The following is a 123,053-nucleotide window of genomic DNA, read 5'->3' as shown; positions in this document are numbered from 1 at the left end:
GACACTCCCAGCGGCACAGGGGGTCGCGGGCTGGCTGAGCGCTGGCTAACCAGAGGGGGCTTCGCCAGGGCTGTCCTAGGAGCTTCTCTCCAGCCAGGCTGCACATGGGCTTGGCGGCAGTGGCTGGGACACAGGGAGGACCAGGGGAATGTATTTAGTTCTCCGAGCATTTCTCCACTGCGTTTTCCTAGCTAAATGGCTCTTATTTTTAGATCCAGGCAGTTGCTAAGCATCGCTGCCTCACTAAGGCGGCTTCTTTCATGGCTTGACACCAAAGCACGCTGACAACACGCTGCCACGTGAGTGCAGCCCTCCCTCCTGCTGCTCTGGATTCCCTTTCTGCCCCTTAGCTCCCATGGGCTCAGGGACCGGGACGGGATGCTTTGCCTCCCCTCTGGCTCCTTATCCCTTCTGTCTGTCTGCACAGACCAGAGGATGAAGGGAACAGAGGTGGGAAAATGTGGGAGCTGGGCAGCCCCCAACACGTGCCCAGGGCTCTGGCATGGCGCAGACAGGCAGCAGCATGACAAAAGCTGCTGGCTTTGCCCATGGTGGGGACTGTCCCGCACAGTTTGCACCCCTTGGGATGGCATCATACACAGATGGCAGCAAATAGCAGAGGGCACCAGCGGGACCTCCAGCCCCCAGCGCCAGATGTACTGATGGGGCTGTGAGCTCCTCTCTTGGCAGCGCTATGCCCCTTGAACCCCCCCTAGTTGTGCTGCTGCTTCACCCCTTCCCCGGGGCTACAGGAGATGGGGTGTGGGGTGGAAATCCTGCTAAAGGCTGCAGCCCTCCATGGGAAACCCATACTCGGCTGGCGGGCACCTGCTCCTGTGCTTGGCTGCAGGCAGGTGGGCTTGAGCCACTTTCCCCACACTCCGCTGCGTCTCTCGACGGCTGCGTGTCCCCTCCACCTCTGACCGATCTCCCACCCAGCCTCTCCCCAAAGGGGGACTGGGCAGGAACGGAGTCCCCCTTCCTCCGTAGTTCCTGGGGGTCCCAAAGCACAGCCTGGCATGGGCACCAAGGGCTTGGGGGGCCCTTGCTCCCCTGCAGTGGGCTGGGAGGGTCTGTGCTCCTCCTGCTGCCCCGCGCCTTCTCCATCTCCATCCCCTTCTCCAACTCCATCCCCTTCTCCACCCCATCCCCTTCTCCATCTCCATCCTCTTCTCCATCTCCTTCTCCTTCTCCTTCTCCATCTCTGTCCTCTTCTCCATCTGTGTCCCCATCCCCATCCCGTCCCCGCGTGCTCACCGCCCCCCCCCCGGCCGTGCCTCAGTTTCCCCGCGGCGGGGCCGGCGCGGCGGCTCCGGGAGGGGGCGGGGAAGGCCGGGAGGGGGCGGCGGTGCCCGCCCCGGCGGCGGCGGCGGCGGGGAGGGGGGCGGCTGCGCGTTCCCGGCCGCCGTTCGGAGCCGCTCGGAGCCGTCCGAGCCGAGCTCCCCGGGCGGGGCAGGGGCGGCGGGGCGGCCCCCCTGCCCGGCGGCGCAGCCCGTGCGCCCCGTCGCTCGGCGGGGCGAGAAGATGCGGAGCAAGGGCAGGAAGGAGAGTCTGTCGGACTCCCGGGACCTGGACGGCTCCTACGACCAGCTGACGGGTGAGCGCGGCCGCGGGGAAGGTGCAGCAGCCGCCGGGACCCCGGGGAGGGGGGGCTCGTCCCGGGGCAGCTCTGCGGGAAGGGGGAGGGACGCTCGGCTGCTGCGGGCTCCTCCGGGCTCGCCCTCGGGGGGCTCGGCAGCGGGTTTCCCCGGGAGCGGAGAGGCCAACCCCGGCAGCGAACCCCGGCAGCGCCAAGGAGGCTGGTGTCTGCTCCAGCAGCCGCTCAGGGTCCCCCAGAGCGCGTCCAGGGATGTTCTGCCCCAGAGCAGAGTGATCGCGGGGAGGCCAGGTACGACCCGGCTGTGACCCTATTGCTTCTCCCTCCATCCTTCGCCCCAGTGGGAATTTACCTGGATTCCCACATTCCACCACAACACCCATCCATCCATCCATCCCACCTCATCCCCCGCTGTCCCACAGCAAAGCAGGTGAGCTGGAGCTGGTGACACCCCTCCTTCCCCGTGTGCTTTCCGCAGATCAGGCCAAATCCCATCCAGTTCCATCGCAGGAGATGTGAAATGGGGCAGCAGTTCCTGCCTGCCTCCCAGGACCCCAGAGGAACCAAACCTGCCCGTAGCTGCTGGGGCGGGTGCCCTTGTGCCTCTGGCACTGGGGAATGGGCACAGGCAGCTTCCCTGAGTCCCGGTGATGCTTTTCCTGCTGTGCTCTGAAGTGAATTTCAGGCTTTGCTCTGGAGTTTTGGAGGAGTGGTGGTCGCGGGGCAGGACTCCTGCTCTCCTGAGCAGCCCCGTGTGTGAGAAACACCGCTTGCTGCCTGCCCAAACGTGCTGCAGGGAAGATATTTTTGAGCCGTGTAGGAACGTGGAACCCACACACAACTTTTGGTTTCTCCGGTAACTTTAAAATGTCCATATGGATTTAAATCAAACCAAGTTTAAAAATAAATTGCAGTCTCTCCATGGCTGAGACCTTTTATTCCCAGGCTTTCCCTCTGAGCCAGCCGTGGAGCAGGAGCCTGGGCAGAGGGGAGCTGTGCCGCTGTGCCAGCCCCTGCCTGCTGGGATGGGGCTGCTGGGAAGCCTCTAGGGAATTAGGCTGGAAATATCCCCCCAGTTTCCCGCATGGGAAACCAAGGCCCTGGGAGGACATCACTCATTTGCCATCACTGCCAGGTCACTGTCCTGCCTGGGCAGAGCCCCCAGTAAAGGCAAGGAGGAGAGCGAGCTGGTCCCAGCAGCACCGACTTCCACTGTGTTGGCTGAATACACCCAAGCCGTCCCTCCCTGTGGAGGAAAAGTTGTTTTTCTCCCAGGAAGAGTGTGGAAGCGACGCAGGCAGGAGGAGAGGGGATGCAGTTTTAGCTCTAGGGAGGGTTTAATGCTTGAGGTCCTGCCTGCTTACCTGGCCTGGGCTCTCATGGTACCTGGGGGTGCGGTTGAAGAGTCGAGACCCCGTTGGGGCCATAACAAAGCCCTGAGATGGAGCTAACAGTGCCAGCAGGGGCTTAGTTTCTCCCTGCATATGGTAGAGTCCCTGCTGGCACCCGCTGTTTGGTAGTTCAGCCCTGCTTGGGGACAGGCATGAGCAGTTGGGGTATTCCTGCAACCCTGGGGGCCCCATCCGTCAGATCCTATCAGGGTTTGAGGGACATCTGCCATGCGAAAGCTGTTAATGGAGAGATGATTTGATGTCAGGCGATGCCATGGCCCCACAGTAGCTCCAGCGATTGCTGGTGTGCTTGGGGACAACAGACGGTCCGGCTGTGCCTCCCCATCACTCCCCAAAACGAGGGGTGGGGGCAATGAAACCACCATCTATGCATGCCCAGAGAAGGGTTAGTAATACCCTCTTCCAAAAGAAGGTGAGGGGATAAGGGGAAGCAGGACCCACAGGGTAGACCCCCTCCATCTTTTCCAGCTGATCTTAAAGAGCTGTTGAAAGCGGGGGTGCAGTGACAGCCCCCCTCTCTGCAGCATCTCCAGTGGTGCCCAGCCGCCCTGTGGGCTGTGCAGGTGCGTGGCACGTGGGTGTGTGTGTGAGTGGCAAGAGAGCCCGAATGAACGAAAGCTGCCTGTGTGTGAGCAGCAGGGAGGGCAGGCACCGGCTCTGTGTGCCGGGGGAACCTGGGCTGGGGGAGCAGGGTGGCACTGCCGGTGCCTGGCCCTGGGGCGGTGACACCAGGCAAGAACGGGCACTGGCCGAGCTTGGCTGTTGAGCTTGGGGTGGGCACCCCTCTGGGCGTTGAGGTGAGAAATGTTTACATTATGCCACTAGGAAATTAAACCGGTCCATTTCTGGGGTATTTAGGTGACGCTGGGGAGAAATAAAAGCCATCCATAAATTACATTACTCCTCCGGCCCTCTAATGACACCAACGATTAGTGTGTGAGCAGAGCCCAGAGCCAGTGTCTCAGGCCTGCTGGGGACATGGCCCGCCACACAGGAGACACGGGAGCCTGGCGCCGCCTGGTCCTGAGGAGCACAGGTATCGCGTCCCCAGCCCCAAACCCCAAGAGGTGAGGGGGGTCAGAGGCAGCTTTCCACCCCACAGGGCGGCAGGGCCACCCCAGCCCAAGCTGAGGAGCAGGGGTGGGTAGCCAGGGCCCCATCTCATCCTGCAGGACGAGCCCATCCCAGCCATGCTGCGTCCTGACAGCGGGACAGTGTGGGGTCTGTGCCTGGGCTGTTTGGGGTGCATCAAACCCCCGAGCTGTGTTTCGGAAAGATGAGGGATTCGCCTGCGGGGCTGTTGGTCCCCCAGAAGGGGTTATAAGTGGCTCAGTTCTCACCCTGACTTTTTCACCCCTGCTTTCTCCTTCGCACTGTGGGGTCTTGAGCAACTGCTTTGCTCCACCCCAAAGGCAGCCGCAGCATTTGCAGTGGGTGAGCAATTGCTATAGAGACCATCTGCAGAGCTTTGGGATCCTCCTGTCTCCCGAGGCACAGCTGATGGATGGGGACTCCCTGACTCTCTGACACTTTGAGCAGCCCACCCAGTGAGATGAAAAGTGTAGGAACCAGCATAGCAGCAGTACAGGCTGAGTATTCCTTCCCACCTGGAAGGAGAGCATTTCAGAGGCATCTGTCCCTGTGGCAGTAGGAAAGGAGAGACAAGGCTGCGCTGCCCCTGGCAAACGCATCAAGGGATGGGTGGTCAGAGGGGTTGGCAGGAGGGCAGTGGGAGCGGAGCCCTGGCCCCTGCCATGGGGTAAAGCCAAAACGCCGAGCCCCAGCTATGCGGCTGCTGCAGGTGTGTCCCAGGTGATGGGCAGATCTAGGGCTGCACTGGGGGCTTGTTCTGCTGCCAGCAAACCTGGCAGCTCCATCGTGGCTGCTCATACCTTTGCAGGAGGAAAATCTCCATGACCTTGGTGTAGTGTAGGACTTCCACCTGCAAGGGGGATAATTGATTTCTTAGGGTGTGGTGGGGTATCTGTGCTAGCCTGTCCTAAACAATGGCACGTGTAGAGGGAAGCGGTGGGATCTGCAGCTGGAGGAATGAGTTATAGGGCTGATAGAGTGGGAATGATGGCAGGAGGTGCCCTGGCTGTGAGTGTGTGTGGCAGGTTATGTGCTGTGCCTGTGGTTGCCTGCTGGAGAGGATTCTGAGAGGGGGACTGGGATAGGGACTGTGCCTGACACCACAGCAGCACCTCACCCATGCCCAGGACAAAGCTCCCACTCTTGCTCGGCTGCTTCCTTAAGTAGCACAGAAACACCCCCAGGTGCACAGCCGTGCAGGTCTGGTAGGGCTGGCTGCAGGCATCACTATGGCCAGCAGCACGTGTGGTTCATCCCCTCCTCCTAGAAGTGGTCCCTAAGAGGGGTGACACACCCCAATGTCCTTCCTATGGGGAGTTCAGACCGTGGGAACCAAGTGTGCTGCCTGTCCCCCTGCTCCCGAGCTCACCTGCCTCCTCTGCGCTGCCGCTGCTGCCCCACACAACCCCTCTCCGCTTCGCTGCTTCTGCTCCCACTGCCTGTGGCTGGGCTGGAAGCCGGGCTGACCCTTGAGCCGAGTCCCCAGCCTTCCCAGGAGGCTCCCAATCAGGATGGGGTGCGGTGGGGAAAGGGCTTCCACTCATTCGCTGGGGTGGGAGGGCTCTCGTGGGGTCCCCTCTGTGCCAAAGCGCCCTGCCCTCCACGGATGCTGCACCTTCCTGGGGTGGTGGGAGCATTGCCTGATTCTGCCTCGTCTCTGTTTGCTGTCTCCCTCTCTCTGGCCTCTTTACCCCTCTGCCTCTTCCCTCTTTGCTGTCCTGGCTTGTCTGCAGCCCTTCGATGCCAGGGTGTGGTGGCCTCTCCTGATCAGAGGTTGAGATTCTGGGGGTCCCTGACGGAGGGAATGCTGCTCTGAGCCCACGCTGGGGCCAAGTCGCCTGCGGGGACGCAGGGGCAGTGCTGCTGGTACTGCGGCCCACGGCCAGGTTGGATTTTGCAGGTGGAGAGGCTGGAGCTGAGGTTTTGGCAGCCACTGCTGCATCCCTGCAGGCAGAGGCAGGTCGGAGCCCATGGGGAATTGGTGGCACAGGATTAATTGACAGGAAATTCGTGGGTTTGTTCGAGGCGGTTTAAATGGCTGATTTCTATGGATGCTGATGCATAATTCATGGACTGTCACAACTTTGGCCAAGGTGTGCGGCTCCTGCTGCACAGGGTTGGCGATGCGCGGGCAGGGAGGGGTTTGCTCCATCAGCATCTCTGCGTCTGGGCACGGGGAAGAGTTTTTCTTCACAACTAGCTGTTGTTGCAGCCAGAAAAGGCACCTGGGCTCAGTGGTGCTGCTTTCCCGCTGTGTGCTGTGCTGGGACCAATTGACCCCTGAATTTTGGGAGCTGGGACAAGAGAAGGTTTGGGATGGTGAGCAGAGCTGGTGCCTGGAGCAGGCTCTTGTTTCCCGTGAGCCATACCCGGTCCATACGTCCTGGTTGGAGCAAAGCCTTATGTTCTTGCCTTGCAGCTGTGGCATCAGAGCCAGCCCCAAAGGATAGGAGAGACCCCGTTAGTGGAGCTGCTGTCCCCTCCCTCACTGGCTCTGCTCATTAGCGATGTTTTCATTAGGAGAAGTGGTTTGGTTTTGTTTAAGCCAAATTGCTGTGCTTGGGAGATGATAAATCCATCTGCCATCAAATTGCTCTCCAGCCCCTGGGATGGATCCCAGCCCTGGGCTTTAGTCATGCTGCAGATGAATGAGCCTCTAGTGAAAAGAATCTCCCCATTGTGTCCCCCCATGGGGCTGGGCTGCCTCCCCGATACCTTGGTGAGGGCTCTGGCTTGAGGAGGGGGTCCAAATCCTCCAATACAGGGTTGCGGAGCCCCGAGGGGGTTGTTGCTGAGGAGGTGAACTGCTGGGGCAGTGCAAGCAGCTTCACTGGGGGCGAAAGGGGAAGGAGAACCTCTCCATGGGGGGAGGCCCTGATGTGTGTGGGGCTGCTGTTGAGCTTGGTGTCTGTGCCAGGGGGCTCCTCCAGCGGCCAGAGCTGGGCGAGTGCCGTGCCGTGAGGACAGGCAGCAGGGACGGCACATGGGATGGGGTGCAGGAGGTGGGGTGGCCCCTCTCCCAGTGACACCCTTGCGAAGAGAGTGTGGTGGCAGTGCTGTGCTGGGCAGGGGTCCTCCTGTCCGTGAGCTGCTGCCGCTCTGGCTGTTTCTAGCTTTTAAGTAAATTTGCCTTCCGTTTCAAATGAAAAAGGGTGGGTGCAGCCCCTCGGGGAGCCATGTGAGTAATGAACATGTTTGGAAACGGAGCCCTGCGGGAGGGGAGCTGGAGGCAGGATAGCTGCTGCATTCAACAGGAGCTGCTGGGAATGGAGGGGAGAGGGGGACTCACCTTTCCTGCCCCTGAAACTGGGTCTTGTCAAACGTTTCCCCTCTGGTCTGGACAGGGTGAATCACCTATGGATGCTCACAAGGTGGTACATGCATGTGTGTGCCCGTGCTCTTGTGCCTCCCCTGCTGCTGGCGGCAGTCCCCAGGGCGCAGCCCCAGCTGGCTCTATGTCCCATTTTGGCAGAAGCCACCCTGCTTTTGAACCTATGGCATCAAGATGTGGCCTTTTCAAAGAATCGGGATTCCTTCTGTCCAGGCAGCCAGCACCCCTCCTGACCCCAGGATGGTGTTAGCATCGCTGCTGGAGGCTCTGGGGTGCAGCAAGAGGATTGTTGTCCCGTTCATGCTGCTCCGACTCACCCTGGCTGGGGACACCGGGGACCTGGGGATGTCAGGGTCCAGGGGACAGACAAGGTGCTCCAGCTCTGAACACGGTTGCTGTGGTGCTCACCTGATTACTGCACCAGCTCCATCTGCAGGGAGTGTTTTGGGGACTGCACCCCCCTGCATGTAGACAAGCCCAGTACACTGTTCAGAAAGCCCTAGTCTGCAGCTCAGACAAGCTGGTGGCTTTGTCCTGGATGAGAGGGAAAGGCTTTTTTTTCTGACCCATAGAGAGGTCTGACGAGAACAGCAGCCGTGGTACCTGCAGGCAGGCAGGGGATGCCATAAGTCTTGAGGCCAGTGCCAGGCTGGCAGCAGAGGTGGATGACTTCACCTGAGACCCCTCTGCCAGGAGCAGGTCAGAGACAGTGATGGAGTGACTAACTCTGTAGGTGGGCTGGAGGCATGAACCTGCTGCCCCAGCTCTGGCGTGCAGCGGTGGAGGGACTAACTGGGTGAGAAGGGATGCTCCCCCACCCCCTTGCTGGTCCTTCTGTCCCCATGAGCCACTTCCCACGGCAGTGATGTTCCTGCTGGGAAGGGGCTTGACAGCCTGGAGCAGAGGAAGATTTCTTGGCAAGATGCTACAATGAGAGACTGGCAGGCATGGTTTAGTGTTTGATAGGAATGGTTGGACTCGATGATCCGATGGGTCTCTTCCAACCTGGTGATTCTATGATTCTATGACCCCAGCACAGAATCTCTGTGAGGCAGAAAGGGGGACCCTGCTCCAGGCACTGGCCCCAGCAGCAGGGCTAGGATGCACTGGCTCCCTTATCTGCCCAATTTTCGTTACCAAATCCATGCGTTTGGACACCGAAAAAAGGGTGCTTTTTAGGGATGAAGCATTGGTGATGGTCTGGCCAGGATCTGAGTCATGGGGGACAGGGTTTCCAGGGTATTTCCCATTACTTGGCTGGGGAAGATGCAGCCCTGTGGAGTGCAGGGAGGCACTGGCAAGCTCAGACCTGGCAGGTGCTGGGGAAGAGCCATCCGGCAGCTCTCACCTGGTTCCTGCAGCCCATCCAGCTGTGGCAGGGTGAGATGAGAGCCAGCCTGCCTGCTAATGAGATTAGACAGGCGAGCCACCGCTCCTGGTCTGTTTGGTTAATCACTTCTTCCTAGATTGAATTTTTAAAAACTGCACTGCTTACAGAAAGTCCCCGAATGGCTTTCCAGGCAGTAATCCACCCAGCCCTCCTCACTGCGAGGGTTCCCCAGGGTCTAATTGTCAGCGGGCTGCTGAAGTCCCCAGTGTGTCCCCACATGTCTCTGGTGTCCCCAGGAGGTGGCTGCCTGGGCTGGGCAGCCTTGACGGCTCTTGATTTACTCAGGGAAGAAATATTGATGAATTTTGAACGGTGTGATTTAGTGAAGCCTCCTGGAGGTGAGGGAGAGGGAACAGGGTCAGATGCTGGGCTCTGTGCGGCAGCCTGGGTGACGGGTCCCCTTTGCCCCCTACTCTTGCTCTAAGGGTGGCTGCCGCCCCGTGCCCGTCCTGCTGTGCTCCTGGGAGCACGCTGGAGTTTTGCGGGGTCTGGTGGCAGAGCACAGCACCTCCAGCTCTGGTTGTACCTGCATGAGGATTGTAGCTCTCCGTTTGCCCCCAGAGTGGGAAGGGGCGGACGTGGTGCCCTGTTTTGGGGTCACAGCACAGGCTGGCAAATGGGTGCAGGGCAGCACGGATGCTGTGATATGTTGTGGTTATGTCTGATCCTGGCATCCCTCGGGGACATCTAGGCCCCTCTCTGAGTGGTTGGATCTGCACTTAAGTACCTCTTTCTTTCCCTCTGACTCTCATTCCAGAAGTCCTGTCTTTCAAGCCCAGGCGCTGCCCTGTGCAGCTCTTGCTGACCCAAACAAATTTCCCTGGTGCCTGCCCTCCCCACTCGCCTCCCCTCTGCCGTGCAAAGTGAGTCACTCCCAGGCACCGGGAATCATTCATGTCATTTCCCACTTTGCCGCAAAGTCATTAATACGAGTGGAATAATTTGTTGCATAACAGAGAGGATCAGCAGGAGCGCTGCTCTGGCAGGTGCTGCCTGGCCCTGGCTCTCGGCCGCCCCGGCCGTTGCTGCCCTGCGAGAGGGCAGCTCAGCAGGATGCTGACTGAGAGCATCCTGCCTCTCACTGGGGTTGTGGTCCCATGGCCACATTGTGCAGGCAGTGATGGTGTCTGCGCCCTGTGGCATCTTCCCAAAAATTATCAAGTCCCACCTGGAATCCCAGCTGGGTGGGATGGATCTGTTTGCCGTGGCCTTGGTGTCTGCTCACTCTCACACAGCTCCTCTGAAAGCGGCTTGTCCCAGCTGCCCCGCAGTGACGTGGGCAAGATGTGTCTCTTGCATCAATCCGGCCGTGTGCAGTGGCACCTGCATCCCTGCCGTGTCCCCGCGTCGTACCTGCCACATGCTGCTCCAGCTCCTTGGAGGTCCCCAAGCCGTGGGGTCATAAGCGGTTCCCACCAGATCCCTCTGGGGAGATGGGGACCCTGAGGCTCCCCGGGGGGATGCAGGCTGTGTGGAAGCGTGTGTGGCTCGGGGCCCTACAGCCCCACAAGGCAGCTATGGAGCCGCTCACAGTCAGATCCCAGCCAGCTGTTGCTGCTGGTGGTAGCAAATCTGTGCCAGGGCTGCAAATGCAAGCGTAGCCAGGGCTCCCCTGCCCCGGGAACCTCGCAGCCTCCCAAGCAGGGGGCTGGCTGGAGGGGGGATCTGCTACCCTCACCCAGCCCAGGACTGCAGGAGCTGGGAGCCCTCGTTTAGGTGATGCTTATTGTGGCTGTGGCAGACCAGGTCTCTTCTCCTGCATAATGAGAAGGTAGGAGGGCAAGGGAAAGGGCTTGAGCCTCTAAAAGGCACTGCGGAGGCTGCCCCCCTGCCCAGGGTTAATTTCCTTCTATCCTACGCTAGGCTGGGCATTAAAGATGCTGCAATGGGAGAGGGGGAGCCTAAGAGGATTGGGCTGAGAGCAGAAGGATTTAGTAAAAGTAAGGGACATGGCTGGGGCTGGGGGCGGCGCAGGGAACAGCCCACAGAGCAGGATGGGCAAGGGGTGGCTGTGCACCCCTCCGGACTGTCCCAGCTGTGACTGTGCTGGTACCCAGTGGCTCCCACCAGCCCCAGGAAGGGGACCCAGAAGGTGAAGCTCTCCCCATCCCCAGGGAGAGCATCGCTGCTGGGTGACAGGGTGAGATGGGGTCCTTGGGCTGCGTGCTCGCAGTATGACTGTGTCGACACTGCTCTGACCCCACGTCCCACCCCTGCTTCTTGCTGAGTATGGGAAACAGGGCAGAAGTTTCAAATCCCAGCTTGGAGGAAGCCAGCGGATGGGCATCATGCCTGGCTCCATGGGGCAGGCAGAGCCCCTCTGGGGTGCCACATGGCAGCGGGGAGTTTGCCCCTCGCCCCAGCAGAGCAGCGAGTTCTCTTGGTGCCGGGATGCCCCTGGAGCAGCGCTGCGAGGGAGGAGATGGTGTTTAATATTTCAAAGCGACTCACTGAAAACATGCTGCTCCCTGCGGCTGGTCCAGACCCAGCATCCCCAGGAAGGAGCTGGGATTAGGTTCACCCCAGCCTGTTGTGAGCTGGAGGGGGAGGCTTTTTGGGGATCACGTCCATGAAGGCGAGGGAGTCTTTCCCCACCTCCATCACTCATAGACCTGAGGGTCCTGCCTCTGCCCTGCGACACAGATCTGGGGTAGGGACATGGCTCCCAAGAGGCTGTGGTGACTCCCCAGCCACTCCACACTTCCCTCGGTGCTGTTTGTTTTCTCAGCCTGCCCTGCTGTAATTACAACCCGCTGTCACTCTCCGGATAATGCGTCTTGCTTTTTATCACTGCTTAATTAAATAACCGTGGGGAAGTGAGGGGCTGGTAACCCCTCGTTCGCCAGCACAAGCACACCAGTGATGCCAGGGAGGTTTCTCAAGGCTGCAGAGGAGCTGTATGGGGAGGGCTGTGCCCTGGCTTGGAGGCCACACTGAAAGTGGGGTACCTGCATGCCCCTGAGAGGGATAAAATGCTTGTTTTGTTGTTTATGGGCACAGCAGCTCTGGCACAGACATCTCCAGGCCATCCCTGAGGAAGTGCCCTGGATGCAACAACTGTGGCCCCGTCTGTAATTCTGCCCTGGGCTCAGAGCCGTGCCGGCTGCCAGGCTGGGAGGAGTGTGTGGGCAGGGTGCCCGCTGCCAGGTCAGCCGCCTCTGCCCGCAATTAGTTGGTGTTAATGAGCGTACCTGGCAGCAGCCGCAGGGTCAGTGAGCTCCAGCTGAGTGTCTGCCAGGTATTCGCCCTGCCAGGCTGGGCGTGTGGGTCCTGCTCCCTGCTTGGCAGAGCATTCTCATTTGTGGTGTTGGTCCTTAGTGTGGACATGGCTCCTTCTGCTCTCTCTCCATCCCTTCCTCTGCTGTCTCGCTGCCGTTGTGCTTTCCCAGGAGGCTGGTGCCACTCTGGGCACTGGCAGTGGTGCACATCCAGGTGCTGACCCCGTGTCTCGCTGCCCTGGGTGCCCCTCTTTTCCCACCCCAGTCACCCCGCAAGGTGCTGCAGCACTGGGAATGGAGTCTGTTCAGGCGTCCTCAGCAGCGGGACGTGGTCCTGTTTAAGAATGCGTGGGCAGGGGCGATGGAAGCGCTCCCCCAGGCACTGCCTGTCCCCCTTTGATGGATTGGGGAAAGGTCTGATCTGACGGGATTTCCATCTGCCCACAATAAGCGCTGCGCTGAACGGCAGCCCGGGCAGGGATTGATGAATGTCCTCAAACTGTTGCCAAGCCTTGAGGTTTGTGTTTGCCTGCAGTGAGGAACTGGGTCTCTTTGCAGATGCGATCCCCTCCCTTGCAGGGCCGAGTCCCCGTGCACCGAGCACCCGTCGTAGGCCGTGCAAGCGGCATCGCAAGCTGCGCTTAGCTTTAGTCTCATGGTGGGTAGGGGCAGCTCTTCTCATTGGCAATGACATGTATAAGACGTGGTAGACTGGAAGATGTTGGGGACTGGCCTGCTGAAGCTGTGGACAGCCCTGGGTGCTGGGGGGCCTGGCTTGGGAGCGATCAGTCTGGAGGGGAGAGGTTCTGGGGGCACCCTGGGGCTTTGTGGCAGGATGCTGTGGGGAGAGGAGCTCCCTGCTTGCGTAGGGGTTGCAGGCAGGCAGGGGAGTGGGGAGTGACTTGCAGTCTCGAGGTCCCTTTCATCGCGGTGCCTGTGCTGAATTTGTAGCTCAGGAGTCCTTTTGCACACATCAAAGCCTGAGGCATCTCTCATCTTGGTTTACCTGGGTCCCGCCTGCCCCCAGCCCAGAGCGCAGGGGGGATTTGGAGGTAATCCTTGCAGATGGGATGCTGCTGACTAATTATAACCGAGCCTCTCTCTTCGTGGGAACCATAGCGAATTGTCCCTTGAGCCCAGGCAGCGATGGTACAAATCTGCTGCTAATTAGACTTGAAAGTCCTCCTGTGAGCTCAGGCACAGGATGGATATTTGATTATTAACATATTTATTTCTGAGCCTCTCAGCAGGTCTTGCACTGGGAGGCTGTACTCTCCCCTTAAGTAATTTCCAGGAACATTTATCCCTATAAAGAGTGCTCGGGGGCTCCAGAGAAAGGGGTGCTGTTCAAGTCTGTGTGCTCATTTTTGGGAGTGTCTCACCAAGGTGTGTGGAAAAGACGTCTTGCTGATGCTGGGGAGGTCCTGAGTGGGAGCACAGTCTCCAGATTCTGCTCCTTGCCTCTCCTCACCCCCTCTGCCAGGTGGGATGCTCCAGATCCTCATGTCCAGGTGGGGAACCTAGGAATGTCTTTTTCCAGTTGCTTCTGGGCCCGTTGCCTCCAGGCACTGGATGGGCAGTAGAAGAGGGTGAGGACAACCCAGTATTGCAGAGCTGGTGCTGAGCACCACAGCCCCACACAGAGCTAGCTGCCACGGCACCCCAGAGAAAGCAACCCTTCCTCCAGCTGAGACAGTCTGCAACGGAAACACTGCCTCTGAAACAACCAAAAATAGCTTTCCTGTCCCCAAAATGTCAGTTTAAGAAGGCAGTCTCTGGGGTATTTGGGCTGAGCGGGTTCCCTGGAGGTGCTGGGTGGGTGGTCCTGTTGCCCTGTGGGGCAGGGGGCCGGGGGGCTGAGCTATCACTCAGGGACAGGTGAGGAGAGGGTCAGTGCTGGCGTGAGGGGCCATCAGCCCAGCTGGGGTCTGCACAGCGTCTTGGATTGAGGCTGGAGAAAGGTGCAGGTGGGCTCTCAGAGGGGCATCACTGACCTTGCGTGCCTTCCCTGCCCTAAGTCTCCAGGTGCCCCCCAGCCAAGTTGTCACCCATCCAGAGGTCTCAGGCCAGTGCTAGGGGCTCTTGGCATGGGACAGGTGAGGAGCTGTGGGTCAGGACCTCAGTCCCATCTCCAGTGCTGCTTTGCTTTCCCTCCCTGCCTTGTTGCTGCATCTCACTGTGCGGAGAAGGTCTGAGCTGCGGATCTGGGGGCAGGTGCCTGGTCACAGTGCTGCAGTTTATTAACAGGGGGAAATGCTTTCAGTGTCTTCAAGCCAAGACCATTTTTGGTGAGATTCCTGCCATTTGAAGTATGTTTCCCCTTCCTGGGATCCCTTGGATGCCTTATCTCCCTGTCCCAGCTGTGCGGCCGGCTCGTGCCACAGCTCTGGCATGAGCCATGGTGCTAAGAGCCTTTCCCACGCCGCTCAGCCTGGCAGCGTCTGGCTGGGCGATCGAGGGGGCCCCGCTGCCTGGTCCCCGTGCTGCACACGCAGGAGCCGGGGCTGCATCCCAGCCCAGACCTGCTGCGTTTCTTCCCATCACTGTGCCGAGCTGTCGGCAGCCGAGCGAGCACTGATTGCAAGGAAATTAGCCTAGTGCCATTTCGCATTTATCGGAGCCCAGCCTGCGCGTGATTGCACAGGGATTGTTAATTTGTCGCTGTGGCTTGGTGTGGTTGTGAGTGTGGCAAGGCTGGAGGGGAGTGTGCCGGGGGGCAGGATGTGTGGCAGGCTGCTGGGATGCCAAGGGCGTGCTCCCCCCTGGAGCGGATTTGGGAGCAGAACTGACATTGTTTGTGGCCAGGCTGAGATTTTTCCCAGCCTTGCCAGAAGGCTGCATGGAGGCTTGGAGTGGGAGCTGGGGGACGCGGGGTGGTGTGCTGGGGATGGAAACCCCTGCTGCTCCCCATGGCACCTCATGGGCACAAGGCTGGGTGGACATCGGAAGGGTAAAAAAGACGCCGGTTCAGGTTAAGGATTTGCTGTGGCTGTCTTGTGCCCTGGCGCGAGGCGTGCACCCCGAGGTGGTGATGTCTCCCTTGTGAAGGCTGCCCTCTTTGGAGGTTCTGGGGCTGTGCTGTTCTACTGCCTGATATTACCCAAGTGCTCCCAGAGTTGCTGTGTTTTGCAGACCCAACATGCACAGGATGCTCATGCTGTGGTATCTTTGCTTACTGTTGATGTCCTGTGATGTTGGTCCTGTAACCAGGGTTGAGCACTCTTTTCCTTTCCCTGTGCCTCTGTTTCCCTGCAGATGTTGGTGCTGGTCTTTGCTCTCCCTTCTGCCCTCCTTTTGCAGGACATGGAGGGTTCTTGGTGTGCACCCCAGGAGCCTGGAGGGGGGCGATGGACCCTATCCCCCCACCTTGTCCCCTCCTCTCTGCTTGCTACCCTTTCTGTGGGGTAATGAATGATTCAAACCCAGGGTGGGGTGAGTGGGTGCCTGTGGCTGCCTGCGTGATGCCAATGGGGCCGACGTGCTGCTGAGCACAGAGAGCTTTTCTGTGTAAATCCCTGAAATATTTAGCAGAACTGACTTAAAAAATACAGCCTCGGAGGACTCAGTGCCTCAGCGTAACCTGGAGGGCTGGGGGCCATCACAGGGGTGATGGATGCTTGGGGGTGATCTCCGGGGGCTCTGGCCTCAGTCTTTGCCCAACACCCGCCACTCAAGTTGCTGTTGGATTTTGTGTCTGTCTGTCCATCTGACCACCCATCTGTTGGGTCTTTCTGCTTGTCTCTGCCATGAGAAGGTGGAGGCACCTCCATCCTTTCTCTGCAATGCAGGGGTGCTTTGGAGCTAAATGCCAGCGGAACACGTCGCAGCCCAGTGCCACCAGAGCCAGGTGGCTGCCCTGTCACCCACTGCGTGGTGGCTGCTGGCGGGTGGGCGCTGGGGGACCCGTGAGCGGTGTTGGGCTGGGCTCCTTCCCTGGCAGTACCTTCCTGAGCAGACGGATCACGCCACATACATTTTTTAACAAGATCCATCGACTGGGAACGAGCCAAGCTGTCGCCGCAGGTTTGTGATCAAAGCCAGACATGCCCTGGCAGCGTGGGGGAGGGTGGCCCTGCACACCACTCCTCTCCACCACGTGGCTGATTAATGGGACATTTATCCTGGCAGAGCTAGTTGGGCTTCCAGCAGTGTTGCAGGTAGCAGGTGTGTTGACCCTGCATCCCTGGGGGTACCAGGATGGCCAGTGTCCTCCTGCCTGGCACGGCATGGTAATTCCTGAACCAAGCATATAAAGATGTGGCAGCCACAATGCAGACCTCATGCTGCTGTTGGGCTTTGTGCACATCCCTACAGCCCAGAACTGCAGCTTCTGCTGGGAATCAGGGTGTGCTGCATTTGCTGGCAGCCAGGGTGAGCTAGGAAATGGGTTTTGCTTGTCCTGGGATATGTTTTGGGCCAGATTCACAAGGGAGCAAGTGGACATAAGGGAAACAGGGAGTTGTAACCGGCTCTGGAAGGGGAGCCAGCTGGCTGCACCATGGCAGAGATGCCCCACAAGGCAGCCTGGGCTGCTGGCAGTTCTCCCTTGGCCTTCACAAGTTCATTCTTTCCTGGATATTCTCTGCACCTCAGCAAGGTAGGAGTTGTGTGCTCTGTCCATCACAGGGCCAAGCCCTGGGGTGAGTGGCTGAAGACAGTGTGGGCTCATGGTTAGAGCACACGGCTCCTCACAGGCTGTCTGTCCTACTCTGAGCCTTCTTCCCACCTCCCTGCTCGGTTTGCTGCTGTCCCTCTTGCCTCCCTGGCCTGGTGGGGCCGTGCGGTGTGGTTGTGGTGTGTGTTTCCCTCTGCAAGCACCAGCAGAGCCCTGGGCCACGCTTCACTCTGACAGCACATCCCATGTCAGAGCCGCTGCAAATCCTGCCTGCTAATAGCTATGCAAATTACCTCATTAGCTGCCTTATTTATTTTCTCTGGCATCACTTTTTCAGCACTTCCCTGAGTCCTGAAGGCTGCAGGTCCCCAGGGCTAGGAGGAGGCAGGAATGGCAGCGGGACCCCACATAGGGCTGGCTGTTTTGATGCTGCCTCTGTGGATGACAGCGATGTTTGGCTCCCACGGAGCCACCCTCCTTGATGTGATGTGTCTAGGACCAGGGGCTCACATGGTGCCCGCAGTCCCTCTTCCCTCAGTTTGCCCTGTCTCTGGGGTGAGTCTTGCTGAGCCATGTGCTGCCCCACATCCCCCAAGCAGCTGTGGGTATGGCATTGCTGGGATGTGTATGCCCTCCATGCCCCCCAAAAGGTGACTGCTGGATTCAGATACAGAGAGAACAGAACATCTGCTCAGTCCCTACAGACCTGAGAGGTGACTTGAGGATTGGCACAAGGCTGCAGGGTGTCCTGCATCCTTCCCTCTCTGATTGCCCTTCCTCCTTGACGGAGCTGTTGTTGGCACGTGCTGTCTCTGGGGTCTGACCTCTGCCAACCCCACAACAACTCTGGAAAGCTCCCAGATGCCCTGGTTGGGGTGGCCCTGGGCTGGAACCCTGCCCTGGTCCTGTCCCCGGGGTGTGTGGCGCAGGCTGGAACACTTTGAAGCCCAGGCACCATCCAGGGCTGGCACAGGCAAGAACAGCCCCCAGGCACCAGCCCAGCACAGCGCACCTTGAGAATGTTCTTGTCCAAGCATGTGGCTGCCTACAGGGACTGCTGTCCCCTGGTTGCATTTTCCAGGGGTGTTCACGTGCCCACGACTCCTGTGACAATGGGATGGGCTTTGCACAGCCGTGAGGAGACCAACGTACAAGAGGAACACCTTAATGCTGAGCCACCTGCATTGTGTCTGCTCCCCTGCTTCCGATTTTATTTTTCCCCTTCTCTTCCTAGCTGTGCTAATGAATATTTCATGGCCAGGAACCAGCATGAACTCCCCCAGCAGCTCCCTGCCCCCAGCGCTCCCACGGCAGGTACCAGCCCAGATGTTGGTTGCTTAGGAGGGATGTCTCTGCCAAGAATCCATCTCAGGGGGAAAGGATCTGGGCAGGAAAGAAAGCAGTGATTCTGCTATGGGCAGTGGTGTTGTGTCTCCATCCCTGGCAGTGCTGTCACTGCCCCTTCATCCTGCAAGGGACTCACAGGGCGTGGTGGCCGTGTGACTGTGCACAGATGGGCTTCAAGGACGATGAAGCTGGTGAAGGGTCTGGAGCACAAGTCTTATGAGGAGCAGCTGAGAGAGCTGGGGTTGTTTAGTCTGGAGGAGGCTGAGGGGAGACCTTATTGCTCTCTACAACTACCTGAAAGGAGACTGTAGTGAGGTGGGTACTTGCCTTTTCAACAAGGTAACAAGTGACAGGACGAGAAGAAATGGCCTCAAGTTGCACCAGGGGAGGTTTAGATTGGATGTTAGAAAAAATTCTTTACTGAGAGAGTGGTGTAGCATTGGAACAGGCTGCCCAGGGAAGTGGTGGAGTCACCATCCCAGCAGGTGTTAATAAATCTGTAGACATGGCACTTCAGGACATGGTTTAGTAGGTATGTTAGTGTTGTCTTGATGGTTGTACTTGATCTTAGAGGTCTTTTCCAGCTTCTATGATACTGTGATTCTATGATTCTTTTCCAACCTAAACAATTCTGTGATTCTGTTCTGTGATTTGTGTTTCCCGTGCATGCTTGCACGCGTGAGCACAGCCTTGCCCAGGCAGCGCCGCACACTCCGACACAACTGCACGTGTCCCCTCCTGTCCCCCGTGTGCTACCAGCCGCCTCAGCCGTCTGAATGAGCCGTGTCCCCAGCTCACCTTTTCACACTGCTGCGCTGTGCCAGGGCTCCTCTTAGCGTCAGGCTCCAGAAACGGCACTGCACAGACCGTGGGTCGGACTGGGACACTGTGGGTTGGACTGGGATGCTGCACGTCAAACTATGGCTCCTCGAATATTTGAATACCTCGAATACTATGTTCAGTTCTGGGCCCCTCACCACAAGAAGGATGTTGAGGCTCCGGAGCGAGTCCAGAGAAGAGCAACGAAGCTGGGGAAGGGGCTGGAGAACAAGAGGAGCATGTGAGGAACCTGGGGGTGTTTAGCCTGGAGAAGAGGAGGCTGAGGGGAGACCTCATTGCTCTCCACAACTACCTGAAAGGAGGTTGTTGAGAGGAGGGAGCTGGGCTCTTCTCCCAAGTGACAGGGGACAGGACGAGAGGGAATGGCCTCAAGCTCCACCAGGGGAGGTTCAGGCTGGACATTAGGAAAAAATATTTTATGGGAAGGGTCATTGGGCACTGGAACAGGCTGCCCAGAGAGGGGCTTGAGTCACCTTCCCTGGAGGGGTTTAAGGGATGGGTGGATGAGGTGCTGAGGGACGTGGTTTAGTGGTTGGTAGGAGTGGTTGGGCTGGATGATCCTGTGGGTCTTTTTCAACCTCGTGATTCTGTGATGGCACTGCACAGACTGCGGGTCAGACGGTGACACTGCGGGTCGGACTTTGACACTCGCTGCCCAGGTATTGCATGGGCTGCCCTGCGCTCCCTTGCATCCAAGCTCAAGGTGTCCTGGCAGAGACCCAAAACCTGCAGGCAGGCAGCAGGGACTGGGGTCAGGGAAGCAGGGGACAATTCTGCTCTCTCGTCTCCCTGAATTTGCTATTTATACCATACAGTGGGGAGCTGGGCCAGTCCCCGGTGCAGGCTCGGTGCTGGGAGATTGGGGAACATCAGGTAACCCTGGCAGAGACAGAGCGTGTGGCTGGAGCAGAGCTGGAGACAGAGCTTGGAGGTCTTCCTCATTCCCCTCGCTGTGGCTCTAGCAATGCTGTGTCCTGTTGTCTGGAGCCCAGCAGGTGCTCTGGAGACTCAGGCTGGCAAGGCTGGCAAGGTGCACCCTGCAGCCCAGGTGACATCACGAGCAAGAAAGTGTGTGTAGGATTGGCTTCAACAGCGCTGCTTTCTAGCTTGCTTTTGATTTCTACTGGGTTCCTGTTTGTCTTCCCAGGGGAGCAGTGGTCAGAGCCTGAGTGGCTTTGCTGCCCTTCTGCAAGGGCAAGTCCCTGGTGCCAGCCTGGGGACCCTGTGCTGGGAGGGAGCCGTGGGGTGGGAGCAAGCTGACTTGTGTCTCTCTGGAATGCACCGTCCTTGCAAAATACCTGCTGTGGGTGCTGGGGGAGAGTGCAGTCCCCTGCCTCGGCTCATGTGGTCCCCACGGGGTCCTGTCTTGGTGTCAGTGCATGAGGGCCTCTCTGGAGAGCCGAGGCCCAACCTAGAGAGGTGATGCTCCTTAGGAAATCACCATCTAGTTCTGGACTCCTTGTAGCACCCAGGGATGCTGGTGGGCAGCCAAGCCTGGAGGTGAGGAGGTTGACTTCGGTGCTGGGCTCTTCTCTTCTGCCGTGTCCCTGCAGGCTGGCATGGGGTGGTCTGTGCATGCAGCTGGGGGACTTATGCCTCGTTCTGCATGGCCATCGTGGCCAGGGTGTAGGACAGAGCTTGCAGCTACCGCCTGCACTGGAACGGAGCAGCCTTCCTGGCCAGGTGGGATCTGGCTCCCAAGGAACTGGATGGGGGTTTGGGGTGGATCTGCACTCTGGCTGTCACGTCCTGCGGGCTCTGGCACCCTCCTGTGGCTGTTCTGACACCTCTGCTGTATCCCTCGGGCTTTTGGGGTGCTGTGGCTGCCTCGGGCTCAGTTGTGCTGGGTCGTGCAGGGTCTCTCTCCTAGCACGGGGCCGGGGGAGCTCTGAGTTTGCAGGATTGGGCTTTGTGTCCCACAGCTCATGGGTTGTGATCGTTGCAAGAACCTGTCCCAGTGTGTTTGTGTTGTGGGTTTGAGCCAAAAGCCTGGATACCGTAGATAACAATGAGGGTCCTAAACCCCTGACCCGTGCAGGGCAGGAGGGGTCTGGGCACCGTTGCCAGCCCAGAGTTCTGAGCTTTTGGCTATGGGCAGGTGACTTGCAGGAGGTGCATTCAGTGTGGATGTTGTGTTTACAGACTTGTCCTACAGCTGTTGCTCTGCATCCGCTGAGCTGCTCACACTGCCTTGGACGGCCTGGGCTGTCCCTGTCCTTCTTGCAAGGCTGATGGCCCTTGGAGCCCTTCCATGGCCCAGGGCTCTGTGAGTGTGTTGTTATTGCAAACCCCTGTTGTGCTCTGTTGTGCCTCGCTGTAGGGTCTCCCCAAACCTGGCTCAGCCCTGCAGTGACCAGTGCAGCATCAGCCTCAGGCTGTGCCAGGAGAGGTTCAGGTTGGACATTAGGAAAAATTGCTTCACTGAAAAGGTTCTTAGGCACTGGCAGAGGCTGCCCAGGGATGTGGTCGAGTCACCATCCCTGGAGTTATTTAAAAGACAGATAGATTAAGTGTTTAGGGATATGATTTAGCATGGACAGGTACGGTTGGACTCTATGATCTCAAAGGTCTTTTCCAGCCTAGCTATTCTGTGATCCTGTGTTCCCCTGGTTCCTGCCCACTCCAGCCTCACCCTGCCCCAGGGCGCTGTCTGCCTGGTGTAGGGGCTCTCTGCTGAAGGGTTGGCCCCTTCTGCAGGGGCATAGCCAGAGTAACAGACTGGGAGGGCTTGGTTTAGAGGGGATGGCCTTCTTTTGAGGAGCAGGGTCTGAGGTTACCCTGTACCAGCCCCTGCGGGGGCTCCTGCCTCTTCCCTTGGGGCTCCTTGTTGAGGCATTGGTATGGACAGGGTGGTCTAACTGTTCTGGATGGATTACCCTTGCAAACCCTTTCTCATCCCTGAAGGAACAGAAGCGACATTTCTCATCAGATTTCTTTTTCTTTGCTTCCTCCTCCATTAATAAGAGATGAATCTTATGAGGTAATAGAGTCTGTATGGATGCAGAGCCAAGAGATCCTGCTGGTGTGGGGTGTGGAAGTGATATCGAGAGGGAATTGCAGCTGGGAAAATGGGACTTGGCGAAGTGATGTGGTCGCCAGTCTGCACAGAGCATCTTGGGCTGATTCTGAGAGCAGGGAAATCCCACTGCCACCAAGCGCCAGACTCTTTTCTGGCTCTGACATACTGTGCAAGATAGCAACTCGCTGCCAGGCTGGGCTTTGGAGTGAGCAGCTCTCCACCCAGGCAGCCTGGGAGTCTGACTCCTCTTCCTCCTATCCTTGCACTGATCCTCGTCTCCTCCCCTGCGTGGAACCAAGAGGAGCGGGTGGTTGGCACTCAGGGATGCAGGATGATTGCAGTGCCAGAGGGCTGTTGCCAGAGGGATGCAGGACACTCGCAGTGCTGGATGGTTGATGTCTGGGGATGCAAGACACTCACAGCACCGGCTGGCCAGATCAGATGATCGACACCCAGGGATGCAGGATGCTTCCAGCACTTGAATGAAGGAGTGGAGGGCTGATGCCCTAGGATGCAAGATGCTGTCGGTGCTGTCTCCCCTCCAGAAGGAGCATCCTTCTCTGCTCTTGGAGAGAGGCGGCTCGGGGATGCAGCAGTGCTTCATTGGTCAGCGGGACCTGTGGAGTCTGCGGGTTGCCATACCAACCTGCCTCTGGTTCCCGGCCAGCCGGGGCGTGAAGTGCCGGGTCGAGCTGGTAAGAAGGGGCGGACCAGGAGCTGCGGGCAACCCAGGGCTCTGCCAGCTAGGGAGGCATCCAGCTGCCTCTCCCAGAGAGCTGGCTGGCACCACCGAGCTCCCTGACCCTGAGCATCCCCCTGCCGCTACTCCCTGCCTCTCCCTGCAACTTTCCTGCACGGACGGGGCTGGGGGGCTGGCACAGCACAGGGGAGGCTCGCCTGGGCATCCTGCTCCCTCTCCGAACTTGTGTCACCTTTTGCGAGCCAAAGCCCTGGGAGGGGCATCGCCGCTGGACCCCTGACCCCGCTGGCTCGCAGCCAGCCTGCACAGGACAAAACTCAGCCTTCTCAGCACAAAACTTCCCAGCCGGCTGCCTGCTGCCTGGGATCCAGGCCTGGAAGCTGCCGCACTGGTGGGTGCTGCTTGTGCCCTCTCTGCCGCGCTGGCCCTGCTGCCGATGCCTGCAGGCTTGCTTCAGGCAAGGAAGGCTCCGTCCTCCCCCAGGCATCACCTGCTGCTCGGAGGAGCTGGGGGGCTGTTTGTCAGGAGAGGGTGCGACTGGGTCCCTCCCCAGCGCTGTGAGCTGGAGCCATGAGCCACTGCCAGCAGCGCTGCAAGAGGCAGCTGGGCCGAGTGATCCGCTTCTTCTACCAGTTTGTCACCGGGACCCTCTCCCAAGGTAGGTGCCACCCTGGGGGCACAGGGACTCTGTTGTGTGGGAATGGGTTTCTGTCTAGTGGGCTCTGTGGGGCTGTTTGGGGAGGGGAGTAAATGCTATTTAGATGCTGAGCAATTCAGCCCCAGGTGGAGGGGTTGCACTGGGCTCTGTGTGGAGCAAACCTGAAGATGCTCACAGGAGGCAATGAGAGCCCCTGAAGATCCCCTGTGGACCTGGGGTGATGGAAACGTTTTATGTGGGGAGTGGACTGGTGCAGTGAGAAAACTGCTGTGGAAATAAATCACAGGTGGTCTGACCCTTCCCTGCCGTGCCAGGCATCCTCTGGGGCTGGGGCCGTGCACTCCGTCCATCTGGCCCGGGAAGTCCTGGGTGTGCCTGCAGACTGGGGCAGGGGCACGGACACACCCTGCTGCTGCATCCGCTTGTGCTCGTACCCTGGGATGCTGCCTGGTCCTGGGGACAGAGCTGTGTGCCCCCTGAGTTCTCAGTCACAGCCGTGGCAGGACCCGCATCTCCCTGCAAGCCCCTGCACAGCTCAGCCAGCTGGCCGGGACCCCTTGTCCTGGGCGTGAGCCCAGAGCTACCTCCTCACCCCAATGGGGGGTCACCATGTGCCTGTGTGCTGGGACCTGGGGTCCCTGTCCAGGTGCTGGGGACAGGGTGCCCTCCTCGCGGCCTGGTCGTGCTCAGGCTGCTCCTCTGGGACACAGCGTGCCAGGAGTGCAGGGAAGGCCTTGTTGGGCCAGTGTCGAAACTTCATGCTTTGGAGCGGGGCTGGGACTCGCACTGCCTTCCCTAGGGCCCAGCCTGCCTGAAAAAAACCTCCCAGGCTCTGTCCCCTCCTTGCCTGGGGAAGCCCCTGCGTCTTCCCAGCCTGTGCCCATCCCTAGGGCCGGGCGACGGCGAGGGCACCCTGGGAATGCTCTGGGCACAGTGCTGGAGGCTGGGACATGGGAGCAATGTCTGCCCTGCCACCTCCCTGCCTGTGAGGACACAAGCCCTGTGACGGTAGGTCACCTGGCTGCAGGAAACCGTCCCTACGGGCAATTCCCATCACTTTGCAGCCCCTTCGGGTCTCCATGCCAGCCCACAGCATGGCAATAGGGGAAGAGGTGCCGGGGTACGTGTAGGGCTGGCATGCCAGGCTCCAGAGGCTCCGTGTGCCCACAGGCAGCTCTGGGTCCATCCCTCGGGCACTGGCCAGTTAGCCTGGAGCAGAGAGGGCAGAGGATGAGTCAGCTGAGTCCAGCCCTAGGTGTGAGGGGCACGGCTGCTGGTAATGGAACAGGGTGGAAAGGGGACCTTGATGTGCTCCCAGCTGTACTGCCTTCAAGGATGTTCTCCTATAGGTCCTTGTCCTGGCATCTTGGGCTTTTTGGCTAGCATTACCAGGCTGGGTCTGTCGTGGGTGTCCCAGTGGGATCTGGTCTCTGGACTGGCCGTGTGTGGTGCCAAGCAGCCCCAAGGGCTTGGCCCCATCCTGCCCCTGCAGCCCTGCTCGGTCTTCAGGGTGTCTGTGCTGCATGGAGCTGGGATGGATGCAGAGGACAGGACTGGCAGTGGGGCGCCAGCTAATGTTGCTCACCCTCTTCTTGATGTCCTCCCTTTTGTGGGAGAAGCTGAAGCAGCGTGAAACGCCGAGACAGGCAGGTCTGTGTCCCCACAAAGGCTCAGAGTTTGGAGCTGGGAGCAGGATGCGGGGCTTGCATAGCCTTCTCCCTTCTGTGGCATCTCCTCATCCCCAGCCACTAATGGTCCATGTGGCACATGGGTCACCGGATTCTGTCCCTCCCTCCAGCCTCTGTCCTTTCCCATTGGCCCCTTTTGGGAGGCGACAAGCCCCTCTGCCCTTCCTGCAGAGGCGAAGGAGGTCCCACAGAGCTCACGGGTGGGGAGCCAGCCAAGGACAGATCGCCGATGGGGGGAAAGAGAAATGACTCAATCAATTAACCAGATTAAAACTGTGACTTCACCTCCCAAAAATAGCATTTTGCCAATATTTTAATGTGCTTATTAATAATCTGCTCGCGCTCTGATTAGCAGCGAGGTAATAAGGGATCAGCTGTAACCTAAATTTAACTCTCCCTAATGGATGATGGCCCCAGAACCAAAAAAAAGGAGCAGCTTCTATCCATCAGGCTGCACCCCATGGCAGGTCGGCAGCACCTGAGGGACCTGGGCAGCTGCTGCCTGGCTATACTTAAGCACCTCTGCCTCTGCTTTGGCTCAGGTGGTCCCATGGCACGTTTTGGGAGGCCAGTGCCCTAGCATCCTGCGGCGCTTTGATTAGGAACATCCTAGAGGTAGCCACAGTGGCAGGTCCCAAGCAGGGCAGAGCCTGACCACAGTCAGGGTGCATGTTCTCCTCCTGAAGAGATGGGCCCCATGGCAATTGCTCCCTCCCCATCTGTTCCTGTCCCACAGTGGGGGATGGTCGCCTGTGCCCAGCTGCTGGCAGTGCTGGGGGGATGGGGACAGGGACCAGCCACCTGCTACCTGACATTTGTGGGTGTTGCCTCGTGCATGCCTGTAGCACACTGTGTGCATTGAGCTCTCTGGGCAAGAAACCCCGCTCCTGAGCAATTCTATTTATCATATACACAGAGGTGGCTGGTGGGGTGGTTAATTTTAGCCAAGCGGCAGAGCTGCACTGCTGGCAGCACCAGAGAGCTGAGGTGGGGGTGGATGGGCAGGGGACACTTCATGGCTGTTATTGTCACAGCCCGATGTGTGACAGGAGAGGTGACCTGGGCTGCGCATCCTGGCACAGCTGTGCCTGGGGCAGTGTGACAGGGCCTGCTGCTTCCCTGGCATCGAGGCATGGGCACATGCCACGGCCACTTTGCCACCCTGTCCTGTGTCCCCTGTGGATGCTCAGAGCAGCTGATCTTGGGGAAGAGAGAAGGGAAGAGGGGGACAGACTCGGATGCCTGGGTTCTGCACTCTGAAAGCGGTACAGCTGGGGTGATGCTGTGCTCTGCGCCCTGCATCTGAATGGCCATGTCTCCTGGCTGCAGATGCAGGGGTGGGAATGGGACGTCTTGTATGCAAAGGTGTTGGGGTGAAGCACTTGGGCCTGGCATCTTCCCCAGCCACTTATTCCATGGGGTGGCCAATGGGGCCGAGCACGGTTCAGGGACGAGAAGCGTGTCCGGCATGGGTGCAGCTAATTCTTTGGGGCTTGGGGGCTGCCAATGAGTCTGCCCAAATTCACAGTGGCACTGCCAGAGTGTCCCCTGGTGTTGCAGAGCAGGTACCTGGCCAGCCAGTCTCTGCTTCAAAGCTGAAAAAGGGGGAGGCTGATTGTGGGCATTCTCAGGGGGTGCTGTGAAGGGGCACAGGGGATGAGATGCCAGTGCCAGACCCAGCTCCTGGGGCTGGCAAGGCTGCAGAGCCTTCCTTCAAAGCCTAGTGTCTAGAGCAAGGATGGGCGCAGACTTCCCAGCAGAGATCCTGGCATTTGCCAGTCCTGGGCTGCAGCGTTTTTCCCTGGGGAGCCTGGACTCCCAGCTCCTCCTGCAGGGTGACAGCAAGGGGCTGATGGTTCTGGGGTCGCTGGTGACCTCAGAGCAGCTGTCAGGCTGCGGTGATGCCCTGCTGGCCTGACTGCACAGAGACTTAGCCACACGTGTAGTGAGTCCTGTCTGTGCTCTGCCCCCTGCTTCCTTCTGGTTGGTGGTGCCACTCTCCCCCTGGGCCAGGAGGGTTATTTTTAACTGTTTGCCATGTGCTGCCTGAGCACAATTAAGGTAATTGGTTTGGGAGCCCAGCTCTCACAGGCTGCTCCCAATTACCTGCCTGCCTGCCTGTGTGCCCCCCGCCTCCCTGCCTGTGGTGTCCGTCTCTCTGGCAGTGGGGCTGCCGGGACAGCACTGCCCCACATAGCACCGTGGGGCCTGGTGCAGGGCGCAAGCGGGCACAGGGGATGGAGCCATGGAGAGGACATCCCTGCACAACGACAGCCTGCTCTATGCCTCCCTGATTGCCATCCTCCTCCTCATCTCCTATTGGTTCACCACCCGCTGCTTCAAAATCATCAGCGGCATTGAAGGTATGGGGTTGGGGACATGAGGGGACAGGGTGACTCTGGCCCATCCTGTACCCTTCCACAAGCCAGGTGGGCAAGGTGAGATGGGCTCTTGGGGTGGGAGAGGAGGATTGGGGACCTGCGTTTCTAGGGCAGTTTGGTCTCCTCCTGAGTGACTTTATTTGTTCCTCCTCACCCTGGTCCTGCTCCACAGTGTTCGAGAGCAGGCAGGGACAGCCAGGGCTGAGTTGCAGTGGTGCCCAGGGTTGCTCTGGGGTTATCCTGCTCTGCTGTGTTGCTGGCGTGCGGGTACCACTGCCCTCGGCTACAGGACGGGGATGCGGACCAGCTTCCCAGTGCCTCTCACTCTGTGGGGGTGCCCAGTGCTGATGCTGGGGCCTTAACCTTCATTTTGGGGCTCTCGGTCCCTTTAAGCATGACCTACATCATTGTGCCTCAGCTGGCATGCTGGTGAGCTCTGGGATGTGGTGGGGGTCCTGGTTTCCCCAGTGCAGGGTCTCTCGAAGCCCCTCTGAGTGTTCCAGGGGCTTTGTAGGGTCAGACCCCCAAGGCAAGGAGTGGGGCAACAGGGGTGGCACCGGCGCTGCGTGTCTGGGAACGTGCAGTGTTTCTCCTGCCCGAGGCGTGTGTTTCTCCGTTGATCCGTGTGACCTCTCCCTGCACAGCTCAGCTAGAGCCTCACGGCTCTTCCCATGGCGTGGCCAGACACTGGCTTGCCCCATCTCACTTCTGATGGGGTCCATATGTTTCGAATGGCCCTCTGAGCATCCCCTGCAGGCATCTGCAGGTGTGGCTCCAAAGGCAAAGCCGCACATGTTGTCCCATGTACGTCCTCTTCTGTCGGAGCAGCTCCAAGTAGAGGAGCAGCCCTGGGGACCTGGGTGAGCTGAGGGGGCGATCCCCTAAAACACGCCCCCAGCCCATCTGGATCTGCTCTCAGTGTGAGGGGATGTGCCCTGGGTGAGAAACTCTGGGGAGTTTGCAGGTGCTGGAAGCTGGGCTCTGGCACAGTGTGTGGCACTGCAACGTGGGACTGGTGCCAGGTGCCTGTGCTGGTCCTGGGGGTATCCTGCATTGTCCTGGTAGCAAGCAGCAGAAGGCTTTTATTAATGACCTCAGGATGGAAATGAATAATCCTGACATGGTGGCGGGCGGGTGATTTATTGCTGCTCCACAGGGGAGGCCTGGGACAGGCGCAAGGGCGGCAGGGAAGCTGTTGCTCAGTGGCTGACCTGCTGCCGTACCCTTTGGCCCCAGCATCCCACAGTGACAGCAGAGATGCATGAGGGGCTGACAACTGTCCGCTTGTGTGGATTGAGCAGGCTCACTTGTCAGAGGAGCTGCCCCAAACCCTCTTTGGTGGGGCAAATCCTGACTTGTGCTGGAAGGGCTCCTCTACCGCTGCTTCTGGTCAAAATGAGGTTGCATAAATAGCCCCATGGTGTGCGGGATAGGCATCAGCCCTGGGAGCAGCTTCAGGCTCAGGGAGCGGATGGGTTGCAACTAGGGCTCAGCAAGGAAAATATCTTTAAAAAGAGGCATTTGGCATCAGTGAGAAACTTCCTCCAAGAGTGCGCCAGGCTTGCGTCACCCTGTCCCTGAAGGGACCAGCTTATGGCAGGGGCAAAGCCAGGAGCCACCTGGGTGAAATCCAATTGCCTGGATACTCACTTCTTTCCAAGAAAAGGAAATGTCAGGTCTGAAAACTTCCAGCTTGAGGTATGTTTCCCCAGGGAGGGCGTTAATCTCTCTCCCCAGGCTGTCTCTGATGCATCGCTGGCATCTTGTGCTGGCATCAGAGCCTTGGGAGCATGCCCCAGGCAGGCAGGAGATGCCAAGCCTAGTGGCATGGAGCCACTAGATAGCCCAACCATGCCATGACATGGGACTGAGCCGCTAGCCCCCTCCATCCCTCTCCAAGGAACAAACCTGCAGCCTCTGGGGCTGGGAATGGGAGCCTGGATGGGGCTTGTGGGCCTGGGGTAGAGAGGGTTGGTGTGGGGCAGCCTTGCTGGGAGCTCTTGTCAGCATCAGCCAGCACCTCTGTCATCCCCTTCCCCCTCATGGCTGTCCCAGAGTGATGTTTCTTCCTTTAGTGATGTATTTCCCACACGGCACAAAGACAACAGGGAGGGAACGGGGCTTTCTGCCCTGGTCCTGTGTGCAGGGCCCTTTGTGGGGGCAGGAGGGCCCTAGAGCTGGAACTGCCCCGCAGCCTCGGCACGGCCACCCCACCTGTACCTGGGGCAGCTGGTGTTTCCTGCTCATGCAGAAACAAAGCAGAGCAGGGAGCAGCAGTGTCATGGGACAGCCCTGTTCCCTGTCTGCCGCACTGGAGCTGGAACTGGGACTTATCTTGCATCATGTCCCATGTGGAACTCGCCCACCTGGGGATGGGCAGTGCCAGCGGCATCCCCAGGGGAGGCTGCGCAGCCAGGGGGTGCTGAGCCCTGGTGATGGGCAGGGACCAGTGGGTGCCTGGCTCCATGATGGTCCCTGTGGCCTGTGATTGAGCAGCCAAGAAAGGGCTGGGATGCTGTTAAAAAAAAAAAGAAAAAGTGCAGAAGTTAAATATAGCCCTATTGGCTGGGCTTGGATGTGTGTTTGAGCCACGTGGACGCCTGGGCTCACCCTCTGCCTTCAGTTGCTGTGTGACCTTGGCTGGGTCCCACTGAGCCCTTCAGCCCCTGCATCCCCTCCTCTCCTGCCTGTTGCCGTGGGCCTGGCAGCATCCCGGGTGCCCTGCATCACAGCCACCACTCGTGGCCTGTTCCCCCTGCCCTGCTCCCGGTCTCTTCTTGGCTCTCCTTGTGAGCCGGCCGGACCCACCTGCCTGCTCAGAGATGGGGCAGCTGGACCTGTTGCCCCAGACCCTCCGCAGACACCCCTAGCTGAGGGCTGTGGGTACCTGGTGTGCTCAGCCACGGGGTCCCCATTGGGCTGGCACGTGTGGGGTGCAGAGGACAAGTCTGAGTCATTCCTATCCTGGATGTTTAGACAGTGCCCAGCGTCCTGTCCCCTCCCTGTGCCCCTCCTGGGAACCGAGTGCCTTTTAATATCTGTGGTCTGTTTCCGTAGCAACTGCATTAAGCAAATCGATGGAGGTGGTGTCATTGGAATGGGAGGGCATGCCTCCTTCCCTCCAGCCCCCCCATCCCTGCCACCCCCCACGCCTCCCTCTGCTTGGCCTCTCTGCTCTTACTCCCAGGCACGGCTCTGCTCCTTCTGGGCTCCCAGCTGCTGGCTCCTCGAGCTGCCTGCCACATCCCCGTGCTGGCCCCTTGCTTCCCATGGCTGGTGGCAGGCACCCCTAAGGAGAGGGGTGTCACCCATTTCCCCTTGGGGTCAGCAGTGGGGGTCCCTGGGGATGTGCTGCGTGGCAGCCACAGCGCTGGGGTGAGGGGGCTCTCGGGGACAGTGGTGGGGAGGGAGTGGGGTGTGTGGGGCCATGAGATGCCCCCACCATGAACTTGGAAGGCCTTGAGATGATCGCGGTGCTGGTGGTCTTGGTCCTCTTTGTCAAGGTGCTGGAGCAGTTTGGCCTCTTCGAGCCCGTGTCCTTGGAAGGTAATGGGTGCGTGCGGTGCCGACTCCTCCGGCAGAGCGGAGGGCAGCTGGGGGTGTCCAGAGCACCCCAAGGATGCTCTGAGGGTGCTGCATCCACGGAGAGTGCTGGGACATGGTGTCCATCTGCTGCTCACAGTGGCGAGCAGGGCGGGGTCCTGGGCGTGGGGGGGCAGGGATGTCCCAACTGCTTCAGGCGATGTCTCTGTGGCTGGGGACATGGGGAGGGGACAGGGCTGGCAGGGTGTCTGTTGCACAGCAATGACTTTGGGGTGTGCTGGGGTGCCATGTGCTGCGTGTGAGCATGCAAGTGGGCACCATGGGGTTTCCAGTGCCTCTACCGTAGCTGGGTGCCCCAGGGGTCTGTGGCAACCCTGACCGTGAACTGTCGGGCTCAGCACCAGCCTGCAGAGCAGCCAGGCCTGGGCAGGATGGGTCCCTGCTCTACCTGGCAGGGTCGGGGGGCACAGGGGGTGCTGCCCAACTGGGGATCAGCCATGCAAGGTGCTGAGCAGCGTGTGTGCAGCATGTTTGGCAGAGCACAGATCCGCTCTAGGCACTTGTGGTGGGAAGGAGGGCAGGACTTCGCAGCTGGGAGCTGTCTGGGCTCCCAGGTTTGGTGAAAAGGTCCCCTCAGTTCTGTCTAGCCCCTGCCCATGCCAGCAGACACCCATCCGAGGAATGCTGCAGCTTGCCCGTCCCGGGGGCATCTGGGACATACATGGGTGAGGTGACAGGCAGTTAGCCTGGTCCCCTAGTAGCCTGGGATGCTCTACTCTGGTTCTGCAGCACTGGCTCTTGCACAGGCTGGGTGCAGGAGTGAACGCCAGCTCTCCACCGCACACAGCACTGGGGCACCACTGGGCTGGACCCCTTGGTGGGTTGTGCATAGGGATGAGGAGGGAGGGAGCAGAGGTGGAGGGTGTCTCCCTCTGGCCCTGTGAACTTGCATGCAGGACAGGAAAGCCTGATGGGTGGACGCTTTCATTGCTGTTTAACCCCTTGCTTTGTCCCTGCGCTCCAGCAGAAGCGCTCCTATGTGGGTCATTCTAGGAGGGAAACTGAGGCAGGGACTGAGCTAGCTCTTATGAACCCCGGTGCGGGGCGTGCTGACTGTGCCCACCTTGAACTCCTCCTTCCCTCTTCTGCTGGTGATTTGAAGGGTGGGAAGTACCCCCAGACTCTGCTTTTACCCCTCCCTGTGCTTTTGCTTCCCCGTGCAGCTGCCTGAAGCGCTTTGGACCAAAGTTGGTGGCATCAGTTCTGGCTGCAGGAGGGAGGAGATGGGGCGTTCTGTGTCCAGCCTTGTCAGTGTCAGATGGTGCCCCTCCAGAGGGGACTGGGGTGGATGGTAGCGTGCCTGATCCCCATGAAGGACAGGCCTCGCCGTCAGGGTATGGTGTCACTGTACAGAGAGTGAGAGACACAGACTGTCCTGCCATCCCTGCTCATGTCCCCATGCTGGGGAGCTGTGGCCCCTCTGGCCTGGGTGGAGATTCAGAGTGGGACCCAGGTGCCCTGGATTGGCAATCACACCCTTCAACAAAAGATGCCTGGAGAAAAGGGAAATGTGTTGCTCAAGGGGCACAAATTGGCTGGGGTTGAGCTGAGCCCTGGGCACTGTACGGGGCGTTCTGAGGGTGAGTGGCTGTGCTGGGATGGGGGTGAGATGCGTGGGCTGTCCCTCTTCGTTGTGAGGTGGCAGGTAAGAGACTTTACTCTCCATTGAAGGTCCTAGGCAGTGTCTGGTACTGGTGAATGCTGAATCTTTCCTGGGGGTTGTTTACCAGCCATGTCTGGTCTGGCAGTGACAGTTCAAGGGACCACAAAGAGCCTGAAATTGTACGCTAATGGCTCAGGTCTGCTAATGGAGACAGGGCCCTGCCACCTCCTCTGGAGCCGTCAATACTGCCTGTTCCACTTCCCCTGTCCCATGTCCCCGCTCTCCCTGCCCCATCCCTGCTGGTCCTCTGCCTGCGGTGGTGTCCTGGGGATGTGCTGAGAGGTGTCGTGTAGTGCCACCATGGTGATGGTCTGGGGACAGAGCATCTCCAGGGAAGACCAGAAAATCCCCGTAGTGCTGGGGAAGGGTTCAGTGAGAGCATCTTGGAATGAAACCCTGCCTGCGCCTCGGGGGACAATGGAGAGGAAGGGGACAATGTGGTGGGACTCCAGGCTTGATGAGTTCCCAAACTCAGCTGGATGAGTCCCTGAGCAACCTGTCCTTCATTTGGAGCTGACCCTGCTCTGAGCAAGGGCTTGAATGGGAGCACTGGTTCTCTGCACCCCCTCACCCTGTTTCTTTGGCAGTGTCGCCCCTCAGGTCCTGTGCAGCCAGAGCTGCTGTCTGGCAGCAGTGGCAGAGCTGTGGGTGTGCTGTGCTCTGGGAGCGATCGATGCTGGAGCCAGTGTTGTTTAGCAGCTGGCTGATCACGCCACTGTCACCCCACTGCTGCCCCAGTGCCCCTGCGCCTTTCCCCTGCCCCAAACAGTTCCCGGCGGAGCTGCTCATGTGCAGCCAAGCTGCCTGGGGTGGCTCCCAGATCCCTGCCAAGAACCCATTTTGGTCAAGCGCTCGGATAGACTCAGGCGAAGAGAAACACTATTGATTTGGCTCCTGAAGTGCAGCATCAATAATTCAGTGCAGAGCAATCGGTCCTGGCTGGGAGGAGGAGTGGGTGGGAGGTAAAAGGCAGGAGAGCTGCCTGTGTAGCCCAGCCTTAGATGAATATTAGATGAAGCTGAAGATTGCTGTCAGCAGGGTAATTGGTTCCTCCCCTGGACAGGCAGGGCTGTCACCGCCTTGGCTGGGTCAGGGTCCATGTGTGGGGCAGATAGGCTTGGGAGTGTCTTGGAAACCCCTAACATGGGGCGTGCTGGCCCCTGCCCTCCCCAAGAGGCTACTGGTGTAACCCTAGAGCTGAGATTGTGGAGGGAAAGCAAGGCTGGAGAGGGTGCCAAACGCCTCCACGCTCTGGGGAGAAACAGGAGGGAGCAGCAGGTTGCCTGGGTGCTGCTGGTACCCCAAAGGTTGCCAGGCAGGAGAGTGGTGCCCGTCTCAGGGCAAGGGTCTCTCCAGGCAGGGGAGAAAACAAGCATCCCTGTGATGCTGGTAAAAGCAAAGCTCTGTGCCAAGCTCTGCTTTCCGGTGGCTTTCCAGGAATGCCTTTGGTAGGAGCGCGGAGTTTTGGATGCAGGTGGTCTGGCTTTTCAGGGCGCGGTGCCCGGCGTTGGGCACCATCCAGCCTGGCAGGTGTGACAGACCCTAGAGGTCAAGGCAAACTGGCTGAGGGTGCGGTAGGTCGTGGAGCACCAAAATGCAGGCTGGGACAAGTATGAGTGATCCAGGTTGAATCTGTGCTGGGGTGCACCAAGGATTTCCCCTTGTGCAGCAGGTTTAACCCTTGCCTTTCCTTTCCAAGGGCTGGTAGGTTTTTCAGCTGTCTGGCAGGGGCTGGTGGCTGAATCAAGGGAGAGCTGCTGGTGAGGTAAGGGCTTGCAAAGCAGGAGGGGAGGTGGCAGAGGTATATGGTAGTCATGGCTAGTCTCTGGGTTTGGGTCCGACATAGCCTGACGCAGGGAGGCATGCTGTAGCAGGGCCACATCCTGCTAGCGCTGGGGTCTTGGAGAAGAAGGTTTCCTGGGGGCTTCTCTCCTCTGTGGAGCACCTCCCACAAGCTCCACAGCCAGGGACATCGGGCATCGACATTGACATGGGCACAGGGTGCGCTGTGCTGTCTCACTCTGCCTGGAGAGGGTGAAGCTGGGGGAGAAGGGAACCTGGTCCTGGGTCCCCTTGGCTGTGATCCCTGCGGCTGGGGCCAGGCCAGGGCAGCACACCCAGCACCGAGCTCCCCAAAGACCACAGTGCCTGCGGCACACGCCCCGCTAACTCTGTGGTGTCACATCTCACTCAGCCCAGCCAGACTGCAGTTAGCTTGTTGAATCTTTTCTCCCTCTGGCCTCATGTTAATCACTTTTCACATAGCTTCCCTCCCAATTCCCTCTGGCTTGGCTCGCTCTTACTGCTGCTTATGTGCCTGGAGAGGTGAGCAAGGGGACCCAGCAGGGCACAGAGCAGGGTCTTCCCTCTACTGCATCTTGCCTCAGAGATAGACTGTGAGCCAGTGGATGGAGGGGCAGGGAGATTGCTCAGCCGTGGGAAGGTGAGAAATTACAGGCTGGAGATAAAGCAGTAAAGCTAGAGAGCAAGGGAGCTTGTTGGCACAGCCCTTCTTTGCTGCCCTGCTTTGCTAGTGGAGGGTGAAACCTCGGAGTCCAGTGAGAGAGGCTGACTTGGAGCCAGCCCTCAGGTCTCCAGCACAGAGCCTGCAGCCAAGAGGAGCTGCTGCTTTGCTGGGGCGTTTTTTGGGTAGCTCCCCTGGCACCTTGGATGCACCAAGGTTTTGCTGCCAGAGATGTCCCTGCAGTGGAGATTGTGATGGGGAAAGAGCGGGAGGTGTCCTTGGCGTGGGTTTTGGGGTAGGGCAGTGCACATGGCTGTCCCATCCCGCAGCCTTACCTACTCTATTTGGGAGGACCCTGAGCTCTGCTGTCCCTTGGCATCTATATCCCAGCCCATTCCCTGCTTGCAATCTTTCATACACTATATGGCCTGAGAAATTATTGTTCTGCCAACATCTCCCTTGGGCACAGCCATGCTATTTGGGAGCACTGTCACGGGCTGGGGATGGAAATGGGGACAGCACCGCTGTCGGCCCTGCTCCATGGCCCCTTCTGGTTCATGCCTCATCTCCCTTTGGGGCCTGCTCAGCACAAGGATCATGCAGTCCTCTCCTCTCTCTGGCACCAAGGAACATCCTGGCCTTGAGTCTGCTGCCCCATGAACTGCAGGTCTCACTTTGCAGCGTTGCTGCTCCCAGCTCCTTCAGCCCTTCTTGCTCTGGGTTGTCCCAGCTGAGGCTCCCGCTGTCCCTCCCAGGACAGGGGCTTTCTGTCCCCTGCTCCAGGAGATGCCAGCTCTGACTTAATTCCCCTAATGGATGACTGCTGCTGCCAGCACCTTGGCTCTGTCATCACTGACTGATGAGGGTCATTTGGAGAACAGCTGCTGGCGGGACACATCCTGACTGCCCCCTCCCTGGTGCAGCTGGGGAGCTTCCTCCTGCTCGCCTTCACTGCAGACCCCGGAGAGCTGTGGTTCCCCTGCTGGGAGGTGACACCGCCTGAGCCACAGGCAGTGGACCCTGCTCAGAGCTCAGCCCTGCTCAGGGATGATCGTAAGCCACAGGTTGTAGGGGCAACTGGACTCAGCACCACTGCCTGGTTAGACCCAGAGCCATGGCCTGGCAGGGAAAGCCTGAGGACGTGCCTCTGGCCTCCCAGGAAAAGGCGATGCTCTGGAGGGGGAGGGGGAACAGAGGCTCTTCTGCTGAAAAAAACATGTTCTGGGAACTGCTGACTGCTTCCCCATGCTCCTCTTGGCCTGCACTGCCTTTTCTTCTGGCTTGCCCCCTACCCTGGCTGCCTTCTTCTCAGGCAGGGTGCTAGGGCAGATGATCCTTGGGTACCAGCTCTTCCCAACCTTCCAACTGACCTGGTGTTGCCCCACAAGGCCAAGCAGAGTCTGTAGGAGCTGAATGATCCACCCTGTGGCTGCTGATGCTCTGTTCCCATCCTGGAACGGTGCTGAGCTGGGACACTGTGGGGGTGTCTCACCACTGTAGGATGTACATCTTCCACCCGTCATGATGATGCATTTATTGATGGATTACTGAGAGTGGGCGGACAGCTTTGACACTGCCTGTTGGTTTGTTATTGTAGGGACTTTTTAGCAGGAGAGTGCTATGGAAGGAGTGGGTTGTTCTCCCCATCCAGCTGTCACTGGGAGGGCTCTGGTGGCTCTGACTGTGGAGAGCGCAGGGACATGGTTATGCATTGGGCTGATCCTGGCTCCTGCTTTCTCTCTGGGGAGACCATGGAGCAGCCCAGGCTTGGGTCCTCCCTGGGGAGAGAGGTATCATCCCAGCGGCATGTAGTGCCCTGACATGGTGGCACTGGCTGGATCCAGTCCCCAAGGACGCATCAGGTGCTGGTGGCTCAGTACAAAGTGGTGGCAGCTACTGCTGGGCTGTGGAGTGAGTGGAGTGATGCACGGGAAGCGACAAGCCGCTTAACCTGGCAGACTTCCTGCTGCAGATGAAACACTGCCAGCCCTTTCCGTTGGCGTGTTGTGTGCCAGCCACTTGATGGCTCACGGGGTGGAGGGCAAAGCGACATCTGGTAAAGGAGCTGTTGCTGGCAGAGACAAGGCTTTGTGCTGTGGATGTCCTGTGTGCTCAGCAGGGCAGCACAGAGCCAGGCTTGGCTCTCGTCTTTGGGGAGAGCTGTTTCCCAGGGACCCCCCAGACTTGCTCACAGTTTGGATGCTAGGGACAGACAGAAAAGGGAGGCTGTGTCCTCCCCAGCAGAGCCCTCGGGTGCACCAAAGCCAGGACAGCAAAACCCCAGCCCTGGTCACTTCTTCCCAGTTGTTAAGCTGCATGTGCTGAACGTGCTCCCTCCCCTGCCCTGGGGCCCCTGGAACTGTGCCCTCTTTGGTTTACACCTTAAGAAAACACCCATGTTCTTTATTTTTTTCTTTTTCCTTCTTTATAACAAACAAGTGTAACTTGCACCCGACCTGACCTACTGCACGTGCCTATACCTGCTGCCCCTGTGAGTCCAACCACAGTTTACTCTCTGTTGCATCTCTCTTGCTGTGTGGTTTCCCTCCTGCCCTGCTCCTCCCCTCATCCATCACCCTGGGGCTGGGTGTTGCTCTGCCCACTCTGTCCCTTCCCCTGGACGATGGGGCTGCTCCTGCCTTCCAGGTCTGTTCCCACAGGTCAGCTCTGCCAATGGGACCTGGACCCAGAGTATCCTTGGAAGGCTGAAAGGTGCAATTTCCTTTTCCCTCTGCAAATTAAAGCCTTGGAAAAGCAGCCGGGTGAAAATCATGTTCTATGCACAACCGATGTCTGTTTCTGGGAAGGAAAAAGCCTCTTTCCTCACCTGCCTGGAAACCCCAGAACAGACAGCGGCCAGGCTGTGCCGTCCTGGCAGCACCAAGATCCCGGCCCTCATCCTTGCCCCTGTCATCCCATGACAAATGCCAGGGGGAGCACTCATGCATCCCTACATGTCTGCACATCACTGGCACCCTGCTGTGGATGCCACTTCCCTGGGGTCAAATTTGCCCTCTCTGAGTAGCTTTGTGTCATCTCCTGCTGGGACAGTGACCTCCTGGAGCTGATCTCCATCCCCAGAGTGATGGAGCTGCCTGCCCCCCGCCTGCTGCCTTGGTGTGAGCTCAATGGGTCACAGGTCCTGCCCAGCAGGGGCTACTGGAGGCAGACCCGTGTCCCTGTCCTGAAGCTGGGTACCACACAGCACCGTTCTCCCAGCACCTGGACCTCATAAGGCTGGTAAAGCTCCTGGAGAAGCCCCATCTGCTACCCCCCTAGAAAAACAACCCCTAAAACAGGTCTTAGGACACGTGGGTGTTTTGACCTGCTTGCAGATGGCCAGGGCGCTTGGAGCCAGTGGTGTCTGCAGAGCCCCAAGGACGCTTTGCACCTTTTGTTCCACTGATGCCCCACGCCGCTGTCTGTCTCCCTTTGGGGACTGGAGCCCAGCACAGCCATCATCCCCTCCTCTTCCTCTCTTCCCTGCCTGCGCCATTAGTCCCGTGCTGAGTCTGCTGGCTTGAGGCATGGTGAGGCCCTGCGGGAAGAGGGGGAGGAGGTCTGTGGCCATGGGACAGCACCAGCAGGGAGAGATGGGGCTGAGGGAAGCCACTGGGGTCCAGACTGGGGGGACAGGGGGTGTTGTGGGGTGGTCTGTGCAGTGAGGGGACCTGCTATTAATGCAGGGCCACTTAGAGGTGGTGGCTGTGGGCCAGGCTGATGTGGGAAGCCCTTCACCCTGCCCCATAGCCTGGCTGAGGTGAAGACCTGAGCCCCATTCCCCTTCTGGCTGTCTCCAGGGCTTGGATTCCACTGCTGCACTGGGGTGGGGGTGCATGCCACAGTCTGGGCTGCATGGCTGGTTTTGTTGCATGCTTCACATTCAGCCATCAGGTATCAGCAGGATCAAACTCGGCCCTGAACTCCGGAGATGATGCAAAGCCCTGGCTCAGCTGCAAGCGGTTGGGCTCCATCCTGCCCAGCCCCACGTAGGGAGGGTCCCCGGGGAGCAGATATTTGGTCTCGAGGCTACAGGGCAGAGTCCTGCCCTGCTATCTCCCAGGTGTCTGGGCTGCTGGGTGTCTTCAGTGCACCTCAACATGTGCACCTCTGTACCCCTTCAATGGAGGGGTACAGAGGTGCTGGGTGTGGGTAGCCCAGTAGGGTTTCCCCTTTGCCATCCTCATCCTCCCCAAGACGGGAAACTCCAGTGCCGGGTTTGTCCTGGGACGAAGCAGAAAGGCAAGCAGAACCTGGGCTGGGCTTTGCCTTCCTGCTCCTCCAGCTGCATGTGCTGCCTCGGGCCCTGCTTGTGCCGTGCCGGGTACCCAGCGCTGCTGCCCACTGGCTCCGGGGGCCACTTCTCTGTTAACTCTTCTTCTGCTTGGTGACTCCTTCTTTCTTCCAGGCAACCCGCCGGGCCAAACTAAAAAAGCGCTGAAGCAGCGATTCCTCAAACTGCTGCCCTGCTGCCGGCCCAAATCCATCCCCTCGCTCAGCGAAAGCAAGTGCTTCTTCTTGCCTTTGTGTGTGTATGTCCCTGGCGGTGCTGCTGCCTGCCCTCTGCCCTGGCCCTGCCTGCAGGAAGGCGATGCCTCCACCACTCTCTGACCTGGGTTTAGGGCTGTCAGGATCAGTCCTGCCCCAGATGGGTCTGATCCGATGGGCTCTGCACCCATCTCTGCCCTCGCCTGCTTCCAGGCTGGTTTTCCCCCTCTCCAGCTCCCTGGAGCAGCTCCCACAGGACACACTGTGGCGAGACACACTCGGAGCTGGCTTGCGGCAGCAGGACCCTCCTGGCACTGGTGTAAAGGCTGGGGGTTTGTTGCTTGAAGCTTAGTGTCCATTTGGAGATGGACGTGTGATGGGGGGTGGTGAAAGGGGCTGAGCAGGGAGCGAGCACAAAGCTGCCCAGAGCCTCCTACCCCTACCCCGCTGCGGGTGTTCTTTGGCCCCTTGGCGAGTCCAAGCTCCTGGCCAGGGTCTTCCCCTGCCCTGCTATGCGAGCTGATCTCCCCTGGGAGAAGAGGTGAGTATGGAGGGGCAGGGGCTGATCCTCCCCACAGGTGAGGTACCCGCTGTGGGGCCACGGCCCCTCTCGGTGGCAGCGCAGTCAAGGGTGCTGGGTGTGCGAGCAGAGCCATGCATGTTGCCAGGTGGTGGGGAGAAGCCACCTATGAAACGGGGTCACAACAGGCAGGACAGAGTCTACACAAGTCCAGGGGAGGGGGGACTGGGGGCTGAGGGCTCTGTGGGAAGGTCTCCTGCTGGATATGATCTCCAGTGCAGCACAGACCTGCGGGATGGCCAGGGTCTTGGCTCCACAGGGCAGATGCCTGTGCTAGAAGGGGAGGAGAAGGGCAGGCAAGGGAGCGTCTCAGAACTTGAGGATTTCACACACACTTTCTGCCCAGCCTGGGCTGTACCAGAGGCTGGGGGGCCGTTGCCCAGTATCAGCACTGTTCTACCCCCAGGGTGTCTCTGAGTGTCCCCTACTGACAGGGACCCAACTCCGGCTGAGCAGGGCACCCCAAAAACGTGTCACCCTGGGCAGGTGTGTGGAGAGAGGATGTGCCTCTCCTGCCCCCCAGCACGACATGGCAGGGCAGGACAGTGCTAGCCTCAGCCACCTTTTCTTCCCCTGGGTTCCTTGCAGACAGCGTTGAAGATGAGTTTGAGCTCTCCACCGTCTGCCACCGCCCTGAGGGGCTGGAGCAGCTCCAGGAGCAGACCAAGTTCACGCGAAAAGAGCTGCAGGTCCTGTACCGAGGCTTCAAGAATGTGAGTATGCCTCAACTAGCTTTACTCACCCTGCCTCCACTGCCATGTCCACTTCTGAGGGTTCTTGGCAACTGGTGGTGCCTGGGATTTGCAAGGGCTTTCAGGACCTTTGGGGTTGAAGTTTATATCAGGGTGTGACCTGATTCCACCTTCAGGGAGCTCAGTAGGGAGGCCTGATTCTGTGCTTCATCCCTCGCGTACAGAGAGCCTGCTTTCTGGGTGCCTGGGATGCAGAGCCCCTCCTGTGAGGGGTGCAGCCCACAAAATCAGGAGGATGCTCCAAACAGCCTCACTAGCCACCCCACCAGGCAGTGCAGGGCTGAGGAAGAAGTCAAGGGAGCCACAGGGATTTAGGGGGGTGCTCATCTTCTCTCTGCAATGTGGACATGATGCTATGGCTTGCCCTGGCAGGAGTGCCCGAGCGGCATTGTCAACGAAGAAAACTTCAAGCAGATCTACTCACAGTTCTTCCCACAGGGAGGTGAGTGCCTATCTCCAAGCCCTGCATGGGTGCCTCTGTGGGGCAGAGGGTCACACAGCAGCCCCTCACACTGTCTGCCTCCCCCCAGACTCCAGCACGTACGCCACCTTCCTGTTCAATGCCTTCGACACTGACCACGATGGCTCCGTCAGCTTTGAGGTGAGCTGTGGCTGAGGGGGGTGGCAGTGGGGCAGGGAGGGCACGTCCCTGCAGGCACCGCAGGCTGGGCTGAGCTGTGTGGTTGTTGCAGGTGGATGGAGTGCTTTGCAGGGACTGTTAGGGTTTATTAAGTTCCCAAAGGCAATGGAAAAACAGTGAAAAGCAACAAAACAAATGGTTTTCTGTATTTTCTGATGAGTGCCTTGTAGGTACTCAGGCTGGCAGGCACAGCCATGGCTGGGTCTTGTTTGAGCTTTGGCTGAAGAACAAGTACTGCTGCTTGTTGTTGTTTTGGGTGCTGTGACCCAAGGGACCAGTGTGGGACATATTTGTGGACAAGCAATCCGTTTTCCTCAGGTTCTTTTTGATACTCAACATTCCCCTTGTCAGCCCAGCCCTGGCACACATTTGCTGAGTTCCCCCTTTGCAGGAGGGACAAGCAGGGCTGTGCCCTCTGTCTGTGAGACCCTTTGTGGCTGTAACTCCCATTTGCCTGCCTTATCCATGCTTGCAGGACTTTGTGTCTGGGCTGTCCATCATCCTGCGGGGCACCATTGACGATCGCCTGAACTGGGCCTTCAACCTCTATGACCTGAACAAAGATGGCTGCATCACCAAAGAGGTGGGATGGTCTAGGTGGTTCCTGGGGACAGTGCAGGTCTGTGCCTGGCAGGAACAAGGGCAGGACTCAGGGGCATTGGCTGAGCTCTGGAGAAGAGCTGGGAGGGTCAATATTTACTGAGCTCAGCTTTGCAATCAGGTCCCTCCTGGCCCCACCGTACTGGTGTGTCTCTGGGGAGGAGGCTGGATGCAGGGTGTGCTGCCCTGGGGCTCCATCACACAGGCAGGCACACACACCACCCCACACTGTGCATGGAGTGGCAGGAACACACTTGAGCACCCCACAAGTCCTTCAGAAGCATCACAAAAACGGGCGAAGGAAGGACCTGCTGTTGACCTTGCAACCCTGCTCACCTTCCCTCCAGGAAATGCTGGACATCATGAAGTCCATCTATGACATGATGGGCAAATACACCTACCCGGCCATGCGGGAGGAAGCGCCCCGGGAGCATGTGGAGAACTTTTTCCAGGTGAGCTGGGCATGTCCTGGGGAAGCAGAGCTCCAGCTGGGAGCCAGTGGCTGCCCAAAACCTAGCACTGTGCAGGAGAAAACATGCTGCACTGGGGATGAAGCAGGGCTATGCTGGAGCCAGGGAGAGAAAAGGCCATTCTGGTCTGTCTGGATGCTTGGGGATGGCTGGGGCAGGGGTTCGCTGTGTCCAGCCCTTGCGGAACCTGGGCAGAAGGTACCCAGGACTGGGACTGTTCCTGTCATGCCCCCATGATGTGCTTGTCTGCAGAAAATGGACCGAAACAAGGATGGCGTGGTAACAATTGAGGAATTCCTGGAGTCTTGCCAGAAGGTAAATCCACCGGCAGCTCTGCTCTGGGGCTGTGTCACCTCTGTATTCCCAATGTTTTCCGGGCAGAGAGGGGTGAAGGGAGGGCTCCAAGTGGCAAGGCAGGGGCTCTGCTTCGATAGCTGTATCTGTGCTGGGATCCCTGTGCAGATGACAGCAGCCATGGATCCCAGTAGGGCTTGGAAACTGCCTGCTAGGCCTGGGGCTCTTCTCCTATGTGTCAAAAGTGCCATGAGGTTAAAGCTAGTTTTGGGGAGACCTGCCCAGATTGCTGCTGTACCCAAACCACCCACTTCCTCCCTGCAGGATGAGAATATCATGCGGTCCATGCAGCTCTTCGACAATGTGATTTAGCTCCCGGACCTGCCTCCAGCCGAACTCTCCTATCACTGGGTCCAGAACCTGCTTCTCTTGACTTTTCCTTTGAGCCTCCCCTCCGCCGGCTGCACGGACACCCCTGCGGGAAGGGGCCTCCCTTCCCAGAGACGTGGTCGGCACTGGGATCTTCCCTTCACCCTGGGCCAGCTCCGCTTTCCTTGGAGGATCCCAAGCAGGTGCTCCTGGATGTCAGAGTGTGGGCATGGCTGGCATGGAGCAAGCATTTGGTGTGGACAGACATCCCTGCACCCATTCCTGGCAGGGAAGCCGCAGCCTTGGGTTGTGGTAGAGGCTTCTCCCTGTGCACAGCATCCCATGCAGCCACAGCTCCCTGGCCCCTGACCCTCCCCAGCACTGGCTCCAGCTCAAACCCTCCAGTGATGCTGTCTAGAAACCAATTGCAACAGGTACCAGCACCTTGTCCTCCTCCCCTATCCTGGCCATGCCCTGCCATGAGGAGTGTGCCCAGCGTGTCGTCCATGAGCGCTGACCGCCCTCCTCACTTGGTTCTGGGCTGGTGCGTGGGCAGAGGGGCTGTGCCTGGAGAAGGCAGCTGCATTTGAACTTCAGGTTTATCACTGCGTGAGCTGTGGGGAGCAGCTTCTGATGCTGGGGGTGCCAGTTAAACTTAAGAGGCTCATCCTGATGTGGAGAGAGGGGAGACTGAAGGGACCCCGAGGTGACTTCTTGCGGCACTGGTCCCCCGGGATGGAGGATGCTGGGCTGGGAGAGATGCACATGCAGCCCATGTCCCTTGAGTTCAGGGTGCTGGCACACAGGGGACCTCAGGGACCCACTTTGAGGCTCCAATGGAGAGACACCCTTCCCACCCCTCCTATAGGACATGACAGCCAGGTATGGGGACATGGTGAGGAGGAAGGTGTGCTGAGCTCTGGTGGCCACCCTGGCCCTCGAGCCTCACAGCCACAGCTACCGGCATCAGTCACTGCTGACCTTCCCCTGCTCCCGTGCCCTGGCTTGTCACAGCCTGCCTGCTGCCCTGGGGCCAGCAAGTGAGCAGTGGGGCAGAGAGGTGTCCCCTCAGATGTGGCCCTGTGCTGTGGGCACGTCTGAGCTGACTGGTCCTCTGGGAGAAAACTGTGGCTGGCCAGGAGTTGTTGCTGTGAGGCCTGGAGGATCACACTGGGGCAGGGCGGGCTCAGCCCTTTCTCCTTGCACAGCCCTATGAGAGCTGGCCTGGGGGTTCTGGGGATGGAGACAGCACTCTGAGGCTCCCTGCATATTTGTCACCACCAGCTCCTCAGAGCTGGCTGTATGCAGGCGGGGCTGCCTGCCTGCATACCTCTCTGAGTAGTAGCAGGGACAATGATGCCCATGGGCTTATGAACCCATGCCAACCCCAAAAGCTCCTCTGTGCAGTCCCACAGGCTCTGGCAATGTACCCAGCCCTGGCAGCCTTTGGCTCTGCTGCTCCAGCTTGTGCATCTTTAGCAGCCAAGGGCGATTAGGGCTGAGTCGAGCTGCAGAGTCTGGCTCAGAGAAAGAGCCATAGATGCAGGCTGAGTCCCTGGTGCTGGAGCTGTTAGAAACCCTGCCAGGGCCCTGAGCCAAAGCTACAGGGCTGCTCCCTAGTGGGACCATCCCTGGCCCAGCCCTTGCAGAAATGATGTGGTTTTTAGGTTCATTCAACATGTTCATGTCACAGTCCCGTTCCTGGGTTTGCCGTGGGGCTGAGTTCCCACTTGCAGTCTCCCAAGGGTGGGAAGGCAGGTATCCCCACCCTTACCTCCCCATCTCCTTCTCCCCGTCCTCCTGGCTCTCTGGGGTACCCACTGTCCCCTGCCACATGGAGCAGATGCCACCTCCTCCCTCACGCTGCAGGTCGCATGGTGTGACCCCCCCACCCTGGGGCATGGTGACCCACAACCCGCTTGGCATCTCCAGTCTGTATATTTTGTATTATAACAACAATATGGGTTTAAAAAAAACCCAACCAACTAACAAAAAAACCAATAAAATCTAACCACAATCGCTATGCACACCACTGTTTCGTCTTTGCATCTGTCAGCTGTCTTGGGGGGCAGGGGGAATAGGGGCTGAGTGTCTCTAAAGAGGGTTGGCAAACTTCTTGGGATGCTCTGCATGGGTGCTGTAGGAGACAGGGTGTGTGCTGAGCTGAGCTGAGCTGAGCTGAGCTGCGTTGAGTGGGCCAGGGTCCCAAACAGCCTGGCAATGCCATTGATGGCCCCGTAAATACAATCTTTCCCCTGCCAAGAGGCCCTAGGCTTTAGGGTAACAGGGTCTTAAATCAAGTGCAGCAGGTCTTAGGAGTGGGGCTGTCAGGTGTGTTTCCAGCCTGTCATGAGATGCTGATAGGTCAACCCCAGCTTGGGACCAGGTGGCGCTTGTTAGGATGTGGCATTTATGAGTGAGTAACTGCAAAGTTGTTTGAGCTGTGCTGAAAAAAGAGGTAAGAATTGATGGGCTCTTGGAGAAGTGCAGCCTTGTGTTGTTTTAAGCCATCTTTTTCCTAGCTTTCAGAGGAAGAGAACAAGTTATGTGGGAAAAGAGCTGAGCAACTGGATGAGACAGCTGATGCAGCCTGGGGCAGTGATTCACTCCAGCATCCTGAATACTGCCTAGAAACACAAACATCTTGTAAAAGGATGAGATCCCAACACTGGAGGATCTGTCACTGCAGGATTACTTTGGCATGATCAAAGCTGTGGGCGTGATGCCTGCTTCAGGGTCTGTTACGACTTAGCAGCCAACTGCCCAGCTCTGCATATCATGGTATTGAGAACTCTTGTGTTTTCCACCCAAATTCTGTGCCTTTCTCCTCTATAACTCTTCCATGAAGTCTTGATGCATATAAATTCAGCTAGTTACTATTTAGGGTAGCTGTGCAATTGCTATTTTTGCTCTTTGAAAGCTTTAGATTGGACACGATGGTAACTAGAGATGTTCCTTTGCCAGGGCTTTTGCTGCAGCTTCCTGAGCACAGGTATAGATGGAGCCAGAAATGCAGCCGTCTTGGATTTCTTATCATGCCAAAATATCATCAGTGGAAATAAACTCAAAGAGCAAGAAACAGACTTCAGAGATGCAACGGAAGGTTTCGGGAAAGCTGAATGAGCTGGGTAGGAGTGAGCAGTGTCCAAATCAGCTTTTAATTAGAATTTTCATTCATTTTGTTCAGTTTTGGCCAGAACATGATGTGGTTACTGTGGTGTCTGCACAATTTCTCCAGCTGTTCCCTGCAAGCTGGGGTATCCAGCTGCTTTTTGCTCACTGGTTTCTTGTTGTCTGGTACCTGCTGCAGCTTCCCCAGTGCAGGTAACCTTACCTGTCTCTCTATATAGCATGATAGGAGCTGGTCATCTCACCAGGAAGCTGTTGCTCCCAGCCCCACATGCTCCCATGCAGCTGGGGCTCCTCGTCGGAGAGATGGTATCTGACCTCAGGGCCCCTTTTCTGATTTACTGACATGATCTAAGTTTTGTAGCCCATCCTTCACCATCCTCATAGGTCCTTCCAAGCATGGAAACATCTGCAAGCCTTAACATCAGCTGGGCTGTGCCAGGACGGAGGGAGTGGCTGTAGGGGCTTGATACTGAAAATGCCAGGAAATAAACTCTCTAAGATTCATTTTGGCATTCTAGAGAGCAAGCATCCTTTATTGAAGCACTGGGCATGTGGAGGAAAAATTCCATCAATCATGTAGTGAGATAAGAGCTGGTTACAGAATATATTTCCCATCTACATTCATATGTCTAGTATTTCCCAGAAATGTTGTGCATATTCTAGTACTTCCCAAGGACTAATTTTAATGTTATTATGAACTTAACAACAGCCAAATCTCCACTAACTGGTACAGCACCAGTTCTCTCTCTGACCTTACATTCTTTAGATGAAGCCTATAAACTCAAGGCAATTACACTTAACACAAGGCATTATTATTTCTTAACAAAACACTGCCCGAACCCCTCCCATTTTAAAACAAGCCGTCTGCAAAACAGGGTATCTGAGGGATATATGGTCTGCAACTTTCAAAAGTGCAGTTACTTAAATGAGACCTTGGTGAAGTTAGAAAATGGATTCCAGTTTAGCTTAAACCAGAATATTCCTTTTGCAATAGTAACTACTTGTATCAGGTTTTCCCCTTAGAACCACAGAACCATTTGCTTGTAAAAGACCTGTCCTGGGACGTATCAAAAGACACGCGTCCAGCACGGCGATGGAGGGGATTCTGCCCCTCTACTCTGCTCTCGTGAGACCCCACCTGGAGTCCTGGGTCCAGTTCTGGAATCCCCAACCAAAGAAGGGTATGGAACCGTTGGAGTGGGCCTAGGGGAGGCTACGGAGCTGATCCGAGGGCTGGAGTACCTCCCCTCCGGGGACAGGCTGAGAGCTGGGGGTCGTTCAGCCTGGATCGAGGAGACCTTATAGCGACCTCCCAGTACCTGAAGGGGCTGCGGGAAAGCTGGGGAGGCGCTTTTCAAAAGGGCATGGAGTGATAAGACGTGGGGAACGGCTTTAAATTGTAGGAGCAGATTCAGATTAGACATTAGGAAGAAATTCTTCACGATGAGGGTGGTGAGGCCCTGGCACAGGTTGCCCAGGGAAGCCGTGGCTGCCCCATCCCTGGGGCTGTCCGAGGCCAGGCTGGATGTGCCCCGGGCGGCCTGGGCCCCCGAGAGCTGCCCCTCCCCGTTCTCCGCACCCCGTCCCACTCCCGCGAGCAGGCGCAGCGCGCGCCCCCACACGTTCCCCCCCGCGCGCCCTCCGCCCCCCTCACCGCCCCGCCCCCCGCCAGACCGGGCGCGGCGCCCGCCCCTGCACGTTTCCGAGCGTGCGCCTTGGGCACCGCCCCACCCCGCGAGCAGGCGCAGCGCGCGCCCTCCCGCCCCCCCGCGCATGCGCCCCGCGCCCCGCTCCTCCCTACCCCGCCCCCGCGAGCAGGCGCGGCGCTCCCCTTCCCGCGCCCTGCGCATGCGCCCCGCCCCCGTGAGCAGGCGCAGCGCGCGCCCCTGCGCGTCCCGCGCATGCGCTCTGAGCGCATTCCCGCCGCCCTCCTCTCTTCCCCGCGAGCAGCCGCGGCGCGCGCCCGTTCCCGCTGCAGCCGCCTCGCCTCTCGCCCCGCCGTTCCCGCGCCGCGAGGCCGCGTCGTCCCTCCCGACCCCGCGAAGGCGGCGGCTCCCCCGGCGGAGCGGAGCGGACCGGTTGGGGCCGGTTCCCCGCGCAGGCGCGGCGGCCCATAAACAGGAAGCGGCGGCCGGGCCGGCGGGGACAAAGGGGCGGCGGGGTCGGCCCGTCCCGGGAGCGGGGCGCTGGCGGCGGGCGGTAGGATGGTGCAGAAGGAGGGGCAGGCGGCGCTGGAGGAACCGCAGGGCAGCCCCGGCCCCGCCGCAGCGCCGGGGCCGCCCTTGGAGCCGCCGGGCGCCGCCGCGGGGCCCGGGCCGGCGGGCGAGGAGACCGACACCGAGACCGAGACCGCGCTGGGCGCCCGCCGCTTCCTCTGCGGCGTCGTGGAAGGTGGGGGCGCCCGGGGCGGGGCGGCGGGGCCTGTGGGAGCAGGGCGGGGGTGCGCTCTGTGTGGTGTTGGGGGAGGCTCTGAGTGTGTTGAGTGAGGCTGGGGGGAGACTCTGGGTGTGTGAGTGGGGCAGGGTGCGGGTAGGGCTGGGGGGTCTGTGCGGGCTTTGTGTGAGCGGGCCTGGGGGCCTGTTTGTGCTTGTGTCTGCGGCTGTCGCGGGGGTCGAACGTGTCTCTGTTGCAGCCGGCGCTGCAGTTCCCGTCCCCGCCCCGTGCGGAGCCCGCTGGGCCGGGGGGCGGTGCGGGCTGGCGGGGGGCTGGGGGCGGGCAGCAGCCGCGGCTCCCGGGCGGGGCGAGGCCGCCTCGGCTCCTCGGGTGCCAGTGCGTGTCTGCAGGGGGAGGTGGGAGAGGGAAGAGCTGCCGTGTGACTGTCCGAGGTGTACGCTCGGATTCGGTTTCCTCGGTAGGGAATAGGTGATTCCACAGACATTTGTTCTGCAGTTAATGTTAAATATTCCCTGTTCTGTTAAAAGCAGCGTAGCTCACTGTTTTAATTGCGTTGTAGAACAGTCCTCTTCTGTCTTTTGGCATAGTTGCACCATTAAAAGGTTTGAATTGTTATACAAACTGCAGAATAAAGGGACTCTTTGCATTTCTGTTACTTACAAAATTTATCTGTGCTTTTGACGGGCTAGTTAAGGTAGATAGTTGAAAGCCAAATAAGAAAAGTGGTTTAATCCCAACAAAATAGTTGATTTGGAATTGTTCTGAATTCCTGTGGACTTCTGTTATTTCTGCACCTTGGAGATAAGGAATCTCTAAGAGGAGAACAAAATCGTTAACAGATGAAATGCAGAGTGAAACAGGCAGTTTATCAAAGTCATTATCTGCATTGCTTGCAGAATGCCTTTTGTTCATATCTTAAAATGCAAAGTCTCATTGGCTCCTGCAAATGTCGCTGTGCAGAGTGCCCTAGGCCCAGTTAATGCCCTTATTTTTTAGCACTTGCTAGGGCTTAAATACAATTAACATGGAGAGCGATGTCTTTACTTTGTTAGTAGATATAATTCTGTGAAGGTAGGTGCTGAATTGAAGGCTTCGGGGTCAGATAACTGAACAGAAATACGGATCATAACGGCGTGTTTTTCCATGTTTCTGCCAGTACACTTTGGCTGCAGGTCACTTGTTCATCCAGGTTTATATAGGAACCACTGCATATGCTGGAATAATTTTTCTTGTCTTTTTAGTTATATTGTTGATCTCTGTTTATATTTTGGTGCAGGTGTTTTAAGCACTTGTTAGGAGTTACCAGCATAACATTTATATGTGTATGGGGTGGGGGGGGGAAGAATAGGGGAGTGTTTACAAAAACAAAGAATCCCAAACCAAACAAAGACCATCACAGAAAAGCCCTGTTGCAGTGGAGGAGGTAAACAGAAGTGCGTGAAAACATCTGTCTGTTTGACTTGAGAAAGATGTGGCAAGTCTTAACTTCAGAAGCGTAGATAAATACTTAAACAGTGCAGCAGTTAACACAGTCCTGGAGCATGGTGAGATTAAAGCAGTGAGATGGAGAGTTTGGATCTTTTGTCGAAAAGCGGGGGTGGAATCGGCCAGATACTGGCCGTGCACTTTCAAGAATGTGAAGAGCTTATGACAGATATCAAATTTACTGTTTTGGGGAGTAATAAGATATAAGAGTAATGAATGTAAAGGTCTGGTGCTCTGCCTACAAGATATCCTGGGTTTTAGTGATGGAGAGCCGTGGTAACTGGTATGAGGTGTTTGGCATGACCTGTTGACTTTGTGTTAACCTGACACACAGTCTTGAAAGAGTAATGCAAAACCAGGTCAAAAGATCCAAGAACTGTCATCAGCTGGTGATATTAGTGATCTAAGAAATGTGGTGACAGATGGAAAAGAACTGCTTTGGATTAGCATGTTCTCTTCAGTCTTATTTAATTAGTCTTCATTATCCGATTTTCTTTTTTTTTTTTTTTTTAATAGTAGGCCTCTTCCCTGCCTTGGGCTAGTAGGTCTGAAACAGTAATATTGTAGGCAAAAGAAGAGTGTTCTGGATGAATTATGAGACATAGCTGCTATGAGTAGGGTATCACAGTGTCATTCCTTTTGTGGATTGTCAGGCTTCCTTAGGGCAGCATTGGTCAGAATTAGGTAATGCTAGTGAAAATGAGAAAGTTGTTCTGGGTGAAATAAACTGTGAGACTTCCATGCCTAACAACTGCTCTTCTGTTTGTTTCTCTGTTTAGCCGTCCTCTATTTGTCACTCATGGTTTGTGAGGAGTAGTTACTCAGCTTTGCCACTCTGTGGTGCCAGTTGGTCTGACATCAGTTTTTGCAAGACTAGTTCTTAAAACTGGAGCCTGCTTTAAGAATTTTTTTAACCAGTAGTCACTTAGCAAGCAACTGAAATACTTGCTAATATATGGGAAATGCTTCAGTTGCATCAGTTTTGAATTTTGAAAGGTCATGGGAGGTTGTTTTTGACCTCCACAAGACCAAATATTTACAGATTTATGGTGGTGAATAGCTCTGGCAATGAAGATATTGTCTACCTTTTGAACTGGTGTTCTGTTGGGACTTGTGAGCTTTGTGTATTAAGAGCATCATTCATCTCTGAGTGGTTATGCTGTTTGAGAATAAGAGCTTATTAAATTTCAGTGTTATTTTAGTCTCTGGTCTGCACAGACTGCCAAGCTGAAGCTTTGTTTTGAAGTGCCCACTTGTGATTGAACTGTTTGCACATAGGTCTAAGTGAATTTACTTGACTGAAAATGCATTGAGAGTTCTTTTTAAAGTATACTTCTAGGATTGAAGGATTAGATTAAAAAACAGAAGCAGTTACAATTTCTGTGGGATTCCATGGCTTTGGATATACACTATTCTAAAATCACTTGTGTAGATGCTTTTATATGATTATTCAAAGACGTTGTCTTGGCTCGTAGAGATACGGGAATTATAAAGCAAGATATCATCTTGCAAGTTAATTTTGACGAGGAGCCTATTAAACTGAATAAAAGGAATGAAATCCTAAGCCCTTTGTTGACTCACTTTCACATTTCTTTGTAATTATGTGTCATACACCTCAGTATGCATTTATGTACTCTATGTGTGTATTTAGTGTCCTAATCTGTATCACTGGTTAAGCATTTTCAGGTGTTTTCAGTGTTGATACTACAATTGAATCTGTTTTCTTGGTGTTTGGAGTGGTAATTTAATTAGGTTATGACTGTTCAGTTCGCTTTTGTAATAATGCTGACTTGACTTGTCAAGGGCATATGCTGAGGAATACTGTTTGGAGTCTAAAAATTAATTGCTTCAGTGGCTAGAATTATAAAACCATGGATCATAAGGAATGAAATAAGTTACAATTGCATTTTAAATTTAGGTCAGTTTAGGCTATTATGCTTTCCTAATGCTAACTAGGTTGTGCAGGTTTTTTTCCACCTTTCTGGATTGGGGAGCTTTTTGTTGAATGTAGCAGAAGAGGAAGAAAATGCTGGGTTTTACTGTTACGTTTCATGGAGCAGGCACAATCTAATCTCTAACTGGATATTTGCAAATCTTGTCTCCCATAGGATTTTATGGAAGACCTTGGGTTATGGAGCAGAGGAAGGAACTTTTTAGAAGGCAAGTCATGCTTCCTCTTACTGCAACACATTCCGTCGCAATAGAATCATGATCTTCTACAATAAGAATCATTGTTCTAACCTAGAGCAGCATTTTATCTTGTATCGATATTCTTGGAGACTCATATTCTACCTTTCCATCTTGCCTAAACTGAATTTGTCCGATATCAATTGTGTGTAAAGTTATTGTGGCTTAATAATATAATGCAATGTTCAATGAAGAAAAGTAGATCAAGTAAAAAAGTTGGAACTAGAACAAGTAAATCATACAGTTCCTGAACTTGTAGACTGTTCTCCTGGTGAATACTTTTCTCCTGTGTTTATAGACTTCAGAAGTGGGGACTAAATACATACCTGTATGCTCCAAAGGATGACTACAAGCACAGGATGTTCTGGCGAGAAATGTACTCGGTGGAGGAAGCAGGTAATTGCCTGTATTTCCCCTCTGTGTTTTCTATAAATAACCTTTTGAATGAATAGGTCGTTGCTACACTTGCTTGTGTGTGTTTAATCACAGCAGCTGTTTCCAGAGGTGAGAGGAGACCTGTTCTTAATACCCTTCAGATGTGTTCAGTGGAGCTTTGGTATAAGTGTGGATTTACTTCTTTGAATTATAACTCTACAGATGATTTCTAAGGCTTTGCCTAATGAGATTGATTTTATTTTTATTCCCAGGGTAAGGTTGCTCAAAATTTTTCCTCTGGATCTTTAACATCTGGGCCATATTTTGAAAAAAAAAATATTTGCTTCAGAACAGGAAATGTTCACGTGATTCATGAAGTGCTTGTCTCAACAAGGAGAGTACCAGTTAGAAAAGCAGCTTCTGACTGCTTAGCCAGAACATTAAAGACCCGTTTAAGCTAGTGTGAGGCTTTTTATCCACCTCTGGCATTAATGGGATTCACAGTGTTCTATTAGCCTGTGGGGATTATAATTTTCCCTGGGTGAGGGGAAAAAATGAATGGTACTTGCTTGATTTTGAATCATCTTTCTTGGAGGTCCATTTGAATCATTGCAGGAATATAACCTAAAGGATTGTCAATAACGACAAAGTTCTTTATTGTAAAACCAGTTATCTTTCTTCATTGTATGGAAGATTAAATTTGAAGTTTGTTTCTTAAAGCAACTACTCCTGCAGTGTGATATTAAAGAAGTCCTTTTTGTGTGCTTTGAGCTTCAGTGCAATGAGCAGCATGTGAATCAGACATGCTGGGTGGTGTTACTACATTGAATTAACTCTTAGTATGTGTGACAAAAGTGGAAGTGAGTGACAATTCTAGAACTGTTGGTGTGCGTTCTGTAATAACAATGTATCCACGTTTGTCACAGCACTGAGTTAAAGAGAATTGTTGAAATATTTAAATTTTAACATGGGAAATAACAATACAAGGCCAGTTGTTATATTCCTTTTGGCATAATTTCTGAGAACTCCTTGAATGATTTGATGCTCTTTGCTGTGTTAGTTTAAGCAATTCCAGCAATTTTTTTTTATATTATTATGGTAGCAGAGGCATTTGCATTCTATAATTTTCTTATATTGATGTCACAGACTGATTTTTTTTTTTTAATTATTTAATTGTTCTGAAGTATTTGCTTTTTACTTCCAGAGCAGCTAATGACTCTAATATCAGCTGCACGAGAACATGAAATAGAGTTCATCTATGCAATCTCACCAGGGCTTGACATCACTTTCTCCAATCCTAAAGAAGTGTCTACATTGAAGCGCAAGTTGGACCAGGTAAGAGAGACAAACTTACCAGGGCAGTGCCATTTAATTTGAAAACTTAAGTGCTCTGCTCCGTCTTGCAGCTTTTTGCTAGCTTCTTCAATGTTTTCAGCACTACTGTTGGTTTGGATACTTCTGAACAGTTCCAGTGGATGTGTTCAAATTGTACTGCAGAAGTGGCCAGTGATGATCTAGATTTTAAAACAAACAAACAAACAAACAAAACCCCCAAAAAACCCCAAAACCAAACAAAAACATCTACAAACCTACCTCTTGTCTTTTATTGGATTCTGAAGGCTATTCCGGGGAGCTTGTCTTCAGAGTATTTTAGGGCCTTGAAGCCAGGATGCATTTCTAAAGCAAGAACTCTTATCCACAGTAAATGCCTTCAGAGGCAGAACTGACGTGTACATCTTATTTGCTCCCCTAATTGACCTCGTTCATGTCCAAAAGCTGTTATAGAGTTAGCTTTTTTCCAGCTGTCTGTCCAGTGAGATCGGCTTTGGACTGTTAAAGCTGGAACAGATTGCATGTCTTTAGAGGTTTAATCTTTGAGAGGAGCAGAGCAGTGGGTCAGATAGGCATTCATTGTGAACAGATACAAAGACTGTCTTGCCTCCCCTATCCTCTCTCTCCCATTCCTATATCTTTTTCTTATAAAAATTTTATGGATTTATTTATAAAGAAAATGAAAAGGTTTATTTGAGGTTATTTTTCCTAGGTTTCCCAGTTTGGCTGCAGATCTTTTGCACTGCTGTTTGATGATATTGATCACAACATGTGTGCAGCAGACAAAGAAGTCTTCAGTTCCTTTGCTCATGCTCAAGTCTCGATCACGAATGAAATTTATCAATATCTAGGAGAACCAGACACATTCCTTTTCTGTCCTACAGGTAAAATGTGATGAATCGCTTAGTTCAGCCTTAAAGGAGGGGGCCTGTTGTCTTACTGGTTGAAACTCTGGAATCGCTGCTTTAAGGAGTATTTAGGTTGATTGAAGAAACTGAGTTAGAAAAAAGGGTTCAAGTAATTCAGATATATGCAGAGGTGTTGTCAGATTTACACATCTCTGAAAGGCTTGGTGCCAAGCAAAGAAAGTAGCTTGATAGAAAAGTTCAAGAAGTTTGAACTGAAAATAGGTTAAAGGGAGACTTCTGTTTTATTTGTACCAAAATCTTTTTGCTTTTTTGGCTAGCTGTTATTTTCTTAGAATTTTCTTAAACAGAGGTACAGCGCTGTCTGTGCTCCCTTCTGCTATTGATACGTATTTTTAAAAAGATTGCCCGCCCTTACTATTCACTATTGCTTTATTTATCTGTCGAAAAATAAGACTACTTGCACTTGGATCCAGTCATTGCTTTTTAAATTGCAAGGTTCCTCTAATACCTGTAAGAATATTGTAAGGGAGAGACAATTGCCATGTTCAGTGGTGTGGATTGTTGCAAGGAGAATGCAGTTCAGCAGCAGTTATCATCATTGTTAATTTGTTTATCCTCTTACACTGTAGTGGTTTGGTTCTGTTGCAGGTATCCTTTTTAGTTTTAGAGACGTGTATGTTCTCATGTTGATATTTTTAGATAGTTGCACTTTGTAATCGGTTTTAGGATTTCTAGTCCTCTTGCTTGTCTGCTGTTACTTGCCCTTCTTTTTAGAGTTCGTTAGTTTTTTTTCCTAATTTTGACATCTGAGCAATTTTAAATACATTCTCTATGTTCCCTTTCTGATCTGTATGCCAAGTATCATTCGTAATGTCCTTTTTATTTATGCTTTAGGCTTTTGGGTGTTTCTTGATCAATTTTATAGCCGTTTCTCTTTTCAAATGGTAGTATTCTCTCTGTGTGTTTGTGGGACAGTTGAGTATGTTGTCACGTGTGCATCTTTCTACTAACAGTGAGATTCTCTTCCTGTACAGAGTATTGTGGAACTTTCTGTTACCCAAATGTTGCCCAGTCACCATATTTACGGACTGTAGGAGAAAAGCTACTCCCTGGCATTGAGGTGTTATGGACAGGTAAAAAATGGCTTGGTTTGTGGTTTTTTGTTTGTATTTGGTTTTGTGGTTTTTTGTGGTTTTTTTATTTAATTTTTTTATTTTGCTCTTGGTGTTAAAAATGATTTTGCATAAGAACTTCATAAAATAAACCAGTTGAATCTTTAAGTATATGCAAATCCTTCTGATTATTCTGTTTCCCTCTTAGGTCCAAAAGTTGTATCCAAAGACATTCCAGTAGAGTCCATTGAAGAAGTTTCTAAGATCATCAGGAGAGCACCAGTTATCTGGGATAACATTCATGCTAATGATTATGATCAAAAGAGACTTTTTCTTGGGCCTTACAAAGGTCGGTCAACTGAGCTCATCCCTCGACTGAAGGGAGTTCTGACCAATCCAAACTGTGAATTTGAAGCCAATTATGTTGCTATTCACACTCTTGCAACCTGGTACAAGTCTAACATGAATGGAGTGAGAAAAGATGTGGTGATGAGTAAGTATGCTTAACTGTTTGCTGGGATCTGTGCTTAGTCATAAGTCATACTGAATTAATTTTTTCAAATTTTTTTAAATTATTTTGGCCTTTCCTTACCAGCTTTTTAAGATTGCATAGTGTTTTCTGTCTCATAAGTAAATGGCGGTTGCCTGAAAGATAGCAAGCATCTAGATTGCTTTATTGACTTCCTGGGAAGTATCTGTAGCATGTGCCATCAAAGAATTTCTTAGTCTTGAGACATATCTGTGGCTGTATTAGAAACACGCCCAGCAAGCAATTTTACTGCCCAGATTTGACTTGTTGATGGAATTAATTTCATTGGAATAGAAGCAGTTCAGATCAAAAGAAAAATTTCTGAATGCCAGAATACCTAGTTTCTGCATACTCTTTCTGTTTTGACATTGATAGTGACCATAGTTTTCGTTTTTGTCTGATTAGGATGTAATGCTTTGTCCTCCTTTATGAAATAGGCTGTTGGAGAGTTCTTGAATGCCTTGTCTAACGTGACTTTTTTCATTTTAAGTGAAAATTGCATGATAACATTTTACGACTTGTCTCTGCAGCTGATACTGAAGACAGTACAGTTTCTATCCAGATTAAATTGGAAAATGAGGGTAGTGATGAAGATATTGAAACAGATGTTCTCTACAGCCCGCAAATGGCCCTGAAACTGGCCTTAACAGAATGGTTGCAGGAATTCGGAGTACCTCAGCAATACAGCAGTAAGACTGATTTGGTATTGTTCTGGAGTTAGTAAAAAAAACGGGGTTAAATGTTCAGTACTGGCATTTAGATTAAAACTAGTTTGCAGATCCTGGCAGTTTGTATGCTTTTCAGTTGGAAGTATTTTCTACCTTCCTAATTGTGGAATTCTTAGTAAAGAAAGAAGAATGCTTGGCATTCTGCAGTGTGCCTATAGCGCTCAGACTGATCAGCAGAAGCAAACTCTATGTATGATCCTTTGACACTTACAAAACAGGAAAGAGTCTGAATCTTTCTGGTTCCAGTTATGAGACTTCCAGGGGACCTAAGAGAGTAGGAAGAATAGTCTTTTCCTTGAACCCAGGTGTTAGATTGCTGTAAACATTAGTTCTGACCCAGAGGAGCCCATGTTCTTCCAGTTGGTTTAAGATGACTTTATTTTTCTGAGTTTCTCTGTGGAGAAACCAGCAGGGTTCTTTCCGGCATTGTATGCTTTTCTTGTATCAGTGGGAGCTGTCAGATATGGGTTCGAGGTGGTCAGAGCGGCCCTCTTTGATAAGCGATGGTGGAGCAGCAGAACCTCTTCTGCGCCAGAGCAGAGCTGGGAGGAGTTATCTTTTTGAGCTGTAGGGTTTTGGATCTTTCTCGAACTCAGATGCAGAAAAGACATTGTATGAGAAGTAGTAATTATCTTCCTCCATTTTCACAAAATAGTATGGTTGGAAGGAATCTCTTGGGATCTCTGACCATCTTGCACAAGTAGGGTGAATGTAAAGCAGGTTGCCGAAGACTATGTCCAGCCAGGTTTTGAATGTCTCCGTTTTCCTAGGAAATTCTTGCAATTGAAATATTTAAGCATCAGCCCTTATGGTTTGAATTGTGCTCTGTGTCCAAGTAAAACTTTAAGTTGGTTGATGCAGAGGAAGAAAATTCAATGTTGAGAAGTTTTTATTCTAACGACATATTTGGAAATGCTGCTGGCAGCACATAAATATTAACTAACTTTTGTAACTGTTCCCTTATCCTGTCCTTGCTTACCAGTTATGTGGAGAGGAAACTTGCAGAAAATTAAGTCAGTAAGTAGTTACAATTCCAATGACAGAAGTGAACAGGTGAAGTACCAAAAAGGAAGCTTTGTTGTTTGAATTCCGTGGCCACGGAATTACCCATGATTTGCAGTAGATGCTGATTTAAATGATAGTTGGCAGATATTGAAAACTCTAAACTCATTTCTTCTTATTCTCAGGTAGGCAAGTGGCCCACAGTGGTGCTAAAACTGCCGTAGGGGATGTAGGGCCTCTGGTGGCACCGTCATCGTTAAACGCAGCGACTGTGGTTACCACAGTTTACCAAGAACCTATCATGAGCCAGGGCGCAGCACTCAGCGGTGAGTCACCGGCCTTGGTAAAGGAGGAAGAGAAGAAGCAATCTGATGAGGAACCAATGGACATGGTGGTGGAGAAACAAGATGACGCAGACAAGCATGGTAATCAGATACTAACAGATATTGCCGAAGTCAAGATGGCAGAGGAGTTGAAGCCGATGGATACCGATAAGGAGAGCATAGCTGAATCAAAGTCCCCAGAGATGTCTATGCAGGAGGACTCTGGCAGTGACATTGCCCCCATGCAGACTGATGAGCAAGTTAACAAAGAACAGTTTGTGCCTGCGCCAAATGAAAAGCCTCTCTACACAGTAGAACCAGTGACTTTAGAGGACTTGCAGCTTCTCGCTGACTTGTTTTACCTTCCTTATGAACATGGTCCCAAAGGTGCACAGATGCTGAGAGAATTCCAGTGGCTCAGAGCAAACAGCAGTGTTGTCAGTGTTAATTGCAAGGGAAAGGATGCTGAAAAAGTGAGTATGAATCATGTTTCTCTTTAAATCAAAATCCTTAGCAATTTTATCTGATGTCTGTGATAAGAAATCACTGTTCTGCTTCCTGAAAGCTGAAGGTTAGTGTGTAACTAAATACAGGTCACAATGACTTTCATTCCTCCAGTGGAATCTACTGTTTTAAGCCCTGTAGTGCCACGTAGCTATGAAGGGAATCTGGTGTCTGCATTTGACCAGTGATTACTGTACTGACCTCACTTCTAATAGCCATAGAGAATTACTGAGAATCATGTGTGATGTGGTAGCCCATGCTGGTAAAATGGAGTAATGAATCGTATAGTCATCCTCCGTATTTAGTGTGCCCTTTCTCCCTGGAAGGCTGTGTTTGAACTTGTGGATCTTTTGCCTCCGTTCATAGATAGAAGAATGGCGTAACCGAGCAGCCAAGTTTGAAGAAATGTGCAGCTTGGTGATGGGGATGTTCACTCGCCTCTCCAATTGTGCCAACAGGACAATCCTTTATGACATGTACTCCTACGTCTGGGATATCAAGAGTATTATGTCAATGGTGAAATCTTTTGTGCAGTGGTTAGGTAGGTGCATTGGGAGCCATTATAATCCCAGCTAGTGTAATTTTTTGGGTTTTTTTTCTTTAATTAGCCCACGGGGAAAACAAAGTATTAGGCAAATGTGTTTTCTTGGACTTCGGGTCTGGTTTGGCCCTGTTTTAAAGGTTTTACTCTCACTATTTGAAGCAATGCTTGCAGTGAATTTGCTTTGGTATTAAATGTGAAGTCTGCTGGATGCTTAAGATTGGAGACCTTGATTTTCTTCTTGGGCTAATGAAACTTGAATCTCATCTGACACGTAAGTGTTAACTTTACCTCACTCTTGACTGAATGCACACTGGACTGTGCCATGTGACTCCTTGGACACCTTGGTGTATGATTGGAAATGACACTATGAAATGTGACGGTGTCAGCCGTTTGCTGCTTGCTCTGTCTTGGTAACACTAGTGCTGTCTTCAGCAGAACAATTGGGCCTGCCCAAGAGGAAGCTGATCCTCCCAGCCCTGTGTGCGCATGCGAGTTTTAGCATAAGGCTATTCTGGTGCAAAATAATTTCCTTTTAAATGCTTTCCAAATTGATAATTTTTTTAAAAATTTTTTTTTTTTTCTGTTTTTTCCTGTAATGGGTGGAGATTGTGGAGCTCTCTGGACAGATTTAGTCTGAGACTTCAACTGAGCTTGAAACAGTTTTTTTCTTTTGTAATGTGTGGCATTTTGGTTTTGGTGGGGTTTTTTTTGTGTTGTTCTTTTTTGGTTTTGTTTCGATTTTTTAGGGGTTTTTTTGTTTTTTTGGTTTTTTTTTATGAAAGATTTTTGGGGGACCCTAAGTTGACCAATAGCACCAGCATGGCCTGGGTAATTATAGTGACCTCACTTCACTTTCAGGTTTCAATCCAGCTATAAGGAATATGCTCTGGACTTGTTTGACATACATAGCAGGCAGCAAAGGTGATGGTCTCATGTCACATTTTTTGTAGCTGTCACACACCTCACAGTGGTTAACCATTACACACCCATTGTCTAGTCCTAATGTTTGGATTGTCTTTAAATGATATTCTTAAACACTAGCAGGTTTAAGCAGGGATAGAGAAGACCTATTAAGTCATCAAGTCAGTTTGTGCTGAACAACTTCGTGTGTTTTGTGCTTGTAAATACCTGTTCCCTATATGTAGTTGATAAAGAAGAAGAGCTTTTAAGCCTGCCCTCTGTAAAGTGCAGGGAAGAAAAGTAGCTTGGGAAGAAAACTCAGCATCATTGTAGTATGTTAACATCTCTGCCTAATGCTGTTTAAAAGCTTTAGTTTGTGCATTTTTAAGACCAGTGTAACACAACTCCCCCAACTTTACTAATCTTGCTGTTTGTTGACCTTTACCTAGAAAAAATGTTCTTTTTTTTGATAACTTAATCTTTATAAAACTCCAGGCCAGAGCATTTTAAAGAGAACAGTGATTCTTGTAACCTCTAAACATTGAGGGTGCATCTTAAGACTGCATTACAGAATTATGAAACTACCTGCTGATTTCAGCTGAAATTGTCTTCAGTTTTTGATGTCCCTGTAAAGTTGGGTTCACGTCTTTAAATCGTCAAATATTTGGAATAGTTCACATTGAAAAAGTTGACATTAGAAGTCAACTTTGTAAATACTAGCTCTTAACTTTGGCACTGATATGTTCCAGTACTCAAACTGGTATCAGGTAGTTGAAAAATTAGTTCTGTTTTTCACACGTACAATTTAATACTCGTATGCTAACAGTGCTTCTGAGAGGGGATGTTTTTGTCTTCACTTTGCATTTTATCACTAGAGTAAATGCACAGAAAGGTCTCTCAAAGAACATTGTTGTATAAAGCTAAGTACATCACAAATCCAAACAAATTAGTTTTCACAACGGTGTGCTCAATGGTCCACTGAACATTCACTTTCTTCACCTCGCCTCCCAAGTCCAGCTAGCATTCAGTCCCTTAAATTAGTGTGGCTGTACAGTACTATGGATTACTAATGACTTCTATTGTCTTCTTCCCCATTGTGTACAGATGGGAGAATCCTCAGCACAAGTTTCTACTGCTATGGGATGGACAGCGCCAGATGTTCACAGCGCGTCGTCATTAATTAATTAAAATGGAAAGGTTTTGTCTGTGAGGCAGCTCAGATAGATTAGATGTGCAATAGGCATGAACTGAAGTCACATTTGCGCAGCGACTAAGGCATTAACTATGTTTTTTGTTTATACAGCTCTTCATTCACACAGCTCTTACAATAATTGGAAGTGCTAGTTAAGTTGTAGTCTCAAAGGACAGACAGATACTGTCTTCCAAGTTATTGACTAAATCTGCTTTTTTTTTTTTGTAATAATTCTGACGTGGGAGTAAACCAAATTGAAATTCTGATGCTTGGATCATTTCTGAAATTTACTGTACTTAAGAGTAGTTTGTATTTAACATATATTCCTAAAATCTCATAAATGTCAAACTTGGCACACTTTGGGACTCTCTGACTAGCACAACGTACTTGTCTGTACTGATCTGAGACTGTTACTTGAACAGGAGGTAGATTGCTGTCCACAAAAGGAAAAGAGTGTTTGCGCTGCTCATCTTGTCAGAAAACTAGGCAGGTAATGGAAATCTCCACTCCAGATTCCATGCTTTTTTTTTTATCCCCAACAGGCTTGTCATTTGTTATGTCATTTATGTCAGTTGGTGAAGGCTGTGGTGCCTTGCTGGCAGAACAGTGCTAAAAGTCAGACGGCTAATGGAAGTGTCCTTTCTGAAGCAAGTGTGAACTAAAGCTGAGCATTTCAGTGGGCCTGCTGTGGCTGGTCAGCACAGACCCTGGTGCATTTGATATCCTTGAAGTAAAAATGAAGGTAGTAAAAAGCAAAGCTAGCATTATCTGCGGTCAACAGGGTGTATGAGTTACAGTGTGAATTAATTCTGGTTAATGTTACTTAGCATTTTAATGTGCCAGCAGCATTGTGAAGGTGCAGTCTGGATTATGTAATCCACACAGTCTCTTAAAAATACTGCTTTATACAGCTGTCCTGGCTGCCTGAACTGTGCCGGACTATTTACATATATTGCCAGTCCTAGTTTTCTGACAAGATTAGAAACAATCATTACCAAAATGTGACTTCAGAAGGGTCCGGTTTTTTTCATGGGGCTGTGATAATGGTGTTTGTTTGATCTAAAATTTACAATAATAGCTATTGAGCTGTGTAGCTTCCGAGATATCATCTCTTCATTGATGAAATGGGATGTTTCTGCCACAGATATACAAAAAAGAATGCACAAAGTGCCTGGGAAGCTTCCGTAATCATACATGGCACCATTCTTGTGCCTTCTGATCTGGAATGAGGTGTGTTACCTGAATTGCCTCAGCTGTTCTTAGACTGGTCTGTTATAAATAATAAAAAATTTGGAATACCACGATTAGCATGGAAGCACAAAGTCTTTATAAATTATACATTATTGCAGCCTCCACCCCCCCCCAGCCCTGGATTTTAGCTCAGTTAGAGAGCTTTTTCCACAAGTGTGTATTAGCTTTTTGGACATGTTAGACACCCAGGAAATCCCCCTTCTCGTAACATTCTCCGCTTGGATCTGATCTCAACAGGGTGTCGTAGTCAATCTTCAGCACAGTTCTTAAGTGGAGACCAAGAACCCTGGGCCTTTAGAGGTGGTCTAGCAGGAGAGTTCCAGGTATCAATATGACTTCACAACTGAATGACGTTTTCTTTGTTTTATGAGAAACCTTTTGTTGCACATCAGAGGTCTGGAAGGATTGGTCTGCCGAAGGCTTTCTGGTCCAAAGCCCATTAGCCTTACAGCTTGGTTTAAAATAATTTTCCTCCCCTTTCTACAGTAATTTCTCAAGGAGATGCTGCCTGTCCCATGCGCATGCGAAGCGCAGCGGCTTTAGTTGTACACTTCACATTGTTTCTTTGCAGGTCGCACAGCATTTTTATCTGCGCCCGCAATTGCACAATGCGCGCATGCTTGTCTGCCAATGGGAATTCCATGAGCAAAAGGGATAGTCATCCAAATTTTGGTTCCCGACTAGAGCTATACTGCACTTTGTTGCAAAGATTACAGTTGGCAAATATTCTTAAATTGCTGTTTATGCTATGTTCAAATTTGTTCATGGATTTTTCAGGCACTATACTTTTCCCCCCTCACAGGTGCTCTGCGCGCAGCAAATTGAGTCAGCGCATTGCTTTTGGGATAAAGCGTCTCCTCTGGCCAGTTAACCCTCTTCAGACCAAACCTTTCCTCCTGACATTCTGTGTTCTTATACAGAGACAGTGTAGATACGATTGGTTAAAACTATTTTAAAGCAGATAAGATTAACAGACTCTTAAGTGTGCTGTTTCAATTGCATATTTTAAAACACCAATTGGATATTTTCTATTCAAATAAGGTCTTGCATTTGTAAAGCATACCAACCCCACCTTCTTCTGGGGTGCCTGCAAGTAGCAAATTTTAATTTGGGAGTCTGCAGTGCACACCCAAGAGTGATGGGTTTTGTTGTTCATATAGTCATATTAAATGTTTTGTTTTCACAGCGACTGCTACCTATTGATGGGGCAAATGACCTCTTTTTTCAACCACCTCCATTAACACCCACTTCCAAAGTGTACACTATACGGCCCTACTTTCCCAAAGATGAGGTAACTGCTTTTGATGCTTAATACTGTTATTGTTAGTGATACTTTTCCTTTTGTGGCAGCACTGGTTGCTGCAGCATCCTTTCATCCTCTAATGAAACAAATGTCCCAGTATCTTGCGCAAGGCCCAGATGCAAGCTGATGGGAGAACTGGGCTTAGGTGACTTGCCTCTGGTTCAGTAATGTACTGTGCCGCATCTTTATTGACAGTCTCCCATCCTACCACCTTTTTTATCTGAGTGCCTTTCCTATTTCTGAAAGGCAAGTTTAAACTGTTTATGGCTGGTAGAGGAATTCTTGCAGTGGGGACATGTGTGGGTTAACCTTAGGGGTGGACATGTATGCCTGTTCACTCACTAATTACTGTGGTAACTGCTGGTGTTCTCGGTGCTACCTGAGCAGAACTGTTGATATTGGGTCCCAAAATGTAGCTGCAGAGTGTGGTAATATTTCAGCCATTCTTATCATTTTAGTGACAATTATAAACTTTTTGGTCTGATTTTGGAAGAATTGTCAAATTGGTTCTGGAGAACCGGATACTTTTAAACTGGGAAATTGTTGTTAATTTTTATTGATCAGAGCTTTACTCCACTGAATAGATCTGTAGTGTGGTTTCATTCCTGTTAGTGTAGCAAGAACACTTGAAACTGATGTATCAACTAAGGGTTAGTTAAAAGTCATTATGGGTGCAGTTTAAACAATGTAAGGATTAATGTAGTTCAATGCAAAAGTTCAAGTTACGTTGAGATGAAACATGTTTCAAAGGAAGCATAGGTATGTAGGTTGAGTTGGCAGCAGCTGAAATGAATCCTGTCTTTGAAGCCAAACAGAGACACAACTGTATCATGTGGAGACGTGTCCTTTACTTTTAGGCTAGCTCTATCCTGTGCTGTTCTCGTAAAGCAGCCTTTTCCATGCCTAGTGCAGGACTTGTACCTTGTACTTGTTCCCTTTTTCATGGGTGGGTACTCTAATTCTGTGTAACTTAAATGCCTGTCAGTACTAGTTTACAGTGGCTTTTAATGAAATCTCTGTAAAACAAAGTTGGTAGCTTTTGAATGCGAGTGATGACCTGAGATCATCTCTTCTCTCCTTTTAGGCATCTGTGTATAAGATCTGCAGAGAAATGTATGCTGATGGAGCTGATCAACCCTTCCATAGTTTACCAGATTTAATTGGAGACAAGTATGTTTTGGGAGTAAATGATCTACAGAGGTGGTTCTGAAGGATGAAGTCCTCATACTGTATTTAATTTCAATGTTTTAAAGTGTATATGTGGAAAGAATGCAAAGAGTGTTTGATTTTTAAAAAAAAGCCCTCTGCAGCCCCCAGGAAATTGCGGGTTTGGTTTCTCAAAGATTAGTGGCTATGTCTGAGTTTATGCTCTGATCACCTACTGCGAGCTGTTAGAAGAAAGACTTTGATGAAACCTTTGTGTTATGAAACCTGTGCATCATAGTATCCTGTTATTTCAGATTTTGTGAAGGCGTATTGTGAGAGTGACCACAGTCTGTAGTTACCTGTGGTATTTTTTTCCAACATTGCATAGTTCTTCAGAAATTGAAATTGTTTTGGACACCAATCTCTGAACAGACTGCCTTGAGTTTTTTTCTGAAATGTTTTTTATAATTTACCTGTACCAACCTTAAAAAAAAAAAAAAAAGCAACGCCAAGTTAGAAGGAAGAGGTATTAAATCTGAGCTGCAAAGTGAGCTACTTTGAGGGGTTTTTTTTGTCTTCAGTGTGTAATTTAGATAGAACTTTGTAAAGAGGCTGCTCTGTGAGTGACAGGAAGGTAAAGAAAGGGTGTGTAACTGGTATCAGAAAATACCCAAGCAGAAGGTGGAAGAGCAAGAAAGTAATGGCAGCAGAGAAACTGAGGGCAAAAGGTGAAGGATATTTGTGTCTCTATGAGTCAGAAGAACAGTGGGTATAGAACTAAATTGTGGGATTCTGAGGTGCAGGTGTTGCTTGTAGCAGAGTTGGCAGCTGATTGATCTGCTGATGCTTTGTAGGAACTAAAATTCCATGACTGGAGAACTCTGTTGCTTCTCTGATTGACCCAAGAGTCTCCTCTAGAGTGCTAGGAGAGCGTACTTGTTCAAAGTGACCTTTTCACTAAATCTGGATGCTGCTTTTTGCAGGTTAGTAGGCGGCCTGCTCACCCTCAGCCTGGATTACTGCTTTGTCTTAGAAGATGAGGATGGCATATGTGGCTATGCTTTGGGAACGGTTGATGTGACTCCTTTCATTAAAAAATGCAAGATGTCTTGGATCCCTTTCATGCAAGAAAAATATACTAAACCAAATAGTGACAAGGAGCTGTCTGAGGCAGAGGTTGGTATAACCCACGAGATCAGAACTGTATGCTGAACTCGTTCTTTCCAAAGTAGATCTTTGTTTTTGTTTTGCATTTGGAGCTTGCATGTAGTTCAGTTTTTGTACCTTTCTGAAGTCTTGCGTGAGCATGGTAACTGACACCTTAGAAAGTGATAGTAAAATTATTCCCTGCTAGTCAGTACAGCTGTGTGTCGTAATGCACCTGTGAGGTGTACTTGAGTAGTAATTGATGGTGTAAATGTAAGCCACATTAGTCTAGAGAAAATTACATTTTGAAAATAAAGGATTGTTTCTGCAGGTAAGGGTAACCCCCAGTATTCACATCAATTTAAGTATGGAAATAAATTGAAGAGCACTTGGTTTTGATGTTAAAATCTCTGAGCTGTTAGTGGGGTGTGGCAGCTGTAAGTGATGCAAAACACCTTCTCACCTTTAGCAAGTGCTAAAAAAAAGTAACTTGCATTGGATTTGGAATAAATTGGAAAAACAATATCATAGAACTGTCAGAAATAGTGTGAAGTTCTAGATGATGCATTTTTGTTGAGGAAAGAAATGTGTGTAATACTAAGATGTGCCAATCCACATCTGGAAGTGAAAGGAGGTATAGACAAGGCTGTAGTAGAAGCAGACTCCATCCTTGGAGGTATTTAAAAGATGGGTAGATAAAGTGCTTAGGGTTAGATTTAGTAGTGGACAGGTACAGTTGGGCTTGATGATCTCAAAGGTCTTTTCCAACCTTGTGATTCTATGATAGATTTGAGGGGATTGCACTTAAAAAAAAAAATAAAGTGAATGTTGCTAATATTGTGCTGCTTATGTGATGAAGCCATAGTTTGGGTTGTTATGGTAGTAACTTTCTGCTATGCAAGAAATCAGTTAGATGGCTTTTTTACTTGAGCCAAGTAGTCCCTAGAAGATTTAAAATTCAGTAACCAGCAGGCGGAATGACTTGAGTTGAATTTAGGTTTGGCTTTGTCTAGTTCTGCATTACCTCGCTTCCATTCCTGTGAGTTACATGAAGTTAACATTTCCAGAGACCTTCATAAGTGATTGCAATATTCCTTAGCCATTTACTGCATCCTTTAGTCATTGACAAGGATTATTTCAAGGCATAGTTTGGAGCAAGTAGCCCAAGGTAACTGCATGGACAGGAAAGATGTTTCCAGGCTGCTGTGAACCAAAGAATACAAACTTTGGAAGGTCAGGACGTGTAGAACTAAAACAGGCCATGTGAAATGCAAGGAAAAGGAATACTCGTGCACAAACTGTAAGTTATGGGTTAGCTTACGTTTTTTCTCACTTGAAGTGTGGTTCACTGAAAAGCAATTCAAGGTTTCTCGCATTCCTCCATTGACAGTCTGAGAAGCTTCTGTAGTCTTTTTATCTGGCGTACAGAGAGCAATTTGGCAGGTTAGAGAAGTGACCATAAGAGGTGTAGTTGAAAAGCAAGCTGATTTGGTGGCCTACTCTGTGAGCAAAGCAACGTCCCTTAATATACGAGTGAAAATGAAAACCTGGATAATGGTTAAATGTCTGTTTCCCATATTATTTTCAGAAAATAATGTTAAGTTTCCATGAAGAACAAGAGGTACTGCCGGAATCATTCCTTGCCAACTTCCCATCATTGATAAAAATTGATATACACAAAAAAGTGACAGATCCAAGCGTGGCCAAAAGTATGATGGCCTGCCTGCTCTCTTCTCTAAAGGCTAACGGTAAGGTTCTTGCACTCAAAACTCCTTGTTTCCTTATTATAATACATGTTAATTCTTGGATGCAAGGTAAACTTGGGTTGGATATTAATATACCATGTTTGTATGTCAGCCTGAGATATTCAATCCCTGCCATAGCTGACACTCTAGATTTAGGTAAATAATTAGAAAAAGTTTTGAGTAGCTGACTTCTGTTGCTGTCATAGTTAAAAGGGTGGCTTTTTGATTTAGCCATTATCCTGCAAATTAGAAAATTAGAAGAACTGAGGGAACAATTTGGCAGTGAGAATGCACGTTTTAACATGTTGAGCACCACACAAATGTTTATTTCCCCTGCTGGCAGTGCTAATGATGCTTTTTCTTACGCGTGGCAGTGTGTGCGGGTGGGTAATTACCAAAACCTTCAATATGAGGGAGTACTTGGCTGTCTGCCTTACTGCGCACCTGAGGTTCACAGTTCCTTTGCGCGATTCAGTGGCCTCTTCTAGTGCTGTTTTCTGAGCCAACATAAGAGTTTGAGGGTGCTTTTATGTTAAATAAAAGGTGTACAGAGGGTTTGTTCAGACTGACAAGATGTCTGCAATGTGCAGTCCCTTAAGGGAATGATCAGCTATGTTGCCGTAAATCTGGTCTCTTTTGGGCACTACACTTCATATGGAATTGGAACAGTGATGTCATTGGGTTGAAATGTTAAAATAGGTGGGAACTCCAGTAATAGATGATTGTGCATTTTAGAGCTTAATACAGGTAAACATTACTATGGTGTTTTGTTTCTTTCTTCCTTCAGGCTCCCGTGGGGCTTTTTGTGAAGTGAGACCAGATGATAAAAGAATCCTGGAATTTTACAGCAAGCTGGGTTGTTTTGAAATTGCTAAAATGGAAGGATTTCCGAAGGATGTTGTTATCCTTGGAAGAAGCCTGTGAAGCACTTGACAGTGAACTGTTCCAGTACTGTAGTCCCTTAACAACTGGGCTGGTAGTGGTGGGGATCTTCAGATGGTCTAGCTGCACAAAGCCAGCAATAAGCCGATTTGGTAGAAGGGGCTGTGTGAAAATCACCCATCACACATTTGGACTGTTAATTTGTTGGAAGAGGATAATGCTGCTGAAAACACTGTTTTAACAAAGAGAAGCCTTGTCCTCTTCTGGTCCTGCGTGAAGTGCCAAGGAGTCTTGCATGGGCTATAGCTTCTTGGAGGAATCCCTCTCAATCAGCGCTGTGGCTGACAACAGTTCTCTGCGTTCGCGGGTCAACAGAAAAATGGTCACTGTCAGAAGTACCTAGAAAGATGCAGGTTTTTTCTCTGTCATAGTGTGGGAAGTGCAACTGGAAGTTGCAGAAGTGGGAGGGATTGCTTGTGTCAATCAGCAAATTTAAAGATAAGTAGCTACAGTTCTATTTTTTAACTGTCTTTATGCTTGTTGATAAAGCAATGACCCCGTTGTCACTTCTAATGACCATTGGTTTGAGCTTTGTGCTTTGTTAGGGACAAATGTGCAGAGGTCTGTGGCAGAAGTCACTTAATGACAAACTTGTAAATCTTGGTGTATATAAACTTAGCTGTATGCTGACTAACTTTTTGTTTACTGTTTTTTGTAACTTTTTCTTTTGAAAAGTGAAACGGTATAGGTCCAAGATGGCACTTTTGAATAATCTAAAACCACAATGGAGAACGAATCTGTCCTCAGCACTGACCTTTCTTATTGTGCCTCATATCAGGCTGGAAAACTACCATCTTGGGTAAGGGATGCAGATCCCAAATGATCCTACCTTCAGACAGCAGTTTGTTGCTGCCTGAGGTTATCATCATTCTCCTGAAACAGCAATTCACAGGGTGGTCTGCCCAACCCGTTAATTTTTATAACATTTGCATGGGGTTGTGGATGAAGGATGGCGAGAGGGAGAGAGCTGGCCCGCAGCTGGGACTTGTCCTTGGAACAGTCACCATGTTTCAAAGCCTGTTCGTACTAGTTGATTAAATTGGGGTCTTCAGGTCCTGCACATTTGTATCAAATAACTTTTCTATGAGAAATGCCACAATAAGCACATTTTTACACATTATTTAAATGGTTACCTACTTTAAATGTTGCAGACATTTAATGTTTTTACCCAGGTCTGACATGTTTGGCAATGTGATGGAATGGTTGTGGTGTGGGATCTGGTAGTTGAGGTAGCTGCATCACTTATGAAACCGATATTTTGCAGAAGTCCCGGTGTCGCACAGGTGTAATTGGCCAATGATGCATACCTTGCAGAGCCTTGCTTCTTTCACCTGCTGCCATCAGCTGTCTTTATCTTACTTTTTAGTTTTCCTCAGTGTTTTTTTCAGTGGTCCTCAAAGGAAGTTTGGTTCCTTTTACAAGCCTCCAGCTAAACAGAAGAAATTACACAACGTATAATGAACTGCATTAAGACTGCAGTAATGCTGGCTGTGACCTGTAAGGAGATGCTGTGTTTGGCCTTCTGGTGCAGTCACGTGCAGGTTGTTTGGGTTGGTTTGGGTTTTTTGGGTTTGTTTTTTTTTTCTCCTTTGCAGAATGTGAACAATTTTTTAATGCGGTAGCGAAGTATTTTATTTGAAAAAAGTTTGTTTCATTTTTAGAGAGAGGTACGGGGCTGTGCTATGGGATTTCATGTAAGTCAGAGCTGAATGCCACTAGTTTTTATACAGCTTTGAGTGCATGTTGAGTAGCTGATACCTTGATTTATCAGGTGGGAGAGTTTTGTTTCTTCATGGATACCCGAGTCAACGTTTTATCTGGATGCATAACATTACAGCATAGGATGCTTGTGGCCTGATTTCTTGGCTCTTAAGGAGTTGCCACATTTTCTCTTCCTATGACTTTGTTATTATTATAGAAGTTAATTGTATAAGCCTATGGAATGTCAGGCCAATACCATCATCCTAGAATTGTAAAGTGGTATGTTGACATATCTTTCATGGTTATAAATTTTCATTAAGGTTGAAATGCCACTTTCATTAATCTGTTTTTAGATCAACAGTATCTGTAGCAGAAAAAACCGACCTGTAAAACTGTATTTGAAGACCATGCGAGAAATAGAATAAAAATTGAGAAGTGAATGTAAGAAAGAAATGTGTATTTTGTGTATGAGGTTCCAGCAGCGGTTCAGCAGTGTCTGTTACATCACACCTTGCGTGTTGGATGCCCTCAGGAATGGTTGGCAGAGAAACTTGTCTCTGGTTTTGGTGGTGGCAGTTGTAGTGTGGTAGCCACTCACCTATGCTGAAGTTTTTCACGGACAGATATTCAGTGCCCCTTCAGAAGTACTTGTCCCACAGGGTTTTGGGGTGGCAGTGGCTTTCTTGCCAGCTGCTGGGTTTAGAGGTTGATGGAAACCCAAATAGCTTGCCAGCAGAAAGAAAGAGAGAGATGGAGGGACTTGAGGGTCATGCTGCGTGTAGGGAGCAAACATTGCAACTCCACAGTCTGGCCTTAGTTGTCCCTCTACAGAATTAAACCAAGGAAGCTGAACACCTGACATCACTAAAACAAGTAGCTTCCTGGTTGGAATGACAACCAAGCTAAAGGGATGGGTCAGGGATCTGAGAAGAGTTCATCCACCTGTTGTGGCGATGTACTGGTGGTGCCGTTCAGAAGCTATATATTGTGCACAATGTGGTAACATGCAAACTAAGCAGGGAAGTTAGCAGTTAAAAACTTTGCTCTTACTCTGGTAAGTGCTATATTAAAATGATAGTTTTTCTTCACAAAATCATGCTGTGCTGTATAGGGTTGTCTTGGTTTCCTTGAAGCGTGTTTGAGAGTTACGGCAGAACTGGCAATATGACCTATGTCAAACACACCACAGCCTGGGAAACAGGTTTGGACTCCAAGGTTGCGCCAGGAAGTTTTCCTTTAAGGGGGTGTAAAGCAAAAATGGGCACCTTTTACTCGGTGGCTGTGGCCTGGTGGTTGTAGGTGGGTCCTGTTAGGTAACATGCTACTGCCAGCCAGATGGCTGCAGAGAGCAGCTGCTGCAGAAGCCAGTGCGTGTGTTTGTATAGCCATTGCTGAGCGAATGCATACCTCTGTCTGGGACCAGGATCGGCTTTTCAAACCTCTTCAGTCATGTTTTCCTTGAACCGTCTCCAGCTGGAGCAGAGCAAATGGCGGGCTGGTGGAGGTCTCTTCTGCAGTGGGAGCAGAGCCAGCTTATGATCGAAAATGCAGTGTGAGCTTGTTGCTAGTGGGGTTTGTTTTAATTCAGTTGCTCCTCCCTCCACCCCTGCAGCACTGACCAGGCTGCTTCCCTTTCTGCTTTCAGCAGCCATTCCAGCCCTCTGTTCCCTGCGATAGATTTAAGCGGGATCTTGCCTCCTGCGTTCAAAGACTCCTTTACCGCCTCCCCTAGTGTCAGATCGTGCTGCTCTCGCCCACCCATAAGGTGACGGGGGACAGGACAAGAGGGAATGGCCTCAGGTTCTGCCAGGGGAAGGTTCAGGCTTGACATCAGGAAAAGAATTTTTTACGGAAAGGGTCATTGGGCACTGGCAGAGGCTGCCCAGGAAGGTGGTTGGTTCACCTTCCCTGGAGGTGTTTAAAGGATGGGTGGATGAGGTGCTGAGGGGCATGGTTTAGTGAATGATAGGAATGGTTGGACTCAATGATCCTGGGGGTCTTTTATAACCTAATGATTCTGTGATTCTGCCTCTCTTTCCTGACAGCCCAAAAAGCCAGTCTGGAGAACGTCCTTGCTGCAGAAAACCTGGCAAAACTCTCGCAGAACAGTCCCGCTTTTTCAAAGTCCGGTATTCTTCCGTCCCGTCATGAGGAGTAATGGTGATTTTCTTGTGCTTCTTATTGCCTCCTCAGTGTCTGTCCTTTACTTTAAGTGTGGCTCAACTGGTGCCTCGGGAGGTCATCGGGTGGGAAAGAGTAGCCGCTAAAATATTTCTCCTGTTAGCTCAAGGACTAAGGTATCCTGTGGTGGTGAGCTCAGGGCCAGGAGATGGAAGCGCGGCCTTTCAGAGGCTGCTGTACCCAGGTGAACCGCAGTACGCCTGCCTCCCTTGAGGAAAGCCTCCGTTGGGAAAACTCGGTTGCTTGTCCTCCCTCTGACAGCCTCAGAGTGGCAGGGAGAGCTAGAGGAGCGTGGTGGGCTTGGGCCCGTCTGGCACAGCTTAGAGCTTGCCGGGCGCTGGGGTGTCGTGAACGGTGATGAGAGCTGCAGGGGAGGGGGGGGTTCATTTCAAGCACAGTTACTTGGAGTATTTTGCCATTACAGCTCCTTCCTATTGCTCTGTCAGCAAAGAGTCTGACAGAATTGTTGGTGATGAGAGAGCCCCTGTGGGATCCCGACCCCTCTCCAGGGAGAGGGGGGGAAGTGACGTGGTGGTACCCTCCAGGCCAGCAGCGTTTGGCTCTGTGGCTTTCTCGGGACTCGTCTTTGTTAATCGCCATCGATCGAGTTGATAGCGCAAGCTGCAGCATTCTCTGCGTCACGTTAGCGCGTGATGGTATCGCGTTTAAGTCCATGCCAGATCGAGACGACAGTACTAGGGTGCGATGTGCTTCGCCAGCCAAACCTGTGCGAAGGGAATTGTTGCTTTCATCTTGGAGAACAAAATTGTTCCTTGCGCCGGCAACAAAAAGGGAGCTGTGAAGTAACCCCAAGAGGGATTATGCGAGAGCGTACTAAAGGAGCCAGCGTCGCTGTTGAGCTGCCTTCAGCAAGTTTCCCTGTTGCAAACTGACTCCTCGTTAACTTTACAGCTGCTCTGAAAAAAGCTCCCAAACCCAGTGAGCAAAACCAGCCCCGCAAACGACAGAGGCAGCTCTGCCGAGCTGGCTGGGTTTCCGAGCTCTACAAGCGTGGTTGTGGGAGTGGAACGATCTCTGTAAAATGCACAACCTCGTAGCATGCCTCGAGTCTTCCTGGTGGCTCACTCCAGTGCCCGAGGCAGCAAGCGCGCTTACAGACAGGCGCCTGCCTGCCCTCTTCGCACTGGTGATCCCCCCTACCCCGCCACACTGCCAGTTTCACCCTCATCAAAACTGCAAGCGTCAAAACTGCAAGCGTTTGCTTCCTTTTGGCTTTTGATTGCTGTTTTCACAGGTTCATGAGGCAAACCCGGTGTGCAAATAAATACCACAGTGTAGGAATGAAGCCCGGCGACCGGCCACTGACCGTGCTGAAGTCTCTTGATGTCTCAGGTAGATGTCTACGCGTATGGGCGTGCGTGTGATCTTAGGAGGGAGGTCTCATTGCTCTCCGCTCTCTTGATAAGCAGAGAAGAGTGGGAGCAGTTGCTTTTGTGCGGCTGCTCAGTCTCGATCCTACGCTCAGTTCCGTTCTTGTTATGCTTGATGTGCGGGTGGGGGTGACCTGCGTCTGAGGCACGGCACACGGGCAGTGCCATGTGGTCTCCGTGGCCTTGCTTCATGTCCAGGCATCTTGTCCTCTGGAGGCCAAACCAGGCTTTGTTCCTTCCTACAAATATCGCGTGCCTGAACTAAACCAAAATGCCTCACCCGATCGCTGCCCGTCTCTGCCGGGCTGAGTCCCTTTCCTGCAGAGGCTTTGGTGACAGGCGCTTGCTGAACGGGCGCCGACGCGTGTGTCTGGAAGAGCTGCCTCGCCGTCGCACCTCTTGCTTCCAGACGTGTGTTTCTCAGGCCTGTAGTCTGGGCTAAGCTCGAGTTGCGTGCAGTGACGTGGTTCCTGCCAGCCGGCGCGTTGCAGGTCTGACCCCGGCAAGAGATGAGGCGTGCCGGGGGGAGCCTTCTGTGCCTCAGGAGGAGGATAAATAGCAGGGTGCCCGGGCTGCTTTGCTATGCTGGGCTGTCACGTGGGTGTGATTTAGAACATCTTAGTGTAACGAGTTTACATGGGGTAAGGCTCGGTTTGGTTTTGTTTCGTCTAACAGAATAACTATTGAAACGAATCCCGTTCTCTCTGGACTTTTCCGAAACTTGGGCCGGTGACACTGCTTTCCGTCTGGCAAAACTTCTGGTTCCTTGCGGTTTCCTTTCGGGGGGGGATGAGTGAAACCCTTGGCTGTTCTTTTGAAGGAGATTCTCTTCTCGGCTTGCTTTGGGTGGGCTGTAGAGCGGGGGCTGTGCGGGAGTTGGAAGGTCAGAGAAGGAAACGTGGGTGAAGGAGGAAAGCGTTTTTGTCCTGGGGCTGAGGGCCCGTCACCCTGCTAACGATCCTTTCTGTGTGTTCCCTCCTGCAGGTCTCCTCGGTGCCACGTGGGAAGCAGATTCCTCTCCTCCTCCTACCCACGCCCAGGCTGAAGGTGCTGTCCACATTAAAGCTTTTGATCGGTCGCCGACTGCCGTACGCGTTTTGCTTATTCAGTGTTGGAAATGAAGAAAGAAGGTGGTGGAGGCCGTTCGGGGCGCGTGGCGATGGCGCCGCGAGCCACAGTCTGGCACGGGGAGCGCTGTGCTGCGCAGGCTCCGAGTTGGCAGCCGGCTGCACGCTGTACGGGCGGCCGATGGGCTCGGACGGGCTCGCTGGCGGCCGGGGGCACGTGCCGGATCGCGATGGCGTGCGGGTGTTCGGCAGGGAAGTGTTCTCGCTGTCGATGCGTCTGCCGCTTCCAAAGTCCCCTCGTGTCGGACTGGAATTCCGTGTCCTTTCCCGCAGCGGGTCAGTTGTTCCTTTCCAGCCTGCCCGTATGGCACAGCCGCAGGGCCTCCCGTCGGAACGGCGTCCGTCGTCCGGAGACGGCGTGCGGGAGCGGGGAAAGCCGCGGCCTTTCCCCTGGAGGCGCCACCTCTCCCTTTCAGCCGCCGCTCGGAGGTTTCCCGGCCGCAGAGGGCTCGGAGAGCGGCCCCTCGGCGGGGAGAGCGGAGCCCGCGGCCGCCGCGGTGCCCGTGAGCGCAGCCCTGCTCGCCGCGGGACTGGAGCGAAGGGACGGCCCGGGGGAAGGCAGGCGCGGTCTGCGCTGCTGCGGAGCCCGGCAGCGGGGGAGGGTGTGCGGGCAGCGCCGCGGGAGCTGCTGCTCCGGGCGGTTCGGCGCCCGTCGGGATCGAACCCGCGACGGGAGAAAACGGTAAAAACGGAATCGACGGCAAAAAGAGCTTCGCCCGGCTCGATGCTGCCGCGTTGTGGCCGCGGGGCGGTACTGCAGCCCGGGGACGTGTGGCGACTCAGTGCTGCCGTGCCGTGGCCGCGGACGGTACTGCAGCCCCGGGCGGGGGGGCACAGGGGCCCGATCATTGACCATATAAGGGCAAACCGGGCCAAGTGCCATAAAAACGAAAATTGCCATAAAGGGGCAAATTGAGTATGTGAGGGCGAACTTGGCCAACTGCCGTAAAAGAGCAAATTGACCATATAGGGGCAAATTGCCATAAGAGAGAAAATTGACCCTGTAAGGGAAAACTGGGCCAATTGCCATAAAAGGTCAAATTACCATATAAGGGCAAATTGAGCACATAAGTGCAAACTGGCCAAATTAACAATAAGAGGGCAAATCGTCCATCAAACGGGCACAGGCCACGGCACGGGCAAAGCGGGATCCAGAGGCGACCAATCAGAGTGCGGAGACACAGCCAATCGGAAGGCAGCGCGGTCAAGGTGGGATCGAGAAGGGACCAATCAGAGCGCGGAACGCACAGCCCTGCGATGCCCAAGGCAACGAATGGGGGGTGCCAAGTGCTGCCGCTCCGTGGCCGCGGAGCGGTACTGCAGCCCGGGGCTGAGGGGGACGGGACGGCCCACAGGGGCGGGGCGGGGAGCAGGGCGGGGCGCGGGGAGGGGAGCGGTGCAGAACGGAGAGGGACAACGCCCCGCGTCCCCCTTTGAAGACCCCCCGCCCCTGTCCGCGGTGCACGAGTCCCCTCGGCTCGGCCCCGCGCGGCTCGCTCAGGCTGCGTTAGGATCTGCTCGGTGCCGGCAGGCTGCCGTTGAAACGGGCCCCGCGGGGACAGCGGGCGCCATGCTAAACGGAACGCAGTAGCTCCATGCGGTGCGCCGCCATGTTGTACGGCACGCATGCGCAGTGACTGCTAATGGGCGCCGCCATGTTGTACGGCACGCATGCGCATTGACTGCTTATGGACGCCGCCATGTTGGACTTTACGCATGCGCATTGACTGATTACGGGCGCCGCCATGTTAGACGGCACGCATGCGCAGTGCTACATTATAGGCACCACCACGTCGTATGGCACGCATGCGCAGTGGATCCTCCGCGCAGCCACCGCCAGCCAATCAACGCCCGTAGAGCGGTTGTAGGGCGGGCCCTGCAGCGAGCGCTCCCATTGGCCGGAATCCCTGCGCTCGGGATGAATGGGGCGGGGACTCAGTGCTGCCGCGCCGTGGCCGCGGAGCGGTACTGCAGCCCGGGGCGGGGGAACGGGACGGCCCACAGGGGCGGGCGAGCCGGGCGGGGCGGGGCGGGGAGAGAGGGGAAGAGCGGCTTGCAGCCGCGCGGCGCTGTTCGGGACGGCTCGGCTCTGCTCTCCGCTGCCCTTCCGCCCGCCGCCACTGCGGCCAACGGGGTGCGGGCTGGGGCTGGGAGAGGGACAGCGCCCCCAGGGCCCCCGTGTCCCCTCCAGGTCGGGAGCGGCTCGAACGGGGCCGGGTCGGGTGAGTCAGAGGCGCCCGGAGAGGCGCGGGGGAGCGCTCTGTGGCCGGCGGCGCCGCTCCGGGCTCGCTGTCCGTGAGCCGCGGCCCTCCCGGGGCCGGCTCGGGCTCAGGGGCGGTCGGGGCCTTCGGGGCTGCGTCTGCGCTCGGCGTGCGGCCCCGCGGGGGAGATCCCCGCTCGGGAGGGGGAGGAGGGAGCGGGGGAAGGGAAGGAGGGGAGAGAGGGGGAGAGCAGCGGGGGAGGATGGGGCACAATGGGAGGAGAAGCGGGGAGAGAAGGAGGAGGGGAGGAGGGGAAGGAGCGGAAAGGGAGGTTTGGAAAGCGCTTTTGTGTTGTCGGTCTAGAGAGAGCGGGGGTGGGGGTGTCGCTTTTTTGGGGTGTCATGCGCGGTGGCGAGAGCTGCAGGGGCAGGGGGGGTTCATTTCAAGCACGGTTACTTGGAGTCTTTTGCCCTAACAGCTCGTTCCTTTTGCTTTGATACAGGATTATGGGGAGGAGGGGACTGAGTGCCCGTGGGTTGAAATCAGGGGAGCCCACAAGAAGGCTGATGTTGTGATGGAGTCTGTTACAGACCAGCCAGCTGAGAAGAAGCAGCTGATGAGCTCTTCTATCAACAACTGGGGATAGTCTCAAGGTCGCTCCCTCTGGTCCTCGTGGGAGACTTCAACCTTCCAGGTATCTGCTGGAAGTACAATACAGCGGAGAGGAAGCAGTCTAGGAGGTTCCTGGAGTGCGTGGGAGACAGCTTCCTCACACGGCTGGTGAGTGAACTGACAAGGGAAGGTGCCCTCGTGGACCCGCTGTTCATGAACAGAGAAGGCCTGTGGGGAATGTGGTAGGAGGACGCCTGGGACAAAGCGATCACGAGATGATGGGGTTTTCAGTTCTAGGTGAGGTGAAGAGGGAGATTAGCACAGCAGTCACATTAAACTTCCAGAGGGCAGACTTTGGACTGTTCAGAAGGCTGGTTGGGAAAGTCCCATGGGAGACAGTCCTTAAGGGCAGGGGAGCCCACGAGGGCTGGGAGCTCTTCAAAAAGGAAATCCTAGCAGCTCAGCAGCAAGCCATCGCCATGCTCCAGAAAAGGAGCCGGCAGGGGAGAAAACCAGCTTGGTTGACTAGGGAGATAGTTGATAGGGAGACTTGAGAGACATCAAAAAAAAGAGGAGGGTCTGTGAGCTTTGGAAGAAGGGACAGGCATCTTGGGTGGACTACAGGGAGGAAGTGAGATCATGCAGAGGGAAAACGAGGGGGGCTGAGGCCCAACTAGAAATCAAATTGGCTAAGTCTGTGAAAGATAACAGAAAATCTTTCTATAAATACGTTAACAATAAAAGGAGGACTAGGGAGAGTGTTCAGTTCCTATTGGGTGCAGAAGGGACAACAGTGACAGGGGACGAGGGCAAGGCTGAGGTACTTAATGCCTTCTTTGCCTCAGTCTTTAATAGTAAGGAAGGTTGTTCCCTCTGTGTACAAACCCAGGAATTAAAGGAGCAGAATGAGGCTCCCATGATCCAAGAGGAGGTGGTCAGAGCCTTGCTTGCCCAGCTAGACACCACAGGTCTATGGGGCCGGATGGGATCCACCCAAGAGTATTAAAGGAGCCGTGGATGTGCTGGCCAAACCCCTTTCCATCATCTTCCAACAGTCCTGGCTGACTGGGGCAGTTCCACTCGACTGGAGGCTGATGTTGTGCCCATCTACAGGAATGGTTGCAGGGAGGATCCAGGGAACTCCTGGCCTTGTCAGTCTGACCTCAGTGCTGGGAAAAGTCACGGAACAGGTGATCTTGAGTGCTATCATGAAGCACATGCAAGAAAACTGGGTGATCAGGCCCAGTCAACACGGGTTCATGAAAGGCAGGTCTTGCCAAACTAACCTGATCGCCTTCTATGACAAAGTGACTCGGCTGCTGGATGAGGGAAAGGCTGTGGATGTGGTCTTCCTGGACTTCAGTAAAGCCTTTGACACACTTTCTCACAGAATTCTGCTTGAGAAACTGTCAGCCTCTGGCCGAGACAGGCGCACACTCTCCTGGGTGGAAAAGTGGTTGGATGGTCGGGCTCAGAGAGTGGTGGGAAATGGAGTTAACTCCAGCTGGAGGCCAGAGACAAGTGGGGTTCCCCAGGGCTCAGTGCTGGGTCCAGCCCTGTTCAATGTCTTTATCAATGACCTGGATGAAGGGGTTGAGTGCACCCTGAGCAAGTTTGTGGATGACACTAAGCTGAGGTTGTTTAGCCTGGAGAAGAGGAGGCTGAGGGGAGACCTTATTGCTCTCTACAACTACCTGAAGGGAGATTGTGGAGAGGAGGGAGCTGGGCTCTTCTCCCAAGTGACAGGAGACAGGATGAGAGGGAATGGCCTCAAGCTCCACCAGGGGAAGTTCAGGCTGAACATCAGGATAAAATATTACACGGGAAGGGTCATTGGTCCCTGGCAGAGGCTGCCCAGGGCGGGGGTTGAGTCACCTTCCCTGCAGGTGTTTAAAGGACGGGTGGATGAGGTGCTGAGGGGCATCGTTTAGTGGTTGATGGGAATGGTTGGACTCAATGATCCAGTGGGTCCTTTCCAACCTGTGGATTCTATGATTCTATGATTCTTTTTGCTTTGTCAGCAGAGACAATCTGACAGAAGTGTTGGCGATGAGAGAGCTCCTGTGGGATCCCGACGCCTCCTCAGGGAGAGAGGAAGAAGCGACGTGCTGGTGCCCTCCAAGCCAGCAGGATTTGGGTATGTGGCTTTCTCGGGACTCATTACTCTTTGTTAATCACTGTTGATCGAGTTGACGGCACTAGCTGGAGAGTTCTCCGCTTTGGGTTAGTATGTGACGGCATCGCGTTTAGTGAACGCTGGATCGAGACAACAATGCTAGGGTGGCAGGGGCTTCGCCAGCCGACCCTGTGCACTCCACACAGCATGAACATGGCACACACATGCCAGGCCCACGCCCCACACATGCAATTCACCCCCCGTGCACATTGTGCTGCCCCCATGCACACGCCATGCACGTGCCAGGCTAGCGCCACAACCACCCCATGCACATGCTTTGAACATGCAAGTGGCATGCCACACACCAGCCAGGCACACGCCATGCACACACCTTGCACACACAAGCAGCATACCACATACCACACGCATATATTGCACACGCAGGCAACATGCCACGCATGCCATGCATGTGTTGTGTACATGCCACGCACTCCACACACAGGCCACTGCTTCCATGCACATTCCAGGCTCATGCCACAACAGTCAAGCACATGTCACGCACACGCCTTCCACATGCAGCCAACATGCCACGCATGCCACACGCTCCATGTGTATGTTATGTACGGGCTGTGTACATACCATACACATGCCATGGACATGCTAGCACATACCATGAAGGTGACATGCCAGCCACACTGCAAGCATGCTGCACACACACGAAGAGGGAAAGGAGGAGAAGGGGAGCTTTGGAAAGCGCTTTTATGTTGTTAGTGTAGAGAGTGCCGGGGGGAGGTCGCTTCTTTGATTCTCTTCTACAACCAGGCTTCTTTGCATTTAAAACCCTTCCGTGTCACAGGGTTTATAATGGTGCAACATCCGTAACGCTTGCTGCAGATCCTCTTGGTTCAGACGTTTCTCTGTTTCCAGTTACACAGAATACCTGTTCAGCCTTCTCATCTATTTTGAGGCTTAGCATCTTTTTAGACTTCTTTTTAGTGTTTGTGTTAAACTATGTCCCGTAACAGTGGTACGGAAGGGGAGTTGTTGTGTTTTTAACGGTAACTGTAGAGTTAAGGTACCTCAAGTACCTTGGGGAAATGCAGACGCACCTCTTAGAGGTCCCTCATCTTTGCAGAGCGCTGTGGAGCCTTTCCATCTCTCTCATACACTCGCGGCAGAAGAAGAGGAGGGCGCCCATGGGTGAAAGGGAAGCGGTTGCCATTCAGGTGAGAGGAGAAACGTCCGCTTTGCAGCTCTGAGCGAGGGTGACGTTTGTGATGCTGACTCCTGGTTCTGGAAGCAGCTTCTGGCTCCTCCGTTTGTTTCTCTGTGGATGAGGGCTCGGTGTATTGGCCCGGCTTCTGTGCCAGTGGCGTGGTCCTGTCGTTGACCACATCGTCGTTCATCGTGCGTGGGGGTGGGGGGCTTTGTCTGTTTTCTTACTTATGCTCCGATTGTCGCCTGTAACTGGACAAATGACTCTGTTAGCATCGTGATGGTATTCCGAGGTGGCGTTAAAAATTCCTTAACGTATCGTGCACGTCTCTCTTACCTCACAGCCCAAAAAGCCAGTCTGGAGAATGTCCTTACTGCAGAAAACCTGGCAAAAGTCTCGCAGAACTTCCCTGCTTTTTCAAAGCCCGATATTCTTCCACCTTCCATCTCGTCGTGAGGAGTAACGGTGAGTGAGCTGGCACGGCACGGGGGGAGGAGGAGGATGAACTTTATCTGCTCTCCGCTGGCTAAACGAAAGGGCTGTGGGACCATCTTCATGGCATCGTTGCCGAGCGAGGCCTCGTGTTGTTGCCCTTTCGCGTTCCTTTGCACGTGTGTACATGTGCGCTTACGCACGAGTTGATGTTGCGTCACGGCTGTTGGGTGAAAGCCCCGGGGAAGGCGATGGCCGAGCAGAATGCGTGCAGGCCGTCCGACGCTGTTCAGAAGGTGGTTGGATCCCTGACGAGCCTGCAGAGGCACCTCAGGGCCCCGCAAGGGTGGAACATTCATGTTCACTTGGCGTGGAGACGGATGGTGGTGTAACTAAGCGGGTAGCTTCGCTTTTGGGATCTGCAGCTGGAAGCTGTTGTGGGGTCGTCCCGTGGGTCTGAATTTTTCCAGTGCGGAGGCCGTGTGCTGAGACCGCCGATCTGCTTGCTAAGCCAGAGGGTCCAGCTCTAGGGGTGGAAAGGTGACGCGGTGTTGGGCGTCCTCGCCACACGAGAGCCGGCAGCACCGGGAGCCTCCTTAGCATGAGGGTGTCTGCAGCTGAAGTGGCTTCTGTTGCCTCTCTCTGCACAGATTGGGCAGATCTCATCCTTCAAGCGAACGCAGAAGGCTCCGTATGCTCCCAGGTCCCATAGAAAGGGAAGTTTGTGGATTCACCGACTGCAGTAACCTCTGCTGCTGCCTGTGGATTGTTGTGCCAAAGACACCCTTCGTGCAGGGAGGGGACACATGGGAGATGGGTGACGCACTTACGTGAAGAGTGTCCTGCGGGTGGTGTGTCTCCTCGGAGCCGTGTGAAAGCCGCTCTCCGCTTTCTCTTCCCCTCTAGAGCGGGCCGAGGATGGGCTGCAAGGCCGAGAAAACCAGAGCGAGGCAAGCGGCCAGCTAGATTCAAAGTGGGGAGAAACGCTGATGCCTGGTGAACAAAGGAGTTTCCACTGCTGAAAGGGATGAGAACAGACGTCGTGAGCATCCTTCTGTTGGGGGCCGGCAAGGGAACTAGAGCCGCTTCTCTGGGGAGAACTTGCACACGGCTGGAGGGTTCTGTCACGGGAGGTGACTGAAACCCGATTCCCGATCCTGGCTTCGTGAAGGAGAAGAAAGGGCTGTGAGACCTGAAGGCAGGGCTCTGCTTCGAGGCAAAGGTGAGTGCCCCATGCACACGCCATACACATTCTAGGCTCACGCTATGCTCCCCCTATGCATACGCCATGCCTTGCGTACGCCACTGCGCCCATGCACACGCTGTGCACATGCCAGGCTCATGCCACAACCACCCCATCCACATGACACGCACACGCCTTGCACACACAAGCAACATGTCACACACGCCACACATGCCACGTGCTTGTTATGTTTATGCCTCGTACATGCTCACACGCACCACAGACACGGCAGCACGCTGCCCTCCCGCTGGCTGTGGCCAAGGGGATGCAGGCTGGGACTGGGAGAGGGACAGCGCCCCGTGTCCCTCCCGTCCCCCCGAAACCCTCCTGTCCCTGCCCGGGGTGCCGCATGGGGCTGGGGGGAGTGCGGGGAGACACAGCCTTTCCTCTTATGTCTGCTCTCTTTTTTAGTTTCTCTAAGACAGCTTTATTGGACTTGAGTTTTAGCCTCGTGATTACGCGTAAGACGTGGCTGAATGTGACGGGAAGACTGCTGGGAAAATGGCAAGAAGAGGATCGACAAGAAACAGTGGAACACGCCCTTTAGAGTTTGCTGCTTGTCCCGCTGCTGAGAAATGGGAGTGTCCCTGAATTTGCTACTGCATGAGACAGGTTAAAGAAGTTTAATAGAAGTTCAGTTCTATCTAAACGGCAGATGGGACTGTGCTTATGTAAAGCATATTGTGTGTAACTGTAACCAATACGCTTCCACGCACTGTATCTCAGCAGCTAGAACGTGGAAGGAATCTTTTAATCTGTACAGTTTTTTAACAATGATAATTGACGTTTGGTGGCTTAATAACATCTATAATTTTCTATCATTTCTATCAAGCCTGGCTGTCATACATTGAACTTTCAGTAAACCACCAGTATTTTATACTTAGGAGTAATTTCTTATTACCCATCCTAAGGGGGATGCTATAGTTATGCTGTTAAAAGGGTGGGTCTTATTCAAAACCTCTGAAGGTCCTAGTTGGGTTGGTTAAGTCTGTGCCACACCTGTGGTCAGCAACTAGGTACAGGTGAAGAGTTTGCCCCTTAAAAGGCCTCTTGATTTAGAGCTGGCTCTCCCCTGCAGCTGGAGCATTCAGTGAAGGAAGGGGCTACAGAAGCCTGCCTTTCTTCCTTTCTTTGCTGGGTTTTGAACAGTCGTGTGGTTTTCTTCATGCTGCATTTGAGCCTCCAGTCATCGTTTCTTCTGTGAGTTTCAGGTAATGCTTTTGCTTGTGGATTTGCTTTTTAGTCTTAGAGTAAAATTGGTTTGCAATGTGGCAGCTTCAGAGAAATGTTACCACAAACGTTTGTAGTCAATGTTGTCTTTCTTTGTTCTAGTTTTATTAGTAGAAGTAGGGATTATTTTTTTTAGCTTTTTTTTTTTTTTTTAATCTATTGGGGCCCTAAGGATTTAGGCTCAGCCTAAATAAGATTTCCAGTGTAGTTTTAGCGATAGCTGTTACTGTTTTTCCCAGAGGTGGTTTGTTTAATTTGGGGTTTGTGTCGTAAGCAGTTGAAAATTATGTTTGCCCAGAACTTTTTGACGAAATGCCCAAGAAAACTGTTAGCTTGCCTCTTCCTAGCCAAGCTGGGTTTTTTTTCCATATTTTATGTATTTTATTTCAGACTGTAATGCCGACCAAAACTGCTACAATTTTACTGTAAATAGAGCTCAGCCCTAACTCGGTCTCTGCCGTTTCTAGAAGTTGTTCCAAAACCATCACGTGGCTTGGCACAGTTAAATACAATTGGCAGTCTCTGCTCCGTAAAGGTACTTAATGGAGTCACTGTGCAGGGTGAACTGGTTTTCACATTGGGATGCAGTGAGGTTTATGCGAGTTAGCGCAGAGGGCACTGCCAGCCCTGTCCACGTCGTGTCTCTCTCAGCTGGAGTTGCTGTGTGTTGCTTGGACAATGCCCTCGGTTTGGTTCTGGCTTCTGCAGTACATCCTCACATGGAATTTCACACAGGGAGTAACCGAAACAATTGTATAACTGGAGGGAATGGATAATGCAAGCGCCTTCCCATGGAGCTAGGGGACTCCCTCTGTTAAACAGGCTCTGTTTTCCTCCTCACCATAGTGGGGAGGGCTTGCTGCCGTGCCTGACTCCTTTATTGATGTGAGGCCGGAGATTATCATGAGAACAGAAAGGGACTGTCTGCAGAAGCAAGAATGATAATTAGGACCTGATATGGATCTTGCATCTTTAGTCACTGAGGAAATGCCAATCCAAAAATTCCTAACTCACACACCATATGGTCTAACAAGCAGATATAATTAGATTGGAGAAGCTTCTCCCGTACTTGCGCAGGCGCAGTGTCGTGGTGTGGGGCTCAGGGCTGAAGTCGCCTCCATCTTCCTCGTGAATCGTCCGTGAGCCCAGTCTGTGCGCAGGCGCCTTCTCGTCCTGGTCGAGCTCCGAGCACGCAGAGCAGGAGGCACTCGGCTTCCCCTTATCAGTGACTGAGCTCCTCCCTTATCACCATCCAGGGTCTTGGAGGCCTTTGCTAGCAGACAGTGCCTATTTCAGTGAGCGAAGCCCTCTAAGTTTTTCGAGCTTTTCCCCTGTCTCATATGCCCGCACGTCACACACACCTGCTTCCTAACCCTTAACAGAGTGAGAGAGGGTGATTCCCCAAAACAATAGAAGGGCGAACTGACCCTCGAAGGGCAAATCGACCATATAAGGCAAACCGGGAAAACGCCTTAAAAGGGCAAACTGGGCAAATTACCGAAAACTGCTGAGTGAAGAGACGGTGAGAGACTCGGGGCGGGCCCCCCGCCGTCTTGAGTGAGGGCAGGGCGTGTCGGTGTCGCCGCCATCTTGAGTGAGGGTATGGCGTATTGGCATCGCCGCCATCTTGAGTGAGGGCAGGGGGAGAGAGAAGGGTGGGCTCGCCACAATCTTCAGTGAGGGCATGGTGTGTTGTATTCTCCGCAATCTTGAGGGTACGGGGGAGGGAGACTGGCAGACCCACCTCTATCTTTAGTGAGGCCACGATGTTCCGGTGTCACCGCCCTCTTGAGGGAGGGGACGGTTGCCGCCGCCATCTTGAGTGAGGGCAAGGGTGGGGGGGGACTCACCGCCATCTTTAGTGAGGGCACGGGGAGTTCTCGCCGCCATCTTGCTTGAGGGCATGGGTGTCGGTGTTGCCGCCTTCTTGAATGAGGGTCCGGCGTGTCTGTATTGCTCCCATCTTTAGTGAGGGCGCGGGAGGGGGCGGGGGGGTGTCCTCGCTGCCATCGTGAGTGAGGACGTGACGTGTCGGTGTCGCTGCGATCTTGAGTGAGGGCACGAGGCAACTGCCGCCATCCTGAGTGAGGGCAAGGGCGAGTGAGAATGCGCGGGCACGCCGCCATCTTGAGTGTGGGTATGGCGTATTGGTGTCGCCGCCATCTTGCGTGAGGGCACGAGGGGAGAGACGGGTAGGCTCGCCACCATCTTCAGTGAGGGCACGGCGTGTTGTATTCTCCGCAATCTTGAGGGCACGGGGGAGGGAGACTGGCAGGCCCATCTCTATCTTTAGTGAGGCCACGATGTTCCGGTGCCGCCGCCCTCTTGAGAGAGGGCACGGTTACCGCCGCCATCTTGAATGAGGTAAAGGCGTGTCGTCTTTGCCGCCATCTTGAGTGAGGGCAAGGGGGGGGAAAAAAAAATCTCTCCGCCATCTTTAGTGAGGGCACGAAGGTTTCCCCGCCATCTTGAGTGAGGGCATGGCGTCTTGGTGCCGCCGCCATCATGACTGAGGGCATGGCGTGTTGGTGTCGCCGCCATATTTAGTGAGGGCACGGGTGCGGAAGGGGGTGTTCTCGCCGCCATCCTGAGTGAGGGCATGGCGTGTCGGTGTCGCCGCCATCTTGAGTGAGGGTAATGAGAGGTCACGACGCCATCTTGAGTGAGGACACTGGGAAGAAGACGGATGGGACCGCCGCCATCTTGAGTGAGGCAACCGCAAATAGAAGGGAAAATTGACCATAAAAGGGCAAATTGACCATAAAGGAAAAATTGACCGTATAAAGGCCAATATCCATAAAAAGGTAACTTGACCATAAAAGGGCAAATTCACCATAAAAGGGTAAATTCGCCATATAAGACGATAAGGAGCGACACGGAACGACATGGGAACACAGAACAACACAACACGGAGCGACACTCGTGCCCCAACCCCCCCCGCGCACCCTGAGTTATAGAGTTTGATTCCGCAAAACACAGCGAGGGGTTAAAGATCCTCCCCCCCTCCCCGCCCCGTCGGCTTTCAAAGGCCGCGCCTCCCCCCGGCTTCCTCCCCCCGTTGGCTGAGCCGCTCGGAGCGCGGCGGCCAATCAGCGGCGGCAGCGCGGCCGGGGGCGGGATCCCTGCGCTCGGGGAGAACGGGGGGACTCAGTGCTGCCGCGCCGTGGCCGCGGAGCGGTACTGCAGCCGGGGGGATTGGGCGGGCGCACAGGGTCCCTGTCATTGACCGTGTAAGGGCAAACTACTTTAATTGCCATAAAAGAGCAAATTGATCATATAAGGGAAAACTGGGCCAATTGGCATAAAAGGTGACATTAACAGTATAAGGGCAAGTTGAGCGTATAAGGCAAACTGGGAAAATTGCTCTTGAAATGGCAAATTTACCATATAAGACAAACAGGGCAAATTGCCCTAAAAGGACAAATAAATCATAAAAGGGCAAATTGCAATAAAAGGGCAAATTGAAAATAAAAGGGCGAATTGATCATACAAGGGCAAACTTGTCCAATTGCCATAAAAGGATAGATTGACCGTTAAAAAGGAAACTGAGACTATAAGGGCAAACCGGGACAATTGCCGTCACAGGGCAATATGACCATAAAAGGGCCCAAACCAATCATAACGCGGCACAGACAGAGTAGGATCGAGAAGCGACCAGTCAGAGCGCGGAATATACAGCCAATCAGATCACGGCACAGGCAAGGTGGGATCAAGAAAGGACCAATCACAGCGCGGTTCATGCAGCCAATCAGAAGATACCGCTGGCGAAAAGAGATTGAGAAGTGACCAATCAGAGCGCGGAAAGCACAGCCAATCAGAAGACAGCACTAGCAAAGTGGCATCGAGAATTGATCAGTCAGCGCTTGGAACGCTCAGCCAATCAGAACACGGCACAAGCAAAGTGGAATCCAGAAAGAACCAATCAGAGCGCGGAACTCACAGCCCTTCGATGCCCTAAGAAATGAATGGGGTGTGCCAAGTGCTGCCGCGCCGTGGCCGCGGAGTGGTACTGCAGCCGGGGGCGGGGGAACGGGACGGCCCCCAGGGGCGGGGAGCGGAGAGCCGGGCGGGGAGCGGGGCGGTTCGCAGAGCGGCTCGGATCCGCTCGGCTGCTGTCGGCTCCGCGCGGCGCCGTTCGGGACGGCTCGGCTCTGCTCTCCGCTCCGCTGCCCTCCCGCCCGCCGCCGGCTGCGGCCAACGGGGTGCGGGCTGGGGCTGGGAGAGGGACAGCGCCCCCAGGGCCCCCGTGCCCCACCCCGTCCTCCCCGAGCCCCGCGTGTCCCCTGTCCCTGCCCGGGGTGCCCGCGTCCCCTGTGTGCCCTGACAGCCTCGCGTGCCCCGGCTCCGCGTGTTTCTGCAGCGCTCGGCTCGGTGCGGCGGCGCTCGGCTGCCCCTGGGCAGGGCCCCGCACAGAGCGCTCCCATTGGCTGCGCCGCGCGTCACTCAGCGAGCGGCGGCCAATCAGCGCCGGGAGAGCGCCCGGGGGGCGGGCCGAGGCGGAGCGCGGGCGGGTGGTTCGAGCTCCGCACGGGGCCCGGGCGCCGCCCGCCCTCGCTGCCCGCCGGGGCCCGCGGCCGCAGCGGCACCGCTCGGGAGCGGCTCGAACGGGGCCGGGTCGGGTGAGTCAGAGGCGCCCGGAGAGGCGCGGGGGAGCGCTCTGTGGCCGGCGGCGCCGCTCCGGGCTCGCTGTCCGTGAGCCGCGGCCCTCCCGGGGCCGGCTCGGGCTCAGGGGCGGTCGGGGCCTTCGGGGCTGCGTCTGCGCTCGGCGTGCGGCCCCGCGGGGGAGATCCCCGCTCGGGAGGGGGAGGAGGGAGCGGGGGAAGGGAAGGAGGGGAGAGAGGGGGAGAGCAGGGGGGGAGGATGGGGCACAATGGGAGGAGAAGGGGGGAGAGAAGGAGGTGGGGAGGAGGGGAAGGAGCGGAAAGGGAGGTTTGGAAAGCGCTTTTGTGTTGTCGGTCTAGAGAGAGCGGGGGGGGCGTTGTCTTGGGGTGTCGTGCGCGGTGGCGAGAGCTGCGGGGGCAGGGGGGGTTCATTTCAACCACGGTTACTTGGAGTCTTTTGCCCTAACAGCTCGTTCCTTTTGCTTTGATACAGGATTATGGGGAGGAGGGGACTGAGTGCCCGTGGGTTGAAATCAGGGGAGCCCACAAGAAGGCTGATGTTGTGATGGAGTCTGTTACAGACCAGCCAGCTGAGAAGAAGCAGCTGATGAGCTCTTCTATCAACAACTGGGGATAGTCTCAAGATTGCTCCCTCTGGTCCTCGTGGGAGACTTCAACCTTCCAGGTATCTGCTGGAAGTACAATACAGCAGAGAGGAAGCAGTCTAGGAGGTTCCTGGAGTGCGTGGGAGACAGCTTCCTCACACGGCTGGTGAGTGAACTGACAAGGGAAGGTGCCCTCGTGGACCCGCTGTTCATGAACAGAGAAGGCCTGTGGGGAATGTGGTAGGAGGACGCCTGGGACAAAGCGATCACGAGATGATGGGGTTTTCAGTTCTAGGTGAGGTGAAGAGGGAGATTAGCACAACAGTCACATTAAACTTCCAGAGGGCAGACTTTGGACTGTTCAGAAGGCTGGTTGGGAAAGTCCCATGGGAGACAGTCCTTAAGGGCAGGGGAGCCCACGAGGGCTGGGAGCTCTTCAAAAAGGAAATCCAAGCAGCTCAGCAGCAAGCCATCGCCATGCTCCGGAAAAGGAGCCGGCAGGGGAGAAAACCAGCTTGGTTGACTAGGGAGATCTTGAGAGACATCAAAAAGAAGAGGAGGGTCTATGAGCTTTGGAAGAAGGGACAGGTATCTTGGGTGAACTACAGGGAGGAAGTGAGATCGTGCAGAGGGAAAATGAGGGGGGCTAAGGCCCAACTAGAAATCAAATTGGCTAAGTCTGTGAAAGATAACAGAAAATCTTTCTATAAATACATTAACAATAAAAGGAGGACTAGGGAGAGTGTTCAGTTCCTATTGGGTGCAGAAGGGACAACCGTGACAGGGGATGAGGGCAAGGCTGAGGTACTTAGTGCCTTCTTTGCCTCAGTCCTTAATAGTAAGGAAGTAAGTGCCCTCTGTACTCGGCACTGGTGAGACTGCTCCTCGACTCCTGTGTTCAGTTCTGGGCCCCTCACCCCAAGAAGGATGTTGAGGCTCTGGAACGAGTCCAGAGGAGAGCAACAAAGCTGGTGAGGGGGCTGGAGAGCAGGTCTTATGAGGAGCGGCTGAGAGAGCTGGGGGTGTTTAGCCTGGAGAAGAGGAGGCTGAGGGGAGACCTCATTGCTCTCTACAACGATCTGAAAGGAGCTTGTAGAGAGAAGGGTGCTGGCCTATAGAAAAAAATTTTTCACAGCAAGGGTCATTGGGCACTGGCAGAGGCTGCCCAGGGAGGGGGTTGAGTCACCTTCCCTGGAGGGGCTTAATGGGCGGGTGGAGGAGGTGCTGAGGGACGTGGTTTAGTGATCAATGGGAATGGTTGGGCTCGATGGCCCAGTGGGTCCTTTCCAACTTAGTGATTCTATGATCCTTTTTGCTTTGTCAGCAGAGACAATCTGATGGAAGTGTTGGCGATGAGAGAGCCCCTGTGGGATCCCGACCCCTCCTCAGGGAGACGGGGAGAAGTGATGTGGCGGTGCCCTCCAGGCTAGGAGCTTTCGGCTACGTGGCTTTCTCAGGACTCATTCTTCTTTGCTAATCACCGTCGATCGAGTTGACGGCACTAGCTGGAGCGTTCTCCACTTTGGGTTAGTATGTGATGGCATCGCGTTTAGTGGATCGAGACAACAATATTAGGGTGCCAGGGGCTTCGCCAGCTGAACCTGTGCACGCCACACAGCATGAACATGCCACACACATGCCAGGCCCACGCCCCACACATGCAATTCACCCCCCGTGCACATTGTGCTGCCCCCATGCACATGCCAGGCTAGCGCCACAACCACCCCATGCACGTGCTTTGAACATGCAAGTGGCATGCCACACACGCCACAGAGCCCTTGTACACATCGCAACATGTCACACAGGCCACGTGCATGTTATGTGCATGCTGTGTACATGCCATCCTCAGGCAATGCATATGCTAGCAATGCACCATGAAGATGACACAACAGCCACGCACACACCTTGCACACACAAGCAACATACCACACGCATGTATTGCACACGCAGGCAACATGCCACGCATGTTGCTTTTCTTGCTTTTCTTACTTAAGCTCCGATTGTCACCTGTAACTGGACAAATGACTCTGTTAGCATCGTGATGGTATTCCGAGGTGGCATTAAAAATTCCTTAACATATCGTGCACGTCTCTCTTACCTCACAGCCCAAAAAGCCAGTCTGGAGAATGTCCTTGCTGCAGAAAACCTGGCAAAAGTCTCGCAGCACAGCCCCGCTTTTTCAAAGCCTGATATTCTTCCATCTTCCATCCCGTCGTGAGGAGTAACGGTGAGTGAGCTGGCACGGCACGGGGGGAGGAGGAGGATGAACTTTATCTGCTCTCCGCTGGCTAAACGAAAGGGCTGTGGGACCATCTTCATGGCATCGTTGCCGAGCGAGGCCTCGTGTTGTTGCCCTTTAGCGTTCCTTTGCACGTGTGTACGTGTGCGCTTACGCACGAGTTGATGTTGCGTCACGGCTGTCGGGTGAAAGCCCCGGGGAAGGCGATGGCCGAGCAGAATGCGCGCAGGCCGTCCGACGCTGTTCAGAAGGCGGTTGGATCCCTGACGAGCCTGCAGAGGCACCTCAGGGCCCCACAAGGGTGAAACATTCATGTTCATAAGGCGTGGAGACGGATGGTGGTGTAACTAAGCGGGTAGCTTCGCTGTTGGGATCTGCAGCTGGAAGCTGTTGTGGGGTCGTCCCGTGGGTCTGAATTTTTCCAGTGCGGAGGCCGTGTGCTGGGACCGCCGATCTGTTGCTAAGCCAGAGGGACCAGCTCTAGGGGTGGAAAGGTGACGCGGTGTTGGCCGTCCTCGCCACACGAGAGCCGGCAGCACCGGGAGCCTCCTTAGCATGAGGGTGTCTGCAGCTGAAGTGGCTTCTTTTGCCTCTCTCTGCACAGATTGGGCAGATCTCGTCCTTCAAGTGAACGCAGAAGGCTCCGTATGCTCCCACGTCCTGTAGAAAGGGAAGTTTGTGGATTCCCCGACTGCAGTAACCCTTGCTGCTGCCTGTGGATTGTTGCGCCAAAGACACCCTTCATGCAGGGAGGGGGCACATGGGAGATGGAGGATGTGCTTACGTGAAGAGTGTCCTGCGGGCGGTGTGTCTCCTCGGAGCCGTGTGAAAGCCGCTCTCCGCTTTCTCTTCCACTCTAGAGCGGGCCGAGGATGGGCTGCAAGGCCGAGAAAACCAGAGCGAGGCAAGCGGACAGCTAGACTCAAAGTGGGGAGAAACGCTGATGCCTGGTGAACAAAGGAGTTTCCACTGCTGAAAGGGATGAGAACAGACGTCGTGAGCATCCTTCTGTTGGGGGCCGGCAAGGGGACTAGAGCCGCTTCTCTGGGGAGAACTTGCACACGGCTGGAGGGTTCTGTCACGGGAGGTGACTGAAACCCGATTCCCGATCCTGGTTTTGTGAAGGAGAAGAAAGGGCTGTGAGACATGAAGGCAGGGCTCTGCTTCGAGGCAAAGGTGAGTGCCCCATGCACACGCCATACACATTCTAGGCTCACGCTATGCTCCCCCTATGCATACGCCATGCACAAGCCTTGCGTACGCCACTGCGCCCATGCACACGCTGTGCACATGCCAGGCTCATGCCACAACCACCCCATCCACATGACACGCACACGCCTTGCACACACAAGCAACATGTCACACACGCCACACATGCCACGTGCTTGTTATGTTTATGCCTCGTACATGCTCACACGCACCACAGACACGGCAGCGCGCTGCCCTCCCGCTGGCTGCGGCCAATGGGATGCAGGCTGGGACTGGGAGAGGGACAGCGCCCTGTGTCCCTCCTGTCCCCCCGAAACCCTCCTGTCCCTGCCCGGGGTGCCGCATGGGGCCAGGGGGAGGGCGGGGATACACAGCCTTTCCTCTTATGTCTGCTCTCTTTTTTAGTTTCTCTAAGACAGCTTTATTGGACTTGAGTTTTAGCCTCGTGATTACGCGTAAGACGTGGCTGAATGTGACGGGAAGACTGCTGGGAAAATGGCAAGAAGAGGATCGACAAGAAACAGTGGAACACGCCCTTTAGAGTTTGCTGCTTGTCCCGCTGCTGAGAAATGGGAGTGTCCCTGAATTTGCTACTGCATGAGACAGATTGAAGAAGTTTAATAGAAGTTCAGTTCTATCTAAATGGTAGCTGGGACTGTGCTTATGTAAAGCATATTGTGTGTAACTGTAACCAATACGCTTCCACGCACTGTATCTCAGCAGCTAGAACATGGAAGGAATCTTTTAATCTGTACAGTTTTTTAACAATGATAATTGACGTTTGGTGGCTTAATAACATCTATAATTTTATGTCATTTCTATCAAGCCTGGCTGTCATACATTGAACTTTCAGTAAACCACCAACATTTTATACTTAGGAGTAATTTCTTATTACCCATCCTAAGGGGGATGCTATAGTTATGCTGTTAAAAGGGTGGGTCTTATTCAAAACCTCTGAAGGTCCTAGTTGGGTTGGTTAAGTCTGTGCCACACCTGTGGTCAGCAACTAGGTACAGGTGAGGAGTTTGCCCCTTAAAAGGCCTCTTGATTTAGAGCTGGCTCTCCCCTGCAGCTGGAGCATTCAGTGAAGGAAGGGGCTACAGAAGCCTGCCTTTCTTCCTTTCTTTGCTGGGTTTTGAACAGTCGTGTGGTTTTCTTCATGCTGCATTTGAGCCTACAGTCATTGTTTCTTCTGTGAGTTTCAGGTAATGCTTTTGCTTGTGGGTTTGCCTTTTAGTCTTAGAGTAAAATTGGTTTGCAATGTGGCAGCTTCAGAGAAATGTTACCACAAACGTTTGCAGTCAATGTCGTCTTTCTTTGTTCTTGTTTTATTAGTAGAAGTAGGGATTATTTTTTTTAGCTTTTTTTTTTTTAATCTATTGGGGCCCTAAGGATTTAGGCTCAGCCTAAATAAGATTTCCAGTGTAGTTTTAGCGATAGCTGTTACTGTTTTTCCCAGAGGTGGTTTGTTTAATTTGGGGTTTGTGTCGTAAGCAGTTGAAAATTATGTTTGCCTAGAACTTTTTGACGAAATGCCCAAGAAAACTGTTAGCTTGCCTCTTCCTAGCCAAGCTGGTTTTTTTTTTCATATTTTATGTATTTTATTTCAGACTGTAATGCCGAACAAAACTGCTACAATTTTACTATAAATAGAGCTCAGCCCTAACTCGGTCTCTGCTGTTTCTAGAAGTTGTTCCAAAACCATCACGTGGCTTGGCACAGTTAAATACAATTGGCAGTCTCTGCTCCGTAAAGGTACTTAATGGAGCCACTGTGCAGGGTGAGCTGGTTTTCACATTGGGATGCAGTGAGGTTTATGTGAGTTAGCGCAGAGGGCACTGCCAGCCCTGTCCACGTCGTGTCTCTCTCAGCTGGAGTTGCTGTGTGTTGCTTGGAAAACGCCCTCGGTTTGGTTCTGGCTTCTGCAGTACATCCTCACATAGAATTTCACACAGGGAGTAACCGAAACAATTGTATAACTGGAGGGAATGGATAATGAATCAAACTCTATAACTCCGTTAAGGGTTATAAAGCAGGTATGTGTTTATTCGCCGGCGGGTGCGAGGGGCTAATCCTCCTAACTCACACACCGTATGGTCTGACAAGCAGATACTTGCACAGGCGCAGTGTCGTGGTGTGGGGCTCAGGGCTGAAGTCGCCTCCATCTTCCTCGTGAATCGTCCGTGAGCCCAGTCTGTGCGCAGGCGCCTTCTCGTCCAGGTCAAGCTCCGAGTCCGCAGAGCAGGAGGCAGTCGGCTTCCCCTTATCAGTGACTGAGCTCCTCCCTTATCACCATCCAGGGTCTTGGAGGCCTTTGCTGGCAGACAGTGCCTATTTCAGTGAGCGAAGCCCTCTAAGTTTTTCGAGCTTTTCCCCTGTCTCATATGCCCGCACATCACACACACCTGCTTCCTAACCCTTAACAGAGTGAGAGAGGGTGATTCCCCAAAACAATAGAAGGGCGAACTGACCCTCGAAGGGCAAATCGACCATATAAGGCAAACCGGGAAAACGCCTTAAAAGGGCAAACTGGGCAAATTACCGAAAACTCCTGAGTGAAGACACGGTGAGAGACTCGGGGCGGGCCCGCCGCCATCTTGAGTGAGGGCAGGGCGTGTCGGTTCCCCCACCATCTTGAGTGAGGGCACGAGGGGACTGCCGCCATCTTGAGTAAGGGCACGAGCCAGTGAGAATGCGCGGGCTCGCCGCCATCTTGTGTGTGGGTATGGCGTATTGGTGTCGCCGCCATCTTGAGTGAGGGCACGGGGAAAGAGACTGGTGGGCTCGCCTTTATCTTCAGTGAGGGCACGGCGTGTTGTATTCTCCGCAATCTTGAGGGCACGGGAGAGGGAGACTGGCAGGCCCACCGCTATCTTTAGTGAGGCCACGACGTTCCGGTGCCGCCGCCCTCTTGAGAGAGGGCACGGTTCCCGCCGCCATCTTGAATGAGGGAAAGGCGTATCGGTTTCGCCGCCATCTTTAGTGAGGGCACGGGTTCTCGCCGCCATCTTGAGTGAGCCATGGTATGTCGGTGTCGGCGCCTTCTTGAATGAGGGCACGGCGTGTCGGTATCGCCGCCATATTGAGTGAGGGCGCGGGGAGGGAGACGGGTAGGCCCGCCGAAATCTTGAGTGAGGCCATGGCGTGTCGGTTTCGCCGCCATCTTTACTGAGGGCACGGGGGGCGGAAGGGTGGGGGTCCTCGCCGCCATCCTGAGTGAGGGCATGGCGTGTCGGTGTCGCCGCCATCTTGAGTGAGGGCACGACGAGGGAAACGGGAGGTCACGACGCCATCTTGATTGAGGACACTGGGAGGAAGGCGGATGGGCCCGCCGCCATCTTGAGTGAGGCAACTGCCAATTGACCAGAACAGGGCAAAGCGACCATAGAAGGGAAAATTGACCGTATAAAGGCAAACGGGGCCAATATCCATAAAAAGGCAACTTGACTATAAAAGAGCAAATTCGCCACAAAAGGGCAAATTTGCCATATAAGGCGGTAAGGAGCGACACGGAACAACACAACACGGAACGACACTCATGCCCCAAACCCCCCGGGCACCCTGAGTTATAGAGTTTTATTCCGGAAAACGCAGCGAGGGGTTAAAGAACCTCTCCCCCTCCACGCCCTGGCGGCTTCCTCCCCCCGGCTTCCTCCCCCCGTTGGCTGAGCCGCTCGTCACTCGGAGCGCGGCGGCCAATCAGCGGCGGCAGCGCGGCCGGGGGCGGGATCCCTGCGCTCGGGGAGAACGGGGGGACTCAGTGCTGCCGCGCCGTGGCCGCGGAGCGGTACTGCAGCCGGGGGCGGGGGAACGGGACGGCCCCCAGGGGCGGGCGGGGCGGGGAGCGGAGAGCCGGGCGGGGAGCGGGGCGGTTCGCAGAGCGCCTCGGATCCGCGCGGCTGCTGTCGGCTCCGCGCGGCGCCGTTCGGGACGGCTCGGCTCTGCTCTTCGCTGCCCTTCCGCCCGCCGCCGGCTGCGGCCAACGGGGTGCGGGCTGGGAGAGGGACAGCGCCCCCAGGGCCCCCGTGTCCCCCCCAGGTCGGGAGCGGCTCGAACGGGGCCGGGTCGGGTGAGTCAGAGGCGCCCGGAGAGGCGCGGGGGAGCGCTCTGTGGCCGGCGGCGCCGCTCCGGGCTCGCTGTCCGTGAGCCGCGGCCCTCCCGGGGCCGGCTCGGGCTCAGGGGCGGTCGGGGCCTTCGGGGCTGCGTCTGCGCTCGGCGTGCGGCCCCGCGGGGGAGATCCCCGCTCGGGAGGGGGAGGAGGGAGCGGGGGAAGGGAAGGAGGGGAGAGAGGGGGAAAGCAGGGGGTGAGGATGGGGCACAATGGGAGGAGAAGGGGGGAAAGAAGGAGGTGGGGAGGAGGGGAAGGAGCGGAAAGGGAGGTTTGGAAAGCGCTTTTGTGTTGTCGGTCTAGAGAGAGCGGGGGGGGGTCGTTGTTTTGGGGTGTCGTGCGCGGTGGTGAGAGCTGCAGGGGCAGGGGGGGTTCATTTCATGCACGGTTACTTGGAGTATTTTGCTGTAACAGCTCCTTCCTATTGCTCTGTCAGCAGAAAGAGTCTGACGACTGATGATGAGAGAGCCCCTGCGGGATCCCGACCCCTCCCCAGGGCGAGGGGGGAAGCGACGTGGCGGTGCCCTCCAGGCCAGCAGCGTTCAGGCACGTGGCTTTCTTGGGACTCACTCCTCTTTGCTAATCACTGTCGATCGAGTTGACAGTGCAAGCCAGAGTGTTCTCCACTTTGGGTTAGCAAGCGCTGGCATCGTGTTTGTGAATGCCGGATTGAGGTGACAATACCAGGGTGCCGTGGGCTTTTCCAGCCGACCCTGTGCACACCACGCACAAGCCATTGCCCCCACGCACACGCCGTGCACGTGCCAGGCTAGCGCCACAACCACCCCACGCACACTCCACGCGCGTGCTTTGAACATGCAAGCAACACGTCACACAAAACACACGTGTTTTGTGCGTGAAGTGTACGTGCCATCCCCAGGCAGTGCATACGCTAGCACACACCATGAAGATGAAACATCAGCCACGCACACGCCCTGCACACACAAGCAACATGCCACGCATGCCATGCACGTGTTATGTACATGCCACACACACACCGTGCACACACCAGACACACTGCAAGCACGCCGCACGCGTGCCAAGAGGGGAAAGAGGAGAAGGGGAGCTTTGGAAAGCGCTTTTATGTTGTCAGTGTAGAGAGAGCCAGGAGGGAGGTCGCTTCTTTGATTCCCTTCTGTAACCAAGCTTCTTTGCATTTAAAACTCTTCTGTGTCACAGAGTTTTGCAACGGTGCAACATCCGTTACGCTTGCTGCAGATCCTCTCGGTTCAGACATTTCTCTGTTTCCATTCACACTGAATACCTGTTTAGCCTTCTTGTCTGTTTTGAAGCTTAACGTCTTTTTAGACTTCTTTTTAGTATTTGTGTTAAAATACGTCTGGTAACAGCGGCATGTAAGGGGAGTTGTCGCATTCTTAATGGTAACTGTAGAGTTAAGGTACCTCGAGTGTCTTGGGGAAATGCAGACGCACCTCTTAGATGTCCCTCGTCCTTGCAGAGCACTATGGAGCCTTCCCATCTCTCTTGTACGCTCACGGCGGAAGAAGAGGAGGGCGCCCATGGTGAAACAGAAGCGATTGCCATTCAGGTGAGAGGAGAAACATCCAGTCAGCACAGGTTCATGAAAGGCAGGTCTCGCCAAACTAATCTGATCGCCTTCTATGACGAAGTGACTTGCTTACTGGATGAGGGAAAGGCTGTGGATGTGGTCTTCCTGGACTTCAGTAAAGCCTTTGACATGGTTTCTCACAGCATTCTGCTTGAGAAACTGTCACGTCTGGCTTGGACAGGTGCGCACTCTCCTGGGTGGAAAACTGGTTGGCTGGAGGGCCCAGAGAGTGGTGGGAAATGGTGTGAAATCCAGCTGGAGGCCAGTGACAAGTGGGGTTCCCCAGGGCTCAGTTCTGGGTCCAGCTCTGTTCAGTGTCTTTATCAATGACCTGGATGAAGGCATTGAGTTCACCCTTAGCAACTTTTGAGGATGATGCTAATCTGGGTGGAAGTGTGGATCTGCTGGGAGGTAGGGAGGCTCCAAAGGGATCTGAACAGGCTGGACCGCTGGGCAGAGTCCAATGGCGTGAGGTTTAACAAGGCCAAATGCCAGGTCTTGCACTTGGGGCGCAACAACCCTATGCAGTGCTACAGACTAGGAGAAGTCTGTCTAGAAAGCTGCCTGGAGGAGAGGGACCTGGGGGTGTTGGTTGACAGCGACTGAACCTGAGCCAGCAGTGGCCCAGGTGGCCAAGAAGGCCAATGGCACCTTGGCTTGGATCAGAAACGGCGTGTCCAGCAGGTCTAGGGAGGTTATTCTCCGTCTGTGCTCGGCCCAGGTGAGACCTCACCTTGAATCCTGTGTTCAGTTTTGGGCCCCTCGTCACAAGAAGGATGTTGAGGCTCTAGAGCGAGTTTTTTTTTTTACGGAAAGGGTCTGTACGGAACAGGCTGCCCAGGGAGGTGGTTGAGTTGTCTTCCCTGAAGGTGTTTAAAGGACGGGTGGGTGAGGTGCTGAGAGGTATGGACTTAATGATCCTGGGGTCTTTTACAACCTAATGATTCTGTGATTCTGTGATTCTGTCTCTTTCCTGACAGCCCAAAAAGCCAGTCCGGAGAATGCCCTTGTTGCAGAAAACCTGGCAAAAGTCTCGCAGAACAGCCCTGCTTTTTCAAAGCCCGGTATTCTTCTGTCCCGTCGTGAGGAGTAACGGTGATTTTCTCGTGCTTATTGCTGCCCCCTCAGCGTCTGTCCTCTTCTCTAAGTGTGGCTGAACCGGTGCCTCAGGAGGTTGCCAGGTGGGAAAGAGCGGCTGCTAAAATATTTTTCCTGTTAGCTCAAGGGCTAAGGTATCCCATGGCGCTGAGCTCGGGGCGATGAGATGGAAGCGCGGCCTTTCAGAGGCTGCTGTACCTGGGTCAACTGCAGTACGCCTGCCTCCTTTGAGGAGAGCCTCTGTTTGGAAAACTCGGTCGCTTGTCCTCCGTCCGGCTGCATCGGAGTGGCAGGAAGAGCTAGAGGAGCGTGGTGGGCTCGGGCCCGTCTGGCACAGCTCAGAGGATACCGGGTGCTGGGATGTCGTGTGTGGTGGCAAGAGCTGCAGGGGTAGGAGGTGGTTCGTTTCAAGCACGCTTACTTGGAGTACTTTGCTGTAACAGCTCCTTCCTTTTGCTCTGTCAGCAGAGAGAACCTGGCAGAAGTGTTGGCGATGAGAGAGCCCCTGCGGGATCCCGACCCCTCCCCAGGGAGAGGGGGGAAGCGACATGGCGGTGCCCTCCAGGCCAGCAGCGTTTAGGTACGTGGCTTTCTCGGGACTCACTCCTCTTTGCTAATCACTGTCGATCGAGTTGACAGCGCGAGCTGGAGTGTTCTCTACATCGAGTTAGCGTGTGACGGCATCACATTTGAGTCTGTGCCAGATCGAGACGACAGTACTAGGGTGCGATGTGCTTCGCCAGGCGAACCTGTGCGAAGGGAAGCGTTGCTTTCAACGTGAGGAACAAAATTGTTCCTTGTGCCGGCAACAAAAAGGGAGCTGTGAAGTAACCCCAAGAGGGATTATGCAAGAGCATACTAAAGTAGCCAGTGTCGCTGTTGAGCTGCCTTCAGACTGTCTTTTCCACTTTCCCTGTTGCAAACTGACTCCTCGTTAACTTTACAGCTGCTCTGAAAAGAGGCTCCCAAAGCCAGCCCCGCAAACGACAGAGGCAGCTCTGCCGAGCTGGCTGGGTTTCCAAGCTCTACAAGCGTGGTTGTGGAAGCGGAATGATCTCTGTAAAATCCACAACCTCGAAGCGTGCCTCGCGTCTTCCTGGTGGCTCGCTCCAGTGCCCGAGGCAGCGAGTGCACTTACAGACAGGTGCCTCCTGCCTTCTTCGCACCGATGATCCCCCCCAGTCCCACTCCCCTGCTGCCAGTTTCACCCTCGTCAAAACTGCAAGCGTTTGCTTCCTTTTGGCTTTGATTGCTGTTTTCACAGGTTCATGTGGCAAACCCGGTGTGCGAATAAATACCGCAGCGTAGGAGTGAAGCCAGCGACCGGCCACTGACCGTGCCGAAGTCTCTCGACGTCTCAGGTAGTTGCTGGCGTGGATGGGCTTGCATGTGATCATAGGAGGGAGATCTCATTGCTCTCCGCTCTCTTGACAGGCGGAGAGGAGTGGGAGCGGTTGCTTTTGTGTGGCTGCTCAGCCTCAAACCTACACTCGGTTCTGTTCTTGTTATGCTTGATGTGCGGGTGGGGGTGAGCTGCGTCTGAGGCACGGCACGCGGGCAGTGCCATGTGGTCTCCGTGGCCTCGCTTCGCATCCAGGCATCTTGTCCTCTGGAGGCCAAACCAGGCTTTGTTCCTTCCTACAACTGTCGCGTGCCTGAACTAAACCAAAATGCCTCATCCGATCGCTGCCCGTCTCTGCCGGGCTGAGTCCCTTTCCTGCAGAGGCTTTGGTGACAGGCGCTTGCTGAACGGGCGCCGACGCGTGTGTCTGGAAGAGCTGCCTCGCCGTCGCACCTCTCGCCTCCGCGCGCGTGTTTCTCAGGCCTGTAGTCTGGGCCAAGCTCGAGTTGCGTGCAGTGACGTGGTTCCTGCCAGCTGGCGCGTTGCGGGTCTGACCCCGGCAAGAGAAGAGGCGTGCCGGGGGGAGCCTTCTGTGCCTCAGGAGGAGGATAAATAGCAGGGTGCCCGGGCTGCTTTTCTATGCTGGGCTGTCACGCGGGCGTGATTTAGAACGTCTTAGTGTAACGAGTTTACACGGGGTAAGGCTCGGTTTGGTTTTGTTTCTCTTTTTGACCAAGTTCATCTAACAGAATAACTGTTAAAACGAATCACGTTCTCTATGGACTTCTCTGAAACTTGGTCCGGTGACACTGCTTTCCGTCTGGCGAGTCCTCCTGTTCCTTGCGGTTTCCTTTCGGGGGTATGAGTGAAACCCTTGGCCGTTCTTTTGAAGGAGATTCTCTTCTCGGCTTGCTTTGGGGGGGCTGTAGAGCAGGGGCTGCGGGAGTTGGAAGGTCAGAGAAGGAAACATGGGTGAAGGAGGAAAGCGTTTTTGTCCTGGGGCCGAGGGCCGCCTCATCTCATCACCCTGCTAACGATCCTTTCTGTGCATTCCCTCCTGCAGGTCTCTCTCCTCTGTGCGGCGTAGGAAGTGGATTCCTCTCCTCCTGCGCACGCCCAGGTGGAAGACGCGGCCTCGTCCAGACCCTCTGTCCCGGTCGCGCTGCCGCCACCTTTGCTGCGTGACTGGGAAGAGCGTGTCTGTCTCCAAGGATCCTTTGGCCTCTTCTGCCCAGGTGTGGGGAAGCCAGAGGAACCCCGTGTAAACCAGTGTTGTCCACATTAAAGCTTTTGATCGGTCGCCGACTGCCGTACGCGTTTTGCTTATTCAGTGTTGGAAATGAAGAAAGAAGGTGGTGGAGGCCGTTCGGGGCGCGTGGCGATGGCGCCGCGAGCCACAGTCCGGCACGGGGAGCGCTGTGCTGCGCAGGCTCCGAGTTGGCAGCCGGCTGCACGCTGTACGGGCGGCCGATGGGCTCGGACGGGCTCGCTGGCGGCCGGAGGCACGTGCCGGATCGCGATGGCGTGCGGATGTTCGGCAGGAAAGTGTTCTGACTGTCGATGCGTCTGCCGCTTCCAAAGTCCCCTCGTGTCGGACTGGAATTCCGCGTCCTTTCCCGCAGCGGGTCAGTTGTTCCTTTCCAGCCTGCCCGTATGGCACAGCCGCAGGGCCTCCCGTCGGAACGGCGTCCGTCGTCCGGAGACGGCGTGCGGGAGCGGGGAAAGCCGCGGCCTTTCCCCTGGAGGCGCCACCTCTCCCTTTCAGCCGCCGCTCGGAGGTTTCCCGGCCGCAGAGGGCTCGGAGAGCGGCCCCTCGGCGGGGAGAGCGGAGCCCGTGGCCTCCGCGGTGCCCGTGAGCGCAGCCCTGCTCGCCGCGGGACCGGAGCGAAGGGGCGGCCCGGGGGAAGGCAGGCGCGGTCTGCGCTGCTGCGGAGCCCGGCAGCGGGGGAGGGTGTGCGGGCAGCGCCGCGGGAGCTGCTGCTCCGGGCGGTTCGGCGCCTGTCGGGATCGAACCCGCGACGGGAGAAAACGGTGAAAACGGGAACGACGGCAAAAAGAGCTTCGGCCGGCTCGGTGCTGCCGCGTCGTGGCCGCGGGGCGGTACTGCAGCCCCGGGACGTGTGGCGACTCAGTGCTGCCGTGCCGTGGCCGCGGGCGGTACTGCAGCCCCGGGCGGGGGGGGCGCACAGGGGCCCGATCATTGACCATATAAGGGCAAACCGGGCCAAGTGCCATAAAAACGAAAATTGCCATAAAGGGGCAAATTGAGTATATGAGGGCGAACTTGGCCAACTGCCATAAAAGAGCAAAGTGACCATATACGGGCAAATTGCCGTAAGAGAGAAAAGTGGCCCTGTAAGGGAAAACTGGGCCAATTGCCATAAAAGGTCAAATTAACAATATAAGGGCAAATTGAGGACATAAGGCAAACTGGGCCAATTACCATAAAAGGGCAAATTGAGCATATAAGTGCAAACTGGCCAAATTGACAATAAGAGGGCAAATCGTCCATCAAACGGGCACAGGACACGGCACGGGCAAAGCGGGATCCAGAGGCGACCAATCAGAGTGCGGAGTCCCCAGCCAATCGGAACACAAAGCTGGCAAAGTGGGATTGAGAATCGACCAATCAGAGCCGGAGGAACAGCCAATCAGAAGGCAGCGCTGACAAGGTGGGATCGAGAAGCGACCAATCAGAGCGCGGAACGCACAGCCCTTCGATGCCCAAGGTAATGAATGGGGGGTGCCAAGTGCTGCCGCGCCGTGGCCGCGGAGCGGTACTGCAGCCCGGGGCTGAGGGGGACGCGACGGCCCACAGGGGCGGGGCGGGGAGCAGGGCGGGGCGCGGGGAGGGGAGCGGTGCAGAACGGAGAGGGACAACGTCCCGCATCCCCCTCTGAAGCCCCCCCCGCCCCTGTCCGCGGTGCACGAGTCCCCTCGGCTCGGCCCCGCGCGGCTCGCTCAGGCTGCGTTGGGTTCCGCTCGGTGCCGGCAGGCTGCCGTTGAAACGGGCCCCGCGGGGACAGCGGGCGCCATGCTAAACGGAACGCAGTAGCTCCATGAGGTGCGCCGCCATGTTCTACGGCACGCATGCGCAGTGACTGCTAATGGGCGCCGCCATGTTGGACTGCACGCATGCGCATTGACTGCACATGGGCGCCGCCATGTTGGACTGCACGCATGCGCATTGACTGCACATGGGCGCCGCCATGTTGGACTGCACGCATGCGCGGTGATTGCAGATGGGCGCCGCCATGTTGGACTGCACGCATGCGCAGTGACTGCTTATGGGCGCCGCCATGTTGGACTGCACGCATGCGCGGTGATTGCAGATGGGCGCCGCCATGTTGGACTGCACGCATGCGCAGTGACTGCCTGTGGGCGCCGCCATGTTGGACTGCACGCATGCGCGGTGATTGCAGATGGGCGGCGCCATGTTGGACTGCACGCATGCGCAGTGACTGCCTGTGGGCGCCGCCATGTTGGACTGCACGCATGCGCATTGTCTCCTTACGGGCGCCGCCATGTTGGACTGCACGCATGCGCATTGACTGCACATGGGCGCCGCCATGTTGGACTGCACGCATGCGCGGTGATTGCAGATGGGCGCCGCCATGTTGGACTGCACGCATGCGCAGTGACTGCTTATGGGCGCCGCCATGTTGGACTGCACGCATGCGCGGTGATTGCAGATGGGCGCCGCCATGTTGGACTGCACGCATGCGCGGTGATTGCAGATGGGCGGCGCCATGTTGGACTGCACGCATGCGCATTGTCTCCTTACGGGCGCCGCCATGTTGGACTGCACGCATGCGCATTGACTCCCTATGGGCGCCGCCATGTTGTACGGCACGCATGCGCATTGTCTCCTTATGGGCGCCGCCATGTTGGACTGCACGCAGGCGCATTGTCTCCTTACGGGCGCCGCCATGTTTGACTGCACGCATGCGCAGTGGATCCTCCGCTCAGCCACCGCCAGCCAATCAACGCCCGTAGAGCGGCTGTAGGGCGGGCCCTGCAGCGAGCGCTCCCATTGGCCGGAATCCCTGCGCTCGGGATGAATGGGGCGGGGACTCAGTGCTGCCGCGTCGTGGCCGCGGAGCGGTACTGCAGCCCGGGGCGGGGGAACGGGACGGCCCACAGGGGCGGGCGAGCCGGGAGGGGCGGGGCGGGGAGAGAGGAGAAGAGCGGCTTGCAGCCGCGCGGCGCCGTTCGGGACGGCTCGGCTCTGCTCTCCGCTGCCCTTCCGCCCGCCGCCACTGCGGCCAACGGGGTGCGGGCTGGGGCAGGGACAGCGCCCCCAGGGCCCCCGTGTCCCCCCCAGGTCGTGAACAGCCCGAACGGGGCCGGGCTCGGGTGAGTCAGAGGCGCCCGGAGAGGCGCGGGGGAGCGCTCTGTGGCCGGCGGCGCCGCTCCGGGCTCGCTGTCCGTGAGCCGCGGCCCTCCCGGGGCCGGCTCGGGCTCAGGGGCGGTCGGGGCCTTCGGGGCTGCGTCTGCGCTCGGCGTGCGGCCCCGCGGGGGAGATCCCCGCTCGGGAGGGGGAGGAGGGAGCGGGGGAAGGGAAGGAGGGGAGAGAGGGGGAGAGCAGCGGGGGAGGATGGGGCACAATGGGAGGAGAAGGGGGGAGAGAAGGAGGAGGGGAAGAGGGGAAGGAGCGGAAAGGGAGGTTTGGAAAGCGCTTTTGTGTTGTCGGTCTAGAGAGAGCGGGGGTGGGGGTGTCGCTTTTTTGGGGTGTCATGCGCGGTGGCGAGAGCTGCAGGGGCAGGGGGGGGTCATTTCAAGCACAGTTACTTGGAGTCTTTTGCCCTAACAGCTCGTTCCTTTTGCTTTGATACAGGATTATGGGGAGGAGGGGACTGAGTGCCCGTGGGTTGAAATCAGGGGAGCCCACAAGAAGGCTGATGTTGTGATGGAGTCTGTTACAGACCAGCCAGCTGAGAAGAAGCAGCTGATGAGCTCTTCTATCAACAACTGGGGATAGTCTCAAGGTCGCTCCCTCTGGTCCTCGTGGGAGACTTCAACCTTCCAGGTATCTGCTGGAAGTACAATACAGCGGAGAGGAAGCAGTCTAGGAGGTTCCTGGAGTGCGTGGGAGACAGCCTCCTCACACGGCTGGTGAGTGAACTGACAGGGGAAGGTGCCCTCGTGGACCCGCTGTTCATGAACAGAGAAGGCCTGTGGGGGATGTGGTAGGAGGACGCCTGGGACAAAGCGATCACGAGATGATGGGGTTTTCAGTTCTAGGTGAGGTGAAGAGGGAGATTAGCACAGCAGTCACATTAAACTTCCAGAGGGCAGACTTTGGACTGTTCAGAAGGCTGGTTGGGAAAGTCCCGTGGGAGACAGTCCTTAAGGGCAGGGGAGCCCACGAGGGCTGGGAGCTCTTCAAAAAGGAAATCCTAGCAGCTCAGCAGCAAGCCATCGCCATGCTCCAGAAAAGGAGCCAGCAGGGGAGAAAACCAGCTTGGTTGACTAGGGAGATAGTTGATAGGGAGACTTGAGAGACATCAAAAAAAAGAGGAGGGTCTGTGAGCTTTGGAAGAAGGGACAGGCATCTTGGGTGGACTACAGGGAGGAAGTGAGATCATGCAGAGGGAAAACGAGGGGGGCTGAGGCCCAACTAGAAATCAAATTGGCTAAGTCTGTGAAAGATAACAGAAAATCTTTCTATAAATACGTTAACAATAAAAGGAGGACTAGGGAGAGTGTTCAGTTCCTATTGGGTGCAGAAGGGACAACAGTGACAGGGGACGAGGGCAAGGCTGAGGTACTTAATGCCTTCTTTGCCTCAGTCTTTAATAGTAAGGAAGGTTGTTCCCTCTGTGTACAAACCCAGGAATTAAAGGAGCAGAATGAGGCTCCCATGATCCAAGAGGAGGTGGTCAGAGCCTTGCTTGCCCAGCTAGACACCACAGGTCTATGGGGCCGGATGGGATCCACCCAAGAGTATTAAAGGAGCCGTGGATGTGCTGGCCAAACCCCTTTCCATCATCTTCCAACAGTCCTGGCTGACTGGGGCAGTTCCACTCGACTGGAGGCTGATGTTGTGCCCATCTACAGGAATGGTTGCAGGGAGGATCCAGGGAACTCCTGGCCTTGTCAGTCTGACCTCAGTGCTGGGAAAAGTCACGGAACAGGTGATCTTGAGTGCTATCATGAAGCACATGCAAGAAAACTGGGTGATCAGGCCCAGTCAACACGGGTTCATGAAAGGCAGGTCTTGCCAAACTAACCTGATCGCCTTCTATGACAAAGTGACTCGGCTGCTGGATGAGGGAAAGGCTGTGGATGTGGTCTTCCTGGACTTCAGTAAAGCCTTTGACACACTTTCTCACAGAATTCTGCTTGAGAAACTGTCAGCCTCTGGCCGAGACAGGCGCACACTCTCCTGGGTGGAAAACTGGTTGGATGGTCGGGCTCAGAGAGTGGTGGGAAATGGAGTTAACTCCAGCTGGAGGCCAGAGACAAGTGGGGTTCCCCAGGGCTCAGTGCTGGGTCCAGCCCTGTTCAATGTCTTTATCAATGACCTGGATGAAGGGGTTGAGTGCACCCTGAGCAAGTTTGTGGATGACACTAAGCTGAGGTTGTTTAGCCTGGAGAAGAGGAGGCTGAGGGGAGACCTTATTGCTCTCTACAACTACCTGAAGGGAGATTGTGGAGAGGAGGGAGCTGGGCTCTTTTCCCAGGTGACAGGGGACAGGATGAGAGGGAATGGCCTCAAGCTCCACCAGGGGAAGTTCAGGCTGAACATCAGGATAAAATATTACACGGGAAGGGTCATTGGTCCCTGGCAGAGGCTGCCCAGGGCGGGGGTTGAGTCACCTTCCCTGCAGGTGTTTAAAGGACGGGTGGATGAGGTGCTGAGGGGCATCGTTTAGTGGTTGATGGGAATGGTTGGACTCAATGATCCAGTGGGTCCTTTCCAACCTATGGATTCTATGATTCTATGATTCTTTTTGCTTTGTCAGCAGAGACAATCTGACAGAAGTATTGATGATGAGAGAGCTCCTGTGGGATCCCGACGCCTCCTCAGGGAGAGAGGAAGAAGCGACGTGCTGGTGCCCTCCAAGCCAGCAGGATTTGGGTATGTGGCTTCCTCGGGACTCATTACTCTTTCTTAATCACTGTTGATCGTGTTGACGGCGCGAGCCGAAGCATTCTCCGCTTTGGGTTAGCATGTGATGGCATCGCGTTTAGTGAACGCTGGATCGAGACAACAATACTAGGGTGGCAGGGGCTTCGCCAGCCGACCCTGTGCACGCCACGCAGCATGAACATGGCACACACATGCCAGGCCCACGCCCCACACATGCAATTCACCCCCCATGCACATTGTGCTGCCCCCATGCACACGCCATGCACGTGCCAGGCTAGCGCCACAACCACCCCATGCACGTGCTTTGAACATGCAAGTGGCATGCCACACACCAGCCAGGCACACGCCAGGCACACGCCATGCACACACCTTGCACACACAAGCAGCATACCACATACCACACGCATGTATTGCACACGCAGGCAACATGCCACGCATGCCATGCATGTGTTGTGTACATGCCACACACTCCACACACAGGCCACTGCTTCCATGCACATTCCAGGCTCATGCCACAACAGTCAAGCACATGTCACGCACACGCCTTCCACATGCAGGCAACATGCCACGCATGCCACACTCTCCCTGTGTATGTTATGTACGGGCTGTGTACATACCATACACATGCCATGGACATGCTAGCACATACCATGAAGATGACATGCCAGCCACACTGCAAGCATGCTGCACACACACGAAGAGGGAAAGGAGGAGAAGGGGAGCTTTGGAAAGCGCTTTTATGTTGTTAGTGTAGAGAGTGCCAGGGGGGAGGTCGCTGCTTTGATTCTCTTCTACAACCAGGCTTCTTTGCATTTAAAACCCTTCCGTGTCACAGGGTTTATAATGGTGCAACATCCGTAACGCTTGCTGCAGATCCTCTTGGTTCAGACGTTTCTCTGTTTCCAGTTACACAGAATACCTGTTCAGCCTTCTCATCTATTTTGAGGCTTAGCATCTTTTTAGACTTCTTTTTAGTGTTTGTGTTAAACTATGTCCCGTAACAGTGGTACGGAAGGCGAGTTGTTGCGTTTTTAACGGTAACTGTAGAGTTAAGGTACCTCAAGTACCTTGGGGAAATGCAGACACTCCTCTTAGAGGTCCCTCATCTTTGCAGAGCGCTGTGGAGCCTTCCCATCTCTCTCATACACTCGCGGCGGAAGAAGAGGAGGGCGTCCATGGGTGAAAGGGAAGCGGTTGCCATTCAGGTGAGAGGAGAAACGTCCGCTTTGCAGCTCTGAGTGAGGGTGACGTTTGTGATGCTGACTCCTGGTTCGGGAAGCAGCTTCTGGCTCCTCCGTTTGTTTCTCTGTGGATGAGGGCTCGGTGTATTGGCCCGGCTTCTGTGCCAGTGGCGTGGTCCTGTCGTTGACCACATCGTCGTTCATCGTGCGTGGGGGTGGGGGGCTTTGTCTGTTTTCTTACTTATGCTCCGATTGTCGCCTGTAACTGGACAAATGACTCTGTTAGCATCGTGATGGTATTCCGAGGTGGCGTTAAAAATTCCTTAACGTATCGTGCACGTCTCTCTTACCTCACAGCCCAAAAAGCCAGTCTGGAGAATGTCCTTACTGCAGAAAACCTGGCAAAAGTCTCGCAGAACTTCCCTGCTTTTTCAAAGCCCGATATTCTTCCACCTTCCATCCCGTCATGAGGAGTAACGGTGAGTGAGCTGGCACGGCACGGGGGGAGGAGGAGGATGAACTTTATCTGCTCTCCGCTGGCTAAACGAAAGGGCTGTGGGACCATCTTCATGGCATTGTTGCCGAGCGAGGCCTCGTGTTGTTGCCCTTTTGCGTTCCTTTGCACGTGTGTATGTGTGCGCTTACGCACGAGTTGATGTTGCGTCACGGCTGTTGGGTGAAAGCCCCGGGGAAGGCGATGGCCGAGCAGAATGCGCGCAGGCCGTCCGACGCTGTTCAGAAGGCGGTTGGATCCCTGACGAGCCTGCAGAGGCACCTCAGGGCCCCGCAAGGGTGGAACGTTCATGTTCACTTGGCGTGGAGATGGATGGTGGTGTAACTAAGCGGGTAGCTTCGCTGTTGGGATCTGCAGCTGGAAGCTGTTGTGGGGTCGTCCCGTGGGTCTGAATTTTTCCAGTGCGGAGGCCGTGTGCTGGGACCGCCGATCTGCTTGCTAAGCCAGAGGGTCCAGCTCTAGGGGTGGAAAGGTGACGCGGTGTTGGCCGTCCTCGCCACACGAGAGCCGGCAGCACCGGGAGCCTCCTTAGCATGAGGGTGTCTGCAGCTGAAGTGGCTTCTTTTGCCTCTCTCTGCCCGAATTGGGCAGATCTCATCCTTCAAGTGAACGCAGAAGGCTCCGTATGCTCCCAGGTCCCGTAGAAAGGGAAGTTTGTGAATTCCCCGACTGCAGTAACCCTTGCTGCTGCCTGTGGATTGTTGTGCCAAAGACACCCTTCGCGCAGGGAGGGGGCACATGGGAGATGGGTGACGCGCTTACGTAAAGAGTGTCCTGCGGGCGGTGTGTCTCCTCGGAGCCGTGTGAAAACCGACCTCCGCTTTCTCTTCCCCTCTAGAGCAGGCAGAGGATGGGCTGCAAGGCTGAGAAAACCAGAGCGACGCAAGCGGCCAGCTAGATTCAGAGTGGGGAGAAACGCTGATGCCTGGTTAACAAAGGAGTTTCCACTGCTGAAACGGATGAGAACGGACGTCACAAGCGTCCTTCTGTTGGGGGCCAGCAAGGGAACCGCTTCTCTGGGGAGAACTTGCACACGGCCGGGGGGTTCTGTCACGGGAGGTGACTGAAACCCGATTCCCGATCCTGGTTTTGTGAAGGAGAAGAAAGGGCTGTGAGACCTGAAGGCAGGGCTCTGCTTCGAGGCAAAGGTGAGTGCCCCATGCACACGCCATACGCATTCTAGGCTCACGCTATGCTCCCCCTATGCATACACCATGCACAAGCCTTGCATACGCCACTGCGCCCATGCACACGCTGTGCACATGCCAAGTTTATGCCATAACCACCCCATCCACATGACACACACACGCCTTGCACACACAAGCAACATGTCACTCACACCACACATACCATGTGCTTGTTATGTTTATGCCTCGTACATGCTTACACGCACCACAGACACAGCAGCACGCTGCCCTCCCGCTGGCTGCAGCCAATGAGATGCAGGCTGGGACCGGGAGAGGGACAGCGCCCCGTGTCCCTCCCGTCCCCCCGAAACCCTCCTGTCCCTGCCCAGGGTGCCGCATGGGGCCGGGGGGAGTGCGGGGATACACAGCCTTTCCTCTTATGTCTGCTCTCTTTTTTAGTTTCTCTAAGACAGCTTTATTGGACTTGAGTTTTAGCCTCATGATTACGCATAAGACATGGCTGAATGTGACGGGAAGACTGCTGGGAAAATGGCAAGAAGAGGATTGACAAGAAACAGTGGAACACGCCCTTTAGAGTTTGCTGCTCGTCCCGCTGCTGAGAAATGGGAGTGTCCCTGAATTTGCTACTGCATGAGACAGATTGAAGAAGTTTAATAGAAGTTCAGTTCTATCTAAATGGTAGATGGGACTGTGCTTATGTAAAGCATATTGTATGTAACTGTAACCAATACGCTTCCAGGCACTGTATCTCAGCAGCCAGAACATGGAAGGAATCTTTTAATCTGTACATTTTTTTAACTATGATAATTGATGTTTGGTGGCTTAATAACATCTATAATTTTATGTCATTTCAATCAAGCCTGGCTGTCATACATTGAACTTCCAGTAAACCACCAACATTTTATACTTAGGAGTAATTTCTTATTACCCATCCTAAGTGGGATGCTATAGTTTTGCTGTTAAAAGGGTGGGTCTTGTTCAAAAACCTCTGAAGGTCCTAGTTGGGTTGGTTAAGTCTGTGCCACACCTGTGGTCAGCAATTAGGTACAGGTGAAGAGTTTGCCCCTTAAAAGGCCTCTTGATTTAGAGCTGGCTCTCCCCTGCAGCTAGAGCATTCAGTGAAGAAAGGGGCTACAGAAGCCTGCCTTTCTTCCTTTCTTTGCTGGGTTTTGAACAGTTGAGTGGTTTTCTTCGTGGTGCATTTGAGCCTACAGTCATCGTTTCTTCTTTGAGTTTCAGGTAATGCTTTTGCTTGTGGATTTGCTTTTTAGTCTTAGAGTAAAACTGGCTTGCCATGTGGCAGCTTCAGAGAAATGTTACCACAAACGTTTGTAGTCAATGTTGTCTTTCTTTGTTCTTGTTTTATTAGTAGAAGTAGGGATTATTTTTTTTTAGCTTTTTTTTTTTTTAATCTATTGGGGCCCTAAGGATTTAGGCTCAGCCTAAATAAGATTTCCAGATTTCCAGTGTAGTTTTAGTGATAGCTGTTACTGTTTTTCCTAGAGGTGGTTTGTTTAATTTGGGGTTTGTGTCGTAAGCAGTTGAAAATTATGTTTGCCCAGAACTTTTTGACGAAATGCCCAAGAAAAGTGTTAGCTTGCCTCTTCCTAGCCAAGCTGGTTTTTTTTTTCATATTTTATGTATTTTATTTCAGACTGTTATGCCGAACAAAACTGCTACAATTTTACTGTAAATAGAGCTCGGTGCTAACTCGGTCTCTGCCGTTTCTAGAAGTTGTTCCAAAACCATCCTGTGGCTTGGCACAGTTAAATACAATTGGCAGTCTCTGCTCCGTAAAGGTACTTAATGGAGCCATTGTGCAGGGTGAGCTGGTTTTCACATTGGGATGTGGTGAGGTTTATGCGAGTTAGCGCAGAGGAAACTGCCAGCCCTGCCCACGTTGTGTCTCTCTCAGCTGGAGAGCTGGAGTTGCTGTGTGTTGCTTGGACAATGCCCTCGGTTTGGTTCTGGCTTCTGCAGTACATCCTCACATAGAATTTCACACAGTGAGTAACCGAAACAATTGTATAACTGGAGGGAAAGGATAATGCAAGCACCTTCCCATGGAGCTAGGGAACTCCCTCTGTTAAACAGGCTCTGTTTTCCTCCCCCCCATAGTGGGGAGGGCTTGCTGCCGTGCCTGACTCCTTTATTGATGTGAGGCCAGAGATTATCATGAGATCAGAAAGTGACTGTCTGCAGAAGCAAGAATGATAATTAAGACCTGATATTGGTCATCTGCCCGTGTCTTGTGTCTTTAGTCACTGAGGAAATGCCAATCCAAAATTTCCTACTTGCCAGTCCATAGGAAGAAGAGTATTTTCTCCGTAATGATGACAAATTGTGAAGTCTGGAGTTCAGTGGCTGTATTAATATCAAGTGCATCTTTTTTTCTTCATTGATTTTTAAGGCAAAGCTTCTGGAATCCATACAAACAGTTGGGAGGGGAAGGAGCCCTCTGTCTGACCAAATATATGCATCTGCTTGATCTAGGTGTGTTTCAAACTCCTTTTCCACCCAAAGTGCATAAAGGCTCTGTGCATTTCATAACATTTCTCAATATCCCTTTTATGGGTACAGCTTTTTACTGTTTGATTATTCATCAGTTTGGCTTAAATTGCAGGCATTAAAGGGCTTAAGCCAGAAGTTCTCTTCTGGAAGCTTAGTGTAGGGCATCCCCTAGTCCTGTAAGTGCAGTGCAACTTAAAGTAATAGTTATCTGAGTGATGAATGCTGTACAAGGCAGTTATTCTGATGGTGCTTCCCCGTCCCTGGAATGCCATCCACTTCTGGCTTAGGTAAGCAAAGCCCCAACCGTGACTTGCTTTTGTCTTTCTCACTAAGTGCTGTCTTGAAAACGAATCAAAAAAATAATCTTGAGGGGAAAAACCATCTACTGCTATTGATGTTGTTTATGAAATGCTTATGATGCTGAAAAGGCAGCACACGTGAGCGTTAGGCATACCTGAATACTCTAAGCAGTCACTACAGAAGCTTAAAATACTTGAATGTATAAAAGTAGTAGGAGCCACTGGGAAATGTCTATTTTTTAATTGTGTATTTAGATTTGTGAAACTTGTTTTATGGATTTAATGATTCTGTACAGTTCAGTAGATCTTACTCTTATAATGACTTTTGAATGGTGCAAGGTATAGCCCATGTGATTTAAAGAAAGAAGAGGGGAGGGAGAATACATCCACAAAACCCCTAGCACTGAAATATGAACCCATTAAAACTATTTTTGTGAATTAGTCCTTTCTGCAGTGCTTTCTGCGACGGTACTTCTCTAAGGAATGTAATTAATATTATTCCACAGAGAATTAAAGGTCCATCTGATTATTTCTGACCTGATGAACTGTTTTCTGAAGCAATGCTCGCTCAGGGGTCGAGGTTCACAACTTGCAATATGTTAGTAACTCCAGTGGAAAGACAGACTTTATGGTTGTGCACTTCTAGCTGTATAGCATGTTTTATAAACAAAATACTTGAAAATACTGTGGCCTTAACTCTAGTGTGACTAAGTGCAGTGAAGAATATGACTTTGCAATTTCAGTCATGGTATTTCTTGTTTAAAAAACCCAATTATGTCACCATAAAATAAATATTTTCTGTCTGTATTTTCAATGTCTTTTTACTTTTTACTTTATACTCTAACTTACTTCAACATACACAGAAAAAAACCACTTAAGCACTTAGGAAAAGCAAATAAAAATCTTATTTCAAAGGAAAGTCTCAACTGACTTGCAAACTTCAAAGTTCATTACTGTTTTTTTCTCATCATTACTGACATAATGAAAATAAAATAATTGAATTCATATCATAGAATCATTTGGTTGGAAAAAAACCTTTGAGATCAGAGTCCAAATGTACCCATCCACCACTAAACCATATCCCTCAGCACCTCATTTTCCCTGAGTGACTTCTTCTGGTGCCTGATAACCCTTTCCATGAAAGAAGTTTTCCCGATATCTAATCTGAAACTCCCCTGGTGCGACTCGAGGCCATTTCCTCCTGTCCTGTCTCTAGCTACATCTGCCTTGATCCAACCTCCTTTCAGGGAACTGCAGAGCAGGATGAGGTCTCCCCTCAGCCCTCTTTTCTCTAAGCTAAAGAAGTTCCCTTAGCCACCTCTCCTAAGACGAGTTCTCCAGCCCCTTCACCAGCCTCATTGCCCTGCTCTGGACACGCTCCAGCTCCTCAATGCCTGTCTTGTAGCGAGAGGGCCAACACTGACTCTAAGCCCAAGCGTGCCCAAGAAGGCCAATGGCTTCCTGACCTCTATCAGAAACTGCTTGACCAGCAGGACCAGGGAAGCGATTATGCCCCTCTACTCAGCACTGGTGAGGTTGCACCTCAAACACTTTGTTCAGTTTTGGGGCCCAGGAGGGCTGAAGAACCTTAAACAGGAACCATATGATACAAAAACTTAATGTGTAACTTCTATTTTTCTTTATAAACTTCTGCAGGCTCTATAAATTACAGAGCGCCTTCTCACTACTACTTAGAAATTCAGAGGTGTGGACGTAGTAAGATGTATGAGGTAGGAGCTCATCAGTGACACTGAGATCGGGGGCAGCCTGGACTGTGGTGATCGCTCATTGGTGCAGTTCAAAGTGCTGAGGGTTATGGGGCAGGTAATGAGTATAGTCAGGACCCTAAATTTTGGGAAAGCAAACTACCAGCCCTTCAAGGAGTTAGTCAGTAGGACCCCCTGAGATACTGCCCTCAGGAACAAGAAAGAAGAACAGAGCTGGCAAATATTTAAGGATGCTTTCCATAAAGTGCAAGAGTGCTCGTTCCACATTGTAGGAAATTGGGCAGGGAAGGGAAGAGACCAGCATCACTGGGTTGGGACCTGCTGGTCAAACTGAAGAACAAGAGGCAACTGCACTGGCAGTGCCAGCAGGATCGGGGAACTTGGGAAGAGTAGAGGGTTGCTGCCCGTTTGTGTGGGGATGGGGTCAGGAAGGACAAGGCACAGCCGGAGCAGAACGTGGCAAGGGAAGGGGTTCTACAGGTATGTCAACCAGAAAAGGAAGGTTAAAAGAAGCATAACCCCCCGACTGATGGATGAAAATTGTGACTTCATATCAAAAGATGAGGAGAAGGCTGAGGTGCTCAACAACTACCCCTCCCACTGTAGGGGATGATGAGATTTGTGACCACCTGAGGAACCTGAACATATCTAAGTCTATGGGACCTGACGAGATGCATCTATATTTAAGATATTGGGCCAGCAGACCCACAACAGTTGTCATCTGTGTAGCTCTGCTATAGTTAATGAAGCTTTCCTGAGATGGCTGACATGTCAATATGTGTGTGCATCTGAGCTGGTATGATGTTTCACTCCTTCCCCAAGTGCAGCTCACGTTCTTCCCTGTCTGCTTGGTTAAGACTAAAAATGTTTTAATAATTGTAAGTTGCAACATGGTTGGGTGTTTTAGGTTCATGAAATAATTACTATACCTTGAGATAAATGAGCTCAAATGCCAAAGGTCAAGGAGTCCATTATCCCAGGATAAAGGTATTACCATATTTAAGAGAACACTGGTAGTTTTTTTCCAAAAGATTATACTTGCGCTCGCCATCTTCCTCTGTTAGCTACTAAAACTTTTCTACTCTGCGTGTGGACAGGTTTTAAAAAACTGCTTATCCATATTTCTTCAAATATGGCTTTACCTAAGTTCACCTTGTCTTTCTGCTTTGTCAGTTCAGCTAATATATATACTTATTTCCTTACCTTTAAATCCTTTTTTTCACGGAGTAAAAAAAAATGCCATTTCTTCACTTTGAGAACTTAAATTCAATGAAGATTTCAATTGCTTTTGTATCTCAAGAAAGATAATTTCCATATGCTCCCAATATGGGTAGGATGCCCCCTTATTTGTTAGCTTTGACAGATTGACCGCTTGTATGAAGCTTTAGTGCAACTGTTCGGACTTAGACTAACTTCTGGATGCTTTTCAGGTAATGTGATTTTTATCCCTTGGGAATATAGCAGACTTAACTGAAAGAAGTGACTCAATAGCTTAGCAGAAGAGAAAATAAAAAGCCTTATCTTGCTGTAAGCTGTAAGCAGCCTCTGACAGCAGAGGAAAACTTTTTCTGCAATAGCTAAGTAACTAATTGGGCAATAACATAGTCTCTCAAATACACACAGAGAAATGTTTTCTTCAGTCAATTCATGCCAAAAGATTTTTCTTTCGAAGCTTATGATTTTGATCTAAGCAAAAAGATTTGGATCTAAACAAAAAGATGAACAAAACCCCCTCCAGCTGCTCTGAATTCTCTTGTAATGGTAGATATCCTGCCTATAAATCCACTCTCGAGCCTTGCAGTATATGGCACTTGGTTTCCCATCAGTCTCAAAGTTTTCTGAAATCTCTAGAACATTTCAGGCAGCTGCTGTAGGCCTGGAGCAGTGAAGGTAATCATACCAAGTCACAGCTTGCAGTTTTCAATTCCTTCTTAGTCTGTTTTCCCAGCAGGAAAGATCTCATTGGCTGCTCTTTTTCTTCTCTTTTTTTTTTCCCTTTAGCTGTTAACTGATGCACTACTTGAACAATCTTTTGCTGCTCGTAGCCCTAAAATGTGGATGTATTATTGAATTATTTGTATGTGGCATCAAGATTCAGTCTGCACTCTAAAATAAATAATCTATTTTGTTAGTATGGTATTAAGTCCACGTACTGAGGGACCCGTACTTTTCCACTTGGCCAATTGCAAATAGCTGTAGCGTTAGACCAGTCCTCGGTACTGGTACTTTGGTTCTTGGCCCAAAGACCTATCAGTTGCAATTCTGGAGCTCAACTGATTCTGGAACGGGTCCTAGTAACTTGGATGCAAGGACCCAGTCTGTGAAGCCACGTGGATTCAGCAGCAGTACGTGTGACTGTACCAGTCGACTACTGGAGCCGTTTTGTTTACTACTACAGATGTCAACTAGTGAAGGTTTACTCCAAGTTGGGGCTAAAGCCCATTTCTTTCTCACTCTTAGCAGAGACAACTTCAGCTCCGTCTCCGTTGCTAGACTTCAGAAATCACCTAATCATTAGATTCACAGCCAAGCAGTTGCATGAAGGGGGAAGTTCAGGCAACATATTAGTAATATTGGGGTAAGAATTCCTCCAGATTGCTGGGAGATGATACAAAGAGGTTTGGCAAGCACCTCCGCCAGCTCTCATTACCCTTGGGCTGAATCCTAAAGACTGAGGCAAAGGTGGTCTTAAGCACCTTACCCATCCTCATCCTTGGTCACTATTTTTACCCTTGCATCCGGTGAAGGATGGAGATTCTCTTTGGTTCCTTCCTTCATTATCAATATATTTTAAGGATTTTTTATTATCATTCAGAGAATGGGTCAATCTGAATTCTAATTTGTCTTTAATCCTTCAGATTCTTTTCTCTACACGATCCCACTTTGTCTTTGTAGTCCTCAGGAGTTACCTGCCCCTTCTACCAGAGTTTGTATATTTTTCTCTTTTTTTTTTCCTGATTTCCAGCCAGAGCTCTTTACTCAGCCAGGCCTACGATTAATACAGCATGTGGGGGGACACCTGCACAGAGAGCACAAAAATAGGAGTAGAGACACAAAGAAAGAGCACAGACACCCATGAAACAAGGCCAGAGACAACAAAAATGGGCACAGAAATGCCAAAAACAAGTCTGGAGACCCAAACCCCAAACTTAAGACCCCCCAAAATGGGCTCAGAGATCCAAAAAACAAGTCCCCCAAATAGGCACAGACTCAAACAATGGGCACAGAGACTCCCAAGAGAAGCCTCAGGATCCCAAAAATGGGACCACAGCCCCTCCAAATGCACAAAGATGTTGACAGGAGCATGGAATCAAAATGCAGAGATCAATGTGATCAGTGAATGTTCACTTTATTGAGCTTAGCTGTTTCTTTATAAACCTTTTTCGGTTACATAACTGGGTGCCCAGCCCCTTCACCAGCTTTGTTCAGTTCTGGGCCCCTCACCACAAGAAGGATGTTGAGGCTCTGGAGCGAGTCCAGAGAAGAGCAACGAAGCTGGTGAGGGGGCTGGAGAACAGGCCTTATGAGGAGCGGCTGAGAGAGCTGGGGGTGTTTAGCCTGGAGAAGAGGAGGCTGAGGGGAGACCTCATTGCTCTCTACAACTACCTGAAAGGAGGTTGTAGAGAGGAGGGTGCTGGCCTCTTCTCCCAAGTGACAGGGGACAGGACAAGAGGGAATGGCCTCTAGCTCCGCCAGGGGAGGTTTAGGCTGGACATTAGGAAAAAATTTTTCACAGAAAGGGTCATTGGGCACTGGAACAGGCTGCCCAGGGAGGGGGTTGATTCACCTTCCCTGGAGGGGTTTAAGGCACGGGTGGACAAGGTGCTAAGGGGCATGGTTTAGTGTTTGATAGGAATGGTTGGACTCGATGATCCGGTGGGTCTCTTCCAACCTGGTTATTCTATGATTCTATGATTCTATGATTGTTGCTCTTCTCTGGACTCTCTCCAGAGCCTCAACATCCTTGTGGTGGGGGGCCCAGAACTGAACACAGGATTCGAGGAGTGGTCTCACCAGTGCTGACTACAGAGGGAGAATAACCTCCCTGGATCTGCTGGTCACGCCGTTTCTGATCCAAGCCAAGATGCCATTGGCCTTCTTGGCCACCTGGGCACACTGCTGGCTCATTTTCAGTTGGCTGTCAACCAACACCCCCAGGTCCCTCTCCTCCAGGCAGCTTTCTAGCCAGACTTCTCCTAGTCTGTAGCACTGCATAGGGTTGTTGTGCCCCAAGTGCAGGACCCACCATTTGGCCTTGATAAACCTCATGCCGTTGGACTCAGCCCAGCAGTCCAGCCTGTTCAGATCCCTTTGCAGAGCCTCCCTGCCCTCCAGCAGATCGACACTTCCACCCAGATTAGCATCATCCGCAAAAGTTGCTAAGGGTGCACTCAATGCCTTCATCCAGGTCATTGATAAAGACATTGAACAGGGCTGGACCCAGCACTGAGCCCTGGGGAACCCCACTTGTCCCTGGCCTCCAGCTGGATTTCACACCATTTCCCACCACTCCCTGGGCCCTCCATCCAACCAGTTTTCCACCTAGGAGAGTGTGCGCCTGTCCAGACCAGAGGTGACAGTTTCTCAAGCAGAATGCTGTGAGAAACTGTGTCAAAGGCTTTACTGAAGTCCAGGAAGATACATCCACAGCCTTTCCCTCATCCAGCAGCCGAGTCACTTTGTCATAGAAGGCGATCAGGTTAGTTTGGCAAGACCTGCCTTTTGTGAACCTGTCTGGACTGGGCCTGATCACCTGGTTCTCTTGCATGTGCTTCATGATAGCACTCAAGATCATCTGTTCCAGTTGGGCACTGGAACAGGCTGCCCAGGGAGGTGGTTGAGTCACCTTCCCTGGAGGTGTTTAAGGCACGGGTGGACAAGGTGCTAAGGGGCATGGTTTAGTGTTTGATAGGAATGGTTGGACTCGATGATCCGGTGGGTCTCTTCCAACTTGGTTATTCTATGATTCTATGGTTCCATGACTTTCCCTGGCACTGAGGTCAGACTGACAGGCCTGTAGTTCCCTGGGTCCTCCCTGCGACCCTTCTTGTAGACGGGCACAACATCAGCCAGCCTCCAGTCCAGTGGGACTTCCCCAGTCTTCCAGGACTGTTGGAAGATTATGGAAAGGGTTTGGCCAGCACATCTGCCAGCTCTTTCAATATCCTTGGGTGGATCCCATCCGGCCGCAGAGACTTGTGGGTGTCTAGTCGGGCTAGCAAGGCTCTGACCACCTCCTCTTGGATCACGGGAGCCTCATTATGCTCCTCTAGCTCCTGGGTTTGTACACAGATGGAACGACCCTCCTTACAACTAAAGACTGAGGCAAAGAAGGCACTAAGTACCTCAGCCTTTTCCTCATCCCCTGTCACTGTTGTTCCTTCTGCGTCCAATAGGGACTGTATGGTCTCCCTAGTCCTCCTTTTATTATTTATGTATTTGTAGAAAGATTTTTTGTTATCTTTCACAGACTTGGCCAATCTGATTTCTAGCTGAGCCTTAGCCCTTCTGATTTTTTCCCTACGCGATCTCACTTCGCTCCTCTAGTCCACCCAAGAGGCCTGTCCCCTCTTCCAGAGCCCATAAACATTTCTCCTCTTCTTGATATCACTCACGATCTCTCTATTCAACCAAGCTGGCTTTCTCCCCTGCTGGCTTTTTTTCCGGAACACAGGGATGGCTTTCTGCTGAGCTGCTAGGACTTCCTTTTTGAAGAGCTTATTGAGCTCATAGAGCTCATCATTATTGATTAAGTATCAATAATCCTTGTTAAAAACTTGTCCAGAGTACAGTGAATATTTTACTCTCTGAGATTCGATTTTAAGAAGCATATCAACAAGTTCCATACAACATGGGTTTACGAAAAGCACGTCTTGCCAAACAAACCTGGTCGCCTTCTATGACAAAGTGACCCGCATACTGGACGAGGGAAAGTCTGTGGATGTATCTTCTTGGACTTCGGTAAAGCCTTTGACACAGTTTCTGACAGCATCCTGCTTGAGAAACTGTCAGCTTCTGGCCTGGACAGGCGAACGCTCTCCTAGGTGGAAAACTGGTTGGATGGAGGGCCCAGGGAGTGGTGGGAAATGGTGTGAAATCCAGCTGGAGGCCAGGGACAAGTGGTGTCCCCAGGGCTCAGTGCTGGGTCCAGCCCTGTTCAATGTCTTTATCAATGACCTGGATGAAGGCATTGAGTGCACCCTTAGCAAGTTTGCGGATGACACTAAGCTGGGTGGAAGTGTCGATCTGCTGGAGGGTAGGGAGGCTCTGCAAAGGGATCTGAACAGGCTGGACTGCTGGGCTGAGTCCAACGGCATGAGGTTTATCAAGGCCAAATGGTGGGTCCTGCACTTGGGGCACAACAACCCTATGCAGTGCTACAGACTAGGAGAAGTCTGGCTAGAAAGCTGCCTGGAGGAGAGGGACCTGGGGGTGTTGGTTGACAGCGACTGAACATGAGCCAGCAGTGTGCCCAGGTGGCCAAGAATGCCGATGGCATCTTGGCTTGGATCAGAAACGGCGTGACCAGCAGATCCAGGGAGGTTATTCTCCCTCTGTAGTCAGCACTGGTGAGACTGCTCCTCGAATCCTGTGTTCAGTTCTGGGCCCCTCACCACAAGGATGTTGAGGCTCTGGACTGAGGCCAGAGAAGAGCAACGAAGCTGGTGAGGGGGCTGGAGAACAGGCCTTATGAGGAACAGCTGAGAGAGCTGGGGTTGTTTAGCCTGGAGAAGAGAAGGCTGAGAGGAGACCTTATTGCTCTCTACAACTACCTGAAAGGAAGTTGTGGAGGGGAGGGAGCTGGGGTCTTCTCCTAAGTGACAGGGGACAGGACAAGAGGGAACGGCCTCAAGGTCCACCACGGAATGTTTAGGCTGAACATTAGAAAAAAATATTTCACAGAAAGGGTCACTGGGCACTGGCAGAGGCTGCCCAGGGAGGTAGTTGTGTCACATTCCCTGGAGGTGTTTAAAGGATGGGTGGATGAGGTGCTGAGGGACAT

The 123,053-nt window shown here is 53.3% G+C and overlaps 3 protein-coding genes and 4 long non-coding RNA genes across 20 annotated transcripts; 6 read left to right on the top strand and 1 right to left on the bottom strand.

Annotated features, from left to right (window-relative positions):
• The first annotated feature begins 1,367 nt into the window (after positions 1-1,367).
• KCNIP2 (potassium voltage-gated channel interacting protein 2) lies at positions 1,368-43,585 on the top strand. Of its 11 annotated transcripts, none has more exons than XM_069882497.1 (9): positions 1,368-1,597; positions 39,427-39,522; positions 40,675-40,799; positions 41,211-41,280; positions 41,369-41,439; positions 41,954-42,061; positions 42,426-42,530; positions 42,801-42,863; positions 43,167-43,585. In XM_069882497.1, exons 1-9 carry the CDS (start codon positions 1,525-1,527, stop codon positions 43,212-43,214), a joined length of 759 nt encoding a protein of 252 aa, XP_069738598.1. In that variant the 5' UTR covers positions 1,368-1,524; the 3' UTR covers positions 43,215-43,585. The 11 variants fall into 11 exon arrangements, with proteins under 11 accessions (XP_069738598.1, XP_069738597.1, XP_069738603.1 ...); XM_069882496.1 differs by having other exon boundaries at positions 39,427-39,526; positions 40,679-40,799; XM_069882498.1 differs by lacking the exon at positions 1,368-1,597 and adding an exon at positions 3,919-4,045 and having other exon boundaries at positions 39,427-39,526; positions 40,679-40,799.
• A 4,796-nt stretch (positions 43,586-48,381) lies between these two features.
• Positions 48,382-69,986, top strand: OGA (O-GlcNAcase). Its single transcript, XM_069882507.1, has 16 exons — positions 48,382-48,734; positions 52,331-52,382; positions 52,708-52,805; positions 53,989-54,119; positions 54,829-55,000; positions 56,020-56,118; positions 56,306-56,590; positions 57,157-57,315; positions 58,542-59,152; positions 59,550-59,724; positions 63,308-63,393; positions 64,257-64,361; positions 65,458-65,543; positions 66,503-66,695; positions 68,254-68,413; positions 69,198-69,986. The coding sequence occupies exons 1-16, from the start codon at positions 48,548-48,550 to the stop codon at positions 69,332-69,334; spliced, it is 2,736 nt and encodes a 911-aa protein (XP_069738608.1). The 5' UTR covers positions 48,382-48,547; the 3' UTR covers positions 69,335-69,986.
• Positions 69,987-72,787: 2,801 nt separating this feature from the next.
• On the top strand, positions 72,788-75,699 carry LOC138734716 (uncharacterized). Its single transcript, XR_011339622.1, has 3 exons — positions 72,788-73,213; positions 74,490-74,587; positions 75,610-75,699. It is a non-coding gene; the product is annotated as an uncharacterized lncRNA (long non-coding RNA).
• Positions 75,700-82,753: 7,054 nt separating this feature from the next.
• On the top strand, positions 82,754-85,569 carry LOC138734713 (uncharacterized). Its single transcript, XR_011339621.1, has 4 exons — positions 82,754-82,869; positions 82,980-83,032; positions 83,236-83,551; positions 83,984-85,569. It is a non-coding gene; the product is annotated as an uncharacterized lncRNA (long non-coding RNA).
• A 3,765-nt stretch (positions 85,570-89,334) lies between these two features.
• Positions 89,335-94,861, top strand: LOC138734711 (uncharacterized). 2 transcript variants are annotated; one of them, XR_011339617.1, is made up of 6 exons: positions 89,335-89,421; positions 89,897-90,174; positions 91,333-91,534; positions 92,114-92,235; positions 92,852-93,423; positions 93,862-94,861. It is a non-coding gene; the product is annotated as an uncharacterized lncRNA (long non-coding RNA). The 2 variants fall into 2 exon arrangements; XR_011339616.1 differs by lacking the exon at positions 89,335-89,421 and having other exon boundaries at positions 89,836-90,174.
• Positions 94,862-104,653: 9,792 nt separating this feature from the next.
• On the bottom strand, positions 104,654-105,505 carry LOC138734717 (keratin-associated protein 10-3-like). Its single transcript, XM_069882509.1, has one exon. It carries the CDS (start codon positions 105,503-105,505, stop codon positions 104,654-104,656), a length of 852 nt encoding a protein of 283 aa, XP_069738610.1.
• A 272-nt stretch (positions 105,506-105,777) lies between these two features.
• On the top strand, positions 105,778-111,401 carry LOC138734712 (uncharacterized). 3 transcript variants are annotated; one of them, XR_011339619.1, is made up of 6 exons: positions 105,778-105,930; positions 106,412-106,689; positions 108,543-108,658; positions 109,785-109,875; positions 110,209-110,330; positions 111,204-111,401. It is a non-coding gene; the product is annotated as an uncharacterized lncRNA (long non-coding RNA). The 3 variants fall into 3 exon arrangements; XR_011339618.1 differs by lacking the exon at positions 105,778-105,930 and having other exon boundaries at positions 106,369-106,689; XR_011339620.1 differs by lacking the exons at positions 105,778-105,930; positions 106,412-106,689 and adding an exon at positions 107,369-107,711.
• The last annotated feature ends 11,652 nt before the right edge of the window (positions 111,402-123,053 follow it).

The sequence above is a fragment of the Phaenicophaeus curvirostris genome, unplaced genomic scaffold (assembly GCF_032191515.1).
Source record: "Phaenicophaeus curvirostris isolate KB17595 unplaced genomic scaffold, BPBGC_Pcur_1.0 scaffold_160, whole genome shotgun sequence".
Classification (NCBI taxonomy): domain Eukaryota; kingdom Metazoa; phylum Chordata; class Aves; order Cuculiformes; family Cuculidae; genus Phaenicophaeus; species Phaenicophaeus curvirostris.
The sequence above is the reverse complement of the archived record's forward strand: the minus strand, read 5'-3'. Positions and strand labels throughout refer to the sequence as shown.

Excerpts from the sequence above, each read along its gene's own strand:
- KCNIP2 (XM_069882493.1), top strand. The coding sequence starts at position 27,153 with ATGGAGAGGACATCCCTGCACAACGACAGCCTGCTCTATGCCTCCCTG. Across the intron at positions 27,271-39,426 it reads AATCATCAGCGGCATTGAAG|GCAACCCGCCGGGCCAAACT; the intron begins GTATGGGGTTGG and ends TCTTTCTTCCAG. Across the intron at positions 41,440-41,953 it reads ATGGCTCCGTCAGCTTTGAG|GACTTTGTGTCTGGGCTGTC; the intron begins GTGAGCTGTGGC and ends CCATGCTTGCAG.
- OGA (XM_069882507.1), top strand. The coding sequence starts at position 48,548 with ATGGTGCAGAAGGAGGGGCAGGCGGCGCTGGAGGAACCGCAGGGCAGC. Across the intron at positions 59,725-63,307 it reads ATCTTTTGTGCAGTGGTTAG|GGTGTCGTAGTCAATCTTCA; the intron begins GTAGGTGCATTG and ends TGATCTCAACAG. Across the intron at positions 64,362-65,457 it reads CCTACTTTCCCAAAGATGAG|GCATCTGTGTATAAGATCTG; the intron begins GTAACTGCTTTT and ends CTCTCCTTTTAG.
- LOC138734717 (XM_069882509.1), bottom strand. The coding sequence starts at position 105,505 with ATGGCGGCGCCCGTAAGGAGACAATGCGCCTGCGTGCAGTCCAACATG.